Below are 137288 nucleotides of genomic sequence, written 5' to 3'. Positions count from 1 at the left end.
CCAAAAACTTGTTCGCTGGTCGGCAAGTGTACCGATTCGCACAAGTAGTATATAAAATGGTAAGACCGAGTGTCGAATCCACAAGAAATTTGTTTCACTCAGTCACTATACATACAGTATGCAAACATTTGTATGGATTAAAAGCAAGTAAATATCAAGTTGAATTTTGTACTAAAGTCTATTAAATATAACTAAAGATCTAGAATTTTGGAAGTGAAAACAGTCAAGTAAAAAGGCCTTGGGTCATTCTACTGAATTTCTCTTAATGTTGTTATGTATTTTTCTCTATCTAACATTATCCTAGTGTTTTTATGTTGAAAAATTACTCAAACCAAGATCCCTCTAGTGAATGAGCCTAACTCTCTTTAAACTTCGTCCTTGATCCCTCAACAAACTTAGTCTAAAAGAGTTGCATTAAGCCTACAACATAATATGAACTAGATCACTATACTTCATTCCTAGACATACAAATTTTTAGCTTACTCTATCAAGTTCTAAGGCTTTAAAGCATTTCCCAATGCAAAAAATCCTAACTATACATACAAATGGGTGATCAAGCCACAAGCATGTAAAAATAAGCATAGGTAGATGCAATGAACACGTAAAAATAACATTAAACAAATAGTGAAAGAATGTTACATCAAGGTTTGAGCAAAACTCCCCAACAAAGAGGCTTAGCCTTCCATTACAAGAAATATGCTCTAAATACAGGAAAGGATGAGTTTTGAGTGAAAGAGAATGGTAAAGGCTGGTTGAGGATGTCACAACCTCTAAACCCTAAACTTCACTCCTCTAACCTAAGCTCTCTTTGCTACACTCTTTTTGTCGCTTCAGCTTCTCCTTGTACTCTGTTTTTTACTCCCTCCCTTCTAAAACTCCGTCAACTTCAATGTTTTAAAGACTCTTGGACCTTTCAGCTTCCGAAGGCTCGCTAAGCGAGTGTATTGTTTTATTGATCCATCAATCATGTTAATAAATTGTTTAATGGTTGATGTTATTGACTATATCAAAGATAAATGGGTGAGTATTATTCTTTCTCTTAAATATTTTTTTTTTGACATATTGCATTAGTTGTTCAAATTTTAAATATGTATTATGAATAAATTATTTAAGTGAAACATTTATTGATTTAAATAAATTTTTCTTGTATTTCTATTTTAAAATATTTCCCCTCTTAATTGTAAATATTTGATTTATTTATCAAATTGTAGAGATATTTGTTACATTCACGTGGCACACATTTTCTTTATCAAAATAGTGTTAATAACATCTCTGTGTTAATAATTATAGCAAACAATGTCTTGGGAAGATGATCATGAACATCAAAATTAATTTATTTTTATTATTAGAGTAAATTTAACCTATATTTATTTCAGTTTAAATTTAAAATATTTTTTTTCAAAAACCCACTGAAAAATATGTTAAAAAGCTGATATTTTTTCCAAAATTGTGTTCTTTTTTTTTTAGAATGATGATATTAAAGTTAGAACTTATGATTTTATGTATCTATACTACTTAAACATATCACCACTTAATCAACTCTAATAGATTGACTATGCTTATTGAGAACAAGTTATTTACAAAAATAGCTAAAGATGTTTGGAATAAATTATATTGTGAAGAAAACAAGTAAAGGGTATTTTATTACTTTAAAGATGTTTTTAAGATTGATGAAAGTTAAAAAGAAGAAATTTCAATATATATTTAAATTCAAATATCCCGTAATAATTTTTTTAAAATAAAGATTCAACAGAAGAATTAAGGGATTATATATTATATATTTTTATTAATTTAATATTTAATAATTAAATACACATTTAAAATTTTCTATTTTATTTTATTTTTATAAAAATTAAACCTTTTAAGTATAAATCTTTTATTTATATTTTAGGAATTAAATTTTGTGATAACTCTTTTTCTGATAAGTTTTATCTTATCAATATACAAAGTCATATATCAAGTCATTAATTCATGTGGTATTAAATTAATCTTCTTAAGTATGTTTTCATTAGTTTATGTGTACTAAATTAATCTTTTTAAGTATGTTTTGGATTTGAGGTTTGTGTGGATAAAAAAAATTAATTGAAATTGAGGAAAGATTAAGTGACCAACCGTCAAGTGTTTGAAAAAAAAAATCATACATTTAACAAATATAGAATTTTAACAAAATATTGAAATAATTTTTTTTTAAAATAAATAAAAAACGAATTTTAGTAGAACATATAAAAAAAATAAAAAATATATTTAAGACAGCAATTTTTATTTTTAATCATCTATATATTGAAGAGAAAAGGTTTTGGCCTAGCCTCCAAGCGTTGTGCGGTGCACGTGACTGGTCGTTCGGAGCACCGTTACTCTTTAAGCACTCGCCTTCTTCCTTTCTCTCTCAACCCAATTTCCCAAGGTCGGCACAGCACTCTTCAACAATCCATCGCCTTCTTCATTTCATCACCGCGCGCGCAATTGCAATTACATTTCCACCCCTCAAATTTCCCTTTCAGAAGAAACCATCATCGCACCACTGATCCGTGCACCTCACGTGCCCCATGGCTCCTCCTCCTCCTCCTCCTGCTGCTGCTGCTACCTCCGAGCGGGTGGACTTGGCCAGGCTCTGCGCCTCCAAGGACTGGTCCAAAGCCATTCGAGTCCTCGATTCCCTCATTTCTCATTCCAACGCAATTCAAGACCTATGGTACGTGCCTTCCTATTTCACTTTCATTCATTATTCTCAATGCTTCCTTTGCTCTCTCCTTCGCTAATTGTGACGCCCGATCTTGTTCCGATGTTCGCTTCCAGCAACCGCGCCTTCTGTTACAGCAAATTAGAGCTCCACAAGCACGTGATTAGGGATTGCGACCGAGCGCTTCAGCTTGACCCTACGCGTCTTCAAGCTTATATTCTCAAAGGTTTTCATTCTCTTCTGTCAAATTCGATCGTTCTGTTTTTCTCTCTTTTCGTATTGAATTTACGCTCTTCTTACCTATTTAATTGCGTGTTTTTTTTTTTTTGGGATTGGTAATTGAACTAGTTAGGTTTTAGCTAAACGTAATCTAATTTGCCGATTTTCCTTATGTATTTCGCCTTGAAAATTTACTGTGCCGCTTTTTGACTTTTTCAAATATGCTGAATGAAATTTTATGGTGAAGAAGATTTGAATGAATTTTTTTCATGCTCTACATATGTGTTATATTTTTTGAACTTAGGGCTGGTTTTTTCTGTTGTGTAGGTTCTGCACTGTCTGTGTTGGGAAGGCAAGAAAATGCTCTATTGGTATGGGAGCAGGGCTATGAACATGCTCTGCATCAGTCTGCTGACTTGAAACAGCTGCTAGAACTTGAAGAGCTTATAGAGACAGCAAAACAAGGCAAAAATACACTGTGTGAAAGTGAAAACCATAGGCCACCGCCACAAACCAAATCAGATTCTCTGAGTAATGGGAGCTCTAGTGAAACTCTTAAGATCCAAGATACATTGGGCACTCCGGCTGAATTATGTGGTGATGCTACTGGTGATAAATCTGAGACATGCCTAAATTCTGCTGATAATTCCGACTTAAAGCATGAATCACATGATGAAGATAGAGACTCTAATAAATCTGATGGCCAAGTGAATGGAAGCCCTGATGTTCTTGATATACTTAGTTACAATTCTGAATCATGTAATGACTCCAGTGATGCCTCAGAATCAAGCGAAAAAGTATCTACCAATAGTGGTGACTCATCTAATATCCCTGAAATTTTTAGAAACCCTATTAGTAAGTTTATATTTTCTGATGAAAGAAAAGGTGAAGCAAGGAAAAATAAGAAGTTCTGCATTGCTCAGATTTCAAATACTAATTCCATTAGTGTAGATTTTCGACTCTCGAGGGGTATAGCAGAGGTTTGTTTTCATGCTTTTAACTGAATAAGCAAATTACATAAAAACTTCTGTGTTGTTGTATTTATTTGGTTAAGAGCATATATGATATTATAGTCCTTTTTCAGGTTAATGAAGGAAAATATGCTCATGCCATATCCATTTTTGACCAGGTGAAATATTTTCCTCACAAGTGATTCTCTCATTTTCATCTTTTCATGCTTTTTCTATCCTGTTCTCTCTATTTTTTTTTCATATTATTAAATAACATACTGCAGCCTTGCCCCCATCATTTTATGTAGATACTGAAAAAGGACCCAGCTTATCCTGAAGCACTAATAGGAAGAGGTACAGCATATGCATTCCAGAGGGAACTTGATGCTGCTATAGCTGATTTTACAAAGGTGGTTGAATGAACACTGCCGAACAGGTGTATATAGAGATATGGTATTTCTTCTATATGTAAGTGGTTTACATGTTGTATGTATTAGGCTATACAATTTAATCCATTGGCTGGTGAGGCATGGAAACGGAGAGGTCAGGCCAGGGCAGCCTTGGGAGAGTTTGTTGAGGTGAGCATGGCCATCCCTACTTCTTAGAAACTTAGTATCAGTCTAACATGTTGAAACTCAAGGTTGGGAGCTTTGTGCATCAGGCAATCCTCTGGTTATATACTTTTATAAAATAATCAGTTCTATTACAGAAAATGAAAATTGCAAGGAATTTTGTTCCTTTTTTTTTATGCCAAGTCTGGTTATAGTACTATTTGAACATTGCCATGTAAAGCTTTAGGCTTTAAGTTGAATGCTTGACTACTTAATTGTATTGGTGGTTGTTGCTAAACTAATCATGTGGTTATGAAGAATTCTGTGATCTCTTATCTTGCTAGACTCAATGTTGTTAAAGTCTCTATGTATGACCTACAAGATCCTATGTGATATTGTTTAAGAAGTTTGAGATATGAAAAGATTGACATATTTTGTACATTCTGTGGTGCTTCACTTCCTATTTGTATATATTTTTTGGCACAAGTATAAACCTGTAAATGTGGCAATTGCTGTTTTCCCCCCTCTTTTGATATGGATATCAGGCTATTGAAGACTTGACCAAGGCATTAGAGTTTGAACCTGACACAGCAGATATTTTACATGAGAGAGGTAGCTTGCCTTTAACTAATTTGTTATTTGTGCAACTGATTTTTGCTGGACTTGAATAATTAACTATGGCTCTATTTTGCTCTCTTTGTTGCAATGATGGGTGCATATTTTGTGGTAATTTCTAGAATTTTGGACAGAGAAATTGGATTAGTTTTTCTGTGGCATGATTGTTGTTTTTTACCTTTAGCATATCTTGTGCAAACATACATTTTCATTTCTTAGAAGCAGATGAAGAATTAACACATTTTGAATTCCTAGATGTATTTACATTTCTGTTACTGGATGCTCATCCATGAGTACATGGATGACATTATATTATTAACTGGGGATAGGAGAGAACAACAAATCCTGAGTCAGTGCCTGACCAAAGGATTTGATGTCAAAACCTTGGATAAATTGTATTATTAAGGATCTTTATATTCCAGAAGAAGTATATCACTGATTTGCTCAAGGAAACAGCAAGCCAGCCTGTAAACCTGTGAGCAACCCTATAGATCCAAACCTAAAACTTTGGAATGCAAAAGAGGAAACTATAGTGGATAAGGAGATGTATCAACACCTTGTATGAAGTTTCACACTGGACAAGTTATTGACTATGCAGTAAACTTAATTAGTCAATGTATGCACAACCCAGGAGAAACTCATTTACTGGCTAATCACAGAATTCTGCTGTATCTGAAGGGGACTCCAGGAAGAGGAATTTTGTTAAAAAATAATATGGGGAAATGGCACTAGAAGCCTACACACATGCCAACTATGCAAGGTCAGTTGTTGACAAAAGATCAACTTCTGGGTATTGCTCTCTTCTGGAAGTAAATTTTGTAACAAGGAAAAGTCAAGTGTTTTGGCACGTTCTAGTGCTGAAGCAGATTTTTTTGCTATGGCATAAGGGGTGTGTGAATTACTTAGGCTTAAAATTATTCTATAAGACTTGAAGATTTATGTGGGAATAATCTATGAAGCTTTACTGCAGCAATAAATTAGCAATCGGCATAGCACACAATCCGGTTCAACATGATTGAACCAAGAACATCGAAGTGGATAGGAATTTGATCAAGGAGAAACTTGAAAGTGGCTTTATATGTACTAAATATGTCCTATTCATCTTAGAATATGAGTTTGGACTTAACTCAACTCCAAAAGTTAGCTCATAGGGTGAGGGTTGTCCCCCACTTATATACTATACCTTTGCACTATCTCTAGTTGATGTGGGACTTGGGTTTTTTCCAATACACCCCCTCACGTCCAAACACTTTTGAACTTGGTGTGTAGATAATATATTTCAAGGGAACTTCTTACTTCCCAAACAAATCTTCCTACATCTCTAATATAAACACTGGTTTATCAAGAATATGCCAGAAAAGCATTTTGAATTGTTGATTCATTGCTCACACATGGACAACATGCAAATATTCTCACTAACAGATTGAAGAATCCTACATTTTAGAGGATTGTATCTAACCTGGCAATGGAGGACACCTATTCACTAACTTGAGGGGGAATGTGAGTATATGTGCTGTTGTAGGAATGTATCTGTTAAGAAGTTATATTATTTTTGTAATCTATAAAATTTATGTTGTCAGCCGTGCTGTTATAATAGCAAATAGAGGATAGTGGTTATGGATTTTGTAGCGGTGCTACGCAAAAGGGTAAGGGCTGCAGGTTTGAAGAAGCAGGAAAAGTAGCCATGATTTCAACATCATGCCTCTTGTGGCAAAACGCAGCTGCTCCAGGTGTTTCGGCGCAGTCTCTGGGACCCGTGCCATCGCTGGGCAGCATCTGTGACCTTTGCTTTTGCTGGTCAGCCGCTGCCACCTTCCTCTAGCTGCTACTGACCTTCCAGTCCTCCATCTTCAATTTCTGCCATTGGGAGTTGGGGTTTCACTTTCAGTCTTTCAATTAGAGGCGGCGACACTTAGCTAATAGCATGGTGCTGAGTGGCTGACTGTTCTAGTGACTTAGAGTTTCAGGGGAATTTGGCCATGTTGGCCTAATGTTTTTCAGTGTTTTTTTTCTCTTTATTGTTTTTGGTTTGTTGGGCTTCAATTTGAGTGTATTGAAGAGACTAAAGGTTGTGAAATGCTTGAGTGCTTAACCCACTCAGCTGATCTATATTTATATAAACTTAGGGAGTAAATACAATGTGAAATTTACAAGAATATTAATGAAGTTTTAGTACCTATGTACATGCATGTGAATTCCTAGATACATGAATATGTGACTAACTAGGTACATTAATAACTATTCTTTATTGGAACAAGTATCCATACAATGTGTGTAATTCCAACACTCCCCCTCAAGTTGGAGCATATAAGTCAAATGCTCCAAGCTTGGAACAAATATTTTGAATTCTTGGTCCCCTTAGAGATTTTGTAAAGATGTCTGCTAGTTGATCATTAGAACTAACGAATTCAGTAATAACTTCCTTAGAAAGGATTTTCTCCCAGACAAAATGACAATCAATCTCAATATGTTTAGTTCTCTCATGGAATACTGGATTAGAAGCTTTATGTAGGGCTGCCTGATTATCACAAACATAGCTTCATTTGTTGAGTATTTCCAAACTTCAATTCTTGAAGTTGTTTAATCCAAATGAGTTCACAAGTGGCTACAGCCATAGCTCTATATTCAGCCTCTGCACTAGACCTTGCAACAACATTTTGCTTCTTACTCTTCCATGAGACAAGATTTCCTCCAACAGACACAATATCCTGAAGTGGAACGCTTATCGATGGGTGATCTTGCCCAATCTGCATCACAAAATCCAACTATTTGAGTGTTTCCTTTGTCTTCATAGAGTAGTCCTTGTCTTGGGGTCCTTTTAATGTATCTCAAAATTGGAATTACTGCATCCCAATGATCATTATGAGGAGACTGCATGAACTGACTCACCACTCCAACTGCAAAGGAAATATCTGGCCTTGTAATAGTGAGGTAGATAACCTTCCCAACCAATCTCCGATATCTTTCAGGATCAGAATAAGGCTCCCCCTGATTGGGTAGCAATTTTTGATTTGAATCCATGGGACTATCAATTGGTCCACAATCTGACATACCAGTTTCTTTAAGTATGTCTAACGCATACTTCCTTTGTGAGATGATAATCCCATCTTTTGATTGAACAACTTCAATTCCAAGAAAATATTTAAGTTTTCCCAAATCCTTAGTCTGAAAATGTAAATGTTCCTTCAGTTGAACAATTTTTTCTTGGTCATTTCCTGTGACTATATCATCTACATAGACCACCAAGTAAACACATCTACTTGATGAGGTATGACAATAAAAAATTGAATGGTCTACTTCACTTCGTTTCATCCCAAAAGCCTGAACAAATGAGCTGAATTTTCCAAACCAAGCTCGTGGGGATTGTTTGAGACCATAAAGAGGCCTCCGAAGTTTGCAAACCAAGCTAGACTACCCCTGAGCAACAAATCCCGATGGTTGCTCCATATAGATCTCCTCTTCTAATTCTCCATGTAGGAATGCATTTTTAATATTCAACTGATACAGTGGCCAATGACGGATGGCGGCTATGGCAAGAAAGAGTCGAACATAAGTAATTTTAGCCACAGAGGAGAAAGTATCTCCATAATCTAGGCCATAAATCTGGGTATAACCTTTGGCTACCAATCAAGCTTTGAGACGATCAATCTGTCCATTGGCCCCAACTTTTATAGCATATACCCACCGACAACCAACAGGTTTCTTGCCTTGGGGAAGAGGAACCAGCTCCCAAGTACCATTATGCTCCAAAGCTTGCATTTCATCAATCATGGCTTGTCGTCATCCCGGATGATCAAGTGCTTCACAAAGATTTTTAGGAAGAGAAACAAAAGATAAAGAGGAAACAAAAGAATGGTACAAAGAAGAAAGAAAATGATAACTTAAGAAGTTATAAATAGGATAAGGATTACGTGTAGACCGAGTACCTTTCCTAAGAGCAATGGGCAAGTCAAGATTCTCTTCGGGTAGATCCATGGTCGGGTTGTCTGCTGGAGTAGGACATGATTCAGCTGGTCTTTAATTACCTTCAAGTTCTACGTCAAGAATTCGAGAACGACGTCGATATACGATGGGTGATTTGAGTCTGCTCAAGTGGAAGATTGTCAGGAATATCTATGGTAGAATCTATAGTTGACTCTGATTCCTGCAAAGAAGGTGAAGGACCAAGATAGGGAATAGGAAAAACTTCTTGAAGAGTATTGGACTCAACCATGGAGGGAGCAAAGTATGGTTTTTCTTCAAAAAAAGTTACATCTGCAGAGATATAATAACGATTGTGAACAGGAGAGTAACATCGGTAACCTTTTTGTAACCTGAAATATCCAAGGAAAACACATTTGATGGCTCGAGGAACAACCTTATCAAGACCTGGAGACAAGCTATGAACAAAATAGGTGCATCCAAAAATACATGGATCAACATGAAACAACGGTTCTTTAGGAAACAAAATGGAATGTGGTATTTTATTTTTAATAGAGGAAGAAGGCATCTGATTCATCAAAAAACAAGCTGTCAAAACTGCATCACCCCAATGTCAGACATATACATTGGCATGAAGTAATAATGTTTGAGCAGTCTCAACAAGATGCCTATTCTTCCTTTCGGCAATGCCATTCTGTTGAGGAGTATGAGGACAAGAGGACTGATGGAGAATGCTATGTGCTGACAAAAAAGAAGAAATAGCAGAAGAAAAGTATTCTTTCGCATTATCACTCCTAAGGATCTTAATTGTCTTACCAAACTGAGTTTTAATTTCATTTACAAAAGAAGTGAGAATGGAAAAAATTTCAGATTGTTCTTTCATTAAGAAAACCAAAGTGCATCGAGAAAATTCATCAATGAAAGTAACGAAATATCTATAACCCATAGACGAAACACGACTAGGACCCCATATATCAGAGTGAATAACCGAAAAAGGGGAATCAACACGACTTTCAACATGCCTAAAAGAAGAACGGACATGCTTTCCTAGTTGACATGACTCACAAAATAGGTCTTTTATTTTTTCAAGACTCGAAACCATAATTTTTAGTTTAGATAAATGTGGGTGTCCCAAACGTTCATGAAGGAGCTTTGGTGATGTGGCAGCACTGGAAACCCAAGAAAGATTAGGCTTGAGGTAGTAAAGACCATGAGATTCATGTCCTACGCCAATTGTCTGACCCGTATCACGTTCCTGTATGACAAAGGAGTTAGCATTAAATGTTACCGAACAATTATGAGAACGAGTAAGCTGACTAAGAGATATTATATTAAAAGAACAACTAGGTATGAGCAAAATAGAGTTTAAAGACAAAGAAGAAGTGGGTGATATATGGCCGATTCCTGTTGCTACAACTCTAAAACCATCGACTAAAGTAATGAAATGAGGAATTTTAGGAGGAGAGAGGGATGAAAATAAAGAACTATTACCAGCAATGTAATCAGAAGCACCGGTAATATAAAGAGAGGTCTGTAAATGAGAAAATATTATGTAAAATAACTGTGTTGGATTGATTGTGTGTCTCAAATTGGAAGTACAGTGCCTATTTATAGGCTACAAACTCAAATCCCCTATTGGACCTCGTTTTTCTACTTGTAACTTCCTAGAATGTGGTTTGGGGTCATTTGGCTAGTTTTACACTAATTCGGCTAATTTTGGCAGTTTTGGCGAGCAGCAGTTGATTTTTACTAGTAGTTGATTTCGACTAACTAATTTTGAAGTAGATTTATCTTTTGGAAATTGCTCCTAAAATTTAGGTACATTATCCTCTTTCTACAAGCCAACTGATAAGTTATTTCAAATGTTGAAGAAGATGCCAACCACTTCCTTTTTTTTAGGGAGCACTATCATTGATTAGTTTCAACCGCTACAAGCCATTTGAATATCAGAAAATTGTGAAAAATATCATCTTATCTTTATTAAATTAAATCTAACTTAATTCAGTTAATTTTTTTATGCTTAAAGTTAGCTGAAATCTGTCATCGACTAACTTTGTAAGTAGCGTAAATGATCTTATCCATGTTCAACTAACACTAAAGTTAGTTGAATCTCCCACCCAGCTAATATTGAACGTAGCCAAATTGATCTTTTACTCATTCACCTAACCTTATAACTAGCTGAATTTTACCAATTTGGCTAACATTGTAGGTAGTCGTATTGACCTTATCCATATTTAGTTAACCTTCATGTCCAACAAATATTGAAGATTAGTCAACTGTGCCATTAATATTAGCTGAATTTTGTCATTCGGCTAACATTGTAGATAGCCGTATTAACCTAGTCCATGTTTTGCTAACCTTCTTGTTTGGCTAATATTGATAAGTCATCAATTCCGTATTCAACCAGACTAGCCTTCACCTCATTCAGCTGACATAAAAGTTAGCCGAATTACCCCTTAGCCGGCAGTCATTCAACTGAATTTTGCAGCAAAATTTGGGTGTTGACATGTATAAATCTATATTGTTTTCTAGACTTCACATTAGATGCCATCCTGCTATCCCACTTCAGCAACTTTGGGATCAGCCGCTATTTGGGATTGACTACTCAATATAAAATAGGCTATAATTTAGAAAATCCCAACAAATCAAGGGATTATAGCTTTAGAATAGGGAGATATTTGTTTCCAAAACTAGTGTTGGAGCTTCTGTGTATATTCTACCTAATTGATCGATGAAATCATCTAGTTGAACCCTAAAATTTTGAGACTAGCTAATGTATGTCTTGTATAAATTTCAATGCAGGAATTGTCAATTTCAAATTTAAAGAGTTTGATGCAGCTGTTGAAGACCTTTCAGCTTGCGTGAAGCTAGATAAGGATAATACATCTGCCTACACATATTTGGTGGGCCTTGAGTCTTAATACTTGAATTGTCATTGATTTTGGACCTAGATCTCTTATATGGAAGGTCTCTTCAGTATTTCACCGAACAAATTGACTGTACAGGGTTTAGCATTATCTTCAATTGGTGAATATAAGAAAGCTGAGGAAGCTCATCTCAAATCACTTCAACTTGACAAAAATTTCCTTGAAGCATGGGCACATCTGACTCAGGTGTCTATTCTCCCATATCCATACTGCACTGATAGTTTGATCATATTAAAGAAAGGAATGTATACTTCAAATATGTTAAGTTGTATTCTTGAATTCTATTTTTTATCTCTACTCATATCTGGCATCACCACTTTAACCCATGTTGCTTCTGTCTGCCAGTAATCCAATTTACTTTCAACTTGACATGAAGTATCCGTTTCATATCAGATCAGTTCACATCTACATTTTATTTTATTCAATTATAGGCTTATTTATCTGGTATGCTACAATTTTTATAGCTTTTTATTTATAGGCTTAAGATGATTTTGCTTGCTAGCTTTGGTTTGAATGTGTATTTGACAGTTTTTTATATATATATCAAAGATCTAGAAGTCATAGGCTAATAGCTTTGGTCTGAATATGTATTTGGCAACTTTATAAAAGATCTAGCAGCCATAGGTTAATAGCTATTAAGTATGCCACTCCTTTTCTGCCTAATTTAATTATCAGTTATGGGCTTGAAACTATTCTGTTCTTGAGTATAACAGCAAGTTTTATGGTGGCTGCTAATAGCCTAACACATCCCTCCTCCTTAACTTGGGCTTGCGACTAGCTATTTTGTTGGATGACTTTAATTGGTAGTGCTTTTCTGAATCTGTGGTTTTTGTGCAGTTCTATCAAGATTTAGCTAAGCCAACAAAGGCTCAGGAATGTATAAATAAGATGCTACAAATTGATGGGAGGTAATTGTCATGAATGAACTGTATTACTCATCAGCATTGTTTTCGCCGGGCTTCTTCCACTTGATGTACTTTGTGCCTATTCTCTTTACCTGAGGTTGATTGCTTTTACATTTTGATGTTAGGTTTGCAAGAGCTAATCATTTGCGTGGCCTTCTGTTCCATGCAATGGGTGAGCACAGGTATTTGTCCAGCCATACTTGTTAATCCATTGAAGAAGTTGAATATTTATTTGCAGTGACTTTTTTTTTCATGAGTCTTTCTGATTTGGTCCATGAAACTAGTATAAGTTATAGTGGCACTCTCCTTTAACAGTTAAGGAAACATATATGGATGGTAGAACATGCAATAAATTGAAGCCTTTTAGGATCAAAAGATTAGTTGGTTATAGGAACTAAGGAGAGATCATGACTGGAACTTAGATTACTTGCTGTTTTTCATAACAATTATGATAGTTAAAATAGAATCTCTTAAGGAGATTCATTTTTGTATTTTCGTAAATTTAGGTTTGTGTTAGAGAACAAGCACTTTGAGGAAGATTTATGTTGTGATTTTTGGTATTCCTAAAGTCGTAAACTCAAATCATATAGTTGTATTATAGCTAGTATTCAATTTCAATTCCTAAAATTTTGGGGACTTAAAATGGTCAGCTACTGGTATTTTGGTCTGCTATCTAGGATTCTAGAATGATAAATCATATATGAATTATTGCACAATAGGTATACTAGTAAGTATAACAATTTGCTGAGTTTGAATTCATAATGGCACCTAAGGTCCATGTAAATTGCTTTTAAATATTTCACACCAATCATCAGTATTAAATTTTCTAGTTTGGTACTCGATGCTGTTACTTGATTTTATTTTTAACTTGGGTTTGGATGTGACAGGAAGGCTATCAAGGATTTGACAATGGGGTTGAGCATTGATGGCAGCAACATTGAATGCTTGTATTTACGTGCTTCCTGCTACCATGCTGTTGGACAATACAAAGAAGCGGTATGAATTTTTTTAATTTAATTTTTTGGTGCAATGTAGGTTTACATTTGGCACACTACAACTTTTTTTAATGCTCTTAGGTCAAGGATTATGATGCTGCATTGGATTTGGAGCTGGATTCAATGGACAAATTCGTGCTCCAGTGCCTTGCTTTTTATCAGGTTTGTTTTATTGAAATAGTATACTTGTTACTCATCTGTTTTTTATTCTCCCTCTTAATCCTATTCTACTGATAAAAAAGAACATAAATAAATTTCCTTCTACGCTAAAAGATCTACTAACTGGGACACAATGTTGACACTTGACAGTATTGAGTAGTGACATGTCATAGCGAAAATTCATTTAGAGCAGGAGAGAGATTATAGCTCTACCAATATAAGTATTGCTACTCTGCTAATTTGAACATGTGAATTTCTGTTGGCATGTTTTGAATTAGGACTGTTCCCTTCTGCTTTAGTTCCTCGTGTTAGTTAAGTCAACATTGAGACATACTTGTAGAAATTGCCCTCCCTTGATTCAGCTACATATAACTAATTGGTGCCATTGGTGCTCTGGGAATTAACATGGTACATATTAAGTTTCATTCATTAAGAGCCTAATTCTATGATATGCTTCAACCCTTTCTTCTTTTGCAGAAAGAGATTGCTCTGTACACAGCTTCAAAATTTAATGGTGATTTTTGCTGGTTTGATATTGATGGGGATATTGATGCTCTTTTTAAGGTAAAATTTATGAAAACAATTCTACTTTCCTTGGTACTTCTAATCTTTCTTAATTCAAAGGTGTCTTAATTGGAAAACCATTTTTACCTGACTTTAGGATTTCTTGGTTGCTATGTGGTGATTGTGGTCGTGTGTAAAGTAGGCCACTTACCAGAAAAACAGGAAGAATAAAAGAAAATATAAGATTTTGGTTTCCACAAGCATGCCTATGGGGAATTTAATGTGGGTTTAAAAGGATGTATAGCAAGTAGGTTTTAAATCACAATGTGCTTGGTTATTCAAATTTTATAAAACATGAGTTGAGGTTTCCATTTCTAGTATAGTTATTTGTATCTATATTGTATTATATTCAGGAATACTGGTGCAAGAAATTGCATCCAAAGAATGTATGCGAAAAGGTTTTCAGGCAACCTCCTTTACGCGAGTCTTTAAGAAAGGGAAAGCTTAAAAAGCAAGAGTTTACTATTACCAAGCAGAAGGCTTCTCTTCTACAGGCTTCAGATTCCATTGGCATGAAAATCCAGTATGATTGTCCAGGATTCCTACCTAATAGACGTCAGGTAAAGCTATTTCTGGTGTTTCTTGCTCTTCTACATCTCGTGGCTTATTGATTGTAGTCATTTTTCTTTTTCAACAAATCCCTTTTCTGCTGAGGGCCACTTTTATTCTCAATAGTCTGTTGTGCCATATTATACTTCATTATACTTGTACATTTTCTTTGCTCTATGGAACTAGAAAAGGATTTTGTTGCATCCAAAAATTCTGATGATCCTTGTTCATATCATGTTGTAAAATCAAATTGAAAAGTAGGAAACATTTATATTATTTCCATTTACTTCCAAGTGGCTAATACAAGGGATGCTATTTTATTTTATTGAGTGACAAAGAAATAATAGTGCATAATGATTGAATAATATTATAAAATTGGTACACAGTTGAGGGATTCCAGTTTTCTGATTTTAACAGCATATCTTCTAAACAAGTCAAACTTCCATTCTCAATAAATTTCTATCAAAGAAAACTTTATTTTAACCGTATTTCCCAAAGTAAAAACATGCAGTTTTCATAGAATCATATCATTTATGAGGGTGAGTCCTAGTGTAACGGAAAAGTTGCGTCTTGGTTACCTGTTGGTCATGGGCTTGAATCCAGAAACAACCTCTTTGCATATGCAAGGGGAAGGCTGCATAAAATGACCCTCCCCAATATCTTCACGTGGCGAAGAGCCTTTTGGCACCGGGATATGCTAGTTTTTTTTTCAATTAGTTTTAAAATCCTGGATATATGCGTGCGCACACGCGTGCATGTGTAGTTTATTTAGTAGCTACAGTATTTTCTGGACACTTTTTTCTAGATATGTGCAAGTTGTGATATATTTTTCCTTTATAATTTTCGTGCGTTTACTTTAAAGTGACATGCATCTAACGGACAATTGTTTATAATATCATCATCTTAACCTGTTAATATTTATGTATTATCAGCATCGTATGGCTGGACTTGCTGCCATTGAAATTGCACAAAAAGTCTCTAAGGCTTGGCGTTCCCTGCATGCTGAATGGAAATATTCGAATAAAGGAAACTCAAAGAATGGGAGAAGGGCCAGGAGAAGGGAAAGAATTAATATGCCCAGTCAAAATAGAGGAGGAGCTGGTTGTAGTACAAGCAGTACCTCAGTAACATCTTCAAATGGAACTGTAGATGATAGATTATCCAGCCGTACATTGTCGTGGCACAATGTTTACTCATTAGCTGTTAGATGGAGACAAATTTCTGAGCCTTGTGACCCTGTTGTATGGGTGAACAAGCTAAGGTATCCCTTCTATGGGCTAAGTATTTTATCAGAGTAAATAAGTGTACAGATGATTTATTGTTCAGAAATTTTATAATGTTTCAGATCTAATATTTATACTCAGGATGTACGTAGATTTTCATTATCTCCACCTTTTTATGTGTCTCTCCTATCTAATTAATATAATTGCTGCTGAATGCGGACTCTGCTGTAAAATCCTATAGTCACCGAGGCATGACCGAACTATCATCTTTTGTGGTCAACTAAGTTTATAGAAATTCTATATGTATTCAAACTCCCACTTATTTTCAGTTAATACTGGTAATGTAAAATTGTAAATTTTGTAAGGTCATGTTCATATCTTCAAACACAACCCCATAGACTTGAGGTAGTATGCTTACATTAAATATGTTTTCAGTGCAGATAAAGGTCTCGTTCCTATAATAAATTAATTACAAATAATTGTTTAAAAAATCTATAATAAGACTGAGGAGAGAGGACAAGGATGGTGTAAATTTACAGTAATGGGAAAATTTCCAAATTAATCTGAAAGATACATTGACAAACTTGTATTGAATACTAAGTTGCTGACTATACTTGAACTTTTCTCATTTACATCAGTTGAGTCTGAAATGAGTAAAGTGAAAGTGTGCAGCCTTTTCTACTTCCAGGATAACCAACCATAACCTCTTTGGTACAAAGTAAAGAACAAATTAGAATCTGTGTATTTCAGTCCTCTCCCTCCAAACTCCCTAAAAGTGAGGATGATTTTTATAAAAGAATGTGGTTATTCATAATTTCTTTTAGTATCATATATTCCATGTTCATCTCGTTTTGATAAAAACTCATTTGGATCCTTTACTTGTTACTATTCCTCTAAATTTTGCATGTATTGTTTGTCCCTTTTCTTTTCATTGTTACATTTTAGTCCTTCAACATTTATTTGCATGTGTTAACTTTATCCTTTTGCAAATGCTTGTTGTTCTTGTTGTTATTTAGTGAGGTTTTAGATTTGTTTGAGAGGTGACACGGAGTTTTTGTTGGCTCTAAGTTGATATCTTTTGCTTAGGCTTTCAACAAAAGCTGCTGCTTTTATTATTCCATAAGGACCATAAAAAGGGATAGAACTTCCCTTTTAAAACTTAGATGACTTAAGTTTTACAGCTGAAAGGAGGAAATGAATTCTCAGTTGAACTAGAGTGATTAAGTATATTCGGCCTTCATATTAACTTTTAGTGCTTTCATTTCTATGTGGATTGTTTTGCTAAGATTGATTTTACATTTATTCAAATTATGCAATTAAAGAGGAACTCTTCTTACTTTTATTGTTAACTATGTACTTCCCTTTATTTGTGACAATAAGCTCAGAATCATATTGGTCATGGTTGGATCAGTTTTTGCTTTAATTGGTTGCCAGCCTCGTAGCAATATTGGTTAATGTGCCTGGTTTTTCCTAAGATTATTATTTCAGAGCTGGACTTAACTTGTGCTTGATTTTGATTTTTTTTTTTTTTTTGCACTGCAGTGATGAGTTTAATGCTGGATTTGGTTCTCACACACCTATGATTCTTGGGCAAGCCAAAGTTGTTCGTTACTTTCCTAATTATGAAAGGTGAAGAGCCTGTTTCCTGATTTTATTGATTTATTCTATATTAGTAGAGTGGCTTTGAAAGGAGCATTATGACACCATTGATACATGCAACTGACCCTACAGTTGGAAAAGGCTTGGTTGTTGTTGTAATTGTCTGGCTTTGAAAATGATTGTTATTTTTAAATGTCACAGAACATTAGAAATTGCCAAGACTGTAATGAAAGAGAGATCATTTGTCCACAGCAAAACAGACAAGATCATTCATCTTTCCAAAGATGGGAAATTAGAAGAGGTCAGTTGTTGATTGTTGATTTAGATATGTTGTGCCTCTTTCCTTTAACATTGCTAGATTTACTATGCAAAAGGCCTCCTCCGTGACTTTTAACCCCTCAAAAGGTGTAGCCTTGGAAAAGTTATAGTTTTCCTGATGTCAGTGAGTAAACCTCATATTCCCTTGTTTGGCTGGGTGATATACACTAAAGTTGTAATTGCAGGATAGACATTTTATTCTGTATGCATTAAATTTTCAGTAGACATGGTTTCTACATGCACACACAGCATGTCTGGATAATCAAAGTCCTATTATTACTGTAGCACATGGCTTGCATCCTTATCACTAGATAGGTTGAATGTGTACCCAAGAAAGTAGAAATTCACAAGTTGCATGATAGACCATGTTTCTTATGCATCAAGTCAGATGAACTGTGAAACATGTAATCTGTAGTTTCTAATTAATTGGTTTTGGTGTTTTAAATTAGCTCGTAGGCATAGGATATCCCTTCTAAATATAATTGATGCTCAAGTATTTCATTTTTCTCAGTTAACTTTTTGACAAAGAAATGCTTCCAGATTCTTTTCTCTTGCTTTTGAATGATATCAAATTAATAGTCCCTTGCTGATGTTACGTGTTTTTCTGTTTTGTATTGCGTAGCTTGAAGAACAATATTTTTATAGTTTATCCTTTTCTGAAAATAGAAACTTTAATGTTTGATATGCAGATTATGCATGCAAAATTATGCTCTGATCTTTATAAAGTTGTTGGTGAGGATTTTTGGTTGGCTACCTGGTGCAACAGTACTGCATTTGAAGGGTAAGCGTCCACAGTGCTAACAGTGTCTGGAAACATGTAATTTCTTTAACATATATTTACTCTCTGGATATCGTTTCCTCAGGAAGCAGCTTGAAGGAACTAGGATAAACCTTGTAAAAATGTAAGCTAGATACTAACCTTGTGAAAATCATAAGTTATTGTCTGCCACATTTTCTTTTCATGGCTGTAAAATTTTAGTTTTCATGCTTGAAATTTAATTGGGGAACTGAAACATGTTTTTCAGGGGGGAGCATGGTTTTGACTTTGCAATCAAAACACCTTGTACCCCTGCTAGATGGGAAGATTTTGACGAAGAAATGGCAGTGGCATGGGAAGTATGTTTCTCATACTAAGCAACTTTTAGTATATTAATTAGCTAATAGTGATAGATATGGCTCTCTATATGGCCATTTTTTGCTTATTTCTAAAGTAAGAATGTTTCTTCTTTAACATCCCTACCAATGATCTCATTCCATCTGTGTACCATTCAATCATCGTTAATATTTCATGACCATTTTCAGCTTTAGAAATTTGCTAACAGATATTTTGCTACTCCTAAAGTTTCATTTAAAAACATGTTCTTGGTATTTATAGCTCAAGTTATTAGATGAATTGTAATATTTACCTTGTATCCCCATCTTGGAACTGTTGTGTCAGACTCTCTGCAATGCTTACTGTGGTGAAAACTATGGGTCTACTGACTTTGACACGCTTGAAAACGTGCTAGATGCAATTTTAAGGATGACATATTACTGGTATGACATTTTAAAAATGGTTAAATTATCTTTTTGACTTTGAGCATTTGAAAATCATTTCTGCAAATCTGATTGAAATGCTTTTCAGGTATAACTTTATGCCACTGTCTAGGGGATCTGCTGTGGTTGGATTTATAGTTATGCTGGGTTTGTTACTTGCTGCCAACATGGAGTTCACAGGAAGCATCCCACAGGGTTTTCAGGTTGACTGGGAAGCCATTTTGAACTTGGATCCAAACTCGTTCGTGGATTCGGTTAAAACGTGGCTGTACCCATCTCTGAAGGTGACAACCTCATGGAAAGACTACCCTGATATTGCTTCAACTTTTGCAACAACAGGGTCAGTTATTTCTGCTTTGAACTTTTCTTCTGATGATTGATCTCTTGTAAACTATAACCATGTTAGCTAATTGCATGTTAACTGTGACGGCCTTGTTTCATTGTAACCATATGTTAACAATTATACAATAAAGTTATGGATTTCTAATATTTTTTCAACAATCACTAGTTGCCTTGCCTAACCGGTGGTCCTTGCCCATAAAAGACTCATGTTTTCTGTTTGTATTTTGCTTGTTAAATTGTTCGCTGCGACAATCGGTTCTATCATAATTCTTTACTTCCTTGTATTTAATCTTCTCCACTCTTCCATTTATTTCCTGTTTTATGTATACTATTCTCGTCATGCCTCAAAGTTAGGTATACGTCCATGATTGAGATATTCTGTTTTTCGTAGTATTTTATTGATCAGTGCGCAGAAAAAACCAAAGAAGTTTGGTCGGGTAAGGCGCATAAATCTAACTTTATTGCAAAAGAGCTGTGGATTTTGCAGGAGGTCATAAAATAATATTTTATAGGGAAGTATCTTATGATTAAACATCCCTAACTTGTTATGTAAAAATAAAAAAATCACCAACTTGTTTAATCCTTTTTATGAACTGTTATCGTGCTGAGTGTTTTTCCAATTATCATAAACTCTACCAACATTAGTTGATTTATGACGTCCATTTCGCATAATAGAGAGAAGACTTGAGTAGGATAAATGATAGTAATAAATACCATGAGCATCATTCAAATCTATCTTTTTTTTTTAATTTTGATTTATTTCTTTAATATATCATCCATATTCAATTTATTTAGATCAATTTATTTATTTTATTTTCTTAAAGGTTCAATTTATATTAACTGGCCTATATTGTAATCAACAAATTATAAAGAATACAGTAGGAAAAAAAGGATTAAAATAAATTTACCAATATCTACTAGTTCAAGTGACAAGGAACTTAACTTTCTATAAATAAAATTTGTGAATTGAATTTTGTAATAAAAAAATAAGCATTAATGTCCTTTTAAATAAATTCGTTTAAAATTCGTCACTCAGTTTATATTAGTTCGAGTCCAATGTGATTTGTAGATAATTAGAATTTAGGACAAAAAAATATAATATAATTTACTAGGCTAGTTCTCTCCTACTAAAGTGTGTGCATTTGAAATATCCAACCAGACACGAAAGTTACATTTATAATTGAAATAATTAATTAATTAATCTGACCGTAAGCAACTTTTCACTTTTTGGTTGGCATACAACTTTAAAAATATCTTCTCAATCATTCTAAAAAATATTGATTTGTTTTCTTTCTGCATCACTTGAATTGATTATGCTAAACAATACCATATATTTCTCATCCTCATTGCTGTTCGGATGGAGGTGCAAGCCATCGGTGCGGGACACGTAAAAGTAAAACAACGGACCTGAAATTTATTTATTTATTACTAGTATTGTCTAATTTACAGGATATTTAATTCTCCAGTAGCCTGCTTAACATCAGTTGTGGTGGTATGAATACCTAATAAAGTTGATCAACTCATGAATCGATTGATATAATCTCTACAATTAATGGTCCACAAATGTAAAGTGGGAATGTGAGATTGAAAATTTAAAGAAATGACATTCCCTCCAGAGAGCAATCAGAGCATTTTCGGAAGGCGAGAAGACAGGCACCAAACTTTCAATTGCAATTTACGCGTATGGCTGTAAAATGAATATTGCCTAATGCAAGAATTCTTTTGAAAATAACCAATATGGCTATGCCTACGAGGTTTATAGAATATTAACCTCAATTTTGCACGATTATTCTTTATAAAACACGAGACATTCTGAAATTAAATGCTCTAATATTTTTGTAATTAAGAACAATGTTATAAAGAAAGGAGAAATTGTATTTATACAAGTTTTTAATACGATAAAGCAGATATAAAATAAGAAAATTAATGTGTTGGAAACAAATAAAAAAGAAATTGATGTTCTACAACATGTATAAATAATAGGCAAATGCTAAGCACACTGGCTAAAGAACTTAAAAGAAAAATATTTTTATTAAAATATAAAATATTGATTGTCAATTATTTTTTTAATCCTCTCCTGTAATTTTTACAGTAAATATTTTATTTTTTAAAATTTCTTAACTAATATCTTAAAAACACTTATTAACAATATCCTAAATAATATATAACTACAAATACAAAGTACAAACGTGCTATCCTTGTCACAAACTATTTGTTGGAGCCTCAAGCGAATTTAAGTGGCATGCATATATTTTGTTAATATATCATTACTTATGTAAACCAATCATAACTTATGGTACCGACAAAATTCCTTAATAAATAGCATTGCCGTCGTAAAAAGTCTGACATTGTAAACGTAGGTAAGAATATGGGCAAAGTTTCTAGTAATTAAACTCAAACAATTAATTGATTCAGGTCTTGGTTCACCTCCTCTTTTCAACTTCTTGTATGTACTACTAATTTATGATCAAAAGCAATTACCATATATAGAACTAATAGAAGAATAATTTCTCCCTTTCTTGTGAATGAAGGCAAACATACATATCATTTTCCTATAATAAATCACTTCATGCCTCATCCTTTTCGATACAGTGCCAGCTTCTTCTAACATTTGCACTCACTAATTTTCTCCCCTGGCTCATCCTTACACACTTTCTTCTCTCCCTTGCTCTTCTCCCAGTGAAAGGTTCTTCTACAATGTAACTCATACCTATTATGCAAACACGAAAAATAGTTAATTAAGACCCTCCATTCACCACTAATATATATAAATGTACCCATGAATTGCACAATTAAACCTCCCATGTGGAACTTAATTAAAATGAGACAAAAGAAAGAGGAAAAATAAGATAATTGACTTCATTGTGGAATTCACCTTTCATTTTTCTCATCGCTTTCTGACTCAAACTCACAAATCCATTCATTTCTTCGTGTTTGCTATACCACTTTGACTGAGCTGAAGCGAAGAGCCACGAGGAATTAATTTGCTTGTTGAAAAACCGTGCTACATAGTATGGTATCTTCAACCCCTTTGTGTCAATGAACGCTAAACAATCCATCAAGCTCTCCTTGGCGAAGCCTTCCATGTCATAAGCCTGTGATCTTCTCCACAAGCTCTTACCGTGAGGACGCGCCGCACCCGATAGGCACAGTGCTCTTGTGGCATCACTGATGGCACCTTCTGAATGTTGAAGAAGCAAATAACACTGAGCTCTATTGCTATGAAGCACAATCCTCTCTTTTCTTTGTTTTAAAGGGCAAAAATTTAAAGCCTCTGAGTACTTCACCACTGCCTTTTCAATTTCCCCAGCAAAAAAACTCTTACTTCCTTCCTTTTTCAGAACACATGATAAGGCTTCTTTTTCTCTCATTTCTTGCACACTCATCAGTTTCTCTCTGTTGATTCTCTCCACCTTCAAATCCCATAATTCTTCTAACCTGCTCCTGGTTCTTTCACTATACAAACTCACCTTGCAAAGCTTGATTTTGTGGTAGTCATGTAAGAGAACCTTCATGATTGTTTTTCCAATTTTGTGTTTCCCTTTGATGTCTCTTAGTTCAACCAAATCAGCAAGCACAGGAGCAACCTTGTCTATCACTTTATACCTTGTAACTGGGTCCATGAGAAGCTGCATGAGACTTTCAATAGCCATGTGTTGCCTTTCATCTGAGGATCTTGAAACATTACACAAACTCTCTAACACTTCTTGCAAACCTGCTATGCTTTCTCTTCCCATTTGGGTGTGACAAAGAGTTTTCAAAAGTCCTATTCCACAAGGTGAAGATGGGTTTTTTAGTCCCCCCCACATTCCACACAAATCCTTCAAGAATTTCTTCTTGCATATTAACCTGAGAGATCTTTCTCTGCATGCAAAACAGTGTAGGAGATAGAGAGACCTACATTGAAGTTGGCTAGCCCATTCTTCTGCCTTTCTGTTTTCCAATTCAAACCCTCCAAGCCCTCTTGTTAGAAGGTTCCTGTGGTACTTCAATCTCTCTGACTTTTTCAACCCAACAAAGTCATCATATACCTTGTTTAGGCACGTGGAAGCTATGTTCATGGCTGCTTCTATGATTTCTACTTCATGCGCTTTAAGAGCTTCAAAAGTTGCTTCCTGGCTAGCTATATGAGCCAGTGCTCTAAGTGCAACCCTTTGTTCAACCCAACTTATCTTACCCTTAAGAAGTTCAAGTAAAGGCTGAACCACTAAGGACTTAACAGCTTTTTTGGCAAACTTGGCTTTCTTTATGGTATAGGAACCAATGATATGTGCTGCATAATAGGGTATGTATATGTTCTGGTGTCTAAGAAGCCAACTTCTATTAGTGACACCTTTGCTAATAAGTTTGGCCATGCATGCGAAGATGCCAAGGGAAGGGAATTCTGGGTCGTTTGGTTTAGTCATGGCGATTTTCCAAAGCCCACTTAAGATCAAGACATGTTCTTGGTCGTCTCTGAGAGGCATTTGTTTCAAGTAATTGGATATTTTGGCTCTTCTCACTGAAGGGACGGTTTCAGACAAGATGCAGAAGAAACAGGAACAGTTCAAATTGTGAGTAGTCTTGCTGGTTGAAATTTCTGGGATTCGGGATTTCATGGCTTATGGAAATGGAATTGAGATTGAATTTTTGGATGGTTTTTTGTGTTGTAGGGGAACTCACTAATTATATTTGATAAAATTGATGTCTTTCACTATTCAATGTATCTATGTCTTGTTACTGATCAATAATAAGGCAGGATTTGTGCCTCGGTGACCGGTTGATTGTGGAATTAAATCCCAAAACAAATCATTTTATATATGGAAGGATAAGAATACGTTTCTCTTATATTCACATGGAGGGAAGTCATGAGTTTTTATGTAATGTATAGGTTAAGCACTATGTAACACTAAATATATTTTTAATATTTTAAGTAGAATTAGTTGAAGGATTTATGTGATCTCTACAAAAAGAGTTGGATTATAGATTGTTTATTTGGGCAGAGTGGAGGCTTAGGACCTCGTGACACGATAGTGAGTTGAGTAGCACATGCACATGTTAGTATGTTACACAGTGCAGAAAGTAAGTTTCTTAGGCACCACCTTCCCCACCAAGTGACTCTGTTCCATCCGTGGGAGGCAAATTGCTTCTTCGAACAGCGGATCCAAAGTTGAAGAAAATTCTAACGGCGGCTGTTTCTCTCTAAGAAGTATGGACTCCAACACAAACATCAGACATAACACGGGCGCACTAAAGTTTAAAACATAACACAAAGGAACACATTGTTAAGCTTTATATATTTATCTTAAAACAAGTTAAGTTTTATAATTTTCATATGATAAATCTCACAAACTAAGAGTCATGATATTTCTTAACGCAAAAGGTTTATCTCTTTACAAAAAAAAAAATCTAAGTAAACAACTTGTCAAGTTCTTTTATAAAAAGTCTCAAAAAAATTACTAAGAGAAACCACCATTAAAAGAAAAAAAAAACTTGGTAGTATTAATTTAATCTTTAGGATATTTAAAAAAAAAAGATATTAAAAAATGTGTCTAGCGCGTGTGTGTGTGTGTGGGGGGGGGGGGGGGGGGGGGGGGGGGGGCGGTGTTACGTTGCTATGTCAAAATCTAAAAAAATGAAAAAATATTGAACATTGCAAAAATGTGTGGCACACACATGTCCGTGGTGTGTCATGTCGGACTCTCCTGACAAGTCTTTCAGCCGGTGCGCCGTGCTTCATAGGTTTCTCTTTCAATGCTCCAAGTAAGTTTTGTTAACTTGAATAGCGTGGAAGCTAAGAATGCATTTAAAATTACATTCTACAAGAGAGCTTAGAACAAGACCAGCTGGCCAAGTTAAATCAAATATCTAATGAAGCTCTAAAGTCCCATGAAAAATGAGTGTGTTATAGTATAAAATACTAGCTTAACAAATACTATTATGGAACTGTAAATAAAAAATAAATAAAAAATACTACTATGGTTCATAAATAAATAAGGCCATGAGACTATAATAGGGTTGAACCCTTCCTTACCTGTTGAATGGGTATGGACTCATTGAGTCCATGACTATCTCATTAGGAAGAGTTGATTGAGACAAGCTTTTTTTTTTTACCAACATAATATAATATGATACTATCACATGGTAAATAACTTTGTTCTTTAAATATGTGGTTAAAAACTCAATTTTATAGTTTATGAGCATGTTAGGATCCACGTCAAAATCCCTTGGATGAGTGTATTTCGTGGTCAAACGTGGGAATTTCAATTGACCGTGATTCACCTCGTCGAAATCAATTTTAAAGCGAAGCAGGGTCAGGGTTGCTTCCACGTCAAGGTAAAATCAATTTCTATATGTGGCTCTTCGATTTCTCTTATTTGTCCTTCACCCAACCTGTGTCTCAACGGATTTCTATCATCCATTCAAATTAAACTCTTCACCCACCGATTAATGTTGATGGACATTTGATGTTGTGTCTTTGTTATGACACCATTACAAACATGTGCATCTTATGGGCATTAAATTCTAGTTTACTTCCTTTCATATTGGACAGTGTTAGACAAATTTGTTTCAATTAATGTTGATAATTTCTTTTGTAGTATGGATTGTAACTTATCTCAATTAGTGCAACTTGTTTCGTTACATTTGGAAAAGAAAAAATGGTTGCCTATTTTGGTTTGGATGATTTGAATCAAAATAGATTGTTCATGTTGCAATTAATAGGTAACCAACTACCATTTGTCTCAGAGTCTATTTAACTTTGTTTATGTTGATTTGTCTCTACAAAAGACTCTTATCCCCTTTTGTCTCTTTGGTAGCTCTTTGCTTTGATATTTTTTGTTACTTTCAAGTGTTTTGTGAATTTTTATGATTCTGTGAGTGTCATTTTAATAAATTGGTTTCAACTTGTTACATAGGTTCAACTTGGTGTAGAGGTTGTTGAAAGAGTTTATTGAAGGAGTGTTGAGGTTAAGAAAAAAAAGATAAGTTAAAAATTATTACAATGTGAGTTTAGATAGATATATATGGTTTCTATTTCATGTTGTGACAAGCATTCACCTATATCTCTAATAGTAACATCAATACTATATATATATGATACCAGCAACTCTAGTTTTTGTTTTGGTTTATGTTGATATACTATGATATTGTGTTATTGTTGTCATTGATAGTGTGGTTGGTCATGTTGTTTTTAACCAAAAAGAATTGGTGGTGATTTTATATATAAAAAGATATCACTTTAAAAGAAATGGTTTTTTTATTATGAACCAAAAATGCTACCATGCATTTAGCCTCCAAGAAGATTCAGTGGCTTTTAAACATGAAGCAGTGACATTTAAAGATATTGCTTTTGTTATATATTCTTTAATGCAGATATGGCTTTTTTATTAGTATACTAGCACTCGTGCACTTGAAACAGTGCAATCATTTTGGCTAAAGTTTAGTGGACTATATAAATTAATAGCATTCCAGTGTTGTGAGATCCTATTGCCTCAAAGGCATATATATTAACCTCAAATAAATTAATAGCAATCATTTACATTTTTAAATAAATTGATCACTAAATACACAAACACAATTAAATACCAACATTGCTAATGTTTTTCATAATAAACAAGTTAGGTCTATATGTTGATACTTTTAGCAAATGATAGTCTCAGATCCAGAACAGATGAAAAATATTGCATTACATTTCATTCAGTTCAGGTATTATGGTGGTTGGTGGATGCTTCACTAGCCACCTTAAAGTCACGAAAATGGTATTATCAATTCTGCCTTTTTTTATTGATGAATGAATTTCATATTGGTTCCACTAATAAAGAAAAGACCTATATCATTAACTGTTAATAATGGAGTAGCTTCATTTGGTTAGCATGATGATTGGCTTGTTATTAACAATCTTTATGGTTTTGGAGGGGTGGTCAAACTAAAAATATACCAAATAGTATTGGTACAATGACATTTTCCTCTTATCAATTCTGCATGTTAATGTTTTGTTAATCATGCATCAAAAAACTTCTTTAATGTAGAATTATGAGTATTGAGAAAGTAAAAGCTTCTTGGGAGCTTAAAGCAATTGAAGGCTTCATCATAGCATGCTTGGGACAAGTGTCCAAAGGAGAATGACTCGGTACAAGTTTTACCAAGAATGGGTGGAATGGAATTGTATCTAGATTTAAGAAGTTGACGGGGGGAAATTATAACAAACCAAAGTTTAAGAATAGGTTTGATAACCTCATAAGAGGATGGCGAGTATGATATAAACTATTTGGTAAAGAAACTAGTCTTGGATGGGACAGTGTCAAAAATACTAAGGATGCAAGTGATGAATGGTGGGAGAAAAAACAATTGGTATGTGTTACATAAATGTATATTGTTGTAAGTCTAAGTTTTCTATTTAGTGTATTTATCCTATGATAAATTCTGAATGTGCAGGAAAATCATTTATATAGAAAATTTAGGACTTCCATTTGCTCACAAGTTGATTGATCTTTTTAAGGATGTAGTTGCAAATGGAGATTTCCAATGGGCTCCCTTGTCTGGGATATTGCCTACTAGTGTTAAGGTTAATATGAATGATGGGTATCGTCCAAGTCTTAAGGGCATTGGCCTAGATTTAGAAGAAGGCTCAAGTGTTGGTGCAACATATGCTTTTGAGGGAATTCATTTGAATAATTCACAAGGAATTGTTAGCCAAGGAATTGGTAGCCAAAAGAGTAGGGAAAAGAGAAAGAGAATCAATCACACTGAAAAGTTAAGCAAAATGAAGGCAACTACCTCTTCAAGAATAACTGATGCAATTAGTGTGATTGTTGAAGCATGTAAGTCACACAATGAAGTTATGGCAAATAAATCTATTCAAGAAGTGATGAATAAGCTTAAGACACTACCTGAATTACAAAAGGATTTACTATTTCATACACAATGTTGCAACCTGATGATGTTAAAGCCAGCAAGAGAAATGTTTATTGTCATGCAAAGTTTAGATGAGCAAAGGATGCATTGGCTTACTATTATGTACTAGTGCTTAGATGTTTGCTTATGGTGGTATGAGTCATGTTCTATTGAACTCATATTATGTTTTGTTATCAAATTTGGTTATGTTTCTTATTTGGCTTGTAACGAACCATATTATGGTTGGTAATGAACTTATGTTTTATCATGTGTATCTTGATATATGTTGTATTTTGTAATATTGTTTCTATACAGGTCAAAAATGAATGACTTGGTTGAAAATTTTGAATCAAATACCAATGAAAATGATGAACTTATGGAGCAAGCATCCTATGTGGCTGTGTTTATGGGTGAATATGCAATAAAAAAATCTATGTAAAGAGTTGTGCATAACCAACCAACAAACAGGCCATGCATGGGTGCAAGACATATTGCAAGGTCATCCTATTCGTTGTTATGAAATGTTTCCTATAAAAAAAGTATATTTTTTACAAGCTTTGCTCTAAATTGGTTGATCATGGTTTAAAGCCCACTACCCACATGCGAGTTGAAGAAATGGTTGCAATGTTTTTAAACATGGTTTGCCACACCGAAAGAAATAGGAACCTTTAAGAAAGGTTTCAACACTCTGAAGAAACTGTAAGTAGACATCTCCATAAGGTATTAATTTCTCTCCTTAAGTTATCTATGGAATATATTAGGCCACTAGATCCCTTGTTTCATGACAGTCATGCCAACATAGAAAATGATACACGGTATTGGCCACTTTTTAATAATGTCATAGGGACAATTGATGGTACTCATGTTCCATGTGTGGTTACTCCTAGTGAGCAGGCTAGATTTATTGGAACAAAGGGTATGCCAACACAAAATATAACGGTTGCATGCGATTGAAACATGTGCTTTACTTTTGTATTAGCTAGATGGAAAGGTACTGCCCACGATGCTCGAATCTTCAATCATGCTCCCACTACTTCAAACATGAATTTTCCACATCCTCCTCAAGGTATTATTTTTTTTGTATCACTACAATTGACTTTTATCCTCATTTAAATTTTGTTTATATAGATTTTTTCCTTTCTCAACAGGTAAATATTATTTGGTAGATTTTGGTTATCCAACACCAATGGGATATGTTGGTCCTTACAGATATGAACGCTATCACCTTCCAAATTTTAGACGTAGATCTGAGTTTGCATATAATAATAAAGTTATAAATTATTATCACTCTAGTATAAGGTGCATAATTGAAAGAACTTTTGGAGTATGAAAGAACATATTTGTAATCTTGTGATGCATGCCTAAGTACAAATTTAAAACACAAGTGCAAATAGTTTGTGCAATGATGGCTATACATAATTTTACTAGAAGGAATTGTCGAGAGTGATATTGATTTTACACGTTATGAAAATGAAAGCATAAGCCTTAACTCAAATGATAATTACCACGGTGCAGTTAACTTGGACCAAACTTAAGTTGTAAACGTCATTTCTTCACCTCAGATGGATTGTGTTCGAGATTCAATATGAGATGAAATTTTACAAGTCTTAAATCAAAATTAGTATTGTTGTGGTAGGACAAAGTTGTATTATATTAAGAAAGCTTAAATATGTTGGAGATCCTTAAAATATACCCGAATTTCACAACTGATCCCTGAAAAATTCCTGCTTCTCATTGGGTCCCTGAAACTTCAAAAGTTTTGTGGGAAATCCCTATCATTAGTCTTCATCAAAAACATGATGACATGTATGTTAGTTGGACACGTAAGCGATACACGTGCGAAACCACGTCAGAGGTATCAATGACATGGTGTGCACCTGAATTTTTTTATTTTATATTTAATTTAATTTAATAAAGTATTTTATTTTAAAAAAAAAAGAAAATAAAGTCCTTCATCCCTTAGATCTGCACTTTCCTCGCTCCAGTCTTCTGTTCGCTGCCTCTGCTCTGAGCTCTCCGACCCTCACCGCTCTGTCACCACCAAAATCGCCCAACTCTCCAACCTCCATCGCACCCCCGAGCTCCTCTAGCACTCCATCCACGCCCTTTGCCTCTCCAAGAAGCTTTACGACCTCATGGTTGCCATCGACCCCGAAAAAGTCGATCTCGCCATGGCCGCCCAGCTCCACTTCAAGATCCTCAGCCTCTACGACAAGTATGACCTCGTCAGCATCGACGTTGTCGATTAAGAGCTCAATTGGATTAGGGAAATGACAGATTTTCTTTGCAGTGATGCGATGAAGGTTTTGGAACATGGAATGGAATGGTCAGGAAAATAGGAGATTTGCTTCCCAGCTTCTTCTTCTCTATCTACAATAACCACTTCTTCTTTCTTTCCTACAGCAGGTGTAGTGGTTGTAGAGGGAGGGGTCACGCGCGATTATAGAGGTGGTGGTGTTGTGCGTGCAATGGTTGGGTTGGGTGGCTATGGTTGTGCGACAATGACAATGGAAAATTCGTCCCTAAATATGTAGAGCGTTGACAAATTATGCTTATTAATCAATAGACAGATTATGCTTATTAATCAATATTATGCTTATTATTATGTTTGTTCTAATTTATGATCGCTTTCCTTTTTTTTAAGTGTTTATTGTAATGTTATATTTGCAACAATTGAAAAAAGGGGGAAGATGAAGATTAAATGTGTCAAGCATCGAAAAATTTGTTCCTGAATGTGCCACGTAGGCTCTTTCACTTTCGAGGACTAAAATTTGAATTTTTATCTTTGAGTTACAAATTTGTCAACACTCTATACATTTAAGGACGAAAATGATTATTTACCCATTGTACAATTATCAATTCTCAATACCTATACCAATCTCAACCGTTTATTTTATTCCAGCTTATATCTAACGGCAAAAACACCTTACTCACCAGTGGACCACCTTCTTAATTGGTCCACCATAGAAATTATCGAAAAAAATATTAAAAGAGATAAGCCTCTTAAATAAACTTTAATATCTTTAACATATTACACTCTTCATCAAGGTCTCTTGGAAGTATTCAAACTCCCCTACTAATTGTGTGATGGAATCATCGAGTTTCCAATTCAAAAAGTGACTAACAAAAACAAGCAAAAATAAGTAGGATGGTCTTAATAAAATGTAGCTACAACAAACATGATCCTATATGAAAATGCGTGATCTAGTGCCTAATAATGAATGTCGTATTGTTCCAAAAAAAAATAAAACTAGGAATCTGCAGTACAAAATTAACTTAAGTCGAACTCAAAAATATGATTCCTACATTCATTCATTTACAAACAGAAAGAGGGGGGATTTTATCAAACGGTTTGTAAGGGACTATAAAGGAATGCAAAAACACACAAAAACAGAGTTCAAGAAACAAAAAAGAACAAGAGCATAATACAATTCACCAAACCAATGAAAATCGAATTATCACAGTTACTACGAATGATGTTCAGTGTGAAAGTTCACTCAAATGCATTAAAGAAAGTTCAATGGAATCAATCTCCCTAAATTGTTTAAGATCACAAATTAGGTTGGATAATCATCCAAACAATCTATGATTAAATTTCTAAATTAGGAAATGAATACATAGCCTAATCCATTTTCAATCCTAAACATAATCACAATCATGAAAAACGAAAATAAGATTGAAGAAAAAGAAGAACATTCACAAAGAGTAAAAAAACTAAACCAGAACTCAAATTCAGCCTTGCTTGGAGTGGATCCTTAAATTGATTGATTGTTTAGTCCTCCATGATCATCACCAATGAAAAGCCATGAAATTTTGTGTAAGAAAATGGTGGAACATAAGTGAAAAGATGAAGAAGAATGAAAAACAATTGAGTGAAAAAAGAGAGAAAAGAGAAAGCGTGCACAACAAGTTTTGTACAAAATGAAGTAACTTTTTTCTCTGATTAACTAACTGACACTAATATATAGAGTGACTAATAACTAACTAACTAACACACACTAATCAGAAGGAATGGATGGACCTTGATTAGGTTCATCTAATCTACCTAATTAAACTAATTACACAAAACAAAAGCCCAACTAGCGGTCCAATTATTCAAATACAGAGGTTCTGACTTTCAAGCTTAATTTGACTATCAAGATGGCAGAATTGACCAAATTAAGCTTATTTCTGACAAAATTGAAGATCTTTTTCTCAGCTTTCTAGGGACTAATCACACATTCCATTTGGAGTTTTGTAGTATCATCTAGGCCCTGTACAAGATAGATAGGTCAAATAAGCACAAAATCTAAAATTTAATTATAATTCTCAATTAAGCTCAATCATTTGCCTTAGATCAAAACTGAATTAAGATGAGAAAATAAAAATAAAAAAAATATCAATTGAGCTAAGAAAAATAAAAAAAAAATATTAAACTACAAATATTTAATTACTATCCTTAAATTTAAAACTATTATACATTGATTTAAAAATAGGACTCTGCCTGAAACAATACTCATAGCCAATAATGGTTTGGGGTGGGGTCCTTTTCGATCACTCATTAATGTTATGGAGCATGTATGCTGTATGACTAGATGACTGTAGATAAGAAACTGAATTTGATCAATAATGTGAATTTTTATGTTTGAAATTCGTCAAATCATGTTCTCTTAATGTTTAGTAAATTATATTTTGGGATTGTAAATTAAGCTTGGGTTACTATGCATGTTATTCATGACAAGGTCTATATATGGTGGAAAAGTTTAATATTTGAGTTAGTGCTTGAAGAGACGAATGCCAAATAATACTTTGGTGTGAGGTTGCATTATTAAAACATATTTGGTTAGTGAAATCTTAGTTGTAAGTAGCTAGAGACTAGATGTAATCTTAATTGGTGAGATGAGTTAATGCAAAAGCTTAATGTGACTCTTCTTTTCTTTTATTTGTTGCTATGGTAAGTCGAGACTAGATTTGTGTTTAACAACTGATAAAAAAAAAAGTTGTGTTTTACAAAATTATTTTTACAAAATAATTATTTATTCATTAAGTTTGTTACTTTCATTGTTAAATAGTAAGGGTTTCGTCGTATCCCCAATGCAAACTTCTTCTTTCCTTGGAAGTGATCTTCTACACTTGAAAATTTACTTTACAAAAATTCCTTAAAAAACAAAATTTAATATTTATTTTTTTGTGTTTTCTTGTCTCTTTATAGTTTAATATCAAAACTTGGCCTCTAAACTTAAGCTCTTTACCGTATTAGATGAGAAGATTCTACAAAATTATATTAGAAAAAAAAAACAGCAAAAAAGACTAACACACATACAAATTGAAACCAAACTGAACACAAAGACATTAAACAAAAAAATAGAACAACCACAACAACAGAACAAAACCAAATTGGAAAACAAAAATGAAAATCACAGACATGCAGATAAAAGTTTGAAAAGAAACAACCAAGACAGAGCCTCACACCTTCAAATCCAGTTTTGCTTTCAAACTTGAAAAAGAAACAAATGAAAATGTCACAACAAAAAAATAGAACAATCCCAACAACAGAACAAAACCAAACTGCAAAACTAAAACAAAAATCACAACCATGCACATAAAAGTTAGTAAAGAAACGATCAAGGCCGAGCCTCACACCTTCAAATACAGTTTTGTTTTCAAACTTGAAAAAGAAACAAACCAAAATGACACAACAACAACCAACGGGATTGCACAAAACCCCCAAACCACGTGCCCAATCAAAGAGTGGAAGCTACCTTAGCCATCAGACACATGGCACAAATATTCCTTGCTGATCAAAACAATTAACACGTAAACCACTTACTTAACACGTAAACCATTGCAGATAAAAAAATCAACACGTAAACCACCCACGTGTAGAAGCTGAGGACAAACCAAAAACGCATCAAAATGACAATAAACCAGCAAAAGGGACATGTGCCAATTTTTTAAGAAGGATCACATCAGTAATTTTTCTGGGGTTCTCTTTTATAATATAGTAGATTAGATATCTACGAGACTAATATATAAATATGGTAATAATTAAACAAAACTCTCTCCAAAAATTTGAATTTGAAAATTTAACCAAACTATTCTTACAGTGTTGATTTAAAAGTTTAAGAGTTTAATTAATGATTATTATACATTAATAGTATAAAAAATTTATATTGTTATTAAAAGTTATGAAATTTATTATATATAGTAATTTATGATTTAATAATATGTGAAAGTGTTTTGTCCTATCAATACATGATCTTTTTTTCTCAAAGTTTATTTTATTTTATTTATTTATTTATTCAAAAGCTTAATCCTTTGATAATTGATAAAAGAATTATTATGCCTGTTAGATTAAAAGAATGACGATAGACGCATAATAAAGATTCGCATCAGATTTTCCCTCTACCAAAAGTATGGAATGTCCGTCGTCTCACCAGCATACAATCAATATAGGAAAAAATAGTCATTATCTTGGAGTTAAAGAAACTGATGCGTACGTGTATATTGCCCACTCGCTCTTTGATCATCTTCTTTATGCATATTGGTGTGCCTTAATAGCCAAGAAATCAAAAGCAGACTCGATGTAAGAAAGTTAAGTACTATAATACAGTGATTATAGCATTTGCTAATTGATAGCTTGTCACTAATACAAGGCTCTAAAGCACGTATATATCATGACATTGCCACTTTTATATCTTTTCTCCCTGGCCCTTTTCTTAATTATTACTCTTATTATTTATATTTGCTTTTCATTCCGTTACTTTGATTGCAAGGACACGTTTTACCTTTAAGAATAAGCTTTAAGTTACATTGAAGTAAGAAGAGGAAAAAAATATAATGATTTTAAAGATGTAAACTTATAAGATTAAAGTAAATAGAAATAGGGTTTTGCTCGTAAAACTTTTTCAAACTTTACCAATCAAATCATTCACCGTTCCATTTGTTTCACCGCCAATGCGTAGTGTTAAGACTCAGTATTGACAAAACTGCAAAGTCAATGGTTCCTTTGTGTAGTACTACTATGAGTTAGCATTCTCTTAAAAATCAATTGTTGACATAAACATTTACTATACTATTTTTTAGTAAGTAGTTTAGAGAGGAATGTTATCCTTTCGATAAATAATTATCACAGACAAAAGGTGAACTGAAGAGCTTGAACTCAATGTTATTTAATCCTATCAATTGGTTAATGCTCGTTGGTCATTTGATATAATGTTAACTAATTTATTATTAGCTGACAAAAAAAATTAATTTATTATTGTATTATACATACTAAAGTAATCTTTCATTAATTTCAATATATAAATTAAATAATCATATAAACATTTAAGTAACATAATTATAAGCCATTAAGCAAATATTCCGGGATGACTTTTCGATTATAAGGTTAAACTCATTAAAAGATAGATGATTCTGTTCCAATATATTTTTACAAAAAAAAAAAAAAAAGCACAACTAAAGTTGACTTATAAATGGAAAAAGATAAAATTTCCAAGTTTACGACTAGAAACAAAAGTGAGAGGAAAAAAAGTAAAGGAAGAAAGAAAACTTGATAAATGTGACATGAACTGCTGAAAGTTAAATGAAATCAACTTCTTTTATTTTTTTTGGCTTGGTTTCGAAAAATGTCAAATGAAAAAGAAAGAATACTTTAATAAACAAACTTCTATTGAACATTTAGATGTTAAATTTGAAAAGTATGATTTTAAAATTTTGACTATATGTAAGTTATAAACTTACGTTAGCTTTTAAATAAAAAAATTCATCTAAATTTCTAGTACTTTATTATACATCAAAATTTCTACATATATTCTAACAAGTTTATTTATTATTTATTATTTATTATTTATTATCCGTCTATTATTTATTATTTTAACAATATGGCATCTTAACTCAACTATTTTTTTAAAGAAAATTTATATTTAAGTCCAATATGCTTAAGAGAAAAGACCATTCTTAAACGATCGAGTTATATTATTTCCATAATATTTTTGACGATCTATTTAGTTTAACTGTTTATAATGTATCATTTATATTTTCTTAATATAAAAAAAACTACAAAATTTTTAAATCAACGAAAAAAATCTGAACTTGGTACTTATGAATGCCATTGTGCCATAAATCCTGCGACCCTGTCCTACATTGCCATCATGTTTGCAACACCATGATATTTTCAAGCTTTCGATGTCGTAACATCATTCATTTCAACCCCTTCTGTGATAACTGATAAGCCATTTTGCGATTTCGACATAAGCGCCTGAAGGCTGAAGTTGAAATCATGTCCTTTTTTTATCACCATTTGTTTCCAGTCAAGTGGTCCTCAACACTAGATGTTTCCACTGTCGTGTCCTTACCAATCTCCAAATTTGTGGCCTCGGCTCCTTCCTTTGTTGTTGTTAACTTCTATTATCTATCCTTTTAATTTTTGGTACAAATAAAGAAATTTATTTTTTTGTAATAATAAATATTTATTGTTAGTGATTTTAAAGAATCAATAATGGAAGAATTTTTCTTACAATATTTCAATTCATCTCCAATTATCCCTTATATTTAAGTGATTATTGTGTTAGTGACATTATTTTTAAATGTTACTAAAAATTATATTTCATGTGACAAAGACATTGTCACTAACATTTGTATTTAATAAGACAAAATAATAATTGTCACTAACTGACATAATTATTTTTGTTTCAAAAAGCAAAAGATAATTTATTTTCAACTACAACTTTTATTTTGAAGAAAATTTCAACTATAACTAAGTCATTTTTATGCATTATATATATAATATAAATTAATATGAAGATCACTTTTAATAATAATATTACAAAAATATAGGACTTTTTAATTTTCTAATTATTAATTGGTTTGAATATTTTGTTTATTATTTATTAATATTTCTCATATTTATGAAATAATTTTAATTTTTAATTAATTGTAAAATCTAAATCATTATATATATATATATATATATATATAATTGATCTGAAAAGTATAAATGACAATAACGATTACTAGTTACTATATTAAAAGGTTAAAACCGTATATATTAAAAATAAAACATTATATATCCTACCATGTATAATATAAATACATTAATTTTAGTTGATTATCAAAATTTTAAAATATTAACAAATTGTTTTCTATGCGTAATTTGAGTCAATTTATAATTTTAAAAATAGTTAAAACCTAAAACAAAAGGTTTGAAAATATCTTAACTTTGAATTAAAATTTTAAATGAAATATGTAATAAAAATGTAAATTGAAAATTATACGAGTTTTTCATATCGTAAAAGACATTATTATAAGATGATAAAATAAAATTAAATCATTATAGTTTTTTTTATAGAAAATTATTATAGTTCTTTTAATTTAATATATTTGTGAAAAAATATGTGAAATATTTTTACTATGATACTTACTACAATTATTTTGTATTTGAGATGAACAATGTTTATAAACACATAATTTCAGTTTGAAATTCACTGATATATTAATATTCTATTTCCTGATAAACTATTTTAAAAACAAAATTTTCAAATATCTAGTAATAATAATCACTTCTCATTAGTTATATAAAGTAAATATTAACTTTTAATTGTTAATAGTATGATAAAAAAAAATACATTTCTTCTATAGTCGTTTATTTGCCACTTATATGATGTAGTGTATATGACAAAAAATAAATAAACTTCTTAATGAATAATTCTATAAAAAATGAATTTAAAAATAAATAATCATTTTATGAATTTTAATTTTTTAAAAATAATTCTTGTAAATTGAAGAGTTTAGTATTCTTGCTCTTGAAAAGTTTTAATTAACATAAGTATTGCTTAAAAAAGCTTGCATGAGTTAGAAGTTGGTGTAAACTAAGCCAAAGTTTTTTTTTTTTTTATCATAATAGCATTTTAGTTGTTTAATAAGATTTTTTATTAGTGAAAATTATATAAATTGATGTTAGGTTTAACACTAAGAAAGACGGATTCAAATAAAAAAGAAGAAGAACATATAATTGTAACACGCAAAAAAAGAAAAAGAAGTATCATTATTATTGAAGATTAAAACAATGATATTACAATTGTGGGTTTAGCACTTTTGTCGCACTTAATTCTTCTAACTAACTCCCTTATATAGGAGTGTATTAGACTGAAATAGAAATAATAGAAAATGATTACAAATAGAACTTGTAATCTAAACCATCTAACAACTAATTAAAAAGACTAGACAATATGTAGTTAGAAAGCATTGGACGATTCACTAGACAAAAGATAAATCTTAGTATAGAGGATTAGACTGGATGATGTAGATGGTGTTGTCCAATCACCTCTTTGAACAATCTCCACATTGATTTAGTAATAATTCTAAAAACAAATATATAGAGTCATTTCCAGCCATTTACATTGAGTAAATCCAAATAATACATAAATTTGCTTCTAGGAACATGCTTTGTAAACATATGAGCTATGTTTTCTCTTGTATAAACATTTTGGACTTCAATCATCTTCTCAATATGAATGAAGTGATATCAAGCGTCAATGTGCTTAGTCATTTCATGATGGATCTAATCTTTGGCTAAGCATATTGCACTCAGACTGGGTGGCAAAACGGGTTGGTCCGCCCCAACATGACCCGCCCCGCCACCAACTCACCAAAAATGGGCCAACCTACCCCATCCTGCATTTAATATATGGGTTTAAAGTGTCAGTCTGTCCCATTTTTGTCTGATTGACGAGTTGGCCTGTTGGCCCGTCAAAACTAAAATATTATGAAAAATAAATTGTAAATATATTTTAATTAATTTTATCTTTTATAAATACTAAATAATAAATACTTACTAAAAAAATTGAATATAAATTTTGAATAACAATTTATTTAGACAAAAAATAAACTAATTAAAAATTAAAAAATATATGTATAAAAAACCAAAATAAATACGAAATTATTTTTTTAATAAAAAATGGGTTGGTAGGTTGGCCCGCCATGCTTTTCTCTCAACCCGTTTTTTAGCGGGCCGAAATGGGACGGGTTGACGGGTTAAAAACCTTAACTCGGGTCGTAAAAAAAAAGGCCAAAACGGATTGGCCCCACAAGTCCAACCCATTGCCATCCTTACTTAGACTGTCGTAGAAAATGATAGCCCTATCTTGTGGAAAATCAAGATTGCTGATATGATCCTTTAACCAGATTCCTTACTTTGTTGCTTCTACCAGAGCCATATATTCTGCCTTTGCTGTCAACAAAGCAACAATGGGTTGAGGTGTAGCTTTCCAACTAACAAGAGAATTGCCAATTGTGAAAGCATAACCTATCACAGATCGCCTTGCATCCAAATCTATAGTGTAGTTAGAATTTGAATAACCAACAAGTGTACAAGATGTGTTACCTTGGTAGATGAGTCCAATATTAGTTGTACCCTTAAGGTACCTTCATATTTGTTTAACTGCTTTCCAATGTTCCTTCCCAAGTTTACCCATATACATACTCACTACACTAGCTGCTTTTGCTAGATCTAGCCTTGTGCATACCATGGCATACATAAGACTTCCAACTGCACTAGCATAAGGCATCGGCAAATTGCCAAATGACAACCCAAATAATAGCATGTTTGTTTCCACATCCCAAATTCTCTGATCAAACACTAAATAACCAAAATCAAATAATTACCTTTGGATGAAGATTGCGATTTAGGAGGTGGAGAAACTTCATCCGAAACATCAGGAACCAGCTTCCACGCTTCCAACATCTGATTCATAACGCCCCGAACTAACTTCACCTAAACAAAACACCACACGCTCTCAATTCACTTTAACATTACCGCAAAAAAAATAATAAAAAATACAAATATCTTCAGACTTCACACAAACCTTATCAAACCATCGATTCTCGAAAACTCTCACACACTCACCCTTAAACTCCGATAAGAAATCCCTCTCCACGTCGGCAACCACCATGAGCATCTCCGCCGCGGCCTTCCGCGTGGCCCAATCTTCGCTGCTCAACGCCTCCACCAAGCAGGGAATCAAACTCTTTAACTGCGCGGGGTCGGACGCGCCGCCCGCAGCGACAATACTTTCGACGAGCGTCAACAGCACTGGCTTCACCTTGAAATCGTCGCGCTTCAAAAGCTTCTTGAACCTCGACAGGAGCTTTGACAGCCTGGTCAGGTCAAGATCCGAAGCTCTGTCGATCGTAGAGGCGAGACACAGCACTACGCTGGCCTGCGTGTTTTGGTCCTGCTCCGTGAACAGCGCCTTCACCAACGACTTTAGAATTTATGGGACTGGTTAGGGATTAGGGTTAGGGGAAATTAGGTAAGCGTAAAAAAATTTCACCACAGATGGATAAAAATTTTAAAGGGCCTCTTAGACGTTGACACGTGACAGTCAACGTCTGAGGTTAACGGTCAACATCCAATTGAGACTTCAGGGACCAACATTGATTTTATAAAACAGAGGGACCTAATTTGTGAATTAAATTAGTGGGACCAAATGCAAAATTGAACCTAAAGTGATGGACGAAAAATGCAATTTTACCAAAATATTTTAGAGATACTATCGTTAAATAAAATAAAATTAGTTAAAATTTACTTATATTTTAATTGAATAATTAATTTTTTTCTTCAGTCCGGAGGTAGAAATTCCATCCATTGAATTTATTTTATAGGAGTAACATAATATATTAATTTTATAAAATTAAATTTTATTAATTTTAACAGTTAGATTTTTTTTATTATGTTTTTTCTTATTATATAACGGTTAGATTTATAACTGCTATGCACACTGTGTATTATAGTTTCTTTTGAGAATCTAGAAGATCAGAATCCTTGCATGACTATAGTAGTAGTATTTATTTTGGTGATTTTCTGACAAATGTTTTTTTTATTCCATGCTTGTATTTCCTCATTCGTTTAATGAATCATTTAATGCTACAATGAAAACGTTGGATCCGACATGGTGCATCAAACCAACCCGCTTTAATTTGGTTTGAATTTCGTAAAAGAAGGTAAAATAAACAAAAACAAATCTTGATGAGTAATTTTGATCAGCTTTGATTTTTTTTTAAAAACCTTTAAAATGTATGAATATGAAGTACACCGTTATGCGTACACTCCAGACTTGTGATTAAAAAGTAACAATATTCTATATTTTCTACTTAAAGAAAGAAAAATCTTATAGTGAAGGTATGGTTATTATGGCATTTTCACGCGGGGCCCACAATTTGGCGGTGGTGCTGGTTGTGTTGCTAATATTTGCAGCTAGAAATTCTGTTTTTTTAAAGAAATGTTTAGGTCTTTTGAGGAATTATGGGAATAGAGGATGACAAATCTGGTAGTTTATTTTTAATATATAAATACTTTATACTATTTGTGATTCAGGTATGATCCTCATATTTTTCTTATTAATAAATATTATCAAAATCTTACTATAATTTTTTTTTGAAACCTTTCAAGGAGATATATTTTTTCTAATCTAAACATTTGTTACGTATTTGGATTGTGTTCATAAAATAGATTTTAATTAAAATTAATTTAAAATAATATATTTTATGTTTAAATATTTTATACTTAATAAATTTTTATCTAACGTGAAAGTTATTTAGAGTTACTTCAATTGAAAATTAATTCTTTATCCAAAATTAATTATTCAATATAAACTAAATTTGTTAATAATAATGATTGAGATAGTGGTAACTATCTGTATCTCTTGATAAAAACTTATTCAGAATTTTAATCTTAATTTTAGATATAAAATATCATGCTAAAGGAAAAATATGCACCTAATACGCTTTCGCGATTACTTACAAAATGGTTAGAAAAGAAAAAAAAAACTAAACATATCAATAATTATAACCATAAAAACATATTAACAGTTACCTAAAATCATGTTAGCAAATATTTTAAATTGACTATGGAAAATCTTGAAATAAAAAAAGCAAAAGGTCTTTGAGGAATGATTGCATGAGATGCTATAGTGGCATAAAGTTATTGGTTGATTGAAATGGATTTGGCCCACCTAAACAAACCAGCTGTATTAATATCACCAACACCAGCTGGCGGTTGGTCCCGCAAAGCACCAAAATCAGAACCAGCAAAGAAACAATTCAAACAAGACTGTGCTAATTGCAAAATGAGTAATATAAAGACACTAACCAATGCATATATTAGCTCAAGGGTCACATATTCATTTCCTAGATGTCACATGCGCCTAATGTCCAAGTGGGCCCCTCCTCCAGACTGGATCATGCCCCATGCCACTGTGCTTTGTTTTCTTCTTTTTTGTTTTTGTTTCAATAAAAAGAAAGTTTAAAGACTTCATAATTATAAGGCAAGGAGGATGGTAAGAAAACATAACCCATAACCTATCTTCTTTTATTAGATGTATCCGGACAAATTTATGTCCATTTTTTTAAAGCTTATGTCTTTTATAATTAAGTTAATATTGATAGTAACAGTGCTAGTGATTGGACACATGTCTATTTCACAAATTATGAAAATAGTTGTGTTAATGTAAATTGATCGAAAAAGATAATATTGACTTAATTTTAAAAATTAAGGAGTAAAATTTAAAATTTTAATAATAAAGAGATCAAATTACTGTAAAAAAAAAGAGATCAAATTAAACATTCAATTTGATCTAAATAAAAAAGAATGACAAAAGAAATAATTAAGGCCTGTTTCTTTATATGTGTAATTTTTAATAAGGCCTGTTTCTTTATATGTGTAATTTTTAATAAAGGTTGGTTGGTCTATTTACAAGAAAAAATACTTTAATAAAAATATGAACATTTTAATAATTAAACTATTTTTTTACTTTAATTAGTTTTAACATCAATTAAATGAATTTGACTCGTCTAAGAGGAGGAATGGTGTTTCCAAAATAGAACACAATAATAACCATTAATTATACAATCAATAGTTGATATTCTAATTAACTTTAGATTTTATTTCTTATGTTAAACTATTTTATTTTTCTTAATCGACCGTTTTAGATTGCAGACGATTTTTTAATGTTTTAATAGGAAAAAGAAAAACAATAATAACAGGCTAGAGTCCCCAAAGATTTGAAACGCGTACTACGTCAGACACGTTAATCCAACGGCTAATGTGTGGTCCATGATGATATCTGTTCTGTTCCAACAAAGCCCATCATCAACGTCCAAAAAACGAACCTCTCAGCATAGTACTACCAGAAAAGAAAACTAGGTAGTCTCTATATAAACCTTTCGCCACCTCTCTCTTACACACCATACCCTGTCACTCTCTCTCTCTCTCTCTCTCATTCACACGAATCACACTCTCCACAGTGCGATTCATTCACCAATGGATCGCAACGGTGTTCTCTCTCTTGCATTCATCTGCATTGTAGTCGCCGGCGTCGGAGGCCAGTCTCCCGCCGCAGCGCCCTCGAACACTCCGGCAACCCCCGCCGCCGCCACTCCCGCCCAAGCACCTTCCACACCGAATTCACCAGCCCCAGTTGCTTCTCCCAAATCATCTCCACCAGCTTCGTCTCCTAAGCCCGCAACCGCAACCCCTGCTTCGTCGCCGGCGGCATCTCCTACCACCACCCCCGCCGCGCCTGCTCCAGCGACCAAGCCACCTGCAGCCTCTCCTCCTCCGGCGCCGGTTCCCGTGAGCTCTCCCCCCGCTCCCGTGCCGGTGAGTTCTCCACCCGCTCCCGTTCCGGTGGCGGCGCCGACCACCCCTGTGGCTCCCGCTCCGGCTCCGAGCAAGCACAAGAAGAAGGGTAAGAAGCACGGTGCTCCGGCTCCTTCACCGTCGTTGCTGGGACCTCCTGCGCCACCCACCGGGGCTCCTGGTCCTAGCGAGGACGCTTCTTCCCCTGGACCTGCCACTGCTGCCAACGATGAGGTACGTCTTATCTCTTCTGTAATATCTCTAACTTCATTTTTGGACCATGTTGTTTTATATTCGTACATCAAATTTTATAAGTTCTATTTTGGTTTTTTAAGTTTTTCTTTTGTACAATGTACATCAGATCTGTGTTTTTTTGTTAAAGATCTTGCATCCACGACCAGAATAATGTATGTAAGTGAAAGATAATATAATATTGAATCTCGAGCATGTGAATCAACTCATATGAGTGCGAGAATAACTCCATAGTCTTGAATTTGAGTGATTAGGTTAAATATTTGGAAGGAAAATATGTGATTTATAAAATAATAAAAAATAATGTTCATTTTATTAGTTGAATTTTTCAGGATGTTTTTCGTTGAAATCCAAGTGCTTGAAACTTGATTGAACTTGACTGAGTTTAGGGTTTTACACTTTTTTACTACGCTAAACTGAAAGTGAACTAAGGTGTAAGCTTACGGTGAGGCCACGCGCCACCATTGACGCGTGGATTTGGTTTGGATAGCCTATTAATTTTTTATTTTATAACAGTGGTGGAGTAAATCTAGGATTTTGGTTAATCAATAAAATATTACTACATTACTTCTTTGCTTTGGACAAATTGTGAACACTTTAACATTGGTAACTGGGATCTGACATTGTTTGCTTTATTTTTTTTTTCAGAGTGGAGCAGAGACCATCATGTGCTTGAAGAAGGTTCTAGGAGGCTTAGGTTTGGGTTGGGCTACCCTTGTTTTGGTCTTCTAGACAGGCTTTGTTGCTGTTATTATATTCTTGTATTGTATCATTTATTTTCCTTTTTTGTTTCTTTTTCTTTTGACCCTGTTTTGGGTACACATTACATTTATTTACATTGTTACCTTCAGACCCTTATTATTCGATTGATGTCGTTGTCATCACTAGTGCTACTGTGCTTGGCTTTTTGTCTCGTTCGTTTTGGGTTTAGATCATTATTACTCTTTTGGGGGACTTGGTTGAGACTTGATAGGTGGATGGTGGTTTTTCTGTTAGTGGTCGATTACCTCACCAAATTAGACGTGGATTGAAATTTGAGATTAAAATTATACCTTCAAATTCTAAATATGTTTTGATTTTTCTAGTAAAATTGAAATTATAATTTTAAGAGATAATATTATGTAATTACACTATACTCCAAACTAATTTTTAATTTTCAATTCACACTTTCCATACAATGAAAACTACTTTTAATTTTCAATTCATTCTCTTTGAATCATTATTCTTGGTTGCAGTAGTCATATTATTTTTGGTTGTTTCTATCATTACGGATTTTTACCATTAACACTTAACAGAGTCATATCTTCAAAAAGAATAAGAAAAAGAAAATAATATATATGTTGACACACACACCGTTATGATCATTTGTTGACCTGTATCTGGATTCATGTCTTCTTGTGTTCGTGACTGTGTATTCTTCAGGTTATTTGTTGTTCATGCACTCAAAATTGAAAGATTGTGTATTGATTGTTATAATACTCTCGGCCTCTTTTTGAGGTTGTAATAATCATTAAAGGAGCGTCGTTAAAAGACAACGATTATAACAAATTGATGAGTAATAAAGGATAAAGATGATTGTTATCAAATCAGAGGGGAAGAGTCTATTAATAATTCTTAAGTCCAATTACGTTCTTGTCTTTAGTTGAATACTCTTTTCGGCAAGATTTAGTTATTAGAACTATATATATATATATATATATTAATTTAATGTGTATACACAGACAGTAAAATATTTTTTATATAATCATTTAATTATAAATTATTATTTATTTAAATAATTATTTTAAAAAATATCAAACTTATCCTACATGATAAATTATTACATAATTATTTAAAACTTGCTTCCTGGCATCCAAAGGCATCTACATCTTGTCACAATGGTGGATTTATAGTCTCTGTTATTGTCTTTGACTGCTATGATCAACAATTACCATGTTATTTATTAATTATCTCGCTAATGCCACTCCACCAGGCACCAGTACCTGCCCTGCAATTATAGCACCGCACAACCAACCTTTCATAACTACGATTCTTTGGAAATATATGTGAAATTTAAAAGCACATAAACTTTTTCCCCTTTAATGAATTCAGTTAGGTAAGCTACGAGACTTCAATTATGAATTTTCATCTTTGTTCATTTTTCATTCATTTTTACTTCCGTCTCTTTACTTCAATCTTTATAAGACGTATAAATCTTTCTTTAAAGAATGGCCTAAAAAATTATTTCAGTTCTTACTTTTACATAACTTCTCATGTGTGTTTGATAAAACTAATCAAGTTAGAGTCTTAAATTTAAAAACTTACAAATTAACTTTTTTTTTTTTTGAATACGGACCAGAGGATTAACTATCTCTGGCTGATTTATTATGAGCTAACTCAACTCTCACTACTAGGAAATAAGATTTTTACATTGATTATTTAAGACTTTCAACATCGATTATTAATTGATATTGAAAGTACCGATATGGAAAGTAGCATCGTGAAAAACCGATGTTAACTAATAAATATAACATCGGTTATTTAAATAACCAATGTTATATGATAAGAATAATGAAAAAAAACTATAAATTTACATATCAACATCGGTGTTAAATGTTATTAATAATATAAGTTTTTTTAAAAATCGAAGTTAAATGTCATTAATAACATCGATTTTCTTAAAAATCGATGTTAAATGTTAATAGCAACATCGGTTTTTAAAAAAATCGATGTTGTTAGTAACATTTAACATCGGTTTTTTAAAAAACTGATGTTGTTTTAGAACTTTTTTTTTTAATATGTTGTCTGTTTTTTCAATAAATCTAAAATTAACTTGTAAATTTTAAAATCAGATCACACAACATATAATTTTCATTCTGTTTTGAAACAGTTTTTAACCGAAATTCCATGAGAAATTTACTAATTACTATGAATTTAAAGCATATTTAATGTTAAAACATGAATTGTAAAAACTGTAAAGTAAGTAAATATAAACTACAATTACAAAATTGTCTAAACATTCTAAGTTTCATTTTTAACTTTCAAATAGTATTTTGCCCACCGGATGCAAAGCGTCTTCAATCTCTCTGGTTCCAAGTTGGCCAACATCATCACACGGAAGCTTAGGTCGCAACTTACCCTCCACAACTTTCATGACAATCTAATAATATAACATCAAAATTTTTATTTCATGATAATCAAGATCAAGTGACATTTCATATTGTTATACAATTGAGATTAGCATTGAACTACTTCATTAAATATTTACATAACAATTTAACAAAATTAACTAGGCAACTCAAGATTAGTGTGATGATCATATATACCTTGGTGGGACCATATTTCGTCTCAACGTATGGGTAATTTCCCGTTAAAAGCTCGTTCAATATTATCCCAAAATTGTACACATCACACTTTTCATTATAAGGTTCACATTGGATCACCTCTGGTGCCATGTACACACAAAATCAATATCATTATAAGTTTATGTCATTTAATACTCTTCTAAATTTTAAAAATACAAAATCAGTATCTCACTCCCTCTTACACTAAATCTCTACTTACTTAATTTCATCAATTCGCGTTAATTAGAAAAAGACTCAATTGATAGGATTCATACTCAACACAAGAGCATATCAATTTCACAGCAATTTCTGATTGGGACATCAAATGATTCATCAAACATATATAATTTAGTTATAATTATAAGGATAAAATAAAAAATTGCGGAAACACCCCAAAACTCATTACAATTGATAGTCTAAGGATCCCTACACATGTTCTCACTAATCCCCAATTGTGAATAACTCATCTCTTATCTCGATATAGTCGCTCAAGCGTTCTCCGTTATCAATTGTGGCATTTTTTGTGCTCTCTAAAGCTCTTCCTCTGATTGCTCTGTTAGGGATCCCAAACATTAGAGAGAAGGAGAAGGAATTGAAGCCTCCATTTGTACCGTCTTCGTGAGATTCCTTTTTCTCTTTCCATAAATATTATTACATTAAATTTTGTAGAGAGGGTCTGCTGTGTTTATATTTTTATTACATTAAATTTAATATTACGACATCGGTTTTCAAATAACTGATGTTAAAATAATTCAATTTTAACATCGGTTATTTGAAATGATGTTAAACACTTACAACTTCGGTTTTCAAATAAATGATGTTAAAGTCACACTAAATTCAGTTTTAACATCGGTTATTTGAAAACAGATGTCGTTAAGCACTTACAACATCGATTTTCAAATAATCGATGTTAAAATCACACTAAATTTAGGTCTAACATCGGTTATTTGAAGACCGATGTTGTAAGTGCTTAACAACATCAGTTTTCAAATAATCGATGTTAATAGGACGATGTTAAAACTCATTTTTTTAGAAGTGTCTTAAAGCACTAGAAATATAATCTGGGGTCTCATAAAAAATATGATAGTCCATGTTAGTGTTTAAAGCCACATAAAAAATATTATAAGTTAACTAATTGATTTGAAAATGCTTAACAAAATTAGTTAATAAACTAACTATTAAATGTAAAATGACATCAAAGAACATGTTTTGTTGGAAAAAAACTCAAGTCACACATCAGCTAAAAATAAAACCAAGTTATAATATATAAATGAGGGTCAACCCTCACCCCTTGAGTTAGTTTTTGGGGATTGAGTTAGACCTAAACTCATATTCTAAGATTTTAAGATGTTTAATTATTTGATTTTTAAATTAAAAAAGTATAAAGAAATTTCAAAGAATTATTAAGAATAAAATAATTAATAACTTATAAGTTAGTTTATTTTAAGAGTTAGTTGAAATAACTTATAAAAGTTTGATAGAAGCTACTATTATAATAAGAAACAATAAAAAGTGTATGTTTGGAATAGTAATTTCAACATTTTTTTTTTCAAAAAAACTTGTTTGTATAATAATCAAGATGTTTGGAAACACAACTAAAATTTAGACAAAGAAGGTTTTTTTAAAAAAAAATCTATTTCTTTAATATGAAAATTTGTAACTTATATTTTTCAATAGTTTTTGTTTTCTCATTTTAGTTGTTTTCATACTCTCTCTACTAAAGACAATAATTTTGACATTCTCATTCTAAAGATTCAACGTTATTCCTTTCACATTTGCAATCCCATCTCCAATGGAGACCACTCTACCAATCTCATCCAATTGAAAATTCGTGTAAACGTTGGTAATTTTACTTCCTAATAAAGTGGTAGTTCTCCAACTCTTATAGAGAATTCCATAATTTCTCATTCTTTTGAACTTCTATAAAAGGTAGAATGCTGCCATCAAGGTTTTTGGCTCGCAATAAAGCTAGTATCTTGGTCGAGCAAGACGTAGTACTATATTATTATTATTTCACTGTTTGTTCAATACATTTTCCATTTAATTAAGGTTGAATCGTTAACGTAATATATAATTTTGATCTTTGGTAAAATAATTCTTGATCAAATTTTTACCTACTTCTAAGTTAAACTCTGAATAGTTGGGATTCCTTTTTCCTAATGAATCAGAGGATTATGAAAAGAAAAAAAAATACGTTCCTCTTTAATATCAACAATAGTTTTGTCTAATAAAATACAACCCAATAATTAATGAAAGAAAGGGATAGATGGTGATATTTTCAAATTTTTAATTATTTATTGTCTTCCAATATATTATTATTTTATACATTTATTACAGATAATGAAAGTGATTTTTTTTTAATTTTGATTTAGGAAGTGCCATGAATATAAATTAGGTTTGTTTGCAATGGATTAAGTTCCATTTTGATCCCTGCTGTGTGGGCTTGGGTTTTTTTATACCCAATTTGAAGAAGAAAAAGAAAGGGGTGTTACTTTGGACACCCAACATTTTTGCTGGGACACTCAGCACCCTAGGTGAAATGATTAAATTGTCTTTCACCCATTTAATATATAAAGGAACAATGACTCATTCGTATGAGTCACTTCCTTTCTCTATAGCACTTATGCTTCGTCTTCTTCCTTTGGTTGTTCCTCTGCTTCTTCTTTCTTCTTCCTTTTTCTTTGCTACTTCCCACGCACGTTGGTGCTTGTTTCTCACGCACATTGTTGTTTCCTCTCTCGCGCACCGCTTCTACTTCGTCTTCTTCGCTTTTGCTTCATCTTCTTCGCTTCTGCTTGGTGTTGGTTGCTGCTTCTTCTTGTTGGGTTCATCTTCTTCCATATAAGTTATCCTCCGAATGAATGTGTTAGTTGATTCATTGCTTTGTATTCATCTACTTCTCACGCATTTTTGGTTGATTCATTGCTTTATATTGAATGAATGTGTTGGTTTGTTGTTGTTTGACGTACATCAATGGCGGAAACATAATTTTTTTAGGAAAAAAAATCATACGGATCAGTGATATGTATTGGTTTTTTTTATTTTTTAATTGAAAATAAAAAATTGATTTGTAATAATTTGTGAAATTTGATAATGTATTGATTTTTTATTATGTATGAGCTTATTTGGTCAATCTTCCTTTTTATATTATGTTGTGTGGGGATAATTTTTGTGATTTATTTGTTAAGTATATTAATATAAGATTAGACTAGATTATATTAGATTAGATTTCCAAAACTAAGATTAGATTAGTTTGGCCAAAATATTAAATTAAAATATTGTAATATTATATTTGTTTAACTTTTAAAAAAATTGAAATAAATATTTAAATTCGCTAGTTATGAAAAATATTGAAATCATAAAAAATATTTAAAATAATTTCAATTTGTTAGTTATAAAAACAATTCAAATGAAAATTTTAAATTATTTAAATTTGTTACACAAACTATTGAAACAAATATTTTAATCGTATAAAAAATTCGTAAGTTAGAAAAAATTATTGAAATAAAATTTTAAAATATATTAAATTTTTTAGTTATAAAAAATATTGACACAAAAATTTAAAAGACTTTTAAATTGTTAGTTAATTTTAAAAAATTGATTGAAATGAAAATTTTGATGAAACGAAAATTTAAACTTTATAATATGATTGAAATAAAATTTTAGAATATATTAAATTTGTTAGTTATAAAAAAATATTGAAATCAAAATTTAAAATATATTAAGAGTGTTAGTTTTAATAAATGATTGAAATTAAATTTTAAAATATATTAAATTTGGTAGTTATAAAAAATATTGAAACCAAAATTTAAAAATATTTTAACATTGTTAGTTAGTTTTAAAAAATGATTGAAACAAAAATTGAAAATAGTTTAACATGGAAAAAAAATTCACAATCATTTTAAAAATATTGTACAGATAATGGTTAGAACTAGAGGTCTTGATCGTGCTTTAGGCCGAGTAATAGGAACCTGGGGAGAGAAGCGAGTGATGATGATGCCCCCAGCGGCGAAGGCCCACTGCATCTACTCGTAGGCAGCGACGACAGGAGTGTGTTGTTAAGGATCCTTCTACGGCTGTGGAGGAATTGAACGAGGAGCAGTAAGAAGCACCTGTTGAAGAAGTTGTTACTAATGTTGAGGGTTTTCCATACGAACCCCATGACACATAAGTTCTGAGAGATTTTGAACATCACATTGCTCTGAGAGTCTGGAATTGAGAGGTATGTAATTGTTAAAAAAACATAAAGCACGTAGTTTACAACTTAATAATCTTTTTTACATGATCGATATTATTGTTTGCAGGAACGTCCTGAGCTAAAGCTATCTTCCCATGCAAGGAAGATGGCTATGTTCGGGAGGCCTACTCCAGAGATTGAAGGCCTTATGGCTGCCAATGGACTAAGTCCTTTGATCGCATGTTCCCTAGATACGGGCAATCGAGGACTAATGTCTGCTTTTGTGGAACTTTGACATAAGGAAACTAGTAGTTTCCATTTTCCCGTCGGAGAGGTGACTATCACCTTGGATGACATTGCGTTGTTGCTACATCTACCTATCGTAGGGGCGTTCCACAGCTTCGAGCAACTTCATGTCGACGACGCTGTTGATATGTTGGTGGAATTACTCGAGGTCAACGTTGCAGATGCGAGAGCTGAGACGATTCAGTATCATGGCTCTTATGTTCGACTATGGTGGATGCGAGTGTATCAGACGAAGATCGAGGCATGTCATTGGATTGTAGCAGCGCGAGCGTATTTGTTGCATCTGATTGGATGCACACTGTTTGCTAACAAGAGTGCCACACACGTGCACGTGGTATTCTTGGATGCACCGTGTGACTTGACGCAGAGTGTGACTTATGCTTGGGGCGCTACATCACTTGTGCACATGTATGATAATTTAAATGAGACGTCGAAGAGCATGACGAGGTAGCTTGCAGAATATATCACTCTATTACAGGTTAGTTCATATGTTACAATTTTTTTTTTCATTGGCGTTGATTATTATATGTTGTTGCGTATTTTAATGAATATGTTTGCAAAATATATTTAGTGTTGGATCTATGAGCATTTCCCGTCCGTTGGTTCTGCCCTAGCTGTCGAGGATTATGTCGAGAGGAGACTGTGTGCATGCCGATGGACCTCTGGCAAGGCACTGCCCTTGTTGACGTATTGCAGGCGTTTAGACAAACTAACCCCTGATGTAGTGTGTTGGATTTCGTATGGTGACCACCGTTCATTTAGAGAATTTGAGGTGATCTCATTATTTTCTAACCATCTCAAATGGGGTCCTTTAACAGTCATTCACCGATTGGAGAGGATTGTACGATAGTTTGGATAGATCCAGACTATTCTGCCACATCTTATTGCATCTTCGACATCTGTTGAAGAAATGAATGATAGATGGAGTTCAGTGACTACATTGCACCTGTAGGGCAAATCTATGCAATGCCTGGCCAGTGTTCGTCAGATTACATGGATTGGTTCTACATGATTTCGTGCACTCATTCATGAGTTCGGCACAACCAGGGAATCCTCCTAGAGTTTCACCAGTTCAACAATATGACACATTTGTTGAACCGGATGCGTATCAACAACCGGTGGCGGCAGCAACACCTGACGAGGTAGACGTTGATGTGCATCATCTTGGACATGTAGTGGTAATATTATTTTTTTTGTATTTTGTGTTTGTTATTTTGTTTTGCATTTTATTACTTACAATTGTTATGGTTTTTCACTTACTAGAATGGTTTTGTAGCAATTGCTGATAAGTTGGAGAGGCTACTGAACCTTAGGATCCTGACCAAAGGAACAAAAGCCTATACTGTTGCTGAAGAATGTCTGAGCATCGCAAGAAGCTACATTAGTCAACCAACTATAGGTCATAGATCGAGGCATAGGCGGCATACGGACAATCATTGAAGTTGTTGTTTTTTTTTTGCCTTATATATGTTATTTTTAATTTTTTTGGATAATTTATTTATTTGGTCCATTTATGTATTGACAGTAACATTTGGTTAATTTATAATTTTGGTACCTTACTTATGGACACATTTTTTATTATGCGATACAAATTTTTGTCATCCGTTTATCGTTAATTAGTCATTAATATTGATTTGAGGAATAAATTAATTTGTCCATAACAAATTACAAATGTATATTTTTTGTAACATTGAAGCATCATAAATCATTCTCAAAGTTGACAACACACTATGAATTGCATGCATATGTTTAAAAAAATGAATACTACACGTACGTACTGATATAGAAATGACTACTCAATTGTTTTAGTTCTGATAGTAACAATGCATGTTTGATGCAAAATTAAAGCATGGCAAAACATTGTTGTACTTGAAAGCACATAGGAAGTGACACGCGTCTATTAAAAAAAACGCAAAGCTGTCTCACTGAACATCTATATATACCACATCAACACTCTAAAAAATCACACATTCTCATTGAATAACATTGCTTCCCAAACACTGCATATGTCACCAAACAAATTTTGTAAGAGTCTCTTTAATGACCAATGAACACTCTCAACCCTACAAATGAAATATACAACAACATATAAACAACCACAACATTTTTATTTAAGTCAACACTTAAACTAATCAACACAAACAAAAAACAATATTCATACCTGTTAGTGGTTGTGTTTCCCAGATGCATCACTTTGTTGGTCCATGCTTTCACAAATTTTTCTTTGTGCGAAATCACCTATGTTTGACATACATAGTCCACAAACATAGGCCACGGAAAGCAAGCCATTTCAAAGTTTTTAAGGTACTCATCAAAAGAAGTCCCACATGGACAATCAACCAAACTCCTTTAAGCCTCCATCACATAATCCCATGCATTCTTTTGAGCAACTAGGGTTTTGCACTTTGCCTTTACATTATTGTCAATGTGAAACTGGCACAACAAGTTTGTAGCATTCGGGAATACAGTTTTCACTGCATTCATCAAAGAAAAATCTTTGTCAGTGACAATAACCCCGAGAATTGCATCAACTCTCATGAAAAGACCCTGAGACCGTTGTAAAGCCCAAACAACATTATTAAGACGTTTTCCTTCCAAGTAAGCAAAAGTAGCGAAGAATGTCATTCCTGTTGGTGTAACACCAACAATATCAAGTAATGACAGTTTGCACCTATTTGTTTTGTAGGCACTGTCAATCAAGAAAACAAAATTACAAGAATTGGTCAATTTTACTGCATCCGGATGACTCCAGAACAAGTCACGTACAACATTATCATCCTTTATCCTATGCCAGTGAATATATTGATCTCGATCAAACAACATCATGAGTTGTTGCATTTCAGTGTTACTCACTCTTATTGAAGAACGGTAAGCATGTCTGACATTGTAAATTTGTTTGATTGTTAGATTACTATTGGCATTGTGCTCCTTCAACGTCAAGAGAATATTTCTTGACTTCACCATGGACTTTGTCATTTCAGCAACAACAATCTTCTCAGCTTTAGTTAGTCGACCCGCATATGGATGCCCAACTAATGACTTTGCTATTTCATGGTTGTGAACCCCACAAATTAACTTCACCATCCATCCTTCTCCTCCCAAAATTGGCTTCGTACACAACTAAACGGGCATCCACATTTTCTACTGCCAGTGCATGTTCTTACCAAATCATTCTTCTTAGGCCTATACTCAGCGCTCCTTTCGTAAGCTATTAACAAAAATAAGACTCTTCCTCTAACACCAATATTGGTGTCTGACCACCTCATTATTACGGCAACAAATCCAATGTCATGAGTCACTGATCAAGCCCAATGTAAAACTTCATCACGGCTAGCAAACAACTATAACACAATTCAAAAAGTGTCTAAGTTCAATAAACATTTATGTAATATAATTACTGTACCAACTACAAATTAGACAAATACCTAAGAAATATTAAAGACATCAGAGCAATCAACGTGTTCTACTTTCACGTCAGCATCTTCCTCATTTTCAACATTCATATAAACTTCTTCAGACATGATACTATCATACATTCCCTGTTCTTCGTCCATATTAAAAAAAAATTTAACAAATTCAATGATAAAAAAATGCAACTTAAAAAAATTATACAATCATCTCATTTGTTATTGACACAAATATAACTCTATACAAAATAAAAATAAAAATATATTGTACATCATATAACCACAAACTACATTTTTACTACATATCTTCATTAAAATATCATTCAATAAATATCATATAAATTCCAATAAATACATCCTTCAATAAAAATATCAAATTTGTTTAATTATTAATCATTGTAATAAACATTAAAATACATAATTCAGTTAAACATGTAAATACATAATTCAGTTAAATGTATACACAAAATTGTTTTAACAATCTAATATTACTTTTACCAATCTAATTACTAAATTATTTTCAATTACTTACTAAATTAATTTTTAAGCAATCTAATGTTAGTTTTAGAAATTTTTAAAAGTTTATATATATTAACTTTTTTTTACCAATCTAATTACTAAATATATTTTTTTATTTTTTATACCACTATAAAATAATATCACCAAATTAAAAATTCTAAAATTGTTAAAACTATTACAAAAAAAAATTACACTACAAAAGAAATTAAACATATAATTCAGAAAATTTAATTTACAATTTTAAAAAAATTAAAACCTACGGATTCTGATCCGTATGGTCATACGAATTGTCAATCTGTATATTTCTAAAATTTTTTCATGTACCTCTTCTTCTCCGGCGACGAATAATGACTCAACTTCATCATATATTCCTGAACAACACACGTACACCACCGGAGACAAAAAAATGCTTAGAAAAGAAGCCCAATGGAAGCTAAGGGAAGCAACTTACAATAAGGAAGTGAGATTTGACGGGAAAAAAAGGCGCTACAGAAATGAAAAACAGATGCTGCTATTTATAACCAAAAATACCCATAAGGGTATTTTTAGCATTTTTGAAAACTGCTGAGTGCCCCAAGCAGTTGCCAAAAGAAAGTTACTATTGACTCACTCCATTTGTTATTGGTCCCTACAAACGCAAAAAGAAAAACCTTCTGTCTTCCCTTTCACCTTCTTTTCACCTCATCGCATCCATCACCACCGCACCAATACCACGCGCCACCACCTTTGTCCAAATTTGAACCCAACAACCTTAATGGCACTGCAACAGTGTCGTGCATCACTTCCGACTTTAGATTTATGCACGCGACCACTTGGCCCTGCACCTTCTTCTGCTTCGCTACACGTTCTCACCATAACCAAACACGTCTGATCTGCATCAATCTAGACCCATCAACCCAAATCTTCACCATCATCATCAGATCTGTTCTCAATCTGTAGAGGAAGAAGAAAAGGAAAATGGACAACAAAAGCATAGTTCTATTTTTGGATTAAAAAATAAACAATGAAATCATGATTTCATTGTTTATTCTCTTTTTGCATCCCTTTAAAAAGCAACGAAAACACGATTCCATTACTTTTTTTTCGCATTTCGTTAGTAAACAAAGAAAACACGATTATGTTGCACAACTTGTACAACGAAATCGTGTTTCCGTTGGAATCATGTTTCTTATACTTTTCTTTTCCGCACTCCTTTACTAAACAATGGAAACATGATTCCACTGTATAACGAAATTATGTTTTTATTGTTTATTTTTTTCATATCGTCTCCGTAAACAACATAAACATGATTTCGTTGTATAACCGTACAATAAAATCATATTTTCATAAGAAAAGATATTTTCAAAAAACAAAAAACTATCAGCTTCTTGATAAGGACAAATAGCAAATAGGTTGTCACGTTGGGACCAATAGCAACTCCCAAGAAAAAAAAAAAAGCCTATAAGCAGGTCTTTCGGGTCGGGTTTCGTACCGACCCAGTTTAGAGAATAGAATGACCCTAGTCGCTCCCAAACACAGAACAGAACCAAACTCACTCCTCTCAAAGCTGCCGTCGCCGGTCGTCGCCGACACTGTTGCTTCACTCTGTTCCTCTTCGTGCGAAGTACTAGGTTTGGTGTTTTCTGGTCTTTTTTTTTTCTCTCTCTCTCTTTTCTCAGTGTTATGTTCTTTTCAGAATTTTAATAAAAAAAAAATACGCATCGTATTTCTCTGAAACCCTTTTGTTTTTCTTCTTTTACAGGATCAGATGGCTTTGCGAGGGGTTTGGCAACTTAACAAGCTGATTGTCAGTTATTGCAACTGGGGCGGAAGTAGCAGAGGTATAAGGTACAAATACATTCTTACTATCTCTTCAATTTAATGTATTTTATTTTCATATTCATTCGGAACAATCAAGTTTTTACTTCTTGTTTTTTAGTTATCTATTAGTAGTTTAGTACTATAGTGCTCTTTATTTGTTTATAACATTGCAAATTTGCAGTCAATCTTTGAAGCCGTATTTATTGTGAGTTTTGACTTTTGAAAGGATGAAGTGGAATAGTTCATAAATGTTCTGGTCATCGTTATTGTTATATGATGATATTTAATTTAATGAATGGATACAATGATATTCGTTCCAGGGTTTAACAATTGAGATTGGTTACAGTCCTACATAGTTGCATATCTTATAATAATAAGGTTTTGATCAGATTGTTGTTCTTTGGAACGGATGTTGTGTTGCCTGATTTGGTCATCTTTCTCCTTTAACTGCAGGTTTAATCTTTGTTCTTTGATTTTGCTTACTAGTAAAAGTTAAGTCTAGAAACCTAGACGATCACTTAGGATATGTTTGTTTTGACTTTCGAACCTGAGTTCAATCCAGCTACAGACATACTTCTCCGTTGACATGCTTTGAAAGTCGTGAAACCAGTAAACCAAACACACACTTAAGAACTGAAATTTATGTTGAGCATCAATGTTTCCTCTTCAGACTGGGAAAATTTATGAATTACAAAAGTTTGTTCTTGCTTGTATAGTGCTTTTACAGGCATCTTTGGGTTTTTTGTTTTGTTTTTTGTCCCCTGTTGGCTGTGGCTTCATGCCAACCATAATCTTTTAACAATGGGGGCAATAAAGCAGATCTGATGATGATGATGTTGGCTGATAAATAGCTGATAGGGAGAACAAATATATTGTAGGAGGTAATTTGTGGTGTACTCCGGAAGAAATTAACTGGAAGGGGGGTTCTAGCTATGCACTGATACAGTAGTGTCGGAGGAATGCAATAAGTCATTAACAGTGGGGCTCAATTATATATCTGCTGGGTGGGAACAGTTTGGTTGCTGTCATTCTTGGATTTTCTTGTCGGGTAGTTGGTAAACTGAAATAGGCTGACAAGGAAATATAGTAGTATGGCTTGGTGATCCTGCATAGAGGGTTTTTTCTCTATGTGTGTTTCATGTTTTTGTAACTTTCTCTTGGTAGCTTCTGTTATGGCACTTCTTGTTCTATGAGCTACTGTTATTTTAATATATACTTCACCTTTTGCCTTTCAAAGAAAAAAAATCTAGTTAGAGAGTTTTGAATCAACTATATTTCTTGCTACCTAGTATTGATTGCCTAGCATTATACCTAGTATTGAAGGCTGGGAACCAGAAATATTAATAATAAGTATCTTTTAATATTTTCTCCTGCTTTGAACAGGGGATTCTCACTTTAGTTTAATATATATGATAGGGCATTTATGGAGTCTCATTTGCCAGCATTTAAGGAGAAGAATCCTCAATTAGAGGTGGTTACTGAACTCATCCGTGGTCAGCATCCACATCTGAAGGGTTATTACAGTAAGATTCTTGTGCTCACTTGTAGTGTTACTAAATTTTTCTCAGTTGTAATTGATGATTCTCCTATGCTGTTGTATGAGAGTGAATGCTGGATGGTAAAAAGAAACAATAAAATTTAACTCTGCCTCTCTATAGCTACAATGGATGAGTGGACACACTAGACAAGATAGGATTAGAAAGGAATGGAATGCATTAGAGAGAAATTTATGATAGCATCTATCTTGAAAAAATGATAATACAATCTCTTCTTAGGTGGTTTGGGTGTGTGTGGGGAAGATCCAATAATGTGACTCACCTTATGGTGTCATTTGATTTTATATAGTTGATCCCACCTAGTGGGAATAGGTTTTCTTTGTTGTGATTTGATGATTCTCCTATGAAATGCAGAGAACAAGAATCAGCGAGTGATATCTGTGAAGAATATGGATCCAGAAGACATACTTTTGCATGCAACCAGGCTAAGAAATGCATTGGGAAGGAAGGTAGTGAAATTGAGGACAAGACATGTAACCAAACGCCCTAGTGTGCAAGGTACTTGGACAACTGCTGTGGAGTATTAAGATAGAAAACCAGGTGTATGAGAAAGTTCCTTTTCATATGGTGAATTAATCAATTTGTGAACTAGTGGGTGTAAGTTCTCATGTATCTTGCACAATTTCCAGTTTTTCAATAATTCACTTTTTTTTTTGGGTGGTTTGCACTGTTTGCTTCCCAATGATGAAGCTAATGAGAAAATTAGAAAAAAACACGATAAAAGTGGTTGCTGGTTCGGTTCAAAGCTGTTTTTATTAAGTAGAGTGTTGCAATTGGCCGTTTAATAGAGAAATATTTTCTTCTGAATTAGTTGCTTCAGGATATAAGATTTTCATGTTGGCCGGAAAAGAAAAGTAAGAAACTAAAACAAGTTGTAAAGGAATAAATGTTTTGGTAGTCGAAATTTGACCAAATATGTTGAGAAGATAAACTGAATTCTACTACATCAACATTGAAATTAAATGAAAGTAAATAGTAATGGTGAAAAAATACTACTAATAAAGAAAGATCTAAATAAAGTTGTAAAAAGCTTGAAAGAAATGAATGAAATGTTTTTGTGTTGCAACTTGCAAGTCCTTTACAATGTCTTGAACATTTGATATTCATCTGTGTCGTTTTTTTCACTAACCTTTAAAATATTGGATCATGTCCAATGGGCAATAACGATATTGGAGATAACTGCCATGTCAACAAACTTAGGTGCAAACAATAATAGTTGATCTAGCTAATCCACTTAAATTGTCTCAGCTGCACATCTCAACTACACCGTATCTTTTAGGAAGCTGGATCTTTCTCTTCATTTGATTTCCCTGGGATGAGTTCATGACTTTAAACATGTATCTTCCACTCTTGATTTGCAACACAATCGAATGTTTTAGAGTTAATAGTTAATACGGTATTCTATTCTTCTAGAAGTTTTAGGGACTTCTCATGACCTAGACGCTTTAACTATGTTAAGTACCTTTTAATTGGTTCTTCAAAATTATACACATTTCCATTAGCCTTCTATTTGTTTTAGACAAAAACGCTATAGAAGACCTTTTTTTTCGCAGACGCTATAGAAGACCCTAGGTACACGCATGCAACTAATTCTTAAATGTGTTTTGAATGAATTAATTGTGATTTTTTTGAATTATTTATAATCACATTTAAGTTTTTTTTTAAAAAAAAAAACATTATTTCCTTAAATACACAGGGCCTATTTATTTAAACTTTTCAAAACTGATTCTATGGTAGACACAAATGTAGACAGTCACAAACAGGGATGTATAGCATAATGAACAAGATTTCATCTTGGTTGTCAAATCCTGTAAACTGCCTGAGACTTGAACAAAGCTGTAAGACAATGAATTTGGGTTTGCACTAGACTCTGAGGCAATCTAAATAACTGGGTTGGGACTAAAAACTACTACAATATATCAGCAGCTATTTATTATGCAGCACGCGATCAACGGATATTCTAATGCCACGGAAATAGAGCAAAATGATTGGATAACGTGCTATTCATATAGGTGCTGACTGCTGTGATAGTGACGGGGTGTGCCCGTTATGTATTTGGTTTAGTGCGCATTTGTTTTCCCGTTAAAACCTTGACTGCACGAATTCCAATGCATCTAAAAGGAAAAGATAGACTAGGGGTGCTGCTGGCAAACTGAGTTTCAGGGGTCCTCGACGGTACCCCAAACATGATATTAGTTGTTGGCATATGTATTATTGAAAGCTGTATTGATGATTCTGAATCATAGGAACATCATGTACTATTCCACGGGCTAGTTTTTGGCACATCTTGTGCGTCATCACATCACAGCTCTTATCTTTAATATATTTACTTTGACGCAAAAAAAAAAAAAAAAAAAGCATATGTACAAGATTGTGAAATGCCGTATATCTCGAAATAGCAGGTTCTGTTTTATTCTCCAATTATCCACTTTCTGCAGATGAGTAGCAATGTAGCATTATGCTCACTTGAAACTTGTGAGGAAAATAAAGAATGAAGTAGTAGATTAATTCCTTAGACATTATTCCCTATTGAGAAGAGTCGTGACAGAATAAAAACATAACGCGATACTAAGCAACAGCTGAAATGAAATGTAAAAATTACAGTATATAAATTGTATTTCAACCTAATGCTGCCACCTTTTGATTCACCTGTGTATTACAATATTCACATTTCACAAACAAAATTGCGTTTACAGATGATAACACATCTAGAGAAATCTCTATGTAACTCTATCAGGGTTCAATTGATCACTGATCACTGGATATCGTGACAGCCTGATTTCTTTGAAACAAAAAACTTGATCAGTTGAGTGACTATAAATTGCTCTCTTGATGGTAGTTGAATATGCTACTAACATTATGAAGTAAGATATTAAAAAGAAGTAGCATGATCTTAACTCATAATGGCTGAAGTTCTTGCTCTGGAACAGCCGCATCAACTGGCTTGTATGAATGCGAGCTTTGCTGTCTTTTTTTCCAAATTAAGAACGTTCCTAATATTGACAATCCTAGAAGCAATGTGATCAAAATAGCTAAACTCACGACCAAGAAGAAGTGTTGCTGCCACCAATTCCTGCATCATTATAGACAAGTGGCTATATAGATAAGGCAAATTCGATAATGAGAAAATTTTAGATTGGCACTGCTTATCAGGGGCATTCGGTTCAATATTATAAAATATATCTCTAGATGTAAGGTTGTGTGGATCATGCTACAAAATTAATCTTTATCTCTAAACAATGCCTTGTACACAACAATTAAATGGAATGTCTACCTAAGAATTTCTCATTACTAATTATACCCTAAGAATTTCTACAAATATGTGCCTCGTGCACATCTGCCGTTTCAATGATAGCATGTGGCAGAAAACGGAGCACTATCACCAAAGACCAGTAAGGCCTACAGGCAACGGGGGGAGAGAGAGGGAGGTAGGAGGGAGAGAGAGAGAGAGAGAGAGAGATAAAGCCTAGCCCTAATCATAAATAAATAAAAGCTAAAAAACTGAGCAGTAGGTAATACTTTCCACAGAATAATGTGTTATCTGATACGAGGACATAGAGGTAATCCACTTCACTTATCGTGACAACTTTCAAAGCTTATTTATCTCATGTAAATTTGGTCCATCAACTAATAAAAATGTAATGTTATAAAAAATAAGATTAAAACTAAATTAATAGTCTCAACTAATTACACTTCATTTTATCTCTCAACTAACATGAGAATATAAACATAAACAGGCAAGAAAACATCAATAAACTAACTTAAATGAAAAGAAAAACAAATTTCCAGTGAGGCAAATTTAAAACATGTTCAAAAAAGTCTCGTAATACTTTATATTTCTGACTTCTGAGTACTGTTTAGAATGTTTTGAGACTTTCTGACCAAAATGGGTGATTTAAGCAAAGTAAATATGTAAATGGGTGTGCATGGAAATGCATGGGTGATTTTTGCCTGGTAGGATTTAGGAGGTGCCACCCTGGTAGGTGCCTCCAGTTCAAGTTTTGTCATTTAGCAGGAGGCACCACCCCACCAGGCTCCTCCTGTTCAAATTTTCATTTTTTTATTTATTGAAAAATTAGATATAAATATTATAGAAAATTTTAGTTAATGTATACAAGTCTAAAATAAAAAAATAAAAAATTGAATAGTAGGAGCCAGGTGGGGTGGTGTCTCCTGCTAAATGACAAAATTTGAACTGGAGGCGCCTACCAGGTGGCACCTCCTAAATCTGTAAATAGTTTCCATGCACACCCATTTGCATATTTAATTGGCTCAAATCACCTATTTTGGTAAAAAAGTCCTGTTTTGAAGTGTTTCTGCTTCATAGCTCTCCACCCATATATCCAATACCTTTTCTCTTAGCCAGCTCTTTGATCAAACTTGTATTCTTTTCATAAAAGTATCTTTTAACTCTTATTCTTACTGACCCTAGTACCCTAAAGGCAACAAAAAAGTAAAAGGGCTGTACCATGTCCATGATTAGAGGTTATCTAAAATCCAAACACATTTATTTCCACATCTTCAAATTGAGAAAGCAACATGTTGCATCTAGAATCAATGCTATGTATTCAAAATATCAAACATGCACAGTATGAAGCATGAGTTATGTTGAATTAATACCTGAAACCAACCATAGCATAAGATAATAACAAATACAGTTGGTATGGAACAGATAGCCATTCAAAATTTAAGGCCTTTTCCCTTCCAAGAAAAAACTTACTTTGATGGAGGCTCGACACTCCAATCAATCAACTTATAATTTCCAAAGGTGCTAGGAAGTTGGATGCGATGTTCAGCAAGCCGATCAATTATATTCTGCATAGAAGATCACCATCAAATGGGAAGTCTTCATTCAAATGGAGGTGCAAAAATGTCAACTTACCATTGCAGTAGTGTTAGAAATGTAATGAGCATATGGCTTTGGGGTTATGGCCCATTTACTGAGGGAATCATTTCCAGTAGACGTAAAATTCAGTAAGTGAACCTGCAAACATCCATCATAGAGTAACAAAAAACAAATTAGCAGAGTAAATTGGCTGAAAATGGATAGTTTGTTTGGGTACTTTGGAAATTTATCACCACAAATTATTAGGACCACTACCAAAATCCCCAATCTATCCTAATCACCCGACCTAGCCATGCTATGTACGTTTATATTTTTATCAAACATTTTTTAACTTGATTAAAATTGTTATTTTTAATTAAATATATACTTATGCAAAAAGTATTCATGCAATGTAGTAATAATTTTCTAACCTGGGAAGTATTAGTGTCTAACCCATGAGCAAAGAGTCCAGCCAATTCTGTAATGTGAGGTTTCATATCCACATAACTGATGTTAAAGGAAATTACCATCGTTATTTGTGCAATTTTAAGTTCACCTGGGCATTTGAGTTTATTAAAGTACATTAGTCATCAATGAGTCTATGCATAAAAAAATTTGCACTAATTGCTGAGACATAAAAAGAAGAGAAATTATACTTGTACAATAATTTGTACAACAAAATATACAAATAAGGGAGAAAAAGATGAAAAAATTGAATTTGAAATGTAATAAATGATAGGATGGAAGATAGAGATAGACACAAAATATAATATTGTATAAATAGTTATATGTGTAAAAAAAGGAGAGGGTTGTGTTAGGTTAGCTTTGCTATTCTTAGCCGGTCCCAAGCCCGGATAAAAGGAGAGGGTTGTGTTAGGCTTTCGACGGCCAACGTAAAACTTTGTCGAATCTCTATGACATGGATCAATTACGTAATAATGTGAATGCTAGGTCGTTGTCCGGAAGCAACGCGCTGTATGGCTCGAGTACAGTGTCAAAAGAGCAAGGGCCGCTGCATCGCCGCCCGGATGTAGTGAAAAGTAAGCAAGGGTTCCCACATTTTCGTGAACGGGTGTGGGTAAAGAAGCTAGTTCATGACTGGAGGATTCGCTTTGGTACATGGAATATAGGCACACTTACTGGAAAATCTATGGAAATAGTGGATGTTATGGTGAGGAGGAAGATCAATTTTATGTGCCTACAAGAAACTAAGTGGACAGGTGAAAAAGCGAAAGAATTAGACAACTCGGGATTTAAGCTGTGGTATACGGGAAAAATCAGATTAAGAAATGGGGTAGGGATTATTGTGGACAAGGAGTGGAAGAAGGATGTCGTGGATGTAAGAAGAGTAGGAGATCGTATCATAGCCTTAAAATTGGTAGTGGGATAGGACACCTTTAATGTTATTAGTGGATACGCACCGCAGGTTGGGTTAGCAGAACACTTTAAGGTAAAATTTTGGGAGGATCTAGAAGGGGTACTTCAGGATATACCCCAAGGAGAGAAAGTTTTCCTAGGAGGGGATCTCAATGGACATGTAGGTAGCGTGGCTAGAGGTTTTGAGGGGGTGCATGGGGGTTTTGGCCTAGGGGAGATGAATGGGGAGGGTAAATCCATCTTGGAGTTTTCGGAGGCTTTGGATCTTTCTATAGCCAATACATGGTTTAAGAAAAGAGCGGAACATCTTATCACTTACAAAAGTGGAGGGACATGTTCTCAGATAGATTTCTTCCTTATCAGGAAGTCTGATAGGAAGTATTGCTTGAACTGTAAAGTTATCCCGGGAGAGAGCTTGACTACCCAACATAGAGTTTTGGTCATGGATGTAAGAATTAGAGATAGGGCAAAGAGAAGAAGTCCTATGGTAGCACCAAGGATCAAATGGTGGCACTTGAAGGGTGAGAAACAAGGAATTTTCCAACAAAAGATATGGGAGGGATGGTGTGGACAATCACAAGGAAGTGCAAATGATATGTGGAACAAGATGTCCCAAGAGATTATTAAAGTGGCTAAAGAGACGTTGGGTGAATCTAGAGGTTTTGGACCTAGGGGTAAAGAATCGTGGTGGTGGAATGAAAGTGTTCAGAGCAAAGTTAGAGTAAAAAAAGAGTGTTTCAAGGAGTGGTCTAGGTGTAGAAATTCTGAAACTTGGGATAAGTATAAGATAGCTAGAAATGAAACCAAAAAGGCGGTGAGTGAGGCAAGAGCCCAAGCTTTTGACGGACTATACCAAGCTCTAGGAACCAGGGACGGAGAAAGATCTATATATAGGCTTGCTAAGGGTAGAGAGAGGAAGACTAGAGATTTGGATCAAGTAAAGTGTGTTAAGGATGAAGAAGGCAAAGTCTTAGTGCATGAAAAAGATATCAAGGAAAGGTGGAAGGCGTATTTCCATAACTTATTTAATGATGGATATGGATATGACTCTAGCAGTCTAGACACAAGAGAAGAGGACCGGAACTATAAGTACTATCGTCGGATTCAGAAACAGGAAGTAAAGGAAGCGTTGAAAAGAATGAGTAACGGTAAGGCGGTGGGGCCAGACAACATACCTATTGAAGTGTGGAAAACTCTTGGAGATAGAGGTCTTGAGTGACTCACCAAACTCTTTAATGAAATTATGAGGTCAAAACGCATGCCGGAGGAATGGAGGAGAAGCACGTTAGTGCCAATCTATAAGAACAAGGGGGATATACAAAATTGTGCAAATTATAGGGGAATCAAGCTCATGAGTCATACCATGAAATTATGGGAAAGAGTGATCGAACGGAGATTAAGAAAGGAGACTCAAGTTACTGAGAATCAATTTGGTTTCATGCCGGGAAGGTCGACCATGGAAGCGATCTATTTATTACGGCGGGTGATGGAGCAATATCGCATGGACCAACAAGACTTACACTTGATTTTTATTGACTTGGAGAAAGCGTATGATAGAGTGCCTAGAGAGATTTTGTGGAAAGCTCTAGAGAAGAAAGGGGTTAGGGTTGCATATATTCGAACTATCCAAGATATGTATGATAGGGTATCGACTAGTGTTAGGACACAGGGTGGAGAGTCAGACGATTTTCCCATCACAATTGGTTTGCATCACGGGTCAACCCTTAGCCCCTACCTTTTTACCTTAATTCTGGATGTCCTCACGGAACAAATCCAAGAGATAGCGCCAAGATGCATGCTTTTTGCATATGACATAGTCCTCCTTGGAGAGTCGAGGGAGGAGTTGAATGAGAGGTTGGAAACTTGGAGACGAGTTCTAGAAACACATGGTTTTCGCCTAAGCAGAAACAAATCGGAATATATGGAATGTAAGTTCAACAAAAGAAGGAGGGTTTCTAACTCAGAGGTGAAAATAGGAGACCATATTATCCCTCAAGTCACACGGTTTAAATATCTTGGGTCTGTAATACAGGATGATGGAGAAATTGAAGGGGATGTGAATCATCGCATTCAAGTAGGATGGATGAAATGGAGAAAAGCATCGGGGGTGTTATGTGATGCAAAGGTACCGATCAAGCTAAAGGGAAAGTTTTATCGGACTGCGGTAAGACCGGCGATTTTGTACGGAACAGAATGTTGGGCGGTCAAGAGCCAACATGAGAATAAAGTAGGTGTAGCGGAGATGAGGATGTTGCGGTGGATGTGTGGTAAGACTCGACAGGATAAAATTATAAACGAAGCTATTAGAGAGAAGGTTGGAGTAGCGCCTATTGTAGAGAAGATGGTGGAAAATAGACTTAGGTGGTTTGGGCATGTAGAGAGAAGACCGGTAGACTCTATAGTGAGGAGAGTAGACCAGATGGAGAGAAGGCAAACAATTCGAGGTAGAAGAAGACCCAAAAAGACTATAAGAGAGGTTATCAAAAAGGATCTCGAACTTAATGATTTGGATAGAAGTATGGTACTTGATAGAACATTATGGCGGAAGTTGATCCATGTAGCCGACCCCACCTAATGGGATAAGGCGCTGTTGTTGTTGTTGTTGTTGTAGTTATATGTGATCACTACTCTAAAAAGAATGATGAAATATGTCATGAAATATATAACTTCTGATATGACCCACATGTTAACACATGATGTCTCTGTATTAAACACATTTGAAGACTAGCAGCTCATAATACCTGGCGAAGCATTATGCTGTGACACAGATGGAGCAACAGATGGCTCTAATGCTTCACTTGAATTTCTCACTCCAGAATTTGGAGGCAATGGTGGTGGGGCAATGGATGTCTGCAATCTTTCCCATAACTCAGCACAGTTTGTTTTCCAGAAACCAATTTTTGTCTGCTCACGATCATACATTACAAGAGTGTTTCGGACAATGATACCTATGCAAACAAAAATGACAAGGGAATGATCACCAAAGAATTGCTGAAACCTATACCACAGAAGCTAGCCATGTAATACAAAATTAGAGAGGAATAATATTTCACTTGAAGTACAAAGCATGAAATGGATCGAGCTCCCAAAATCAAATAAGTTACCTCCTAACAGAGTAGTTTGGTCATTTCCATTTTGGAAAATTCCCAGACAGTATGCACCTCGCACTTTTGAATGCTTCATAAAGAATGGCCCCATGAAAAGTAGGGATTACGGAATCAGTAACATTTGATAAACAACTGCACCAGCCTGTAAACTCAGCTAAAGATACTAATGGTCTAATATAACTAACCCGAAACATGTAGTTTTCAGGTGACAGTGAGTACTTGTGACCATTTCCAAATACCATGTCAACCACTGGAAAACTTTTAGAGAGTTGAGAGACATCACTGAAATGCAAGTAAATCCTAGCTGTTAATTAAGCTGCAATTAAAAGAGTGGCATGAACTATTAAATAATGTAACAGACAGACATACTTTCCAGCACCAGAAAAACATATATCATTATAATTTGGATCTGGACCACTGATTTGCTTGAGAGATTGAAGTTCCTTCACAATCTGCAAACCGAATAAGTACATAATCAGAGCCATCAAGTCTATAAAATAAAAAATGAAGGGTGAAACTATAAAATTGCAACTCCAAAAACTTCATATGAAAATATTTACAAAAGAACTTACTGCATCTTTAAATGCAAGAAATGCTGCTTCTGGTAGGTAAGCATAAGTTGTACCACTATCCAAGACAGTCCCATGTTTTCCATCAAAAACATTTGCGTTTAGAGGCAGTCGCTTCCCAGCAACGTGCATCTCCTTCAAATCAATATTGTAATATGGACTGTTGCCACCCCGAAACTAGAGTAAATGTGTGAGATTAATAAAATGCATTTGTTAAGAAAATGCATTACATCTCATATCTAGAAGATAAGAATTTTGAAACACACCTGCGATCAGGATCTGAATATGCAAAAGTCATGTCTGATGGAGGAGATATGCCACCGAGAACCATTGCACCCCCACCAACATCCATTCCACCATAGCATAGTGAGAATGAATCACTTATTACTTTTTTGTCAACAAGTTGATCCATGATACTAAGATCACCACGGCCCAAACCCATGATGCCGTCGGCATGCTGACTATAAAGATCGCCAGTCTCAACATTTTCACAGCCAAAAACAGCACGCTGCGGAGCAAGCTCACTCTGATTTCCAAAGGATATGACATCCTCACCAAGAACACCGCTGCTTGTACTCATTTCCGCATATTGTCTCTCATACACACACTGCATCCTGTCGCCGTCACAGTTGCAATCAATTGTACATTTGACAGGTTGATAGGTGCTTGAAGATTCTGGCTGAAACTTTGGATCCTGTTAACATAAAATTGAAGAAATCCAATCTACTTGAGATAAAGTGGATGGACTTACACACACATAACATATACAAGAAGTTTTAAACAAAATTATTCTTTGACATCTCTTTGTAGGCCTGGATTAGCTTTCTATGAAAATATAACAACCTATTTTATTCTGAACTGATATTGAATGACAGCCTTCAAATAGGTTAATAGGCCTACAACTTCAAGGTCTCAAATAAACATAGATATCAAATCAAAATTATTGTAATGTTTATAAAATTAATAAATATATCCATCATAAACAAAACAAGCATATTAAAAAACTATTGCACACACGTGCACACACAAATGCCATCATGTTAACCTAACTAGGTCTTTTCGAAGGCCTAATCTTAACCAACTGAATAACTCAGGTAAGAAACATACCAAGGCAGGCAAAAGAAGCTCAAAGCCAAATATGTTGCTGGCTTATTCCCCACCCCTATCTACTACCCTGAGGGTGTGCTTTCTATAAACGGAAAAGTTGAAAATGGAAGAATGAAACCTATTTTTTATCATAATCCAAATATCCCATAAATCTTCACTCCCCCAATTTACACCTTTCCATTTTCACTGTCACTAAGAACTGGCTGGTACCGCTTCAATACTTAACAAAAGCCTAGACCACAAACCCAAACGTCCTATCCTATAACACCCTAGGCACCCATTTTCCCAATCATCACAAGTCACCATCATATCCACAACACAACAACAGTTCCTTCACATAATTTAATTTTCGTTACCCATTTTCCACATTTAGCAATCCAAATTAACATAGTTAAGGCAATCACACATCATCCAAATACGAAACATTATTACATAAGCAAAAAAAAAAAAAAAAAAACAGAATGCAGCATCATTACCTGGTGCCTGCCACATTGTTCGCAAGTGGAGCACGGAACATACGTAACAGTGCTCCCCGTATCAACAATGAGAGCAAACATCTGCGGAGGAGTACCGATCCAAAGCCGCGTCGTGTAATACCTAAAAAAACCATTCAATTCACACAAATCTCGAATTACCGAATTTTGATTTAAGAAGCGAAGAAGAAGAAGAAGAAGAAGAAGAAAGAAAGCGCGTTAAACGACGACGTAATAGGTTTTTACCCGTTGAGGAGGAGATCGTCGTGGAGTCTCATGCGTGCGTTAGGGTGGCGTTTGGACTCGGATCCGGTGAGCTGGCGACGGGGATCGAGCGCTGACGTGGAGGAATTCGGTGCGGAGAGGTACAGGGGAAGGAGCATGGAAGGGCGAGAACCGTGGTGGCGGTTGCGGAGGAGCGCGGTGTCGCCAGCGACGGTGGCGATGAGGAATAGGATTAGTGAAAGGTGGTGAGTGAGTTCCCGCGCCATGAGTTGGTGACTCGGGCTCGAAGAACGAGTCGGGATCCGAGTTATGGTTGTTCCTGCGGTAACGGATCGGAAGAAAGAGAGAAAAGGAAAGGATGGTGGAGAAAGGAGGGAAGTCAAGTCAGCGTCTCTGTGAAGGAAAGTTGATGACATATTAATTGGTTTCTGTTACACTTTTTAAATATTTTAATTTTAGGATTTTACTTTTTTTAGTTGATTTTATTTTATTTATTTGTTCTATGTTTACTTGTCTTCATTTTAATGATAATTTGTTTTATTCATTAATTTATCTGGATTTGCAATTTTTTCAAGTGAGTTAGGTCCCCGCGATTTATTAGGACCAAGGCTGTTCTTACGCATTTAAAAATGTATTTATCCATTATTCACCAATAATGATACTAAAAATTGAACTCATCTTCTTACCTATAACATCAACTTTTTTCGATGGATTTTTTATTGATTAATTATATTTTTTGATATTATTGAATTATATCTCCTTAAATATGACTTTTAATTTCTCTTATAAAAATTCAATTTCTGTGTATTATTAATTTAAAATATTTATAAAGTTAATTGCTTAAAAAATATGATAGATATAATTTTTAAAATAATTATTATAAAAATCAAAAATAATTTTATCATATACAATAATTTGTAATTAAATTATAATATTAAAATCATTTATATGGCCACTGTAAAATCATTTATTTTTTTTATAAAAGTTAATAATTTTATTATATATAACTGATTTATAATTAAATAAGAGTATGAAAATATTAATATATTTAAATGGAATTTAAATAATTATAGTGAATTTAATAATCCTTTAAGTTATTATCTCTTAATATAAAACTACAATCGTAAAATTGCCGTGTAAAAAAGAAAAAATTAAATGAGGTACGGTGTAAAACTCATTTATAATAATTGTCTCAACAGTTATATCAATGATAATTTCTTTTACAATATTTTTTAAAATATTAAAAGATTTACAATAATTTATGTAACATGCTCAAATAACTTACCATGTTAAAAAAAATATTTTGTCAGTGGTGTATAATTATTAAAATTTTAATGTTTTCATATAATTATTAATTGATTGTTTTTAATACTTATGAAAAATTCAACAAAAAAATCTTTTTAATAAAAAAATTATCTGATTTTGTGGATTGGTTGCTAGCACTGATTTGTTTTAAACTGAAGTAAGCATCACCAGACGTTCAAAAAAGTGGAATCCACTCCTTTTGTTAAGTATGCATCAAGTCAGTAAGTACAAATATTATGCTAGCGCTAGCTGAATTCACGAACAAAGAGTAATATTTTGGGGCACTGATTGCGTACCTATTAAGATGGAAAACAGTTAAGTATCCTCAAAGTATTATAATTTTGTATTTGCTTAAAGTATTATCATTAGAAGAGTAGAAGAATGAATTAGGGAGCTTTTTTTTTTAGGCAATGAATTAGGGAGTTGTTAACATAATTTAATTACAAAACATAAAAATTGACCTAAGAGTAAGGACTAAAATGTAAACGATAATATAAGAATAAGATAAGAGTCATTTTAATCTATCTAAATTGAAATCAATCATCAATATATTTAAGTTAATCTTGAAAAGATGTCATTTGTCTTATCCTCTTTTTGACATGTGATTTCTTCTTCTGCTGTAATTTTTTCCTTTGTAATCTTCTCAAAATACAAATAATTAAAATTTAAAAATCTCAACTTAAATATTTTGCTTTAGCATTTTTTGTTATAAATAATTTTAAATAAAATTGGTATCTAATAAATCTTATATTAAAATAATATTAGAATCATTATTAAAAATTACTAAAAGAGGAATGAAATAATTGGTTAAGAATAAAAATTCTAAAAATACAAAAAAATATATAAAAATAGAATTGTTTGCATTTAATATAATAATAATTAAATATAACTATAATAGAATGAATAATAAAATAAAATCTATTTACATAATAGAATAATATTGATTTAAATTAATAATTGAATTAAATAATATCATTTAATATTTTTGGAGAAAATAAATATGATATTATCATGTAGTATCACTTCATATATAAATATAGTAGTAAATAGTAGATTGCATACCACATAGTTAAAAATTGTGATATATATATATATATATATATATATATATATATATATATATATATATAATATTCGTTGACAACATTTATAATTATGATTTTTTATAGTCATTTGCTATAATATATTATATATTTGTATTCGTTATTAAATGATTTTGTTATTGTAATTACTATAATATATTATAGAATTGTATTCTTAATTCTAATATAAATTATGGTTAAAAAAAAATTTCGAATCAAATATATCAATCACTTTCAAAATTTATCCATTGCTGATAAAGTATTGTATTTATCCTTAAAAAAATATGATTTAAAACTTAGATAGAAGTTACAAAAATATATTTTTCGTCAAGTTTTCTCATGAAATATCACTGTAAAACTGCTCTTTAAACAACTGCATATTTTTAAATTTAAAAACTGATTTTAAATTTTTATAATTATTTATTGATTTTATAACTGAAAGTGATTTTAAAACTGCCCATGATCACATATGATGATGGTCCTGGAATTGTGCAAGTGAGTACATTTAAATCAACTTTTAAAACTGCTTTTTTTTTAAATTTAAAACTAAAACAGTTAAAAAAAATAAGAAGCAAATTCCTTAAAAAAATATAAGAAACTGGATTTGACTAAAAAAAATAAGGAGAAAGAATATATGTAATTATTAGGTTTTTAAAATTAAAAAGATTGGATGGTTTAAAAAGGCAAGAAGAAGAAAATAGTAGGGTAGTTTTAAAAACAATGAAAAATAACATAAATAAAAAAAAATATTTTATTTATATTTTAAAACTGAGAGAGGTATCATGGTTTAATATTGACTAGTGAAAAAAATTATTTCTTTATTCTTAATTGTTAAATTTTAAAAATTAATAAAATTGGACGGTTTTTAAAATTAGCAGTTTTTTTAAATAAGAAGTAAATTTCTTCAAGTATACTTGAATTAAAACTACTTAAATTACTTGTTTTAAAATTAGAGAAAAAAAAAGAATCAAGAGTAAGAAGAATATAAAAAAGAGAGAGAAAGAACAATAAAAGAAATTGAAAAAAAAATAACTGAAAGAAATATCGTGGCAACTTTAGCATTTACGGGGTTGGTGAAGAATATTTTTCAGCAACTAAAATTTCACGGGGTTGAAAATAGCGTGTTTGTCTTACAAATATAACATATTAGCGTGTATAAAATATAATACTAATCGTTAGATTTGTATATCTGTTTTAATTTATTATGGGCATAATTGTCTTATAAAAAGAGATAAAAAAAATCGTTACAAAATTCAGTATTTCCTTTATTTATTAATTGTTATAGATTATAAATAAATAAATATTTCCGATAAGGAAATTACAATCCATGATTTTAATTTAAAGGTAAGTAATAAAAGTGAAATAAATTAAAAAAAGAAACTAATTGCGAAGTAACCAGATTTTTAAATATTAAAAACATGTTTAAACTTTTTAATAATTAGGGTACTTTTAATTGATATGGTTTAATTACTTTTAAATTTAAAATGACTGTATGGTTTATTGTCTTGATTTTTTATTTATTGGTACTTTGACTTTGCTATGTTTTGGATTGTTCTTTTTTCTGAATAAGAATTTAACATCGTGTGTTTAAACCAATTTGTTTTCTTTTTAAATTATCAATTCTAAAAAGTACAATTACTTGATATTGCATAATTCAGCCAAAAAAAAAAAACTTGATATTGCGTAAACATAAATTTTTTGGGCACATTCTTAAACATGATTTAAAACTCTGAATGAATAAACATAATTGGAATTTGGAAAATTAAAATGACAAACAAACATAAACGGTTTTTATATGAATAACCCCTATCAACATGTTATTATTAATTTTGAAAAATTATTAAATATAATTTGAATGGAAAAGCATATGTACCTCATAATTAAAAATTATGATGATATGCATGGCTGAAAAAATAATTTTTTTTTTAATTATTGAGAGAGTTATCCAAAAGCTAAAAAATTAAATTGAATATTTTTAAATAATTAAAAGGGAATTTCACAATGATAATAATAAATAGTTAAGGATTATGTTGCCCATAATCTATACCTCTCCATTTTTTTTAACTCCTCCGCGGTCTTGCCTTCAATTGCTAAGCAATTCTATTACACATTTTTTTTCTTCTTATTTTACACCTGAAGATGTAAACTGCTCCAAGTGCTTATGTGCTTGAAAGCAGTTTGTATTTTTACAACTCTCACATTTTACCCTTGTGTTTTCACCTCTCTTGTCTCTCTACCAACCATAAATGCATACCCTACATCCTACATCCACTCTTATATAGCGCACTCACCACCCGTTGCAACCTCATTGCGACTTCGCATTGCTCGAATCACTCCGTTCAGGTACTTCCTATGATTGCTTCTACAAACCTTTCTTCTCTGGCTATGAACCACTGAAATTTGAACCCTTGAATTCCCTATGCTTTATGAATGTGTGCGTCTGATTCTTCTATGTGAGTCTTCTTTTTGTAATAACACCATGTTTAAAGGTGAAATTTTGTGACTACTTTTAAGTGGGGTACTAAAATTGGTTAAAGATTGAGTTTTGGGTTTTGATTTTTTTCTTGTGTTTGAGTATTGGAATGCTAGGATAATTAATACAATCCCTGTGAGTGAGACAATTCACGTTTTATTTTTCAGGTGCCATGAATGTGTATTATATTAAGTAACACTATGAAAGGAAACATGACTTGAATGATTTTTTTTTTTTGAATTGCAATTGGAAAAATGTTCAAATAATCTTTAATTTTTACACATATTTTTTATATTTATTTTTTCATTTCTCTTATTTTTCTATTTACCACATATTTTACTTTGAAATATATTAATAAATCCTTAGAACGGAAATATATACACCCTAACAGTAAAGATAATTAAAGATCAAGAAGAAATTTTTTTTAACATGTGACCTAATAATATTATCATTTCAATATTTCACAAATGTATTTATCTAATAGAATGATATTTAAATATGTACAACAAATGATTTAATCAATTATATATAGATAAATATGTATTTATAAACATAATATATTAATTTATCATATTATTGTAATAAACAAAGCATAAAAAGTAAAATTATGAAATATATTACAAAATATATTAAATAAAATAAATAGCATAATAGGATTACTGACACACAAATACGGATACATAAATGTGGTCGCGCTTGTGTTTCTGCACAAACACAGACACATAGGCGCCGTAAGCTTGTGTTTCCGCTGGTAATAATAAAAAAAATTATAAGATCAGGGCACAAGTAAACGATAAACTAATGTAAATTTTTAATATCATTTAATTAAATTATATTAAATTGGCTAGGCCCTCCTAGTAGTATCCAATTTTTTTTTATACAATTTAAATTAATTCTCAGACTAAAACTTGAAATGAATAGAGCAGACAACAATTCAATTTAAAATTTGAGTTTCAGTCTAATATTCATTGGTTATTTTAAACATTTTCATTACAATCAAGATTTATTCACTCTGAAATAATATCACTTTTATTAATTAAAATGTAGTAAGAAAAATAATATCACTTTTATTAGAGTGAATAAGAGTGTTATGTGCTAACATATTTAGTACAACTTTTTATATGCCAAATAGTATAACTTTTTTTGATAAAGTATTGAGAAAAACATTAAAGAAAAGACAATTCAACCCTACATTTCAACTAATAAAAAAAGTAATTAAAAGAATAAAAGTGACATGAGTATGACTTTTGTGAGAACATATTGAGAATATAAAAAAAAAATAACAACATTAAGATTAAAAATAATAAATAATTAAAATTAAAATATTTAAAATTTTAAAATAAAATTTAATATATCATCAAATCTCTACAAGATTAACCAAACAAAAAAATAAAATTATCAAAATTTTAATTATCACTTTTTAAAATATCACATATTCTCACATAAAATAACATCAGTCGAGTGTGAATATTATATGCTAATATATTTATTTTAAGGATAAAAAAAGTTATAATTTACCAAACTAAACAAAATATTCAGTCTCGTTAGAATAGTCTTTAAGACCATACACACCTATAATTAGAAGACATTATAATGTCATGAAAATCTGATAAGTCAGAAGACTAATTCATCCTATGTGTGGTGTGTGACTCAAAATCACAAATGACACAAGTGAGAAGACTTTAAAGTAGTGTTGTCATAACTGTTTTCAGTTATTATAACTAAATTGGTTTTGACACCAAAGTATAGCTAGAGTATACATATATATTCTTGATCATGTAATGCAATGAGTGATTTTTAAGAGGCTGAAAACAGAGAAGCTGAAAAACTGCAGAAATCAGAGAGTTCAAAAACGAGGTAGTGAGCTAGGTGATTGAGAGAGGTTTTGTCAAAAGAGAAACCAAGAGAGATCAAAGTTAGTTGCTGCTTGTATTGAACTTGTAATTTCATGATCAATGTGATGATTGGAAGTAGGCATATTGTTGAACCATGTAAATCTTTGGGTTCTTGCTCTGCTGTATTTGTTTGCTATGTTTTCTATTTTTTTTCTTTTTTTGATCTTGTGCAGGTTTAAGAGTTGCGGAACTTTTACAAAGAACCAACAAGTGGCGCTGTCTGTGGGGAATAGATCAAGATCAAGAAAGATGGGAACAACAAAATATGATATAGAGAAGTTTTCAGGGGAAAATGACTTTGGGTTATGGAGAATCAAGATGGAAGCAATCTTGATTCAACATGGTTGTGCATAAGCTCTTAAAGGAGAAGAAATGATGTCTGAATCTCTAAGCTCAAAGGAGAAATCAAAGATGATTGATAGAGCAAGAAGTGCAATCATTCTATGCCTTGGAGATAAAGCTTTAAGAGAAGTTGCAAGAGAAAAGACAGCAGCCTCAATGTGGCTGAAACTAGAGTCATTGTATATGACAAAGTCCCTTGCAAATCGGCTATGCTTGAAGCAACAACTGTACACCTTCAAGATGACAGAGTCAAGAACAACCACTGAACAATTGGCTAATTTCAACAAGATTCTTGATGATTTGGAAAATATTGAAGTAAAGCTTGAAGAGGAGGATAAAGCTCTCTTGCTTCTAAATTCCTTACCAAAATCCTTTGAACATTTCAAGGATGCAATTCTTTATGGCAAAGATCAAGACATTACCCTAGAAGAAGTCCAGACCTCAATAAGGACCAAGGAGATGCAAAAACAGCAAGACTCCAAATCTGAGGATAATGGTGAAAGCCTGAATATTTCAAGGGGAAGGAGTGAAAAGAAGGCAACAAGAGGAAAGAAGTCCATATCAAGGTCAAGGGATTCAAAGAATGGCCAGAAAACAAAGTTCAAATGCTTTAATTGTCACAAAATTGGTCATTTCAAGAAAGACTGCCCAGACAAGATCAAGAAAGGATCTTTGGACTCTGCTGACATAGTTGAAGCCTCTGAAGGTTATGAGAGTGCATGTGTTTTAGTAGCTTCTAATACCAAAACACAAACAAAATGGATTATGGATTCTGGATGCTCATATCACAACAGCACGAGAAAAGACTATTTTGAAACCTTGGAACTGAAACCAGCAGGAGCTGTATTTCTATGAGACAACTACCCCTGCAAGGTACAAGGCATTGGAACTGTGAGATTAAAGATGTTTGATAATAGAGAGTATCTACTGAAAAATGTAAGGTACATTCCAGAACTCAAAAGAAATCTTATTTCCATAAACATGTTTGATGATCTAGGATATTCAACTAGAATTTTAAAGGGTGTTCTTAAGAATTCAAATGGATCTTTAATCATAGCTAAGGGTAACAAGAATAAAAGTAATGGCTTGTTTATTCTTGAAGGTTCCACCATTGTTGGACATGCATCGGTAGCTAGTAATACATTGGTTAATAAAACAAAACTTTGGCATTTGAGATTAGGTCATGTTAGTGAAAGAGGATTACATGAACTTGAGAAACAAAAAAGGTTAGGTGGTGATAAACTAGATAAACTTGAATTTTGTGATCATTGTGTGCTTGGTAAATCCCATAGAATAAGCTTTGGCACGGGTATTCATGTTTCATCTAGGCCTTTTGAGTATGTGCATTCAGATTTATGGGGACCATCTAGAGTGAAAACTCATGGTGGAAGCTCATACTTTCTCACCATCATAGATGATTTCTCAAGAAGAGTATGGTTGTATGTTTTGAAAAATATGTCGGAAGTTTTTCAAAAATTCAGAGAATGGCATACTCTTGTTGGAAATCAACTTGGTACAAAATTAAAAGTTTTAAGAACTGACAATGGCCTGGAGTTTGTTTCGGAGCAGTTCAATGAGTTTTGCAGGAAAATAGACATCAAAAGGCATAAAACAGTCCCTCACACTCCACAGCAGAATGGTTTGGCAGAAAGAATGAATAGGACCATTTTGGAAAGAGTGAGGTGCATGCTTCTAAGTGCAGGACTGCCAAAGACCTTTTGGGGAGAAGCTGCAAACACAACAACATATTTGATTAATAGATGTCCTTCATCAGCCTTAGATTTCAAGACACCAATGGAAGCTTGGAGTGGTGAACCACCTGATTATTCAGAATTAAAGGTGTTTGGATCGCTGACCTTTGCTCATGTTAAACAAGGAAAGCTGGATGCAAGGGCTGTAAAGTATGTTTTCATTGGCTATCCTGAAGGAGTTAAAGGGTACAAGCTGTGGAAATTAGAACCGGGTGAGACAAGATGTATCATCAGTAGGGATGTGACCTTTGATGAGAGCAGAATGTCAATGCTAAATAAGGAGCAAAAGGATAATAGCTCAAGTGGTAAGAGTACCAATTTTGAGGTGGAGCATTCTGAAATTTTAGATCATGGCAGTGGATATGCTATTGATCTCACTGATCAGGGAGAAGCTGGAGATAATGAAGAGCTGGATACTCAGCATGACTTGTCCAATTATCAATTGACTAGAGATAGAAAAAAAAGGGTGATAAAGCCTCCAAAGAGGTATGGTCATGCTGATATTATTTGCTATGCCTTGAGTGTTGCTGAGGAGATTCAAAATTCAGAACCAAAGACCTGGAGGGAAGCAATTGAAAGTGAAGACAGCCAGTTGTGGCTTCAGGCAATGAGTGAAGAAATTGAATCTTTGAGAAAGAACAAGACCTGGATACTTGTGGATCAACACAAGAAGCAGAAAGTTGTTGGATGTAAGTGGATTTTCAAGAAGAAAGAAGGCATTCCAGGAGTAGAAAGGCCTAGATTCAAGGCAAGATTGGTAGCAAAAGGCTTTACACAGGTTGAAGGAATTGATTACAATGAGATTTTTTTTCACCAATTGTGAAGCATTGCTCAATAAGAATCATACTTGGTCTGGTAAATCAAGTTGACTTGGAACTTGAACAGCTGAATGTTAAAACAGCTTTTCTCCATGGAAATTTGAAGGAAACCATTTACATGAACCAGCCTGAAGGTTTTGAAGAAGGGGAAAACAAGGTGTGCTTGCTGAAAAAATCTTTGTATGGACTGAAGCAAAGTCCTCGAATGTGGTACCTGAAATTTGATGAGTTCTTAATCAGATATGGCTTCATTAGAAACAGATATGACAGTTGTGTATATATCCTGAAAAAGAGGAAAATGTGTGTTCTTTACCTTCTCTTGTATGTGGATGACATCCACATAGCAAGTGCCAACAAGGAGAAGATTAGGCAACTCAAAGAAAGCTTGAACACATAATTTGAGATGAAAGATCTAGGGTCAACTAGGAGGATACTCGGGATTGATATTCATAGGGATAGAGCAAAGGGTGAACTATTCTTGTCCCAAAGCAATTACCTCAAGAAAGTGGTGGAGAGGTTTAGGATGCATCAAAGCAAACCTGTTAGCACACTACTTGGTCATCATACAAAGCTATATGTTATTCAAGCACCAGAAACAACTGAAGAAAGGTCTAAAATGAATCAAACACCCTATGCCAGTGGTGTTGGAAGCATAATGTATGGAATGGTTTGCATCAGACCTGACTTAGCTCATGCTGTAAGTATTATAAGCAGATTCATGGGAAATCCTGGCAGCGCACACTGGGAAACTGTGAAGTGGACACTAAGGTATCTAAATGGATCTTTGAAAGCTGGTTTAAGGTACAAGAAGACAGCACACGAGGCAGTAGTCACAGGCTATGTAGATGCAGATTTTGCAGGAAATGTAGACACAAGGAAGTCCTTAACAGGATATGTGTTTACTTTGTTTGGTATAACAATCAATTGGAAAGCAAATCAACAATCAGTTGTTGCTCTTTCAACAACTGAAGCAGAATACATGGCCCTAGCTGAAGGAGTGAAGGAAGCAATCTGGCTTAAAGGTATGATTAATGAACTTGGAATAGCACAAGCTTGTGTCACAATTCATTGTGACAGTCAAAGTGTCATTCACTTAGCAAATCACCAAATGTACCATGAGAGGACAAAGCACATAGATGTGAAACTACACTTCATTAGAGATGCGATTGAATCTAAGAAGGTGAAGGTGGAGAAGGTTTCAACAGAAGAAAACCCGGCTGATATGTTCACAAAGTCCCTCTCTAGTGTCAAGTTCAAGCACTGCTTGGACTTGATAAATTTTGAAGATGCCTAAAGCAGATTGGTAGAAGTGCAGCTCTAAATCACAAGGTAGACACTTGCTGATTTAGAGTCAAGGTGGAGATTTGTGGTGTGTGACTCAAAATCACATATGACACAAGTGAAAAGACTTTAAAGTAGTGTTGTCATAACTGTTTTAAGTTATTATAACTAAATTGGTTTTGGCACCAAAGCATAACTAGAGTGTACATATATATTCTCGATCATGTAATGCAGTGAGTGGTTTTTAAGAGGCTGAAAACAGAGAAGCTGAAAAACTGCAGAAATCAGAGAGTTCAAAAGGGAGGTAGTGAGCTAGGTGATTGAGAGAGATTTTGTCCAAAGAGAAACCAAGAGAGATCAAAGCTAGTTGCTGCTTGTATTGAACTTGTAATTTCATGATTAATGTGATGATTGGATGTAGGCATATTGTCGAATCACGTAAATCTTTTGGTTCTTGCTCTGCTGTATTTGTTTACTCTATTTTCTGTTTTTTTCTTTTTTTAATCTTGTGCATGTTTAAGAGTTGCAAAACTTTTACAAAGAACCAACACTATGGACAATCCTCTATGGTCATAAAATGAGACAAATACCATATATATGATGTTAATTTTATTTTATGATAATCTAGAAAATGACATCTCATCCACTGAAATAACTAATGGTCCTCATTTTGTACCTATAAAACATATTATATTGTCAAAAGCAAATTCATCTACTAATGGTCCTCATTTTGTACCTATAAAACATAATATTATATTGTCAAAAGCAAATTCATCTACAACTTTCAATCTGGCTTGATGAAACACATTTGGAAATGTTTCATATGAGAATAATGAAAATTACATTTTTTTTAATTATAGAGGTCTTGAGTGGCTCACCGAACTCTTTAACGAAATTATGAGGTCAAAACGCATGCCGGAGGAATGGAGGAGAAGCACGTTAGTGCCAATCTATAAGAACAAGGGGGATATACAAAATTGTGCAAATTATAGGGGAATCAAGCTCATGAGTCATACCATGAAATTATGGGAAAGAGTGATCGAACGGAGATTAAGAAAGGAGACTCAAGTTACTGAGAATCAATTTGGTTTCATGCCGGGAAGGTCGACCATGGAAGCGATTTATTTATTACGGCGGGTGATGGAGCAATATCGCATGGCCCAACAAGACTTGCACTTGATTTTTATTGACTTGGAGAAAGCGTATGATAGAGTGCCTAGAGAGATTTTGTGGAAAGCTCTAGAGAAGAAAGGGGTTAGGGTTGCATATATTCGAGCTATCCAAGATATGTATGATAGGGTATCGACTAGTGTTAGGACACAGGGTGGAGAGTCAGACGATTTTCCCATCACAATTGGTTTACATCAAGGGTCAACCCTTAGCCCCTACCTTTTTACCTTAATTCTGGATGTCCTCACGGAACAAATCCAAGAGATAGCGCCGAGATGCATGCTTTTTGCAGATGACATAGTCCTCCTTGGAGAGTCGAGGGAGGAGTTGAATAAGAGGTTGGAAACTTGGAGACGAGCTCTAGAAACACATGGCTTTCACCTAAGCAGAAGCAAATCGGAGTATATGGAATGTAAGTTCAACAAAAGAAGGAGGGTTTCTAACTCAGAGGTGAAAATAGGAGACCATACTATCCCTCAAGTCACACGGTTTAAATATCTTGGGTCTGTAATACAGGATGATGGGGAAATTGAAGGGGATGTGAATCATCGCATTCAAGCAGGATGGATGACATGGAGAAAAGCATCGGGGGTGTTATGTGATGCAAAGGTACCAATCAAGCTAAAGGGAAAGTTTTATCGGACTGCGGTAAGACCGGCGATTTTGTACGGAACAGAATGTTGGGCAGTCAAGAGCCAACATGAGAATAAAGTAGGTGTAGCGGAGATGAGGATGTTGCGGTGGATGTGTGGTAAGACTCGACAGGATAAAATTAGAAACGAAGCTATTAGAGAGAGGGTTGGAGTAGCGCCTATTGTAGAGAAGATGGTGGAAAATAGACTTAGGTGGTTTGGGCATGTAGAGAGAAGACCGGTAGACTCTGTAGTGAGGAGAGTAGACCAGATGGAGAGAAGACAAACAATTCAAGGCAGAGGAAGACCCAAAAAGACTATAAGAGAGGTTATAAAAAAGGATCTCGAAATTAATGGTTTGGATAGAAGTATGGTACTTGATAGAACATTATGGCGGAAGTTGATCCATGTAGCCGACCCCACCTAGTGGGATAAGGCGTTGTTGTTGTTGTTGTTGTTGTTTAGCTTGTGATAAAAAATCATTTGAAATAAGTTTGTTATATTTTAATATTTTGTGAAAAAAGATTATTTGAAATACTACTACTATATTTTTTTTACATATTTATTAATTCAAAATTAAAATATAAATAAATTATTATTTTTAAACAAATAAATATATAAAGTACCAATGTGATAATGAAATTTTTAAATTGAATGTGAAATGATAAGGCCAACCAAAAGTAGGTTGAGAAAAAATTATTTTTTCTCAATACAACGGACATTAGATTTTGGGAAATCTTCATACCTTGATATAATTCTCCAAAACTTTACCCCCAAGATGACTATGTCATATGCACTTGATTTAACACAAGTTACCATTGGATGAAAATGTAAGAGTACATCTGCCCTTTGGCATCATAAGAAGCTCATACAAAAACAAAAACAGTTTGATTTTCCATTAACACAAATTCCTGAGCATGCGAACAAAAAGTAACTAGTAGCTTTCTGACAAACATACACGAGGTTCTATCTAAAATTCTCAATGGAAAACCAAGCATATACTAATGAGTTGATCCTTCTCAAGTCTGTAGTCTTTCCACTAATGATTGGATGGAAAAAAAACTCACAAGTATGGTTGGTGTGAGGATTGCAAACTAGTACTAGTACCCATATAACGACCATAGTTAGAAGGAGGAGCATTAGATGCTGCAGTGTATATAGATTGACCAGGAACTTGATAATCATATGTGATTGTGCCATCATGGGGATACCTATCAGGATTTGCTGCATATGGTGCCCTAACAGGGGGAACCTGCCTACCCAAAACAACAGTTGAAGCAACGCTACCACCAGATGAATGGAGTGAAAAACGTCTCTCATTCGGCCTTGGCCTCTTTGATTGAGGGCGTTTAATAAATTCTCCACTTCTCTTTCTATCTCCCTTTGATTTCTCTAGTTGAAGAACCCTTTTCCGAAGTGTATCAGGAGGGTAGTCAGATTCAAGCTTGTATTCTTCAATACACTTAATTACAGCTCTCAGTGCTGCAAGCTCTTGTGCATTGGCATCATTCTGCAAATAAATTATAATGCAAATATGAAAATACAAGCAATGCATAACAAGTGAAATCCATGATGACGACAATTACTCAATTGGAATTGGGAACAAGCAACAAAGCATACCTTTGCACTAGTGATGTCACGCACATTTCCAGTCTTAACTTGTGAATTTCTCCTTCGATTCTTGAGGTATGCCTTCAGAAGGGGCACTGGGGGGAAGCTTTCTTGGAGCTGGAAGGCATGAATAAAATGTACAGCTGCTATTTGTTTCCCAGTATTGATTAATGATTCTACAACAGCTGCATAAATAGTGTAGACTAGAATAATCAACATCAGATAATCAAATAAACTCTTGGCATGCAAATCATATATGTCACATCTGTCTACTCTTTATCAAGTAATCTAGCTACACTGCCCCTAAAGAAAACTACTTATCTAGCATATGAATGATATCCGACAGGACAATCCTTCATTGCAGACTTCACAGGTCAGTTTATTAAAAGAACACCAACCTGGCATTTTGTGAATTAACCCAATAGAGCAGCAGAGCTCAGGTGCCTGCCTAAGCTGAGCAACTGCAAGTACAAGCTTGCAGAGTTCTTCTTCATCAAACTCTGAAGCAATCTTAAAAGTTGAAATAAGCTGGAAGAATGCCTTTGCTTCCAATGAATTTCCATTGGCAGCATCAGTATCTGCTCTAGCTAAGTTGGGCCTCCACTCATCAGCAATTGCTTTGGCATGCTGCTTGGTTTGAGGGTTCAGAAGGTGATCTGCACCTGGATCAGCCCTTGCCAATAAGGTGGCCATGGCTTCCAAAATTATAATACAGGATTTGCGCATGCCCTGTAGGGAAGCACCAGATTTATCTTTTAGTTGGGAAGTTTCATTGGTGGGGTAAAACCCCTCCAGTAAATCCAGCACCAAACATGCTGGATCAGTTGCACTTTGTAATGCAACAGAAATTTCTTCACGATTAACAGATTTTTTTTTTTTATTCTCCACAATATAATTCAGAAGACCTTTTGCATCCATTTGCTCACAAAATTGTGTCAGCTCTGGACGTGGCCTACCCTCAACAGCCACACCTTTAGACTTTTCATCTGACTTATGAGGAAAATCGTCCTCTGAGGAATTTGTATCGCCAAGAGAGTTGCTTACCTTGTTATCTTTGTTCTCCCCATCATACACAGACTCCAGAGTGGCATTCCGGTGATTTGCATGAGCCTCTACAATGGAAGCTACAGCAGCATCTTTAAGCTCCTGCAACCGATCTAAGAGGTCTTGCTCTTTAGAAGCAATCACAGTCTTCCTTTCTGCGAGTAGTGTATCCACTTCTACTTGTTTCGCTTCGTACTCCCTCTCCTTAGCTTCCAGCTCTTCAAGTTTCTTATTCAACTCCGTCTCAAGGTCATGGAAATGTTGCTTAATTTCAACCCACTGAATCTTATTCTCAGTCTCCCCCTTCTGAGCTTCCAATTCAAGAAATGCCTGAGAGAGCTGCTCTATCATAGACTGTACATTAATTTCCTCGCCTTGCTCCTCGACACCCATATTCACACAGCCTAGCCAACAGCACGTCAAGAACAGTTAAAATAACGGTAAAAAAACAATATCACAAACATTAATAATAACATGAGAAAGACAATAAACAGTAGTTGCTTCCAAAACCCTCTATATGGAACATATAAAAGACCAAATAATCATATAATGATCCAAATTAAACATTAATCTGTATTTAAAATCCCCATTTCTTTCTCATAATTCTCAGCCTAAGAGTACCTACCACCTCGCTCTTCATACCTTCCTTGACCATTTAATGGTCAAAAACTATATTACAAACATTAACAATAACATAAGACAATAAACAGTAGTTGCTTCCAAAACCCTCTAAATGAAATAGATTACAGACCAATAATCATATCACGATCCAAATTAAACACTAATCCGGTATTTAAAATACCCATTACTTTCTCATAATTCTCAACCTAAGAGTACCTACAACCTCCCTCTTCATACCTTCTTGGACCATTCTATCTAAGCCATTTATGTTTTGCATATCAAAACACAAAAATACATATAGTTTATCAAATGTACTCAAACAAATGAAACAATTGGACAATGTTTTTCCTAGATATATGTCTTACACTGGTTAATTGTATGGGACAAACTTCAGATGGTTTAAGAAGTAATAACTATTTTTATGTTAAAAAAATTAAGGGTTTTAAATTCGAAGCCTCAATAGTACCATTCCAATACACTAATAAGGACACAACACCGCAACGTTGCCGTCGTAGCAGAACGCATTTGCAGTTTTGTTTACAGTAATAAACGAAAATATCAAAACATCAACCTAAACGAAATATCGAATCCCTTTTTTTCAAACAGAGCTACGAAATCTCTCTACTACGGAATGAAAACACCAAAACACGAAATCCAAACGTTCAGTTAAAAATATAGAGGAAGAAACATGGGTGAATTAGGTGAATAGAAATACCTTAGTTATTTCTGACGCGAGAAGCTCTTAATGCCAACCCAGCAGAGTTTTGCCGAAGCTTTTGTTTAAACCCCAATTTGAAATTTCGGAGTGTCCTAGGTCGAAGGTTGGAAGTTGAGGAGATTAGGCACGGTTCCAATCAGAGATTAAAATACTTACCCTGTGCGGTACTTGTTGGAGAAGAGGGATAAAAGAAACAGGCCAAGAAGATGAAGGAAAGCACGGATAGGGAAACAAATGGGATTCTATAGTGGAATATTTTATCCACGGATATTAAACTCTATTAGTTCACCTTCTGTATGAACATCTTTTTTAATAGTCCTCTTCAGAGTTTTGACACTCTATAAACTCTAATTAAATTGGTTAGATTTTTTAAGTTTATCACATACATACTCAATTAGTCAACAAGTTAAAAAATTAGAATATATATATATATATATATATATATATATATATATATATATATATATATATATATATATATATATATTAATAAAAGAATTTAATTTATGAAATGATATTTTTATATTTTTCCCCATAAAATAATATCTTAGTTACATACAATAGCAAATTAATTTAAATAATTCTAATAACTTTTTTAATGTTTACTCTTTGTTGTTTGAATAGTTGGATTTAAAGAAAATAAAAATAGAAAATAATTTTAAAATTATAACTTGATATCTCATCTTAAAATGTATATAATTTGTTTATTGTTAAAAAAATTGTTAAAAATGATTTCATATTTATTGCATTAAACAATTTTAAGATGATTTAACATGATTTTTTTTATAAAAAAATTGTAACAAAAATAAATTTATATTTTGTTTCTAAATAATCCATCAATTTATCCTAAATAAATTAAAATTATATTATGCATTGCTTATCTATAAAGATTAGGTTCAAGTATGCATCCTAATCGCTAAATACATACAAAAGTAAATATAAATATAATCAATATTATAATTAAATAAATACAATGGACATTGTGTGTTGACTTATTTGTTTTATTTTAAATAACAGAAAAATATAGTCATTAATTTATAGCATTAATAATTTTGTTGGTTCATCTTTAAGTTTTGTTACCCACTAGGATTGGTCATGGAGTTTGGAGTAGATGCATGAGATAATAAAGTCAATCTTTAAGTTTTGTTCAATAATTATTTTTTTTCCCTCTAAAAGCATATAAAATTCTTATACAAATAAAATGTAAAATAAATTCATAATTAAAACTAAATCATACTTATATAAGATTATACTTCAATTAGACAATTAATTAAGCATTGAGTATAGCTTTAACCTCATGGTTAAATCTCTTATATTGGCCATGTAAATTATTATTTTGTATTGTATATGATGTGCAACTAATTTTGATTCCATATACAGTTTGTGATTTTTTTTTTTATTATTATTCATGTAGAGTTGGTGATTATATTGCTTTAGATATCATTGTAGAAAAAAAAACCTTAGCACACAAAATAAAACTTACATTTTGTTTAATCAATTGAACTAGACATTCTTAGTTAGAGTAACATATTTTATCACTAACTTGATCCAATTGTTGGGAAAAACCACACCAAAGAAATCTCATCCCACCTTAATAGAGGTTTTTTTTTTTTTACCAAAATGAGTAATTTTTGAGAAATAATTAATGATATGGGTGATTCAACAAAGTATTTACATGTCATAAAGTGATTGTTGTCATATCGAATTTAGGTGATGCCATCAGTTCATCATTTATCATTTAGTAGGTGGTGTCATCCTATTTCATGTCACCCTTCAGGTGGCTTGTCAGAACAGATGATGTCATCCTAATTCATGTCACCAACTCGTCTTTGTCATTTAGTAGGTGATATCATCATGCCATCAATTTGTCTTTTTTATATTTTATTACGAAAATATAGTAGGAAAATATTTGTTTATTTTTTATTGGTTATTTTTTTTAATTTATTAGGAAATTTGTTGTTTTTTATGTTTTAATAATATTTTAATTTTTTGTTTGCTTTAAAACACGTAGGGATCTGATATTTATATTCTTTAGTAAGTTGTTATTTTTTAAAGAAAATGTATTTGGAAATAATATAGTTGATATTATGTTTGTTTTTTTTAATGTTTTGGTAGCCCCTTTTTTAGTTGTCTAGTATGTTGTAAATTTTTTAAAATTATAGTATGATGTTGGGAATTATTATTTTTAGTTTTTTCTATAGTTACGGTTTATATTTTAGAATTTGTTTGTGTTTAAATATTTTTATGTTTTATTGATTTTTTTTAGTTGTATTGTAAGTTGTAGAAATATATATATATATATATATATATATATATATATATATATATATATATATATATATATATATATGATCTAGGAAATTTGTTTGTACCTTTACTGTTTTTTTATATTGTTGATATAATATTTTTGTTTATTTATATTTTGGTAGTTCTTTTTTTTATTCTTTTTCAGTTTTATTTGTTGATATTTTATTAGGAAAATATTTGTTTGTTTTTTATTGGTTATTTTTAAAAAAATTTATTAGGAAATTTCTTGTTTTTTATGTTTTAATAATATTTTTTTGTATGCTTTAGAAAGACATAGGGATCTTATTTTTATATTCTTTAGTAAGTTGTTATTTTTTTTAAGAAAATGTATTAGAAAATAATATAGTTGATATTATATTTGCGTATTTTTTATATGTTTTGGTAGCCCCTTTTTTAGTTGTCTAGTATGTTGTAGAAATTAAAAAATTATAATATAATGTAGGGAATTATTATTTTTAGTTTTATCTACGGTTACGATTTATATTTTAGAATTTGTTTATGTTTAAATATAAAAGACAAGCTAGTGACATAGAACAATGTGACGCCACCACATGTTCGGACACCACTTCAAGGAGTAAATATTTTATCTTCCGAAGCAAATATGATTCCCTCGATAGGATATTTCTTTCGTTCTTCCTCTATGTTGTTTACCAAATCTGGTTCTTTGAGGGTTATAATTGATGGTTGTTTCTTAATTGAGGTTGAATCATATCATTTTTTTATTCTTTCAATAAAAAATGGAAGTAAAAATATTTTGTGTTAAAAAAAAACCTACATTTACATTTTTTGTTTTCATCTACCAGTAATTATTTCTCCAACATCACTCATTTTAGCCAAAACCCCTGTCATAGACTTTTTGACACATCAAACTTTAAATTTTTCCTTTTGATTTTTTTTATAATCAAAATATTCAAAATCAATTAAGAACAATTAAGACATTATTTGTAATAAGCAGATTTGGGACAAAAAAAACACTAAGGCATTAAGACTTGGTAGATTGTGAAAGGAGGAAAAAGTGGTGAATTAAAATATTAGATAACGGCATATATTTGTTTCATGTTATGTAGCATAATGAATTCAATGTGTACACCTTCAATGGTTAAACACAAAATCCCCATCTTGGGGAGGAATATGTTTCATGGATATCTCGGTAACACTGACCAATGAAAAGTACTTGCAGAATTTTTTTCTTGTACCAAAAAAAAAAAAACTGTTTGCGATGATAGCAAACAAAACCTTGCAGATATAAAGTTTGGCATAATTGAAATTGACAATCCGTTCTAAGCTTCTGAATGGACCATGCAGTTTAGTACAAATAACACTACTTAACTTTCGAAGCAAAAATATGGTAAAAATGGTTAACCACAGGAATGCAATCTCTTTGTATTTCCTGTACTTGCGCCTCAATTTTCAGTATCAAATTTTGGTTTTAAATGATGCAAATTCTCTCTTAAAAAAAATGTTGCAAATTCTATGACTCTGTAAGTGCAATGAAATCATTCAATTCTCTCAATAAGTTGTTAAAAAGAAGAACTACATTGCTTGTTTGCACACTACAGCTTCAAAGGTGTCTCAACTAATCAGAGTGTTGCAAAGGCATTTTGACAACAAAATTTGAAAGTGCTAATACAGCGCTAAAATCTACTCTGACAGTTTATAATTACAGGCAAACAATAAGGTGCCACCGACTATTGCATCAACTTGTCACACAAGTACTAACAAGCAAGCATGAGCATACTTAAAAATGGATGGCACTTCCTATTCGGGATTTTAAAGATTGATCACTCAACCCGCTGAGTGAGCAATTGTCTTTGGTTGTGTTACACTTTGCCAAGGTAAATATGTGATGGCTCGCCAAATAAGGTATATTATGAATGCAACATATGCAGCAGTTATTGCACCCACTACAGCGCCAATCATTGGTCCATTCACTTCAGAGGAAAAGAATTCCGTCAAAAGATAGCCGTTAATCACTATCACCAGAGCAGCCACAAGCCATGAAGTAGTCTGTATCCATATCAGAAGCCATTAAGTACTTAAATCGAAACAAACTATGAGCAGAATATGGGAAGAAGGGTTAGTACAGAAACCTAATGTATCCAAGGTCCACACAAGTTATGGAGAAAACCCACTAAAGGTTAAAATACTCTAAACAACTTAAATGGGGAAAAGAAAACACACAGCATCAATCCACCAGATCCAAATGAGAAAACAAAGTTAAGAAACAAGATAGGAAGCTTCAAAACTAATGTCTCAAATTTGTCCAATATACCTGCAGTTATATTATCAAAATGTCAAGAATACAGAAACCTTTTACCTTCCCAGGTGAGACAAAATAGACAGAGACATTATTTTCCAACATTAAGCAACACAAGTCAGTATAAATAATGCATCTGTTTCTGTAAATTGTTACAGATAAAGAATTCAAGTGGCACTCTTTCATAAATTATCTTGAAATATAGCATGTTAGAGTTCAATTTTAAGGAATATCCAAAATAGCAGCACATACGCCACCCCAGAGTCCCCGACATAAAAAAGGAAAGTGGTACAATCTCCAATTTTTCTATTATATCCCCAACAATATATTAGTTTTCTAACACAATTAAAGTGTAAATCAACGATAATTATCCCTGCATGTAACCATGAAGCAAACCGTGTGTGCAAGTGAGCGATAGACTACTTCAAAGGCTACAAGTATAATATGAGAAATTAAGTCTAAATGACGACAGAAACTTGAAGCAAATGAGGATAAAAGTGAACAACACCCTCAAGGTAAGAGGAAGGATCAATGCATCCTAAATATTTTGCAGTAAATTGAGTCAATGCTGACATCATATGCAGTTTCCAACAACAGGAATATTCAATATACTGCATAACATGTTAAAATTCAACACATCACGATCAAACTGGTAAATAACAAAAAAGATTAAAAAAAATTACCGTAGTACTGTATCAAGTACTTGCAATGACATGGGGACAGTTATTTGCAAGATAAACATCAGCCCATAATACATAGGATCATAAAGGAAAAAGATGTAACATAGTAGTTCACTTCACACCTTTCAATTATCAAGGCAGGAGAGTATAATCAAGCCCACTAATTTGTCTCTTTGGAATCTAACTCTAAATCAACTGCAAAAAGAAAAAGGTCTATATATTTGGCCACTTCTAAATTATATCCGTCCTAATTAAATTTGAAGTTTGATATCATAGATGAATAATATAGGCATGTACTGACAGCAACTTTATACAACATGAATTAAGTTGGCATCACAAAGTCCTTTATCAAATACATAAACTAATAACGGCATCAGAAAAGTGACCAGTGAGATCAAAATGCAAGATTGAATGACAAAATACCTTGAGGACAGCACCAATTCTGAAAGTGCCCATTATCTGCTCCTTTGACACCAGACAAAGCAAGGGAATGAGTGCAAAGGGGATCTGGACTGACTGAAGAACATTAAGCCACTCATTCAAAACATCTAACGATTCTTCCGAGGTATCGAATATAAGAGCAACTATCATGGTTGGAAATATTGCACAACTTCGGGTGATCAATGCTCTCATCCACTTCTTTAACCTTAAGTTTAGAAAACCTCCCATGATGAATTGTCCAGCATAAGTACCTGTAATAGTGCTACTTTGGCCTGCTGCTAATAATCCAATACCCCATATGTATAAAATTGGAAATAGTCCACCCCCATATGTCTCCTCAAGATACTGTCCAGCATTTACAAGGCCAATGCTGTTTGCAAGTTCAGAACCATAAAACCCCTTAGCAAACACTGTTGTTACAAATATATTTATGATAAAGGAGACTACAAGGGCAAGGGTGGACTCTATAGAGTAATAATTAAGAGCTTCTTGAACCCGGCCTTTCTTGCTGCGGTCAACCTGCCTTGACTGAACAAGAGCAGAGTGCAAGAACACATTGTGAGGCATAATAAGGCACCCCACAACTCCAACAGCCTGCTGTATAGTTTTGGAGCTGAGTTTCGGAATCAAAACGCCTGCAAAGATAAAATCAAACTCTGCATCAGATTCAAAACAAAAGGGACCTACAGAAAAGGGGCCAAATCAATGAAATAAACTCCTTACCAAGAAGAAGTTCCTTGCCACTGGGCTTGGCTTCACCAAACATCCATGCAAATGAGATTGCCATCACACCAATGAGAACAGCAAAAAAAGCTTCCAATGTCCTCACACCATAGTTCTCAAGAAAGAGAAAAATAAAACTGTAACAAGGCAACAAAATATACATATAGCCATGTTTAATTTGAGATTACCAGACATAGTAAAAAAAAAGAAAAAAATACAGCTTTGCTATGGTACACGCAAATAATATTGCCTAAAATCTTTTCCTAGGGTACTATAAATTTCAACTTAAAAAACAAAAATGTTTGTTTCAGTTACTTTCAAAGTGTTGTCACAGACTTCAAAAACAACTTCCAGTGACAAGCAGTGGCGGAGCTTCAAGAAAAAATTTGGAGGGGCCAAAATAGTTAATTATAATATATAAATTAAATATAATAATTTTTAATGATATTATATTTTATGATCGATTTTAAGCATTTAAATATTAATTTATTTTTAATTAATTAACTTTTATGATATTGAAAAAAATCCTGTTTTATTAGTAACACTTTTTTCAAGGGGTTTTTATGATTTTTAAGCCGTTGAACAAAAACAATTTAGAGAATTTATTAGTAATTTGTTTTTGTAAAAAAAATATGCAAAAGAAAAAACATTAAAATTTCTATCAATTGTTTGACAAATTTAAGGAGATAATAATATTTTAACCAAAAAATAATAGCAAATATATAAAAAAATACAAGAAAATCCCAAAATTCATAAAAAGAATTTGCATGAAAAATCCACAAGAAAAATTTCCATGCAAGAAAAATTTGAAGATTTTTTAAGTTATATTGCATAAACTTTTCTATACAAAATGGAAATATAAAAGTTACAGAAAAAATGAGTTTGAAGAAAGCAAAAAACATTTTATATTATAAAAATAATTAATTAACGAGCAGTCAAAAAAAAATAAATTAATGAATATTATAAAAAATTTTGGTAATATAGAAGCAACTAAAACTATAAATATGGCAATTGCGTCAAATACTTTCTCAGGTAAATTTTCTCTTAAGCTACATGTAGTTGAAGACTGTCAATGGATATAGAGTGCAGATTTTTTAGATGAATGAAAAAATTCTATTAGAACAAAAAGTGTTAATCTTTTAAACTTGAAGTACATTACTGGCACTAATCCGAACTTAACACGTTTCTTGGCTAGTTTTTCATGAAATTCATAGGTATAAAAACAACAAAATGGCCCCCCTCAGCCACAAGGAAGCTCCTCCAGTGGCGACAAGACAACCTATCATTTATCATGGGTGGGTCGGTTTTGAACCTATCAAAATCTCAGAGTTAATCAAGGAATAAATTTGAACAGATCGTACAGAAGAGGAAACAGTGTTCTAAGTACCTAAACAAGAATAAGAGAAATTTATGATTAAGGCGTTTGGATTGGTACTATTACTGAGAAACTTTCTCTCCCTCTCCCTATCTACAGTAGCAAAATTCTTAGATTTCTCTGTCTAAATAGCAAACTCCCCATAAATAAAAGCATACACTTAATGCAATTTGAAAACTACATTAAAACAATACTACTAATTAAATACTCTTACAAGCATTTAAACGAGGAGAAATGATACGAGGGTGGTTAGGTTGGTTGAATTATTACCAATCAAGAGCAGTAATGACGACCCCGGCCCAAAGGGGCACAACCCCATGACTAAGAATCCTAATAGCAATAGCACTCCCAATAACCTCCTGAATATCGGAGCCAATGAGAGCGAGCTCTGCCATGATCCAGAGCACTCTCCGAGCCCACGGAGGGTATTCCTCTCGGCAGAGCTCGGCGAGGTGCTTCCCAGTGACCACGCCGAGCCGTGCCGAGAGGAGCTGGATCAGGAGGCCCATGGCCGTGGCCCACATCAGAAGCCACAGCAGCGAGTACCCGGCAATGGCGCCCGCCTGAAGGTCCCCCTCCAGGTTCCCGGGATCCAGAAACGCTATGCTCATCAGAAAGCCCGGCCCTGTATACAGCCATAGCTTCTTCCACGAGAATGGGGGTACTCTCCCCCAATTGTCCTCGTTGTCGGACTCGTCCACTCCAACCACCACAATCTTCTCGGAGGAGTCGTAGGCTGTCTCTTGCGCCTCGTCTTCTTCTATGAACGAGTCCGCTAATAGTGGCTGCTCTTGGTGGCTCCGAGACATGGCATTTGACAAAAAAAAAAAGCTTTGGATTCTGGATTCTGGTTGGACTACTCACTACTCACTACTTTGTTATTATCTTCAGAGGACTGAAGTGAGGTTGAGGAATTGAAAAGTTACACTTACACCCTCTTTTAAAGTCTATGCGAGTTGGCACACTTACGCCTACCACTAAAATTAGGGGTGTATAAAAATTAATTTTGATAAAAAAAATCGAATTCAATTGATTTCAAATTATTCTAATTAATTTGATTTTATTTTTTAATAGTTATATTATTTCAAAACATAATTAGTTTTAAAAAATTGATTTTGAACTGAATTAAATTTTAATTTATTTTAAATTAATTCTAAGAATCAGATCAATATTAAACTAGTTTTTGAAAATAAATTAATAAAAAAATATTAAAGTGAACTATTTTGTAGAAAAAAAATACTAAGTTTCGAATACAACCGTAAAAATAAATACAATTCAGTTCCATCCTAATCAATTTTTTTTTTCAGACCTCTACCTACAACCGTACCTTTTTAGGATATTTTTTAATGGCACTATACAAAATGAGATGTTAATTTTACAAATCAGGATGCGGAATCGTGTCACATGCTGACTTATTCTTAAAATTCTGTTTACACGAGCAGGAGTTTGTTGTCTGTTTGTTGGAGGCGTGGAGTCTGTGAAGGTGAAGGAGGAGGGTGTGTGCAGCACGCAATATATGCTACTATGGTAGTGCGCGCGGACCACGCCAGCATCGACACGTCAGCTTTCGGGAAATTAACAGTTCCGTTGTCTGTTGTGTCATCATTATTATCCGTGATAATTTGGATCTATGATTAGGGAATTATTAGTACCATGATTTGATGAGTGCGATACTCAGTAAATTATTCGGATTTGGTGTAATCCTTTTTTGGGCCTTTTGCCCTATTCATTCATAACAAAAAAATATATTCAGATTTGTTGAGTATTAATTTTAACAAAATGACAAAGATTGTAGCATACTACATAGGACCCCTTTGGATGTAGTCTAAAAGATTTTTTATTGTCTTATTTACTAGAAAAAGATTTTTTATTTTATTTTTTAAGAGTGTTTGGTTATTAATTTTTTTTAGTTTTTATAAAAGCAAAAACTCTCAGCAGATCCTTTTTTAAAGCTCAGATTTTCGGTTTGTGAAATTTTAACTTTTTCAGAAATCTGTTCCCTAAATAATACTTGGACAATTATGTCCTAAAAAAATTTTAAAATGACAAAATATGTCCTTCTCATTTTCTGAACCCTTAAAATTTCTCTCTCTTGTTCCTACGTGTTGTGACTTCCTCCGTTCGTCAATCTCTCTTCCAATTTTTTTGATTTCTCTTCTAATCATCCTTCGTCATCTTTTATTCTTCCTTTGTTAGCATCGCAGGTTAACTAAATCTTCATTAATTTCTTTTTCTTCTCATTAAATTTTGAGTTATTATGGATTAGGGTTATGCTTTTGTTTGTTTCATTAAGCTTATGAAATGTCTCTCAATTAAATTCCTACAAAAAGAAGGAAAGCAGAATGGTGTGATAAAAATATTGAGATTATGTTGAAAGTGTGTATAGAAGAGGTGAATGTTGGAAATAAATCTCAAAACCACTTCAAGTTTTTGGTCTTGCTTCTCAGCTTTCAAACATAGATAGATTGTGTGGAGATTGGAGAAGGGGTTTCCAAAGCAGTGATATTGTGCTCTTTGAAATTCTGAGAAGTTTTGGATATATAAGCATACTTTTATGTCGTAGAGAAATATCAAAGAGCTTGAGGAGCTGTATGAAGAAGTGTGCAAAAATGAGAGATGAGCATTCCAAGAAAAGCAACATGATGTTAATTCTTCTCTGAATGAAAACAAATCCTTCTCTAAAAGGGCTAAATGATTATATGCTCATGAAGTGTAGAATAAATAAATACCGGTAGGTATTTATGTGATGTGTTAGTTTTGAGAGAGGCTTGACACAGGATAACATGGAGTATGATATGGGATTTATGTTATTTGATTTGGTGATATTCTTTTTCTTTTGGGGGATTTCAATTGTATATTCTTAACTTGTAACTCATTTTTGAATTTAGCTTTTTAAATTTAGTAATGATCCTTGACCGACTTTGTCCTCACATACTTGAAAAAGTTACAATGGAACCTTTGGGATTATCCATTGGTTTACATGAAAGTTTATATTCACTCAATGGATGACTTTGTGGCTTGATAAGATTGGAAGGAGAAATGATGATATTATTGTTTTACTCTATGCGGAATAAGGATTTAAAGTGGAGCAGTTGAATGGATACTTAATCCAAAATAAATGAAGCAATACTGAAATTATCAAAGACTAGTTGATTTTTCACATACATGTGTCATGAAAAACTTTGACGGGAGGTATCTGTCTTATAAAATCTATTATAGGGGAAGCAAGTAATTTCTTTTGTATATATTAATATATTTTTTTGGGTACATTTATATATGAATATATATGATCTTATAACTTGTATTAATTTTATAGTTTTATTTGAGGTTGTCTGTTTTTCTTTTTCTCTTTTTATTAGTTTGTGAAAATAGATTATATTACGAATATTGGGAAAAATGCAACAATGGTATACCCTTAACTAAATCATGGAATGAACAATGAAGGGGAAACTAATTATAACTTTGTACCAATTATAGATGATGCAATCTTCCTCTGAAAATTCTAATAACAAATAAACATTTTATTTTATTGCTTATAATGCTTCTTTCATATTAACAAAGTTTCTTCTCTTCCATATAGGTTTAGAAATTGCAATTTTCCTTTGTTGTTATAAACAAAGTTCTTCTTTCATTATCAAAATATCAAAATATGAGACACACACAAAGATGTGTGGATCAATAATTGGGTTGTCTATGCAAATTTTCTTTTGCTTTGTCTTTTTTCTATTCTTCTCTTTTATTTTTCAGTCTTTATCTTTGATTTGTCATATTATTGAATTTAATAGGGAATAATACCACATCAAGTTTGAAGCAATTAGGAATGGAATTCACTGTTTGGGTATTTAAGCATGTAAGTACAATATTTCTTGGCTTTTGATTTTTGTCATAAATCTTACTCGTACAATAAAAGTCTCTTGGCCTAGTAATAATTGTTTAGGAACTAGAAAGTATGGTTACAACATGCGACACGTATATGATATCACATTGGCATAGGGATATGACAAATTTTAAAATCATAGGACATGCTATGGTTAATACCAATGGAACTAGTGGGTGAAGCGGAATCTATAGATAATTAATACTAGTATATGCTTTTATAACTTATAATAGTACAATTTAAAAAGAAAATGTATGTAATTAAAAAATAATAATTTTCATAATTAATACTAGTATATGCTTTTTTAAAAATAATATTTTCATAATTTTAATTTTTTTTATTTAAAAAAACATTCTAAGACAGTTTAAAGAAAAATCGTCTTAGAAAGTTTACTTTCGAAGACAGTTTTTGGGAAAATCATTTTAGAATCCTCAATTTTTTTTAATTTTTTTTTTTAAAAAAATACATTCTAAGACATATGTGAAAAACCATCTTAAAATTCTCATCAATTTTTTTTAAATGATTCTATGATGGTTCTTTTTAAGATGGTTTTTGAAAGAACGATCACCTTAGAATTCTCAATTTTTTTTAATTTGTTTTAAAAAAATCCATTATAAGATGGTTTTTAACTTAGAATTATTTTAGAAAAGTGCCTTTTTAAGATGGTTGTATGCTAAAAATTGTCTTAGAATGATGTCATTCCAAGACGGTTTTCACTTGACAACCATCTTAGAAGAATACTATTCTAAGACAATTTTTAATTATGAATTGCCTTAGAATGATATCTTTTTCTAAGATTGTTTTTTTTGAACCGTCGTGAATTTAAATCTTGACTTTTCACGGCGTTAGATTTAAAGACCGTCTTTGAATGAGCCTTATAACCATCATTGTATAGCATTTTTTCTACAGTGTGGCTTAGTTTTAGGGATGTCTATGTTTAATATTTTTTTTATAATATTATTTAGAATTTGATAAATATTTTTTTTTTGTAAAATGAGTTTCTCTCAATTTCTGTCTCTTTTAATTCCAATAAAATAATCCTTTCAACTAATGCAATGGTTTGTTACATTAGTTGAGTAGCAATTCTACCCCTTTAATGTTCCTTAAATTGTTAAAACTTCATAGAATAATCATTTGTTATCTAAAACTTTTGAGCATACAATTTTTTAAAGAAAATAAATTTCATTTTAATATGCAACAATCAATAGCGCTAATGGAATAACAATTCTATCCTTATTGTTACTTGATTGTGAGGGTTTAATGACTAGCCATTTGCTCACTTAAATCCTTGGGCAAGTGTTTTTTTTTTAAATGTCATAGATAATCAAAGGTGTTCTTTTAAAGGAAAAATAACAAAATAAAAAAATACATTTTGGGTAAAGTATATATTTATAATGTTATATAATTTTGTGCAATTAATTATGGGTATCATTTTTAACGAATGCTGTAGGATGATAATAACTTCCCTACACGTAATTGACCCTCGAACCTATCTTTGTTTCCAAAGATAATTCTTGAAAGGGTTTTCCAATGCTTTTTTTTTTTCTCTCAAACCAAAATATTGGTAGTGACTTCATGTTTTAATATATTTTTCTGTCATTCCCGTTGTGACCCCAGTTGTGACAACCTCAGAATAGTTGCCCTGAGTTAATATTGTCTTAGAGAGGCAATATCGGCTTATTAACCCCGAGTCAATATTGTCTCAAAGAGGCAATATCAACTTATCAAGTAGAAAACTAATATTTACCCTGAAACAATTATCTGAGTCAATATTGTCTCAAAGAGAAAATGTTGACTTATCAAATAGAAAACTGATATTTATCCTTGGAAGTTGTTATTCATACCCAACATGAGCATGTGAGAAACACAAAACTGAATCCATATTATTGTTATGTTATCCAACTACATTTTGTTTTAAGGAATTTATTTTTACTTTGAAAAAGCAACATATCTTTATATAAATTCAAAATAATAAAATCAAAATAAACAAAAATGTGAATATATCTACTTTCAAACAAAAACATATTAAAATTCAAATCAATATATTATATAAACAGTAATGCTATTTCGTACGAAGACTTGAAGCACGAAAACCATGTAATAGTTAACTTGTTAATATGCCTAATGTGTAATTATTTTAGAAGATAATAAATTAAGATATTAAAAGAAATAAAATAATTTTCTTTATTCTATGCTAGATTGTATCCCGCTAATTGTGGAAGCTATCCCACTAAAATTGAAAAACCAATTTCAGCAAATTCTACAACTTTTGTACGGTGGAGCAACCCCATTGTTCGTTTTGTGCTTTGCTGCCGCTTGAACTCTTTCGAAATTTCTTGACATTAGAAATTCTTTTGCCATAAATATGTGGCAAAACTATATCTAAAAAGAAAACAATGCATTTCAACATGGATGATGGCCTGGACATATTCAGAGAGATAGCTAAATTTGATTTAGATTTTTTTAGTAGGTAAGTCTACATATTGTAGAAGCAAAGCTTCATGGTGAATCAAAGGTGATTCAAAGGTGTTTTGATGATAACAAAAGATGATGACAAAGGTGATGACAAAAAGCTCAAAGATCAATCAAAGAACAACTCAAGTGAATCAAGAACAATTCAAGAGTTCAAGATATAATCAAGAAGAATTCAAGACTCAAGAGGAAAGTTAAGAGTCAAGAATCAAAGATTCAAGGTTCAAGATCTCAAGAATCAAGATCAAGATTCAAGACTCAAGATTCAAAAATCAAGAGAAGGCTTAATCAAGATAAGTATGAAAAGTTTTTCTGAAAAATTGAGTAGCATATGATTTTTCTCAAAATATGTTTACCAAAGAGTTTTTACTCTCTGGTAATTGATTACCAGTAGAAAAAATTATTTTGAAAAAGTTTTCAAATTGAATTTACAACGTTTAAATTAATTTCAAAAAGCTGTAATCGATTACAATGTTTTGGTAATCGATTACCAATGCCTTTGAACGTTGAAATTCAAATTCAAAAGTGAAGAGTCACATCCTTTCACATAAAAGCTTTGTGTTATCGATTACACTAATTTGGTAATCGATTACCAGTGATTGTTTCTGAATAAAATCAAAAGATGTAACTCTTCAAATAGTTTTTGACTTTTTCAAATTGGTTTTTAAGTTTTTCTAAAAGTCATAACTCTTTTAATGGTTGTCTTGACCAGACATGAAAAGTCTATAAAAGCAAGGCTTTGTTTTGCATTTCAAGAATCTTGAACACTTATTCATACAATCCTTTACAAGCCTTGAATCTCTTTGAACTTCTTCTTCTTCTTTGTGCCAAAAGCTTTCCAAAGTTTTTCTGGTTTTCTAAACCTTGAAAACTTGTGCTATTCATCTTTTCATTCTCTTCTCCCTTTGCCAAAAAGAATTCGCCAAGGACTAACCGCCTGAATTCTTTTTGTGTCTCTCTTCTCCCTTTTCCAAAAGAATAAAGGACTAACCTCCTGAATTCTTTTGTGTCTCCCTTCTCCCTTGTCAAAGAATTCAAAATGACACAGTCTGAGAATTCTTTTGATTCTTCCCTTTCCCTAATACAAAAGTGTTCAAAGGACTAACCGCCTGAGAATTCTTTTGTATCCCCATTCACAAAGTATCAAAGGTTTAACAGCCTGAGATCTTTGTCTTAACACATTGGAGGATACATCCTTTGTGGTATAAGTAGAGGGTACATCTACTTGGGTTTGACTGAGAACAAGAGAGGTTACATCTCTTGTGGATCAGTTCTAGTGGAGGGTACATCCACTAGGTTCAAAGAGAACAAGGGAGGGTATATCCCTTGTGGATCTTTGCTTGTAAAAGGATTTTTACAATGTTGAAAGAAATCTCAAGGACCGCAGGTTGCTTGGGGACTGGATGTAGGCACGGGTTGTTGCTGAACCAGTATAAAAACTCTTGTGTGTTTGTCCTTCTTCCCTACTCTTTTAATTTCCGCTGTGCATTTAATTTCTGCTTTTACTTTCTGTTAAGTTTCTCTTCTACTCCTTATTCTCTTAACAACTTAGTAAAAGCCTTAGAAGAATAATTTTTTAATTAGTAAAGGTTTAGGAATAATTAATTCAACCCCCCTTCTTAATTATTCTGAGGCTACTTGATCCAACACATATAATATTAAATCATTATATGTTATTTATAAGATTTTATTGTCTCTATTAAAATGATCTTATAAGAATAAATTTATTAGAATATATAACATCTCATTTAGTGTGGTCGATTAAATATAATGTGTTGATATCATAAGTCTTATTTTCTGTTATTATGATGGATGAAATGGAAATAAGAAATATTTAGTAGTTATAATTTTTTTGAATGAGTATAAGGATGAAAATATACAACTCTTCATGAAAGAGTGCACCAATGAACAATTGCTTGTTGGCAAAGTCTATGAATACATTAGAGGTGCCAAGCCTATTGTTAGTTGGTGTTCTATTATATGGAACCCAGCAATCCCCCCCAAGATGTCTTTCATTCTATGGCTTGCTAAAAGGAATTGGTTGCTTACTCTTGACAAAGCTGCTTTTTTGAACAAAGGTTTCCTCTGCCCTTTATGTTCAAATGAGGCTGAGTCAAATGCTCATTTGTTCTTTTTTTTGCAGGAAATCTCTCCAAGTTTGGGCTCACATTCGTGATTTGGCTCCTTTCCGCAGGTGTTTCACTTCTTTGTAGCGCATTACTGACTCTTTAATTAGGGGCCGATCCACATCAGGTGTTCAAGGAAAATTTCGTTGTCTAGCTATAGCAATTACAGTCGACTGCATCTGACTGTCTAGGAACAAGCTGATTTTTGAAGATTATCAATTTTCTGTAATAGAGGTTATTAGCAAGATTAAGTTTCTTATGTATAGACAAATGTACATGTTGCATTTGTTTTAACATTTTGATATAGGCCTTCTTGTATTAGGGAGGCTTTTGATTTTCTTTAGCTGCGGGGTATACCCCGTTTATTGTTGTATCATTTTGGGTTTAATATAATTTACATTTTTTCCAATAAAAAAAAGACACTATAAAAAAAAGCTTTTTTACGACACATCTTCGATGATGGTCGCAACAAAACTGTCTTAGTAGGCTAGGTGGTGACATTTTCGTAAATATAGATGCTTCTACAAGGACGATTACTCATAAGAGCGTCTTAGTAGGTTAGGCTCTGGCATTTTTGAAATTAATTAGAAGCCATTTAAGACGGTTTCTTTGTAAAACTGTCTTAGAAAGCATGGATACAAAGATGATTTTTGAAAGCCGTCTTTAAGTTTAAATATATATGCACGCGCTCATCACTCACGCTCATCGCTTTGGAATTTCGATTTTACTCTTTCTCTCTTTGTTTCTCTCTCTGAATGTAGCGCCTCATGTCCATTGAATCTTCATCTCCAGTTTTAGCCAGCCATGGATGTTTGCGTAAAAGAAGTGTTGGAGACTTCGATTGTCATCGAGAGGAGGCCAAGAACAACGTCATGTTGGCGCCCCTTTTGGGTTCGGTTATTGAACTTAGCGATTCCGACACGAATGAAGACGAGGGCCATGATTTGGATAGTGCAGTCACCTATGCAGTGAACAGTGCTTCTTCTTTGGTAGAGAGTCCGTCTAAGAAGCGAAGGACGAGTGAGGCTAGAGGAGTGGTTTTTCCAGTTGGATTCGTCACCCCTCTTCCTTCGGCGCTGACACCTCCTCCCACTTTGGTGTTGTCCTTGCTGGCGATGGAATAGGCATCTAACTTGGTGGCATCGCACGCCAGCATGAGTAGAAGTTTGGGTTTGACTAGCTTCAAGCAGTTCTGGAAGGCCAGGGATTATGATGGTGCTTCTCTCGGAGGCTCTGGATCTTCATTAGATGCGTTTTGTTCTTACGAAATCAAACCTTTTATGAACCTTCTTTGTTATGCAATGAATAAATTCAATAAGTTCTTCATTGTCATAAATATTCTTGTTGCCCTTTTCTTTTGGTTGATTCTTTTATTCCTTTTGTCAGGCTGTCACAAAGCTGAGGTTCTTTTCATTAGCATGTGTTGTTGACAATGTAACCATAATCCTGTTCACTTTTAGAGGATGCATTATGTTCTCATGTACTAAAAATAATGCTTCCATCATCCTATTCATTTTGTTGCTTTGACTGAAGGCACAAACTTTGAAGGAGTCATATATGTAGTGCAAATTATATGAATATTTATTTATTTATTTTGTAGTAAAGTCGCAAAGATATGAATGATTTCTTTGTTGAGAGGGATATAAAGTTTGTGTAAATATATGACTGTCCATGTTAGAAACTAAATAGAAAAGTTTATTTAAAGAGGAATTATTTAATTTAATGCCCTCAACTTTTCTAATGGTTTTTATCCCAAAAAAATCCACTGGTGTCAATTTAGTAGTACATCTATAATGAGAAAAGTTAATATAATAAGAGTGGAACTGGAAGAAGACAAGGGGTGCAAATTTTGGTTATGGCTTTTTTACTCTCTCTCTATGTAGTTGTACTTGGAGCCTCTTTACTTCCATCTGTTGCCTATTTGATATATCATTTCCCTTGCCACTGCATCCTGATCTCCATGAATGCAATTTCAGTTTATGCTCTTGGATTATAAGATTATAAACCTTTTAATCCTTATTAAATTTTTATGCATAGATTATTTTGTTGCTATTTGCTTTCCTTTTAATATTTATTAATTTATTGCCTATGAGAATCTTAAAGGAACCAAGTTCGACAGCTTGGGAAGTATCTAAGCATAAGTTTCTGCTAGAGTTGCTTTAAGTGGTTCTTCAGTGGTATTGGGGATTTATGTGGGTTTGACAACTTCCCCAGCTCTGGTTTGATACTATTTAAGAACACGTAAGGCTCTTTTGATTTTGATTTTCTTCACATTTAGCCAAATTTACTTCTCACTCACCTTAAATTATGTAGCAGCTATTCTTGGGTATCACATATGTATATTGTTTAATGAGACCTAACGATTATCATAGCAGCCTGAGAGTTACATTGTACATAGGCCTAAGACAGTATGTTGCTATTAAGAGAAGATAGTGAACAACAAGTGATAAATGTTTTTTTGGAAAACATAGATAAATCTACTTTTGTATTTATATTTGTGATTGTGTCATTTCTATAATTTCACTTGTGCCATAAGGTACACTACAAGCATGAACTTTTTGGATTTCATAGAAGTCCATGAGCTAGTGCTAGGCTTTTGACTTGTTATTAACTAATAGAAGGCATACTGACAAACTATAAGTCTATAACTTACGACTTAGTGAACTCAATAAATAAAAATGATGCTTTACCACATGACGGATATCTCCTCGTACTTGGGAAATACCAGAATTCAATCATGATTATGAATACCTATATCTTCTTAAGAAACTAATGGGGTAGTGTCACAAACTTCAACTAGTTGTTTCTATAAACTCTACCCTTAACTTCCATATTACAAACATGTGAGTTGAATATCTCCCTATACTTGGGAAATGTCAAAACTCAATTATGATTATGAATACCTATTATAATGGGGTAGTGTCACTAGCTTCAACTAGTGTTATTTATGATCTATATTAAACTTAACCCTTAACTACTAATATGTGAGTTGAATTTCTAGAATTGCAAGATTGCTTGAGAATAATTGCAGGTAGTAATGACAAACTAAGGAACATATCAGCTGACCCAAAATATCACTGGGGTGCAAACACACACACACACACACACACACACACACACACACTTTGGACAATGCCCAGGCTTGTCATAGACTGCATAATTCCTTTTTTTTTTTGCAGAAATATGGTAGGTAGATATAATTCAGAGGAAAAAAAGAGATAGAGAAAGTGGCCACAAGTTAAGAAGTTAAAAATAATTTTAATATAAACGAGCATAATTACATTAATCTATGGACTATTTTCCCAAATGGATTGATAAAAAGAAAGACTAATGAAATTGCATTCTAGGTTTGCAATTTAGCCTTTAGTTTGTAGAGTTCTAGTGTTGTGGTCTTGCTGCTATTGATTGATTGGTTGTGGCTCTCCTGAACACTTGTTCCAACACTAGTTAAAGTTTTATTAATCAGCCTCGGATACAATGTAACAGATAACACAAATAAATGACTAACATGCATAATATATTAAGGCTAGCAACAAGTGATAAAAGTTTTATCAAATAAGTGATTAACATTTTATTCTTAACCGATAACTGCTATGTTGAGGAATGAATGTGGAGGGTTCTAAGTTCTCAAGTAATTGTCTAGATACTAACATAGCAATATGCCTTCTTCCCTTTTATGCAAATTCTATTTGGACTTTAGTCCAACCTATGTTGGATGTGGTCTTATCTGTACTCACCTAGTCAATTGTTCTGTTTTCCTTGGAGCTATTATATCATGGGGCTTTCTGTGGCCTTTTGTCTGTGAGCATGCTGGCAACTGGTATCCAGTTGACCTTGGTAGCAATGATTTCAAAGGTCTTTATGGATACAAGGTATGGCTAACCAAATATACTTGCAAGACATTGCTTATGTATCTTCATGAAAATAGTGCTTGTGATCTCTACCTGAAGCTCTATGCCAAGAATAAAGGAAAACAATGCCTTGATGTTTTTTTAAACCTAAAGTGCAAGTGTAAATTTGAAATTGACGTTGGAAAGTCTTGATTACTCCTAACGGGAGAACCAAGCTTGAGCCACTTACAATTTATCAATTTAAACTATCAAATGTAATGCATGATATTTATCTTCTATGCATCTTAACTTTCAAGTACAAAAGAAAATAGTCAATAACATACAATGGGGAATATTAGATGGTTATTAACATTCAAATTTTAAATTTTAAAATAATCAATGCAGTTTCCTTGCTTCAGTCAGGATATAGTCCTAATTTTAAATTTTGCAATAGCTTAAGGATATTATTTGTACTTCTGATGCATGATGTATGTAATTTGCCTATTGGTATGATTTCATTTTGTAATTTATTGACAAATTGCATAGCTTTGGCCTCTTGATCTGGCTTAAAAGTAGTTAAAAAATTAGTTTATTCTTTAACATTTGGAGTTTTCTGTATTAACAGAGAGATCCTAAAATTGGTGAACTTGAAGCCCTGTCTTTTGATTTTAATCTATGTCAAGCTGTGGCTACATAGGAACAGGTAAACAACTTAGTCTGTGTTTTTCTGATTGTGATTAATCAGAAGTCTATCATTTCTGTCTTGTTATACACATCCAGATGCATTTGATATCCTACTTGATAGGTATTGCTATTAGACAAGATGCTTCTCAATATGAAAGGATAAGTTTTGATATGTAAGGAATAAATAATAAGTATTCATTGTTGTTGCTGCTTCTTTGCTTTTTCCATCTCCCCTATGTTTTTATTAAATTTTTTATAGTTTTGTTTTTCTAATATTCTAATTTACTTACTAATTAACAATATCATAGTGTGATTATAAGCTCTATCATGTTGTAATTACTAATTTACTTTTGCAGAGTTGGGATTGATATTTTAACAATTGAAGTTCGATATGAGCACCTAAATGTTGAGGCAGAGGCTTAGTAGATAAAATTAAATACGCTTAAAAATTGGCTTTTATGCTTTTCATGCACTTACATCATGCTTTTTGTGATTCCTTATGAACTTGTTTGCTCACTATTTCTTGGCGTGCAGTTTGCTCATAGGAAGTGTATCCAAAGATGGTGCAATAAGAAAGGAATTTGAATATGTGAAATTTGTAATCAAGTTGGGGCTCGGTCATGATTATTTTTTCTTCATTAGCTGCCTAAATATAAAATTAGAAATGATGAGTTATATTTCACTCTTTTAAGGAATTTTCACCAAATTATTCTCTTCCACGGGTCAGAAGCAATGCAATAATGGCGATTGATATAACGTAGTAATTTTAAACCAGTGTTGGACTAACTGATTTTTGTATGGCTTCTTATTTATTTCCATCTTTTGAAAGGTTTTGCTTAATGCCCTGTGAGTCGGAATTTTCTATGTAAGCCTTTGGCTGCTTATTCTTCATTCTTATGTCTCAGGTATGATGCCTAGGAAAATGATCCTTCACATCATGACAAATCAAGATGCCCAAAAATTTACTACGTTGCAGAGTAATCGATCCCATTATACACATCTGAGGGTATAGTAGTTAGTTCAATATTTTTTTCTTCCCCCCAATTTGATGTTACTAAACAGACCACAAAAGCTAAACTTCCTTAACCATGAAATCGCAAGTTCATAAAGTGAATTCTTATATTTCTTATAAAATTACAAATTATTTTACTTTGGGATCATTGTTAAATGTACAATTAAGGCCGTCGGAAGATCGATTAACGAAGCTATATCATTTTTGAGATCTCAAGTGGTTTAGTTTTTAAAGGATATATATCATTTTTCATCTGCTAGCTAGTTGGAAGGATGAGACAGTAATTACAGATATTTTGCATTAAACAAAGAAATGATGTTAAAATAATTAAAAATAAAAAATATAGCTCTTTTGTTGTAAAAGAATGATAGTGGCTTCTTTACTATTTTTTAGATTTGTCAAATAAAAAAGAATCTAGAGTTGTTTGAGAATGACCCATCAGTCAAACTTGTGATATTAAAGGTAAAAGATAAGTTATCTTATTGCATTGATGGGGAATGTCCATATGAAATTAAATTTGTAGTTTCTTATTTAGTTAAATATTTTATCTTTTGAGCTGATTAATTTTTTTCTTAAATGAACTGTTTTTTTTTATTATTGAATATTGAAGTACCTATTTATGCCTATATGATTGTTTGATTAGTTTCCATTATCATATTGAAGTAGTAAGTATCCTCTCTTTTTCGATGTTAACTAGGGTAATTGAAAAGATTTTTGTGCCATTGGTCATGTGGTATCAGTGGTTACATCTTCAGTTGCATGTACAACTTGTCCAAACCAACAAAAATTTTGAGCAAAAATCCCTACATATAGTTGTAGGTATCGGTAAAGTTAGTTGTTTTTTGACAATGATTATGTATATTCATATAATCAAAATCATTTATTTAATTTTTACCTAGTTGTAGGTATTCCTGAAACAACGTATTATGCATGTTCTATTGATAATTAATACTTTTTATTTTTCTTTATAATTACAAATATAATCTTATTTTTAAAAATAAAGAAAATAATTTTTTATTTTTTTAGGAAAATGACATTCTAGCCAAAACCGTCTTAGAATCTTTAATTTTTTAAAATAATATTTTTTTAAAAAAATACATTCTAAGACGGTTTTTCAGAGAATCGTCTTAGAATATGTATTTTTCTAAGACGGTTTTTAACTAAGAATCGTCTTAAAAAAATATCATTCTAAGATTATTTTTAACTAAGAACTATCTTAGAAGAGTGCCTTTTTTTAAGACCGTTTTTTATGGAACCGTTGTATAAGATGAAGACTTTGTACGACACTACCTATAACGACGATTAATAACTGACGTAGAATAGCCTTTTTAACTGACGTATAATAATTTTTTTAGGGTTGTGAGGGTTACGATCTTCAAATCATATGTATCAATTTTGTTTTCTAATATCAACTACTAGAAAAGAAGTTTTCCACGTCGATTCTTTAGTACATTCCATGACGGTTCAAAAACCGTCTTTGAATCCATTATCGTGGAAAGTCAATATTTTTCACGACAGTTTTTAAACCATCTTATAATCTCCATTTCTATGTTGATTTTCTCTAAAACGATATTAGAATGTGTTATTTTTTGTTTTAAAAATATTAAAAAAATTATAATTTTTAAGATGATTCTTTACAAAAACCATCTTAAAAAGTAGTCTTATTAGGACGGTTTTTTGAAAAACCATTTTGGAAAATTTACTTTCTCGGATGATTTTTTTAATAATTGTCTTAGAAAACCTACTTCCAAAGAAGGTTTTCTGAAACAACTGTCATAGAAATTCTATTTTCTAAGACATTTTTTTTAAAGAATCATCTTAAAAATTGTTATTTTTATAAAATGTCTTTGGTTTTTTTGTTTCACTTTTAAAATTCATTGTTTTTTATACAAATTTTTTATAATAAAAAATGTAGTATTTTTGTACTTGGATGTAAAAAAAGAAAGAAAAAAGACATATTCAACAAAGACATTGCATTATATCAGCTGTCATTAACAAGTATTGATTTGAACCACAATTTGTAAACTAGGTTACCTTTGGCTTTAATATCTTTTGACTGTCTGGATGGTTAATCCTTGCATCACACGACATGCCATGAAGAACTTCAAATGTCAAGGTGCAAGCCAATGCATAAACGTGTATTAGATTAGATATAATTTAGTTAATTATACTATGATTGTTTATATAAAATGAGGATCATGTGAGCTCAAATTGGGGTTTCAGTCCGAGAATAAATAATTTAGAAGAATTTGTGTGTTTACCCTTTAATTGATTCCCTCTTGATAGCAATGCAATTTATACAAATTAGAGGCAGGGCATAGAAATTGATGAATTGAAAATTGCAGATATGTGGTATACATAGTTTAAAATAACACCAAACCAAAAAATATAACACCAAACCGAGCATAATTCTAACAAATAAATTATGTGGTAAATTCTTGAAAGAAAGGATTCATAACTAGAAGGCACACACCAGAAAGCAGAGAAATGAACCACAACCTGCAAAATGGACCAAAAAAACATAATTTATAAATGATCTATGAATTCCGTAGCTAACTAATTATAATAATATATGAAACCAAAGTGATTTAAACTAAATGAATTCATATTGGAGGTTCATGTATATTTTTTTAATCATTAACTCAACTTCATTTATTGCAATAGCTCGTGTTAATTTTAGGTTTGTGGGACCTAAAATTTTATCAAATTTTTAGTTGGATTTTTAAATTCTTTTTTTATTGGATTCCTAAATTTGTATTTATTTTTAAATTAGGTTCATAAACTTATATTTATTTTTTGATTAATTAGGTTTCTGCATTAGAGACTCAATTAAGAATAATCAAATAGTTCATATGTACTTGTTGATTAATTTAACCATAATTTTATGGTTATGTTATTTATTATTTATTATTCAAAACCCTTTATTATAAAAAACTTAATATATGTTATAATTTATTGTTAAATGACAATATAAAATTATATTGTTAGCGTATTTTAATAATTTTTTTACTAATTTAGCCTATATCCATTAAAATTTGAGAATGGATGAACACAATATCAAGTTTTTATATAATTAATAAAATATTATGATTTTTTTTGTGCTTTTTTAAAATAAATATAAATAAGTGAATTTTTATTAAAAGGATATGACAATACGTATGGATCGAACTCTATAATGAAAAGCTATTTTCATTATGGTTTAATTGTTTCGATCTCATAATGTCACTAAAAATTGCTGATTCAACTCGTGGAATAAGTTTTTGTACATAGGTCATCATAAATACAAAATTGAAAATACTTTCCTAAACCAATACCCTAAGAGACGCCCTGAGGGATATAAAAAAAATTTAGAATATCATTTTTTTGTTTCCAAGCAAAATATAACAGGGAACATGAAATAAGATATAAAACATATAAAATCTGTTTCTACTTGGGAGAGAAGCTCAAAGACTACAATGCTAACCCTCTGTTGAATGGTCTAAACAACTGCCCCTTGCTAGCTGAACTAATTGGAATAGATTTTACCGAATTGGCAAATGCGATATGATTCACCCACAGTAGCTGCCACAGAACCTATGGAAATAGAACTATCCAGAATTAATTGTAATTGTAAAGGTAACATTTGTATTCAGAGCTTCTGCAAAAACCATGTTTGCAATATATTCTAGGTTAATGACACCAATTTAATGAACAATGTAACGTACTCTTGTTCTATGGACTTGGGCATACAACCTTGCGTGATAGCGGTTTCTCCTGCTCATAAAATTCTTCATTATCGACAATCATAAGCATGTGCTAGATAAGAGAAAAATAGGTTATGGTATACTTAAATGATCTAAGATCACATAGAATATAGTTGAATAACAATATTTGGTAAATTGGTCGAGTGAAAAAGCACTTAGCCGGCCATATGTTTATATTGATTTAAGAGTTCATACATACATATACGTAAAATAAAGGGCAATAAATACGAAACTTAAGAATCTAAACAATCACTTAAGAATCCGCTAATTAGAATCCAAAAACTTGAGGTTCAGCTTGCAATAGGTGTCACCAAATACAATTATCAACCAGTTCATTGCTAGTTAAAAAAATGTATGAATAATGAAAAGTGAAAACACTCTTAAACTATATTTCCCAGTTAATATCTTGGATTCTTGGTACGTGAAAATTAAAATAGCAGTAACTCATAGCATAGTGATGTGTCATTAATTTCTCCTATTTCTTAATCCTTTTTGTCACCATTTTAATTACTGATTAGTCTTAATTGTCAAATTAATTATGCAGTTTTATCATTTGGGGCTACTTGACTAATTTTGTGTTTTTTATTTAATTTCAGAAGAATTATAAGCAATTGTGCTTGAATCCGAAATTGGGCTTGGACTTGAAGAGAGCAGACAATTTTATTTTATCAAATCTTATCTTATCCAAATTTTATTTCATCTAGATTTTATTTCGTATAGATTTTATTCCATTCAATCTTATCTTATCTTGTCCAGATTTTATTCCATCCAATCTTATCTTATCTTGTCCAGATTTTATTCCATTTATGGGCTTGGACTTAAAACAGATTTGTAAGCTTTGGGGCTGAGGACCTATATAACAATACTAGAGTTTTAGTTTAGAAAGTTTTTGGGAGAGGAGAATAATTCTAGGATTTTAGAATTCCAGTTTTTACTGTTCATGCACACTGTTCACGTAGAATAAAATTAGTTTTTTGCAATTTCGTTTCTGCTTCAATCTACAATTTCGTTTTCTGCTGATTAATGGAAGGCTAAGTCTCCAGCGTTGTTTTCTCTTGAGGATCAAACACAACTCTCTTTGAGGTTTTGTTATTACTATTGAGTTCTGATCAGTTTTTCCTCTTCACCAATTACCTTGTACTTGTTGCTATTAATCCATGCATGCTTAGTGCTTGATTAATTGTCTCTGCGCTTAATTTACGTTCATGCTTAATGATTAGTTTCGTTCATGATTAATTGGTGTATGTGTTGCTTAATCACATAATGCAGCCTTATGTTAATTTTCGCTTAGTAATTTAATTTAGGGTTGGATTAAGTGGTTGAATTGGTTAGGGATAAATCCTCGTAACCTAGGATAAAAGACTTGCTTGTGAATCAAGGGGAAACAACATGTTTTAATTCTGTTATTTTCTAATTAAAATTTGCTCGTTATTTAAATTACAAAAACAAACAATCCCCCCCCCCCCAATTTGTTACTATTTTATCACTATCTATTATGAACGTTGGTTGACCATTGCTCATTGGGAGACGACCTAGGATCACTTCCTAGATATTGCATTTTTAATGTTTATTTGATTTGGGTATGGCCTCGATCACATAGCGTGGTCCAATGTCTTGGTGATTGGAATATATACCAGATTGTGAGAATGCATCAGATCCCTGTAAAGGAAATAACAGATAATGGTTTATATTAGGTAACTTTATATACATTTAAAACTTGCCAAATCGTGTTTGGGAAGATATATATTAATCTAGCTCAAACCTGACTGCAAACCATGCATAGTACTGCCACGACAAGTGTTTTCACATGGCTTAGCTGTGTAAGAAAAAATGCAAGACCCAGGAACCCAATTGATTGCATAATCAGTGAAAATACAAAATTTTTAAAGCAAAATTGTTTTAATGGGTGAAAAGGGAGAATGAATTAGTCCAGATCTCAATAGCCTTTACTTGATGGTTTAACTAGAATATTATTTTTCTTGGACAATTGAAAAAATTCACAACAAAAATTGTTTCTACTAAGGATTGAAATAAACGTCCATGTACTATTATTTGATTTAAAAAATTTATTAACAACAATTTATTTTATTAATCAAGATTATCTTCATTAAGGGCCAGTAACTTTCTTACCTTTTGAACAGGGGTTATGGAAAGGCCTTTGCTCACAAGTGTATAAGCAATCTAGCCTCCTATATTTGCAAAAATAGCCATGGTAGGATAGACCATAGGACTAAATTGAGAAAACAAAAGCACCTCATATACAAGTTTGTACAAATAATAAGATATTCCATCATCATATAATACAAATTTGAAACCATACTAACCTCCTTGATGGGGTGTTAAGCCAAAGTCATCATGAACTCAGTAGGATATGGGTAGTTCACCATCACCTAATAACTATATGCAACCTTTGCCCAGTCATACAGATCTTTTGTTCTTTTCAATTTCCTTCAATTAATCAGCACAAGAGAAATAACAAAACATGGATATCACCATTCATAATCATCTGACACAAAAACAAACGCATATTTCTAAATGCCTTCTGACATAAGTTGAAAGTTTTGGTTAGAAGCTCAAGCCCATTATTTGTTTGGCCTGTAGATGCTATCTCATTCCATGACTGGTTTATATAGTTAAAGCTAGCAAGTGAAACTTTCTTGCTATGGACACAAACAACAGAGTAAAACCGTTAGTAATCACAACACTGCCAAATACCTGAACAACTTACGATGACTCACTAACTTACTTACCTTAAAAGCATTGGAAACAAGGTCATAGAAATTTTCAGTGACATTGAATTTCAGAACTTGAGAAAATGACCTGTTAATTAATTCATTAAATGGACAAAATATTTCATGCAGACTTCTCTTTATCAGTTTCTCTATGATCACCTGATCATTCAAGCTATAGATCAAGACAACAATCACATTTTAGATGTAATATCATACTATCAGCCGTTAGAGTGAATCAACATTTAATTCACTTGTCTTTAGAGAAATTACCAAGAAATATAAATAGTTGTCTTCACAAGACTTGAGTTTAATTGAGTTGAAAGTAAGCAGTAAGACATACTTTAACATCAAGAAGTTCCAAATAACACACATTTTTATCTTTAGACACAATTAAACAGTCAATTAAAGAACAACTTGATATAAAACAATGGGGGCAATTTATCATACAAATCCTACTAGTTTTGTGCAAACTAGACCAACATTATGTGGACAGTTTGATGGGTATCCCCCACCAACCTCCATAGGTGAATTTGATGAGGCAGAATTTGCAGTCAAATCTTTGATAGGTTAAAGCTGAAAAGAATTTTGGGGTTTCATATACTTGTTTTCCAAGGGAGTGGGAAGAACATGAGAACATGTAGACATAGCTCTCGAGGCTCCTAAGTGAATCAGCTATGCCTGTCTTGATTTCAACATAAAATTCACCCAACCTTATGATTTTCTTCCTCCACGACAACTACTTGAGAGTCATAGAGTTTCCTCACATCCTTCAATGAACATTTTCACTTTACAATGAGGATATTAGGAAGAAATAAACACAAAAAAGATAAAATGTCAATGTGCAATTTTAAGGTACATAGATGTCAGAAACCACCTATCAAATCTCAACCAACCATAGTATACACTTACCTTCTTGGAACTTTTATAGTGTTGAAGCCATAGACATGCCATATTTGTGTCCACAAGGAAAACTACTAAACTCATTCACCCCCAAAAATTCAAATATATCACAACATTAACAATTTTACAATAAAAATAACATATTCAATTATAACACACACATAGATAGAGTATGCAAATAAGGGTAAGTAAAAGGGTTTGCGATTGCATCAGATGTGATGTTCGCCATTATTGGTCCTAGCTTCCATACAAATAGGGCAAATGAGATTGTCAATGTTAGTGAGGTTGCACTCGTTCTCTTGGCTAATGCTCCCATTTGCAAAGGAATAAGAAGCCTCGCCTCCTTCAATTCTACAACCTTGTATTGCAATTCGATGGAGGTAATGACTGTGTTGTTGGATAATATACACTTGATTTAGCCCATTAATCAAGTGTTAGGCCCACTAAGTTTGTGCTACTACTCCAAAGAAAATTCTAGAGAAGCGTAGAAATAAGTAGAAGTAATATTTAATTGGAAGAAGTGTGTAGAACTAAGTAGTTGGGAGAAATGTGTAGAAGTCTCCCTTGAAGTGTGTGGAATATTTGATGTACTCTCCCTTGAAGCCTATAAAAGGGGGAGAGGTTGTCATTTGTAAATAAGCCACAAAAAAACCAAAGCATTTCTCAAGTCATAAAAACTAGCCCCTTTCCAAATATTCTCTCCTCCTCCTCCATTTCTCTCAAAAACTTCCTATAACCTTCTCCTTTCCAACAAAGTGGTATCAAAACTTAGGTTATGATAAGAAATCCCTCTATAGTCATGGCAAGCAATGGAGTGGCATCCTTCCAAGTTCCACTTCTAAAGGGGAGCACTTATGACAATTAGAGCATCAAAATAAAGGTCTTTCTTGGAGCACATGATGTTTGGGAAATGGTTGAAAAAGGATATAAGGTGCCACAAGATGAGACTTCACTATCCGAGGCACAAAAGGAGACTTTAAAGGATTCAAGAAAGAGAGACAAGAAAGCTCTCTTCCTATCTATCAAGCATTAGATGATGATGTGTTCGAGAAGATTTCTAATGCAACATCTGCTAAGGAGGCATGGGATAAGCTTCAAACCTCCCACAAAGGAGAAGACAGAGTAAAGAAGGTGTGTCTCCAAACTTTACTAGGTGAGTTTGAATCCTTACATATGAAAGAGTTAGAGTCCATTTTCAATTATTTCTCAAGAATTCTCGTTGTTTCAAATCAACTAAAAAGAAATGGTGAGAAGTTAGAAGATGTAAAAATTATGGAGAATATACTACGCTTGTTAGATCCCAAATTTGAACACATTGTTGTGACAATCGAGGAAACCAAAGATTTAGAAACCATGACGATAAAACAACTTCAAGGACCACTACAAGCTTATGAGGAGAAGCATAAGAAGATGCAAGAAGCATAAGAGGAAGCAAGAGATCACTGAGCAACTCTTGAAGATGCAATTGAAGGAGAATGAAGAAAGTCAAGGAAATGAAAGAAGTCAACAAGGTCGAGGTAGAGCTCAAGGTCGCAGTCGAGGACAAGTTGGATGTGGCAACAATAGACGAGGTTCAAATTTCATCAGCAACAGTTACAAGAAAGGAAAAAGCTCAACAAGAGAACGTGGAAGAGGCTATGCAAGCACAAGGTATGATAAATCTCAAACCCGATGCTATAACTGTCAAAAGATTGGCCACTATGCTTCAAAATGTAGATTTGCCAAGAATAGAGTTGAGGAGAAGACTAACTATGCAGAGCAAAAAATCGATAAGTTTGAAATAGTGCTCCTAGCACGTGTAGGCAATGAAGGTAGCCAAGAAAACACATGGTACCTTGACACGGGTGTAAGCAATCATATGTGCGGAAAAAAAGCATGTTTATGGATTTTGATGAATCAGTAAGTGGCAATGTCTCATTTGGTGATAATTCTAAGACTCCTGTAAAAGGCAAAGGTAAGATCTTAATTCGTTTGAAGGATGGAAGACATGAATTCATATAAAATGTCTACTACGTCCCAAATATGAAGAACAATATTTTGAGTTTGAGAAAATTACTCGAAAAAGGCTATGATATTCACATGAAAGATTCCATTCTTTCCACCAAAGATGGGAGAAACAATCTAATCACCAAGGTACCAATGTCCAGAAATAGGATGTTCTTGTTGAATATCCAAAACAATGTTAAAAAATGTCTTAAAGCTTACTACATTGATGCATCCTGGCTATGACACCTTCGATTTGGGCATTTAAATTTTGGAGGCTTAAGTTTGATACCAAAGGAGAAGATGGTGAGATGACATCCCTCTGTTAACCACCTTGATAAACTCTATGAAGGATGTTTACTTGGCAAGCAATTCAGAATGAGTTTTCCAAAGGAGTCAAACTCAAGAGCTAAGAAGCCACTCGAGCTAATACATGTTGACGTCTGTGGACCAATCAAGCCAAGCTCACTAGGTAAAAATAACTATTTCCTCCTTTTCATAGATGATTTTTCAAGAAAAAACATGGGTCTATTTCTTAAAGCAAAAATAAGAAGTCTTTTCTACCTTCAACAAGTTCAAAGCTGTAGTGAAGAAAGAAAGTGGTCGAAAGATCAAAGCCATGATGAATGACCGAGGAGGAGAATTCACTTCCAAAGAGTTTCGAGAGTTATGTGAAGAGAATGGAATTAGACGTCCCATGACGGTTCCAAGATCTCCCCAGCAGAATGGTATGGTGGAAAGAAAAAATAGAATGATCCTTGATATGGCTCGAAGCATGCTCAAAAGCATGAAACTGCCAAAAGAATTTAGAGCAGAAGCTGTGGCGTGTGCAACTTATCTGTCCAATCTATCACCAATAAGAAGTGTATATGGAAAGACACCACAAGAAGCATGGAGTGGAAGAAAGCCTGGTATCTCTCACTTGAGGGTTTTTGGGAGTATAGCTTATGTTCATGTCCTAGATGAAAGAAGAGCAAAACTTGATGACAAGAGAGAGAGAGAGAGTCATCTTCACCGGTTATGATTCAAGCTCAAAAGGGTACAGGTTGTACAACCTAAACAACAAGAAGATGGTAGTCAGTCGAGATGTGGTGTTTGACAAAAAAGTACAATGGGACTTTGAGACTCATGAAAAGGAATACTACTTCTTTCCTCCACTTGAAGAAGAGAAGACACCTCAACATGTTCAATAAGCGCTCGTCCCATGAACATCAAGCACACATGAAGACACTTTGCCATCTCCTGAGAGTGAAAGGGTTGTGTCACGCACAAGAACCCTCCAAGATCTTTATGATCAAACTAAGAGATCATATAATATGACACTATTTTGTCTCTTTGTAGATTATGAACCAGTGGACTTTGAAGAAGCTGTGCAAGATAAAAGATATAGAGATGCAATGGATGAAGAAATTAAATCCATCGAGAAGAATGACACATAGGAACTCATCTCCCTTCCAAAAGGGCACAAGGTTATTGGTGTCAAGTGGGTGTACAAAACAAAGAAGAATGCCAAGGGAGAAATTGAAAGATACAAGGAAAGGCTAGTTGCCAAAGGTTACAGTCAAAAGGCTAGGATTGATTATGATGAAGTGTTTGCTTTGGTCACTCGCCTGGAGACCATAAGACTAATAATCTTTCTTGCAGCTCAACACAAGTGGAGAATTCATCAGATGGACATGAAGTTCACCTTATTGAATGGAGTCCTCGAGGAAGAAGTGTACATTGGGCAACCATTGGGATACAAGGTAAAAGGAGAAGAAGAAAAAGTTCTCAAGCTAAAGAAGGCACTTTATGGACTAAAACAAGCATCGAGAGCATGGTACAGCCACATTGGCAAGTACTTCCAAGAAAATAAGTTCACAAAGTGCCCACACGAGCATGCCCTTTATGTCATAATCAAAGATGGAGATATCTTGATCATGTGCATATATGTGGATGACTTGATCTTCACGGGAAGTAATCCAAGTATGTTTGAAAAGTTCAAGAAAGCAATGATCAAGGAGTTCGAGATGACCTATATTGGACTAATGTCATACTATCTTGGCATTGAGGAAGAGTAGAAGGAAGATGGAATTTTCATTTCACAACAAAACTATGTGAAGAAGATGCTCAAGAAACTCAAGATGGATAGCTATAAGCCAATTGGAACACCGGTGGAGTGCAAAATGAAGTTATTGAAGTTTGACAAAGCATCAAGGTGGATGCTACAAATTTCAAGCGTTTGGTGGGTAGTTTGTGATATTTGACGTGCACAAGACCTGACATTCTATATGCTACTGGACTCATAAGCCAATACATGGAGACTCCAACCACTACTCATCTTAAGGCCGTAACACGAATTCTTCGCTATATCAAAGGAACAATCAACTTTGGCTTATGGTTCTTAACATGTAATGATTATAAGCTTGTAGGTGACAGTGACAACGATTGGGTTGGAGATGAAGATGATTGGAAAAGTACTGATGGATTTGTGTTTTTCATGGGGAATATGTGAATGTATGTATACATGATTTTGATGATGTCAAAAGAAGAATCAAACAAGGCTCATTTGATTCAAGATTAATACAAGATTGTTTCAACAAATAAAGCCTTGATTCAAGATTTCTTCAAGATCAAGCCTTGCCTCAAAATGAAAGGTTTCAAGTCATCCAAGGCACATGTAATCGATTACCATTACATGTAATTGATTACCAAGGCACATGTAATCATTACCAATACATGTAATCGATTACCAATGGTTTGAAAGTGTGTAATCGATTACACATCATATGTAATCGATTACCAGAGACTCTGAACGTTGGGAATTCAAAATTTAAATGAAGAGTCACAACTGTTCAAGAAAAATAACTGTGTAATGGATTAGACTAATGTTGTAATCGATTACCAGAGAGGATTTTCAAGGAATATCGCCAACAGTCGCATCTTATCATTTGGATTTTGAATGGCCATCAAAGGCCTATATATATGTGTGACTTGGGATGAAATTGGCAGAGAGTTTTGCTGGTCCAGAATGTTTTATCCTCTCAAAAGAAAATGAGAGAAATTCCAAGAGAACTTCATTGTCAAATGCTCTCTCAAAAGAAACTCTTGGGCAAACACCTGCAAATCCATTAAGAGTTCATCCATGGACATCAATTGTAATATCCTTCTCTTTAAGAGAAAATTCTTTCTTTATTCTCATTCAAAGAGATTGTTTAAGGGATCGAGGGTCTCTTAAGTTGTAAAGGATTCCTGAACACAAGGGAGGGGTTGTCCCTATGTGGTTTAGACTTTGTAAATGGATTTTTACAAAGGGAGTGGAAAATCTCAAGTGGGTTGCTTGAGTATTGGACGTAGGCACAAAATTTGCCGAACCAGTATAAAATTGTGTTTGCATTCTCTCTTCCCTTATCTTATTTATTTTGTTGCAATCAATTGTGTCTTGCATGTTTAAAGAAAATTATTAAATTGATTGTTGCTTCTTCTGCATTCTGAGCCTATCTCTTTTAGAAGGGGGTTAAAAGTTTGTTAGTGGAAAATTAATTCACCCCTTCGTAAGTTATTGAGGCCACAAGGTCCAACAGAATGCAGCCTTTACTTGGATGTCAAAAAAACAGTCGATAGTCACTCTTTCGACTTGTGAGGCAGAATATGTAGTAGCTACTTCATGCTTTTGTCATGCAGTCTGGCTTAGGAATATGTTAAAAGAGGTTGGCATGTCACAAGAAGAGATAACCAAGATCTTTGTGAATAATATGTCAGCCATTGCTTTATTAAAGGATCTAGTGTTCCATGATTGAAGCAAACATATTGATACTCGTTACCACTACATAAGGGAGTGCATAGCAAGAAAGGATGTAGATGCAGAATATGTAAAGTCTCAAGCCCAAGAAGCTGACATCTTCACCAAGATGCTCAAGCAAGAAGACTTTATCAAGTTAAGAAGCTTACTTGGAATGGTGTTTAACAAGGGGGGGGGGGGGGTTGAATAATATAAACTTGATTTAGCCCATTAATCAAGTGTTAGGCCCATTAAGTTTGTGCTACTACTCCAAAGAAAATTCTAGAGAAGTGTAGAAATAAGTAGTAGTAATATTTAATTGGAAAAAGTGTGTACTATTTTTCTAGTAGTGATCCTATCACTAGAGAAGATCAAGAGGGATTATGCATAGAAAGTTGGAAGATCATTGAGTCCAATTGTTTATTCCTCTTATAATCATCCATATCCTACCCCCCCAAGGGCATTGTATAGAAGACTCCAAGAATATTGGGCCAAAGATGCAAGAGAAGGCCCTAGGGTTCTCATGAGCCTTATGGTAGATTTCGGGCCCATGGGCTAAGTATGAGCCCACTTATCTTTGTACATATTAGATTAAGGTTTCATTAATTTTGGTCCTTGTATTTAGGGCTCCATAATGTAGGTAGGGTACCCTTGAAATATAGGATTTTTCAGCCCTTGTATTTTAGGGCACCTAGACTAGTTTTTGTATTAGGGGTAGTTTTGTAATTTCATATGCACTAAGTGAATATTTGATGTGTGTGGTTGGAAATAAATTTAATTGAATTGGTAGAAGCCCAATTCAATTAAATTTTAGAGGGGGAGGTGAGCATTTGCTTACCACACCCCATTGCCACATCATATAGTCACACTTTGTGCATGTCCTTCATGTTTTACATGCCTCATGACACCTAAGCACACTTAGTGGAGAATCTTGGAATTGATCTTGGATTAGTGGGCTAAACCATAACTAAAATTCACTAATCATAATTAGTGAAATTTTGGCTCCACAAATTCAATTTCAAATTCAAGTGAAATTTGAATTGAAATTCAAATTTCCCTCCAATTTTGTGTGACACTTAGGCTATAAATAGAGGTCATGTGTGTGCATTTTTTTGAACTTTGATCATTTGAATATTAAACTTCAGATTTCAGAGCTCTTTTAGAGCACACAATTTCGTGCTCTTCTCTCCCTCTCCCTTCATTCATCTCCTTCTTCCTCCAAGCTCTTATCCATGGCCTCCTATGGTGGTGAGCTTCTTCTAGACTCATCTTCTCCATGAAGTGGCGTCTCCTCTCTCTCTTCCTTCTCCATTCTACTGCCATTCATCTTCCAAGAAGCAAAGAAATCCATTGATGAAGAAGATCCTAGGCCTACAAACTCCAATGGAGCTTACATCAGATACTGTTACACATCCACTATAGTCTTGTTTTTCTTATATATATATATATATATATATATATATATATATATATATATATATATATATATATATATATATATTCTTAAATTCTTAATGATTTAACATAAAAGTTCATGTATGATGTTTATCATAATCTAGTTTATCTTCTCCTAATTTCTAACAAGTCGTATTGGAGCTACTTTTATAAATTCAAGAGAAAGGTGACACTAAGAGTTGAACTTGTGACCATTGGAAAGAAGAAGGCACCTTAATCCATTATGTCATTTGGTTTAGTTATGATGCATTTGAAATTTAAATTATATATATCTGTTTTGAATTAAATTCATTTTTTTTTGCATTTAAATTCAAATAATTATACTACATAAATTTATTTTTTATCCTTAATAAGTTTGTCCATAATTCTTAGTGGATTAATTGACACAATATGTTGCCAAAGTGACCTCTTTTGTGAAGATTTTTTCATAAAGAGTAATGGGATGCTATATGTATGTGTAATTTCATGCAGAATTTTACTAGCCAAAAGGAAAGTTAATATTTGGCATAATTATATATGCACTTGTGATGATAAATCCACAATAATATATGGATTCATGCAAATCATAAACCAATCCAAAGATAGTTTTGTTATTTGGCATGAATTATTGTTAGTGTTTGATCATTACAATAAGATTTGTCATTTACAATTAATATTATTGTCCAAAGACTTGATATTAATGTTGTTACCGGTATCTTGTAATGGATTATAATTACTTGAATTTATTATTACTAGTTAAATATTTTGTTGTGAGTATGGTGATTATGTTGTATTCTTTTCTTTTAGCTACTGCTTCTTCAATATTTTACAATTTAAGTTCTATTCTCGTGTTGAATGGAAGTAATTTCAAGGAATAAAATTTTGGGTTGGATGAATCTAGACTTTGCATTATGGACTAAGCAACTACTTCTCTTAATGATGCAAGTTCCTTTGAAGAATGGAGACACTTTGAGAAGTGAGATTGCTCAAGTCACATGAGTCTAATGATCATTTGTTAGTATAGAGCAATAAAAGAAGAGAAAGAAATAAAGGGAAGAAAGAAAAAGACACAAATTTTAACGTGGTTCAGCACACAATGTATGTGCCTACGTCCACGGCTACACTAGGAGAACTTTTTATTACTTGCACATAAAAGCTTACAAGGTATCTCTATATGTAACACTAATGAGACACAAGTTTTTAAGAACCAAGCGATGTGGGACTAAGACCACACAAGTTTTACAGACCAAGCGATGTGGGACAAAGGAACTAAGACCACAAACTCTAACAATTCTCCCACTTGGGGTCTAAGTTCCAAACTCTAGCAGCTTCTTGTAAGCAATGTGTTCATCGACTCTTTACCTAGTGTAGCGCCTTCGTCTTCAATTATCCTTGAAGGCCAACTGAGGCAATGCAAAGCCTCAGTTTGTTAGTTGTAACAGCTTTAGTCAACATATCTACTGGATTCTCTGATCCTAAGATCTTCAATAAAGATAAGTCTCCATCATTTATCAACTCCCTGATAAAATGATATCTTAATTGAATATGCTTGCATCTAGAATGGAAGACTGGATTCTTAGCAAAACTTATATCACTTTGACTGTCACTAAACATTGGAGCATCATCTTGTTCTTTCCCTAATTCATTGAGAAAATTCTTTAGCCAAATTATCTCCTTAGCTGCTTCTGAGATAGCTATGTACTTGGCTTCCGTGGTTGAGAGAGCAACTCTATCTTGAAGTTTAGACTTCCAACTCACAGCAGTACCCCCCAAGGTAAAAATGTAGCCTGTGGTGCTTTTCTTGGTATCAAAATCTCCTCCCAAGTCTGCATCTGAAAATCCCTGTAAAGTGAGATTGCCTTCTCTAAAGCACAAACACATCTCTGAAGTACCCTTCAGATATCTGAGTATCCACTTTACGCCTTCCCAATGCTCCTTTGTTGGATTTGATAGGAACCTACTGACAACTCCCACTGCATGTGCTATGTCAGGTCTGGTACACACCATAACGTACATCAAACTCCCAACTGCTGATGCATATGGTACTCTTGACATGTAACATTTTTCTTCATCTGTCTGCAAAGATTGCTTCTTTGAAAACTTCAAATGAGATCCCAAAGGGGTATTCCTGGTCTTAGAATCTCCAAGGTAAAACCTATCAAGCAATTTGTGTATATATTTCTCCTGAGATAGCTTCAAGATTCCTTCTGATATGTTTTTAAGAATTCTCATACCAAGGATTTGTTTAGCTGGACCAAGATCCTTCATTTCAAAGTTTTATGCCAACTGCTGCTTCAACTTGTTAATTTCTGCCATACTAGATCCTGCAATCAACATGTGATCAACATACACGACAAGGATAACATAACTATTAGTATATTTCTTAACATAGCAGCAATGGTCCATGTCACATCTTTTGAATTCTGAGTTGCTCATAAACTCATTAAACTTCTTGTACCACTGCCTCGGTGCTTGTTTCAAGCCATATAAACTTTTGTGAAGCTTGCATACAAGATTCTCCTTGCCTGGCACTTCAAAACCTTCTGGTTGGGTCATATAGATGTCTTCCTCTAAATCCGCATGCAAGAATGCAGTTTTAACATCTAACTGCTCCAAGTGAAGATTCTCTGCAGCTACTATGCTCAGAATAACTCTGATGGTAGTCATCTTTACAAATGGAGAGAAGATCTCTGTGAAATCAATTCCTTGTTTCTGCTGAAACCCTTTCACCACAAGTCTCGCCTTGTATCTTCTTCTACCGTTAGATTCTTCCTTTAACCTATAGACCCACCTATTCTGTAATGCTTTCTTTTCTTCTGGAAAATTAGTTAAAGACCACGTATTATTCTTCTGAAGGGATGTCATCTCATATTTCATCGCTAGCTCCCACTCAATAGTGTCATTCCCCTGTTTAGCCTCACTGAAACATTCTGGCTCACCAGCATCAGTTAACAACAAATAATGCAATGAAGGGGAATACCTATCTGATGGTATTGAAATTCTGCTAGATTTTCTTGGAGGAGTTGATGGTTCTGGTTCTGACTCAACCTCTACACCTGTACTCTGGTTTCTGTTGGCTACATCACTTTCTGAAATTTCTTCAAGTGTTGCTTTCTCAGAAATTTCTGACAGTTTACCTGCACATGTAGATTCTGCAGAAAATTTGTCCTTATAAAATAAGTTCTCATTAAAAGTAACATTTCTGCTTCTGATAACTTTCTTGGTTTGGTCATCCCAAAACTTGTAGCCATACATGTCAGATCCATAACCAATAAAATAACACTTCCTCGCCTTCGGATCAAATTTATCTCTACTATTAGAGTCTGTCAGTATATATGAAACACAACCAAAAATTCTCAAATGTGAAAGTTTTACCTCCTTTCCAGACCATAATTCTTCAGGCAACTGATAATTCAAAGGAACTGATGGTCCTCTATTGATGAGATATGCTGCTGTGTTTATTGCTTTTGCCCAGAATGCTTTAGGCAAGCCAGATTGGATCCGCATACACCTTGCTCTCTCGTTCAAGGTTCTATTCATCCTTTCTGCAACACCGTTTTGCTCAGGTGTTCCTGGTATTGTCTTGATCATTCTGATCCCATGTTCTGAACAAAAGTCTTTAAACTCCTGACTATCATACTCCCCGCCATTGTCAGATTTCATACTTTTAACCTTTAGACCTGTCTGATTTTCAACTTCTGTTTTCCACCTTTTAAACACAGAAAACACATCAGATTTATTTTTAAGAAAATAAACCCATACCTTTCTGGTAGAGTCGTCGATAAAGGTGACATAATAGCGTGAGTTTCCAACAAATTTCACTAGGGCTGGCCCCCAAACATCTGTGTACACCAATTCTAGCTTTTCAGCTTTAAGAGTCTTCCCTGACCTTGAGAAACTGACCTTTTTCTGCTTTCCAAGGATACAATGTTCACAAGCACCAACATCAACATGCTTGAGGCTTGATAGCTTACCCTTTGCCGCCATAAGCTTCATTCCTTTTTCACTCATGTGTCCAAGTCTTTGATGCCACATGGTTGAATTATTGACAGCCTCAGTAACTGCTACCATATCCTCATCTGCAATCATGTAAAGAGATCCTCGCTTCTTTCCACGAGCCACAACGAGATTGTCTTTTGTTACCTTCCAAGCTCCATCTCCAAAAGTGGTGTGATGTCCCTCATCATCCAACTGCCCTATAGATATTAAATTTCTCTTTAAGGCAGAAATATGTCTGACATTGTGCAATGTCCATAGGGATCCACTAGAGGTCTTGATGTTGATATCACCTCTTCCGACAATGTCAAGAGATTTTCCATCTGCAAGGTAAACTTTTCCAAATCTTCCAGAAACATAGTTAGACAATAAATCTTTAGAGGGAGTAGCGTGGAACGACGCACCTGAGTCCATGATCCATGAATCAACAGGACTATCCAAACTGCAAATTAATGAATCATCAAGTTCATCAGTTGCTGCATTTGCGGATTCATCATCATCGCGCTTTTTGTTTTTGTGCGACTTGTTTTTCTTTGGTGCCTTGCACTGATTGCTAAAGTGACCTCTCTTGTCACAATTCCAGCAAGTAACGTCACTTTGAAATTTTCTCTGACCTTTCCCTCTTGACTTTGATCTGCCTCGACCATTCTGACCCTTCTGGGTAGTCCTTCCCCTGCCTTCAGTATTCAATGCTGAATTGGAAACATGACTGGAAGATTCTCCTGAATCTCTCTTGTGAACATCTTCGCTTAAGATCAAGTCACGAATGTCACTAAGCTTTAATGTGTTCTCCCCTGTAGAACTACTAACTGCAGTAACAGTTGCAGCCCAACTATCCGGTAGTGATGACAATAGAATCAATGCCTTCACCTCATCCTCAAATTTAATCTGCACTGATTCCAACTGGGCAAGAATAGTATTAAATTCATTAATATGATCAGTTACAGAGATACCTTCTCCCATCTTGAGGTTGAAAAATCGGCGCATCAAGTATACTTTGTTGGCTGCCGACGGCTTCTCGTACATATCTGATAACGCCTTCATTAAGCCTGTAGTAGTCTTCTCGTTCACGATGTTGAACGCGACGTTCTTGGCTAATGTCAATCTGATCACGCTAAGAGCCTGTCGATCTAGCAAGTTCCATTCTTCTTGCTTCATGTCTTTTGGCTTAACCCCTGATAAGGGCTGATACAACTTCTTCTGATATAGATAATCCTCTATCTGCATCTTCCAAAAGTTGAAATCTCTGCCATCGAACTTCTCGATCTTCACCTTCCCCTCTTCTAATGCCATTGCTCCCACTGCCTCCTCTAAACTGAGAAGACTTCCACTAATTCCTTTAAACTAAGGAAATCCCGTTGAGTAACCAAAAGCTCTTGATACCAGTTGTTAGTATAGAGCAATAAAAGAAGAGAAAGAAATAAAGGGAAGAAAGAAAAAGACACAAAGTTTAACGTGGTTCAGCACACAATGTGTGTGCCTACGTCCACGGCTACACTAGGAGAACTTTTTATTACTTGCACATAAAAGCTTACAAGGTGTCTCTATATATAACACTAATGAGACACAAGTTTTTACAAGCCAAGCGATGTGGGACTAAGACCACACAAGTTTTACAGACCAAGCGATGTGGGACAAAGGAACTAAGACCACAAACTCTAACATCATTGAGCGTGACATTCCATAAGCCTTTAGGGGTGTAGTGTCCAAAGGGATCACCAATGCTAAGGATTTCCTTGATGAACTAGAGAAATTCTTTGCAAAAAGTGATAAGGCGGAAACAAGTTCATTGCTACAACACTTGATTTCCATGAAGTATAACAAAAAAAAAGAAACATTAAAGAGCACATCATGGAAATGTCTCATATAGTTTCTAAGCTTAAATGACTTAAGCTTGAACTATCTGAAGACCTTTTTGTGCATTTGGTTTTAATCTCTCTTCTTGTGAAATATAGTCAGTTCAAGGTAAGTTATAATTTCCAGAAGGAAAAATGGAATCTTAATGAGCTTATTTCTTATCTTGTGCAAGAGGAAGAAAGACAGAAGCATGACAACACTAAAAGTCTTAATTTGGCAAGCACCTCTACGGGAAAGGGCAAAAAGAGAGAGATTTGAGGCTACAACTGGTTCAGATAAAAAGAAACCTATCATTGACAAGGATAAGTATTTCTTTTGTAAGAAATCTGGACATCAAAAGAAGGATTTCTCCAAGTATCATACCTAGTGTTTAATGAAAGGTATACCTCTTACTTTGGTTTGTTCTGAAGTTAATCTAGCTTCAGTATCTAGAAACACTTGATAGTTAGATTCTGGTGCTACTACTCACATAAGTGTTTTTATGCAGGGTTTCCTGCATTGCCAAAATCCAACTGGTGTTGAAAGACACATTTATGTGGGAGATGGCAAGTCAGTAGAAGTAGAAGCAATTAGGCATTTTAGGTTGTTATTAGGAGTTGTATATTATTTGGATTTGATAGATACTTTTGTTTTATCAACATTTAGGTAGAATTTAGTTTCTGTTTCTATATTGGACAAATCAGGTTACTCTTGTTCATTTAGAAAAAATAAGTTTGTATTATCTATAAATTCAAATATTGTTGGCCCTCATTCTCTAATATGTTATGATAAATTATACTTAGTCGAGACAATTACATCTTATCAAGAAACCTTGCATGTGTCTTCATGTGGTACTAAGCATAAGATTAATCATGAGAATTCAGGATCATTATGGCACAATCGAGTAGGCCATATTTCTAAACAAAGAATTGAAAGACTTGTGTCTGAAGGGATTTTGAATGATAAAGACTTTACAAACTTTAATGTTTGTATTTACTATATCAAAGGTAAGCAAATAAAAGCTAAGAAAACAGGTGCCCATCAAAGTTTTGACGTCTTAGAATTGATACATATGAATATTTATGAACCATTTCCTAAGCCATCATGGAATGGCCAAAAATAATTTATATCATTCATAGACGACTACTCAAGATAAGGGTATCTATATTTGATTCATGAAAAATTATAGGCCTTGGACATGTTCAAAATATTTAAAGCTGAAGTAGAAAATCAGCTTAATAAAAGAATTAGGAATGTTTGATCTGATCGTAGTGGTGAATACTATTACAGATATGTGGTTTTGGTAAACAATATCCAGGTCCATTTGCTAAATTCCTAGAGGAATCAGGAATTGTCCATTAGGTACACAATGTTAGGTCGCCTAGCATGAATGGTGTAGCTGAGAGACGAAATCAGACTCTTCAAGATATGGTAAGGAGTATGATAAGTAATTCAACCCTACCCGAGTCACTCTAGGGAGAAGCATTAAGTGTATGTTGAACTGATGGATTGTCGAGAATGATTGTGGTTATTGTTATTAATTTCTTGTTAATCATTGTCATTTGGTGTTTGTTGATCTTATATAATAAGCTCACCCTTGAAATTTTGTATCGTGTGGTTGGTACCTGTGATGATCACAAACCTTCGTTCATAGGAGCAGATGAGCAATAATAGGGGATTTTTGGAGGGAGATTCTTTTGTTGTAACCGTCAAGCTGATGTGATGACGTTGGAATTTATTTTGGGAAAGAGTTATGTTTTGTTATCAACTCTTCCTTAGTTGGTTCCTTGATTCTTTTTGATTGGGCATGTAAATCCTAGGTTTAGATACATGTAAAAACTGAATTATGTTCTAACATATGAATGATGTATAGTGGTTATATATATATATATGTATATATATATATATGTATATATATATATACACACACACACACACATACATATATTCATGTATTTGTGCGTTGTTTGGCGAGTGTATATTGTGAAAAATTTACCCTCGTTTTCATAATCAAATTAATATTGCTTTCACTTAAAATTGAAATGTCGCATTTTAGAGTGGTGATATTGTAGCGATGAAGCAGATCATTACATTACAAACATTACTTTTGAGGAAGAATTGGTTTCAATTGCTAAACCAATTCCTATTGTTGCTTTTGACAATGCACAAATTATCATACCTATTGTTGTTCAAGAAGTAAATTTAGAACCTCAACAAGATAATGTTTGAACAAATCCCTATGGAGCAACCTCAACAAGTGCCTTTATGACCATCTATTAGAGAAAGGAAAAATGCAATTCCAAATGATTACATTGTGTTCCTTCAAGAACACAATGGATATAATGGTATGATGGAGGATGATCCAATCAACTTCTATCAAGCCATGAAAAACATTAACTCTAAAAAATGGATTGAAGCAATGAATGAAGAGTATAAATTCATATAAGACGATAAAGTTTGGGAATTCGTTCCACTATCTAAAGACGTAAAATCCATTGGTTGTAAATGGATATTTAAAACCAAAGGGGATGCAAATGGTAATGTGCAAAGATATAAGGCTCATCTTGTGCCAAAGGATTATAATAAAAAGGAAGGGGTTGACTTTAAAGAGACTTTCTTTCTAGTTTCTACAAAAGACTATTTTAGGACAGTCATGACACTAGTTGCATATTTTGATCTTGAGCTTCATCAGATGGGTGTCAAGACAACATTTCTCAATGATGACATTGATGAAATAGTTTATATGACGCAACCTGAAAACTGAGATGGGAGACCCAAACAAGATAATTTGCATATTGACTAAATCCATATATAGACTCAAGCAAACTTCCTAACAGTGATACCATAAATTTCATCAAGTAATTATCTTATTTGGCTTTGAGGTAAACATTGTTGATAATTGTGTGTATCAAAAGTTTAGTGGGAGTAAAATCATATCCCTAGTTTTGTATGTGGATGTCATTCTACTTGCCACCAATGATATAGGCATATTGAATGAAACCAAGAGATTTCTATCAAAGAATTTTGAGATGAAAGATCTTGGTGAAGCCTCCTTTGTATTAGGAATCCAAATACACTGAGATTGCACTTTGAGTATTCTTGGATTATCAAAAATGAATTATATCGAGAAAGTGCTGAAAAGATTTGGCTTGTAGGATTGCAAACATCGAAATACCCCCATCGCTAAAGACAACAAATTTAGCCTAAGTCAGTGCCCTAAGAATCACCTTGAAATTAAAGAAATGCAAAAGGTTCCCTATGCATCAATTATTGGGAGTCTTATGTATTCCTGAGTTTGTACATATCTAGATATTGCATATATTGTGGGTATGCTAGGCAGATATTTGAGTAATCCTACAATGGATCATTGGGTGGTAGCCAAGCAGGTTATGCGCTATCTAAAAGAACAAAAGGTTACATGCTCACCTATCATAGATTAGACTAGTTGGAGATCATAGGAAATTCTGATTCTGAATATGTTGGATTCCAAGATAGTTAAAAATCTACTTCAGGCTGCATTTTCTCATTAGCAGGAGGAGCCATTTCATGGAAAAGTGTCAAACAAACACTTGTGGCTACTTCCACAATGGAGGTAAAATTTATAGCATGTTTTAAGGCATCCAATCATGGAATATGGTTGCAAAATTTTGTCATTGGACTGCAGATATTGGGAAACATAGAAAGACCACTAAAGTTATATTGTGAAAATAAATCAATAGTTTTATATTCCAATAACAACAAGAGCTCATCTAAGTCAAAACACATTGACATCAAGTTCATAGTTGTGAAAGAAAGAGTGCAGAGTGGACAAATATCCATTGAACACATAGGGACAAACTCCATGATAGTAGATCCACTTACCAAAGGATTACCACCCATGGTCTTTCATGATCACACTGCTCATATGGGCGTTGTCATGATTGAGGATATTTCAATATAGTAGGATTTTGTATTTTTTTGTGTTTAATGTAAGCTACTTATGCTTTATGATATTTATCTTATCAGAAATAAAATTATTTAGTTTACAGTTATTATGTTTCACTTTGTTAGATTATACTATAGCAATGATCTCACTAAAATAATTAAAGTAGGACCAGTTGAAAATAGACATGTTTGATCACATTACTTGTAATTTTCACACTACACATCCACACTTGATCTATGTTGTTGGTTATATTGAATGACCACTGATGGTCCTAATTACAATAAAGGTATCAAAAGTCGCTTTGATCCTATATTGATATAATTGATAGTTGAGATTGATTGAAGATGCTATTTAGTAAAGATAACAATTTTGAGCTCATAAAGTTATTTTATAATACATGAATAAAGATATATGTGACTCAAGTGGGAGATTGTTAGATATTTTTGATATGAGTTTACATTTAATGTTAAATAATGTATTATATGTTATCTATAAGATTTTATTGTCCCTATTAAAGTGATCATATAAGGATAAATTTATTGGGATGTATAACATCTCATTTGATGTGGTCAACTATATATAATGTGTAGATACCATAAGTCTTATTTATGTTATTATGATGGTCGAAATAGAAATAAGAAATATTTAATAGTTACAACTTTTCATGAATGAGTATAAGGATGAAAAAACACAATTCTTCATGAAAGAGTACTTAACTATTATAAAAAAGGTTATGGTCCACAAGTACTAGAGAAGATCAAGAGGGATTGTGCATAGAGACTTGGAAGATCATTGAGCTCATTGTTTCTTCCTCTTGTAATCATCAATGGATATTGGTACTCTTTCACTACAGTCTTGCTTATATATATAAATATTCTTGACGATTTGACATGAAATTCATGTATGATGTTTATCATAATCCAATTTATCTTCTCCCAATTTCTAACATAGATACCTTACATAATACGTGGTTGCCTTCATACTTCAATGCACTTGAGGAAAATAAATAGATTACTGTGCATGCATATTTTAATTTGGTGTCTTAGGGGTCCAACTTCTAGTTCCAATCACAAGGTGAGGGTTTGAAATTGGTTGTCATGTTTCCAGTTAAATGTTTTTTTTTTGGTTTTCCGCATGCCTCTTCCTTCGGAGAAAATCCTATTCAAGGTGTGGTTTGACACTAAATGGAAGTCTATTGTTGTTTGTATTTGCAGCTACTCTTTTACAGGTTACATAATGTTTATATCCATCTTATCCTTCAATTTCATCCTTTCTCAAATGTCATTGGTATTGGTTCTTTACATTGAACCAAAGAATCTCCTTCTCCAACTAACTATTTACCGTATTGGTGGAATCAATTTATAACAACTGTCATGAAATATTTAGATTGTAGTCATAACTAAGAGAAGGAACAAATTTGAATTATTATATGAAAGCTTATTACTAAACTTAGTTTACAATCATGAACTACAATGTAAACAGTCCGCAGGGTAGCTTCTATTTCGAAGGGCAAGGGCAAGGCTTGCCTTCAAATGAAGTTAGTTTACAATCATCTGGCACTAATTTTCCTGTTTCTTTTTTCATTGATAGATTGCTCATCTCATACCATCAAGTCATTTGAATCTTTTCCATGTAGTTATGTACAATGTTAGTGTGTCTCTGCCTTTATTAATTTTTGCACTGAATTGTTACCTTTCTTCAATTGTTTCATTTTTATTGATTTGAGTCTTTTTTTGCAATTTTAGGTGCACACTAATAGGAAGTCAAATATCTATTCTTGCGGAGGGAAAGCAATCATAAGGGATTTTTATACTATTCCTTTTTGTTGTAGTGATTTTGATACCGTGTTTTGGTTATTCCACATTTCAGTTTTTTTTTTATCACTAACTGAGATAACTGGTGTTACTTTTCAGGACAAATAGTTTAATTTACAAATAATTAAAAGGAAGGCCAAACCAATAAGTGGCTAGAGGTGTGGTTAGAATGAAAGAAAGCAAATAGAGCATTGATGATACAAATGATATTTTTGTTTAGGATAAGAGATGTTGGAAGTATTGTGCCTAGAATACATGGTATAATTGCTCTCGTTATACTTACAACTGCAGTGCCACAGATAAAACCTGGGTTTGATCCAACCAAAGGACAAAGACTAGAGTTTTGATGATGGTGTATATCCTGAACAGCTACTATTACAGTTTCTTCATTATGCTTAAGTAGTTTTTTAAATTTATTCCCCCACCCCGCCCCGTGCTGTGCATTTATTATTATTATTATTATTATTATTATTATTATTATTATTATTATTATATTTTAATGATTTGACTGGATTGGGCAGGAAAATCAAATAGATGATGGTGAGAGTCTATTTCTTCTTTCCATCAATCATAGATTGTAATACGAACTTACACTTGCTTGTGATATTGAAATTATTTTGTGTATCTATGAACATTTAAGACAGTTGGAGTGAAGCACACTGTGTTGTAGGGTTTGGTGGAACAGACCTTAACAATCCTGTAAACAGCTTGGGTAATGAGAATATACATGGTTAGTAATAAGGTAAAAATACATTTCTATTAGTGGTCTATTTTTCTTTATTTATTATTTTACAAAAAAATACTCTATTTTATTTCCTATCAAATGAATAAATAAAATATCATTTTTATTTTCCTTCAAATCATTATTTTAATAAAGTTATTTCTCCTTATTTATTTATTTATAAAAATCTCAATATTTTTCTAAAACTCTACTTATTTTTAAATAAAAGTTATTTTAATTTATATACGAAAAAATGGGATGTTACAATCCCACCCCCGCGATCCCCGTCGGGATTAAAAAATACACATCTATCCCCGTCCAAATTGGGGGTCGGGTTTCCCTGCCCCGCCC

At 33.3% G+C, this 137288-nt stretch overlaps 7 protein-coding genes across 8 annotated transcripts; 3 read left to right on the top strand and 4 right to left on the bottom strand.

Annotated features, from left to right (window-relative positions):
* Nucleotides 1-2312: 2312 nt before the first annotated feature.
* LOC114412456 (suppressor of RPS4-RLD 1-like) lies at nucleotides 2313-20320 on the top strand. The gene is made up of 23 exons (XM_028376356.1): nucleotides 2313-2692; nucleotides 2797-2906; nucleotides 3227-3879; nucleotides 3984-4028; nucleotides 4158-4259; nucleotides 4347-4427; nucleotides 4946-5012; nucleotides 11739-11839; nucleotides 11942-12049; nucleotides 12701-12771; nucleotides 12894-12950; nucleotides 13656-13764; nucleotides 13845-13925; nucleotides 14400-14486; nucleotides 14840-15046; nucleotides 15968-16296; nucleotides 17801-17887; nucleotides 18059-18158; nucleotides 18865-18956; nucleotides 19039-19077; nucleotides 19201-19291; nucleotides 19614-19711; nucleotides 19800-20320. The coding sequence occupies exons 1-23, from the start codon at nucleotides 2547-2549 to the stop codon at nucleotides 20089-20091; spliced, it is 3153 nt and encodes a 1050-aa protein (XP_028232157.1). The 5' UTR covers nucleotides 2313-2546; the 3' UTR covers nucleotides 20092-20320.
* A 2027-nt stretch (nucleotides 20321-22347) lies between these two features.
* Nucleotides 22348-24886, bottom strand: LOC114412455. Its single transcript, XM_028376355.1, has 2 exons — nucleotides 22929-24886; nucleotides 22348-22763 (listed from the first exon to the last, which is right to left on the bottom strand). Exons 1-2 carry the CDS (start codon nucleotides 24649-24651, stop codon nucleotides 22621-22623), a joined length of 1866 nt encoding a protein of 621 aa, XP_028232156.1. The 5' UTR covers nucleotides 24652-24886; the 3' UTR covers nucleotides 22348-22620.
* Nucleotides 24887-44130: 19244 nt separating this feature from the next.
* On the top strand, nucleotides 44131-45709 carry LOC114412454 (lysine-rich arabinogalactan protein 18-like). The gene is made up of 2 exons (XM_028376354.1): nucleotides 44131-44777; nucleotides 45444-45709. The coding sequence occupies exons 1-2, from the start codon at nucleotides 44226-44228 to the stop codon at nucleotides 45525-45527; spliced, it is 636 nt and encodes a 211-aa protein (XP_028232155.1). The 5' UTR covers nucleotides 44131-44225; the 3' UTR covers nucleotides 45528-45709.
* A 12269-nt stretch (nucleotides 45710-57978) lies between these two features.
* LOC114412453 (54S ribosomal protein L51, mitochondrial-like) lies at nucleotides 57979-60628 on the top strand. The gene is made up of 4 exons (XM_028376353.1): nucleotides 57979-58137; nucleotides 58269-58354; nucleotides 59744-59850; nucleotides 60238-60628. The coding sequence occupies exons 2-4, from the start codon at nucleotides 58275-58277 to the stop codon at nucleotides 60408-60410; spliced, it is 360 nt and encodes a 119-aa protein (XP_028232154.1). The 5' UTR covers nucleotides 57979-58137; nucleotides 58269-58274; the 3' UTR covers nucleotides 60411-60628.
* A 1731-nt stretch (nucleotides 60629-62359) lies between these two features.
* On the bottom strand, nucleotides 62360-71972 carry LOC114412452 (aspartic proteinase CDR1-like). Its single transcript, XM_028376352.1, has 12 exons — nucleotides 71588-71972; nucleotides 71345-71465; nucleotides 70028-70455; nucleotides 69765-69921; nucleotides 69562-69644; nucleotides 69378-69474; nucleotides 69190-69262; nucleotides 68827-69033; nucleotides 65140-65264; nucleotides 64766-64867; nucleotides 64604-64698; nucleotides 62360-62956 (listed from the first exon to the last, which is right to left on the bottom strand). Exons 1-12 carry the CDS (start codon nucleotides 71830-71832, stop codon nucleotides 62782-62784), a joined length of 1908 nt encoding a protein of 635 aa, XP_028232153.1. The 5' UTR covers nucleotides 71833-71972; the 3' UTR covers nucleotides 62360-62781.
* A 13135-nt stretch (nucleotides 71973-85107) lies between these two features.
* Nucleotides 85108-88572, bottom strand: LOC114412451 (FRIGIDA-like protein 3). 2 transcript variants are annotated; one of them, XM_028376350.1, is made up of 5 exons: nucleotides 88307-88570; nucleotides 86971-87374; nucleotides 86325-86655; nucleotides 85936-86111; nucleotides 85108-85825 (listed from the first exon to the last, which is right to left on the bottom strand). In XM_028376350.1, exons 2-5 carry the CDS (start codon nucleotides 87361-87363, stop codon nucleotides 85379-85381), a joined length of 1347 nt encoding a protein of 448 aa, XP_028232151.1. In that variant the 5' UTR covers nucleotides 87364-87374; nucleotides 88307-88570; the 3' UTR covers nucleotides 85108-85378. The 2 variants fall into 2 exon arrangements, with proteins under 2 accessions (XP_028232151.1, XP_028232150.1); XM_028376349.1 differs by having other exon boundaries at nucleotides 86325-87374; nucleotides 88307-88572.
* A 3526-nt stretch (nucleotides 88573-92098) lies between these two features.
* LOC114412450 (metal transporter Nramp3-like) lies at nucleotides 92099-97007 on the bottom strand. The gene is made up of 4 exons (XM_028376348.1): nucleotides 96363-97007; nucleotides 94718-94854; nucleotides 93977-94629; nucleotides 92099-92623 (listed from the first exon to the last, which is right to left on the bottom strand). Exons 1-4 carry the CDS (start codon nucleotides 96899-96901, stop codon nucleotides 92402-92404), a joined length of 1551 nt encoding a protein of 516 aa, XP_028232149.1. The 5' UTR covers nucleotides 96902-97007; the 3' UTR covers nucleotides 92099-92401.
* Nucleotides 97008-137288: the final 40281 nt, after the last annotated feature.

This window comes from Glycine soja, chromosome 5, assembly GCF_004193775.1.
Source record: "Glycine soja cultivar W05 chromosome 5, ASM419377v2, whole genome shotgun sequence".
NCBI classification, from domain to species: Eukaryota; Viridiplantae; Streptophyta; class Magnoliopsida; order Fabales; family Fabaceae; genus Glycine; species Glycine soja.
Note: the sequence above shows the minus strand (reverse complement) of the source record. Positions and strands in the feature narration are given on the sequence as shown.

What these genes read in the sequence shown, in the direction of transcription:
- LOC114412456 (XM_028376356.1), top strand. Translation starts at nt 2,547, where the DNA reads ATGGCTCCTCCTCCTCCTCCTCCTGCTGCTGCTGCTACCTCCGAGCGG. An exon ending in GTATGGGTGAACAAGCTAAG is followed by an intron (nt 16,297 to 17,800) that starts GTATCCCTTCTA and finishes TTTGCACTGCAG; the next exon opens with TGATGAGTTTAATGCTGGAT. An exon ending in AACAGTACTGCATTTGAAGG is followed by an intron (nt 18,957 to 19,038) that starts GTAAGCGTCCAC and finishes TCGTTTCCTCAG; the next exon opens with GAAGCAGCTTGAAGGAACTA.
- LOC114412455 (XM_028376355.1), bottom strand. Translation starts at nt 24,651, where the DNA reads ATGAAATCCCGAATCCCAGAAATTTCAACCAGCAAGACTACTCACAAT. An exon ending in AGCGATGAGAAAAATGAAAG is followed by an intron (nt 22,764 to 22,928) that starts GTGAATTCCACA and finishes TTTGCATAATAG; the next exon opens with GTATGAGTTACATTGTAGAA.
- LOC114412454 (XM_028376354.1), top strand. Translation starts at nt 44,226, where the DNA reads ATGGATCGCAACGGTGTTCTCTCTCTTGCATTCATCTGCATTGTAGTC. An exon ending in CCACTGCTGCCAACGATGAG is followed by an intron (nt 44,778 to 45,443) that starts GTACGTCTTATC and finishes TTTTTTTTTCAG; the next exon opens with AGTGGAGCAGAGACCATCAT.
- LOC114412453 (XM_028376353.1), top strand. Translation starts at nt 58,275, where the DNA reads ATGGCTTTGCGAGGGGTTTGGCAACTTAACAAGCTGATTGTCAGTTAT. An exon ending in GGAAGTAGCAGAGGTATAAG is followed by an intron (nt 58,355 to 59,743) that starts GTACAAATACAT and finishes TATATATGATAG; the next exon opens with GGCATTTATGGAGTCTCATT. An exon ending in ACATCTGAAGGGTTATTACA is followed by an intron (nt 59,851 to 60,237) that starts GTAAGATTCTTG and finishes TATGAAATGCAG; the next exon opens with AGAACAAGAATCAGCGAGTG.
- LOC114412452 (XM_028376352.1), bottom strand. Translation starts at nt 71,832, where the DNA reads ATGGCGCGGGAACTCACTCACCACCTTTCACTAATCCTATTCCTCATC. An exon ending in TTCTTGCATTTAAAGATGCA is followed by an intron (nt 69,645 to 69,764) that starts GTAAGTTCTTTT and finishes TTCGGTTTGCAG; the next exon opens with ATTGTGAAGGAACTTCAATC. An exon ending in CCAAACTACTCTGTTAGGAG is followed by an intron (nt 69,034 to 69,189) that starts GTAACTTATTTG and finishes TTGTTTGCATAG; the next exon opens with GTATCATTGTCCGAAACACT.
- LOC114412451 (XM_028376349.1), bottom strand. Translation starts at nt 87,363, where the DNA reads ATGGGTGTCGAGGAGCAAGGCGAGGAAATTAATGTACAGTCTATGATA. An exon ending in GTTAATTCACAAAATGCCAG is followed by an intron (nt 86,112 to 86,324) that starts GTTGGTGTTCTT and finishes CTATTTATGCAG; the next exon opens with CTGTTGTAGAATCATTAATC. An exon ending in GTGACATCACTAGTGCAAAG is followed by an intron (nt 85,826 to 85,935) that starts GTATGCTTTGTT and finishes ATTTATTTGCAG; the next exon opens with AATGATGCCAATGCACAAGA.
- LOC114412450 (XM_028376348.1), bottom strand. Translation starts at nt 96,901, where the DNA reads ATGTCTCGGAGCCACCAAGAGCAGCCACTATTAGCGGACTCGTTCATA. An exon ending in GTCATTACTGCTCTTGATTG is followed by an intron (nt 94,855 to 96,362) that starts GTAATAATTCAA and finishes GCCTTGTTACAG; the next exon opens with TTTTATTTTTCTCTTTCTTG. An exon ending in TGGCAAGGAACTTCTTCTTG is followed by an intron (nt 94,630 to 94,717) that starts GTAAGGAGTTTA and finishes TTATCTTTGCAG; the next exon opens with GCGTTTTGATTCCGAAACTC.